This window comes from Sphaeramia orbicularis, chromosome 15 (genome assembly GCF_902148855.1).
Source record: "Sphaeramia orbicularis chromosome 15, fSphaOr1.1, whole genome shotgun sequence".
NCBI lineage: Eukaryota > Metazoa > Chordata > Actinopteri > Kurtiformes > Apogonidae > Sphaeramia > Sphaeramia orbicularis.
The window spans coordinates 32,627,921-32,749,816 of record NC_043971.1 but is presented as its reverse complement, the minus strand read 5'-3'; the positions used below and the strand labels follow the sequence as shown (position 1 = coordinate 32,749,816).

The window sequence follows — 121,896 nt, the reverse complement described above, 5'->3', positions numbered from 1 at the left end:
TTTAATCGAAAAAAAGGATCGCTTTAAGACAACCTATGTGATAACGCCATGAGCGAACTTGTTTGGTATGTGCTAATAAGACTTGTTTTTCTCCTTTTTTTTTTTTTTTTTTTGCCAATCAATCCATTAGGAAACAATGCAGGTGAGCATAATGAAAGTGTTGTCCCAATAAAGTGCATCGATGGACAGCTGGGCAGCGGCCGGCTGATTGACTTTGCCTTGACATCTGGGAGGCCCGCTGGCCCCTGGCACGCGTATAGGCTGATGTCGCCATTTACATGCAAATTTAAGGAGATCATGAGGGCCTCGCCCCGTAAATTCACACAAAAAAGAAGACGTCACCCTCAATACGGAGGAGGCTCGTCCCGTCGAGACGGGAGGTCTTCGAAGTCACCCTGTACATTTTTATTGAGAGCCACGCGTCCTGAGGAGTTTGGTTTTATATCAATGGTCAGGCCCGAATCTTTGGGGGTTCATTCATTGTGGCCAGTGAATAGAAGGATGAGATAACAGCCCCCCCAGTGTCATCAGCCGGTCATTTAAAGCAGCGTTCAGCATGGCTCAATATGTCCAGGCAAAATAGTTTGCACTTGTTCCACTGCTTGTCATCCATCACTTACCTCCAGCGTGTTGAGAAACAGCCTATTTTAAAGTGAGAAATAAGGAAAGAAAGACACTATCAGATCCTCTTAGTTCCACGCCTGTGCAAAGTTTTCATGCATGCAATCACTAAAACAAACGGGGATCAACATTTTCCTTTATTTTGATGCTAACATTTCACCTAATGATGGAGAGCGCATTTTCCACGGTGTAAGCCCACCACACAGATGATCCCACAGAATGAGCTGAGACGGATTCAGGCTCCGCGCCTCAGTGTGTGGAGCAGCTGACTCCCTCTCTCCACGTCCAGATGGCTCCTGCACACAGATTTGCATTCATTTTCCTCTAATATCTTCTGAAATAGCGGGGCAGCTGCATTTGTTGTCAAATACGGTTTAAAACTCCCTTTCAGGACAGCATCGTTACCTACGTGACGGGTGTGGAGATCCATTTTCCCTCTCCAGTCAACAGTATCAGATCTAAGAGGATTTGTCTCAAAGTCTCCTAATTTGATAATCAGATTTAAATCGCCTTGGTGCGTGTAATCAGGGGTTAAGTTCTAATAAGCGACTTGAAACGTGCAAAAAAAACCCACAGAGTTCTGTGCAAAAAAGATATTTGCAATCTCGGTAGAACAGACAAAACATTTACAAACGTGCGTCTCTGTTTGTTTCTTCTATGAATTAAGAAGAGAAAAATGAACAAAGAGGCACCCTTTCAGATTTTTTTTTCATTGATGTTTCTCTAAAAAATTAAACTTAACTTTTTTTTTTTTTTTTTTTTTTAATAATAAAAATATCTTTAAAAATCCACACCCTCATTTTGTGACTGGGCAATTTAGAAATAGATCGTGTAGAGGTGAAAGCAACAGCTTATAATTCACTTATCTTTGGCAGCAGCTATTAACCCTCAGCACCAGCTAGATAGATTGCTCAGGATATAGCACACATCTCTCTTCCTCGCACCCTCCCCTCTCTCCCTCCATCCTCTCCTCCTTTTCACCACTAATGAACCGAATTGCTTGCTTGCCCCTCTCGGACTCAATCGGACATGTAGTTGTACGTGTAGTTGGCTTTTTAAAAATGATTAAGATATTTCTGATTGTCTCAGATTTTGCAGGACGTGCATGAAATAAAGAAGACACAGCACCATGGTTTTCCTTTAAGTTGGTTTTAATGCCTTCAGACACTGTGGCTCTGATTTTTCAAGTGCTTAAAAGATCTGAGTTTATCCTCAGCGATGGAATTGAGTTACACTGACATTCATAGATGCTTATAAAATATGAGTGATGTTTAAATCCCCTACATATTTTGTGCTAACTACCATAAATAAACTAATAATAATAATCTGCTTTCCCAGTCACAACAAAACAAATGACAGATAATCAACTGTTGTTTTCCAATCAACTGCTAATGTAAATGAATAGATTTCTGATCATGTCTACATCTTTGAAATCTGCGTCGTATTAATTACGTTTTAATTAAAGAAAAATACCGCGCAGCTCAGTTTAAAATGCACAGTGTAATAAGACTGATGAAAAAAAAAAAAAACCTTGCAATTGTTGAAATATGATTTATGGACTGTATTCACAGAGCAACAGAGATGCTTCCGATACATTAGTGAATAAATTATCTGATCAAGTCAATTTATAGTAATAATAGTGAAATTAAATCGAATAAATATAAAAATTACTACAATTTATGAGCTCGTATAAAACGATAAATCACAACATTTGCATTCATTAGGCCATCTAAAAATCACGCTCTGAGAAATTCTGATTTTTAACTAATTATTAATATTATTATTATGTATTATTTTATTATTTTTTCCTGATTATGTGTGATGGTTACACCCCGTTGAATTTTCCATATCATTAAAAAAATCAAACTCACCACATATAGGGCCTAAGCAAGAGGAAAAGTGGAGCGAATGAGTGTTCTCAGGCTGCTGCACTATAGGGCTGTACCCGTACAGTGGAGCGCCACTGCCTGACAGGAACCGTCAGCGCTCCATATTTGGGCAAAACCACGCCCCTTCAGCGTCATATTCTGACAGCGCCTCTCCCGTGGGTTTAGAGTTTTGGCTCCCGGGAAAGATTTCAGTCCTCGGGGAAAGAGGGCTTAGTTTTGCATGTTCCCATCCATCCTGCACGACGCGAAAGGGCCCCTTATCCACCTCTCCTGTGTACTAGGAACACCTCCACTGGTGATCAGCCTTTGCCTGTGTTTGTCTTGTGGAGAAGCAGCAGCACCTTTTCAGGAGTGGGTTTTTTATTCAACAAGAAGTCCTGAAGGTTTTGGATGCGGTGCTTCAGGGATGTGGGCACTTTGAGAGCAGCATCACCCACAAACACAAACAACTGCCATCGATTTTTCTGTGAATAGCACAAAAAAAGAGAGAAAAAAAAGAAAAACAAAGAGGAACAATAGCAACACAAAAAAATCTTGTCTATTGAACAATTCACTTTTCCAGTCTGTGGATACCGCTCTAACTAAGTACAGCACTTTGAGAATTGTTCACATCGGACGGACTGAAGAGGGAGGCAAGACCTGTGGACCGGGTTTTCCCTCGCAAGTCTGAATCGGCTCTCGCTACTTATCCCGTGAAAAAAAAAAAAAAAAAAAAAAACAACAACCCTGAAGGATAACACGCTTGGACGTTTATTTCCTTAATTTCGCAGGAGGCTCTTTTTCACGCAAATTGTCCTAAATGTTTGGGATTCAGGAAACTATACCGCGGGGTGGGACGACGATGAAGGAGGAACCGCTGGGTGGACTGAACTCGGTCCGCTCCTGGATGCACACAGCTGGGGTGGTGGATGCAAACACAGCCGCCCAAAGGTACGCATGCCAAAAGCATCTGATTTTTCTCACGCATTCCCTCCTCATCATATCGACCCCTCAATCCCCTGAATACTCTGTATCAATTACGGTCTCCCAATAAATGCCCCCCCTTCGGCTTTCCCTTCTTTCATTACATCAGATTACCCATTATTGTGACAAATCAAGAAATCTCCCCCGTACTCCAGCGTGCTTCTGCATCTCCAATGTTTCCATCAGCTTCTCCATCATCTAGTATCCCCGGTGTCCGGTGCTTAACCGAGATGGTCTCTTGTTTTCTCCCCGCAGCGGTGTCGGCTTGGCACGGGCACATTATGAAAAGCAGCCCCCTTCCAACCTCAGAAAATCCAATTTTTTCCATTTCGTCCTGGCGCTGTATGACAGACAGGGTCAGCCCGTGGAGATCGAAAGGACAGCTTTTGTGGACTTTGTGGAGAAAGAAAAAGTAAGCGCTGTATTTTAGAATACATGCACCCCTATCAGCACATGTATCGAAATTATGTTCTTGAAATGGCAATGGGTTACTAAGGGGAAGTCACGTGTAATATTGATTAAAAAAAAAAAAAAAATTCAATTCGTTGATGACAGAGAGTCGTTTGTTAAAGCGTTTCTCTTTTGCACAGAAACTATGAATATAATTTTTTTTACCCCAACACGCACATATGTGTAAATGATAGACAGCTTTTTTTTTTTTTTTGTGGATGTTGTTTTTCATTTTTCATAAACTGTTGTCTCCTGCAGGAACCAACCAGTGAAAAAACTAACAATGGGATACATTACAAACTACAGTTATTGTACAGCAATGGTGAGTTAAACGGTCATTAATACTGTGCAAACACGTGGAAAATATTAAATAGTTTGGGTGCATACATGGAAAATGTAATAATAATTACAACAATATTAATAATAATAATAATAATAACAACAACAATAATAATATTAATAACAACAATACTACTACTAATAATAGAAGCTGTGTGATAATTAAAAAATATAGACTCATGGAAAAATTTAAATATTTCATAGCGTGTTATTAAACTTATTTTTGCTTTATTTTATTTAATTGCTGAATTTCTAATTGTTCACTTCTTCTTCTTCTTCTTCTTCTTCTTCTTCTTCTTCTTCTTCTTCTTCTTCTTCTTCCCAGGCGTCAGAACAGAACAGGATCTTTACATACGGTTAATCGATTCCATGACGAAGCAGGTAAGCTGTTGTTAACACTTGTATTTACGCACAGTCTATCCCTGTCCACATCCACGGTTCACTCGTGCAAAAAACCTTAACATGCCGTGCAAATTGTCACCCTTGAGATACACTACCTACAAAAAAAAAAAAAAAAAAAAAAAAAAAAAAAAAGGTTTGCAAAAACGTGCTTTCAAAAATGCACTTGTGCCACAAATAAAATCAAATTACCGCGATAACAAGGAAAGACAGTTTCCATTTTGACTGTTTACATTTGGTCATATCATATTGCAAAAGTCTAAAGTGAATTTCACTCTGACAGACTTGGGGGCTTCTTTGTAGGCTCAGTTTGTCCAACATTAAAATTTCAACAGTACGTCTGCTCCATATGATCTGATTTGACTTTCCTGCAAAAGAGTCAAAGGTGACGCTCTAAACTCATTTTAGAATTTGCATAAACTATTACATTTTTATATATAAATGTTAATATTTTTTTTTGCTTAGCTGAATTTCACTCATCTCTATCTGAAGAGAAACACACACACACACACACACACACACACACACACCTCTCTCACACACACATATACACACACATTTAGGTGACTTTTAACCCAGAGCCCAAAGCACACACACTGGTATTATTAAGGTCTTGCGCGCACTTTAAGTCAACGCACAGGTCAGAGAACTTAATTATAATTAGGGAAATAAAATCAGACATCATTACTGCACCTCTCCAGCTCTCGTTTTGCTATTAAAAGCAGGGTTAAGGTAGAGCATTGTGAATAGAGCCGTGAAACCTGGGCCACTGGTCACAGACAACATTCCTGTGCGAATGATCAGAGTCAATGACGCAGAACAAGCAATTTATGGATTTCTGTTTCTACAGCTGCAAATAGCGACATAAATCAGACCAATATAGATAATCGCCCACTTCCCAGAAAAAAAAAAAAAAGAAGAAGAAGGAGAAGAAGAAGGGAAAAAGACATCCATCAGGTCAAGTAGGACAGCTTTTAAAAGCGAGAGTGAGATGCGACCTGGTTCAGATATGTCACTTTCTCAAAGTCACACTTTGATATTGGCCTGAAGCGAGCCAGAAAAAAATACACTGCAATTTATGTATGGCAACAAAACACACACACACACACACATACACACATAGAAAAAAAAATATGTATAAAAACACTGTTAAATAATTCAATTTTGTGTTGTTGTCCTTAAACAGTATTTTGTCAATAATGTTGTCCCTCGGTTGTATTTACACTTGGTGCCGGTTCAGTACGAGGGAGTGAAGTGTCTATCCTTAGAAATGGAAGAAGGAGGGAGGGATCGAGGGAGGGAGAGAAGAGCGGCAGAACTGATAGCTCCACGCCATCTGTTTCAGCCAATGCTCAAAAATTACTCAACCGTACCGCCAGACACCGCTTTTTATCCACAGAAAGATCATTGTTAGCGGCTCAAAATAAACAACAGATTGCCCATTAACACTTTCCCCCAAATATCCCCAGATTATAAGCATATTGATGACACTTCTATTGGATCTCTCCTTATGAAAATCTCTCTCCCCCTCTTCTCCCTCTCCTTCTCTGAGCCACTGAATATTATCTAGATTAAAAAAAAATATAACTGAATTAATATTATTATAATTATCAGTCCTATTGTGTTTTATAATTATATATTTTTACCACCATTGCTTCTAAAATATTGTCATTTTTATTATTAATACTGATAATTCCTATTTTATTTTATTTTTTTAAATGCTACATTGTTTATTCATTTAGATTTTGTTTATTAATTATTGTAATTTACAACACTGGGGAATTGCTGTGATTATCTTAACCATAATTCGTACTTAGCCTTTGCACTCATGTAATTTATTTTCTTGTCCTAACACCATGTCTGTTCATACACTGATTTATTTCATCAAGTGCAAAAAAAAGTAGCAGATATGTTTTTGTAATTATTTGTGAATTTGTGTGTGTTTAAGTGATGAGTGTGTTTTCACTTTATTTCCATCTCATTTCCCTTCAAAGGCTATAGTTTATGAGGGCCAAGACAAAAATCCAGAAATGTGCAGAGTTCTTCTTACCCATGAAATTATGTGCAGGTAAGCATTATTTTTGCTTTGTCCATTTTGCAGATATAGGCAAAAAGTAATTCCCTCCCCTCAATAAGTTTTGACACTCATGATGTGATGCAGCAATTTAAGCTTGAGTTTCCTGTCCTGTGGTCCTTCAGCAAGCAGTGAAAAAGCTGCTGTCATTTCCAACTTTGATATCATATGATTCAACTTTGATGTGAATATGATGCTTGCGCTTTGAATATGACAGTGAAAATACACTGAGGTTGAGCTGAGTGTCTTTTTAGTGGAGGCAGTTTGGATGTTTAATAAACAGTCGAGTGAGACAAGTACATAAGGCGTTTTTAATCTTGATTTTTTTTTTTTTTTTTTGCATTCATTTTAAAATTTTGACAGTCTTATGGCATCATGTAAGCCTGCCAGAGACAATGTGTTTTCTGTTAAGTTATGTGTAGACGTCTCATGCTATGCATTAGTTTTTTTTTTTTTTTTCTTTTAACACAGAGTCAGTTCTCGGTTGATCCCACCTGTCAACAATGATCAGCGAGCCTTTTAGCGTCATTTAACCACATAAATCTCAACCTCTCATATTCCGCTGCTATTCAGCGGTGTCATTGATACTAAAAGGAAAAACGTCTTTTGTTGTTATTGTTGAGCTCAGCATGAGCTTTGTGAACATTGAATTCGGATACTGTCGGTTAACCTCTCCTTTGTTGCACCGGTGCATTGTTCAAGTTACTGGTTGAGAGCAAGTGCAGCATGAGAGCTGAGAATGATTTGTCTTTTTCCATGCATAAACTCATCACTCACGCTCAATTTATACATGCATCCATCACTTATTTGTGACACGTTGAATATGCTTGTGCTCTAGAGGTAATATTTTTATGTCAAGAGGAAGTGTGTTTTGCTGCAGAATAATGAACTGCTTTAAGTGCTACCTAATATACATAAGAAGATAAGCATAATAAGAACAAGTAAAAGCATAATAATCCTTTGATATCTTATCTTATTATATCCTATATATATATTTTTAGTCAGGTAATATACTACTCTTTGATTTTTTTCCCTTTGCTCTTTTTAAGCACCTTTGCTATATCTTTATTATTGCTGCTAGAAAGTATTGTAAATCACACATATTTAAATAATGTGTGCTTGACTGACAGTAGCTTTGCACAAAATCTTTGTTTTTCTTTCCGCACCATATGGCGTAAATCAGTCTTATTCACATATGTTTATATGTTTTCATTTCAAATGCAAGCTGGGATGATGTATTTGTTTATTTTTGCAGCTCTGATTCAAGTTCCAATCAAAGAATTGAAAGGCAGCTAGCTATAGGCTTAGGAAGGAGATGGTTGGAACATGTGGTGTAAGATAGATTAGTGCTTTTGAGGCCATAATTGATAAATGCCCCGCAGAAATATTGGTTGAGGGTGGCACCTTGCATCTCCCTCAGAAATAGCAGCTTGGCAATTAGAGGTAAACAAAAGCTGAAGCTGTGAAAAGTGACTCCCCTGCCTCCTGGCCCAATCCCCACTCCCCTCCCCTCCAACACTAAGCCAAACAACACAACATGTTGTTTTCACCATTTTTATCAGCCATCAGCATCAATGGAATGGATAGATTGAGTGAAGGAAATCTCAGGGCAATTTTTTTTCCCCGATATCAAAACCACTCCAAGGCACTTAATAAATGTATGTGGTTTGTCTGCATTATTTATTTATTTTATTTATTTAGCAAAGTAATGCCTTTACTGAAACACACTGTCTATTTTTCTAGCCGATGCTGTGACAAGAAAAGCTGTGGAAACAGGAATGAGACCCCATCAGACCCTGTGATCATTGACAGGTAGGTTCGCTCTGTGTGCAGCTTTTACTGTGTTTTGTGAACTGGGAATGAGTAAGTGAATGAGTGAGTGACGGAGTGACTAAATGGATGAGTGACTGAGTGGATGAGCAGACACACTGATGAGCTTGTGAACAAATGAGTTCCCTCCCAGCGTGCCAGACGGCCCAGTTGGGCTGACTTGCATCTTCCAGCCCACAGTGTGGGAACTGTGGGTGATTCTGTGTGAGTGGCTGAGGGGTGTCTTTCCCAGGTACTGGTGCACTGAGGGGCGGTCACCACCTGGATAGGGTTTGTTCAATCACAGGTGGTTCAATCACTAGAGGATCATGCTGGGAATACACCTAATTAGCTTAGGCAACTTCACATTTATTTGGCTGGCTTCCCCTCTTTGTTTACGGCAGTGATGCTTACACTGTCAATAGTTGTTTTTCATTGACTGTTTCCTTCTCTCAAGTTAGCTGTGAGCAAGATGCCATTAAAGTTTCGCTTTAGAAGGGATAAACATTTTATGTCTGCTGTTCTGCTGTGCACCTTCAGGGAACTTACATCTGCCGCAATTATATTACCTTCATCACTTTCTAAAGAGGCAGAATAAATAGTCCTTTTTTAGGTATTGTCATTTTTCTCAAAGTGCGAATTAAGTATCTTGTTGAACCTGACTATGTTTAGGCAGTTGGGTGAGCTTGTGTGTGAGGATGTGTGTGTCTGTGTGTGTGTGTGAGGAGGTGGCAAACATAAAGGTGAGGTAGGGGGTGCGTCGATCTCAATGTAACTCTCACCACGTAGTAGGGAGAGACAGCAATGCTAATGTTTGACTAGACGGAATCACTGTTTGCTTAGTGGAGAATGCCTGGTATCTGACAGAGGGGACAACTCTCTTATTAGTAATCAAATAGGGCTGAGCAGTTGTTGCTGCCACTCCACTCCAGCGGCTTCTCATGCATCAGGAAGTAGGAGCTGGCTGCCCTGGGAGCCTGGATGGATTACCAGAGCTACTGCTGTCTGAACTCAAACTCACACAGACACTCACGTAGACATACGCAGATTCACACACAAACACTCACGCCGTCAGACACCCACACACATGCAGATTCCCGTACGCATGCACGCTGCATTTACAGTGTTTAAACTCTTGCTCAGACTCTGGCTAAATGTTTATAGATATTTTTGACATCCACAGTGCGCCATATGCATCAAAAGTACTGCGTTTGTCAGAATGTTTGCTCTAAGTTGACTGCTTAATTTCTTAGTCAGGTGCATTTGTTAGCGAAGGGACATCGAGTGCAACATTAACATATAACTTGAGACATCTACTTTGCCTAATTTCCGCTGCTTTCATGTTTGCTTTGTGTCGCTCTGCTGCCTTTTACTGTTTAGAGTTTCGCACACCATTGTTCTTCAATCTGTGGGACAAAAACATGTAACATAAGTACAATAAGCAAAATGAATGCATGGTGAATTAAAGTCAAGAAGAGGGGTGGGAATAAAAGAACAGGGAAAAAAGAAGCGGATGGATATTGTAAGCTCAACTGGCTCAGGGAGGGCTCGGATTTTCATTGTGACGAGTCTGAATAGGAGTAGAGTATCCCTTTCCTTGCACAATGAGCGGCTCTGTTGAAACACAAAAGCATATGTTCCTCATTAGACCCTCCCATTGTCTCCATGTCGTAACTATGAGCCCGTCAGCTCACCCTAACAGACCCACACAGGTTCCCAGTGACTAAAGGAGGCTTGCAGAGTGGGGTGCTTGTGAAAGGTTGCAGGGTTTAGCAAAGAGTTACGGACATGACCAGAACACACTGTATGAAAGAATATTTACTGCAATTACTTGACTATTCCCTCTGTGCATATGGGTAAGCTTTTAGTTAAAGCTTCCATGTTTTACAGCCATTTCTGTTACATCTGTCATTTTCTCATGCACATCATTACAGGCACCTGTGCTGCGGTCGCTGCTGGCAGAAACTGATTATTTCCAATTGAGTAGAACATAGTTGAGTGACATAAACCTAGAGGAGAGGTTTGATTGTTGAATCAGGCATGTCTCATCTGTCTACAATTACAGTTTGAAAACCAGCTAGCACTGCCACATTTCTTAGAGAAACAGTAGCATGGCCGAACCTTAAGAAACAGATTTGGAGTGAATCATTGATGGCGTTCATTCGCTGTAACATTTTCCCAGATGGTAAGAGGGGAAAGCGCACACAGCTAGCTGGCATCTAGCAAGACATTAACTGGCGTTCCCATGGATCTGGCATATCCAACGGAGTTTGGGAAACTTATCATTCCAAATGTGTCCTATTTTCCTGCGGTCAAGCCAGACATCTGTTTACCCTATTTTCTCTCAGAGTTTTGATACAGATTTTCACTTAGATTTTTGAAGAGGAAGGATTCTCTTAAAAAAAAAAAAAAAAAAGTTGGTTAGATATAGGCCCAACAGCTGTCACAAAGTTTCAGCACCGCTTGCTCTTTAAATATTTCAACACTTACATTTGATGCCCTTGCATTATTCATACATATTTTTGGATGAAGAAAGGCCCTATTTTTGTTGCATTTGGTGAGGTTTTTTATGTGTTGTGACTCAGATTTCAATATCTTTTTGCTCTGTGAAAGAAAAGTCTGTTGTCTTTTTAATAGTGCGCTTGAAAAGTGGTTTTTCCCCTACTCGCTTCAAATCAGTAAATAAACATTTCAGAGGCAGTTGATGTTGTTATTAATTAATGTTATTATAAATACTGACTAAATGCAGCGGGATGTCTATGACCACACCACTTTGCAGTGCGCTATAATCATCTCTCCTCTATATAAATTCAGCACTGCTACAGATGTCACATTTATAAGTTAATGGTCCCTTAAAGTAAGTGGGGGTGTAGGTTTATTCAGTTGGTAATTTGAGTCTTTAGAATTATAGTGATGAGGTTCCCAATATCTGATTAGATGGATTTCCCATTTACAGTGTATGTAGTGTATAACCAAACATAACTCAATTTGCTATGACTCTCCTGGTCTGGTATCTGTCTTCACTCTCTTGCATATTGACTTTGTCTTCTCTTGTGTGAAAGATTAGATACATTGTTCGGGCTTACACATGGATTTTGTAATAAGACAGCGCATGTTGTTGAAAGAGGAGAGAAAATGACTCATTCTGTGTGTCAGGGTTCAGAGGTCACACTAGAGTGAGAAGCTGCAGCAATATATGCACAGAGACTCAGGAGGAAAAAAAAAGTGCACTATAAAGTGTGTATTCTACTCATATGAATTTTGAATTTAATGTGTGTTCATACAGTTTAACATCCCTTGTCAATTTATGCTGCCATTCAGAAACAGATTCTGGACCAGATCTAAACATGTCAACTCCATTTATTCCAGCGGCTACGGCACTCCCTTTCACTTCCTGTCACAAAGGTCAAAGAGCACTGACCTTTGGAGTGTAGCCCAGCCACTGAATAATTCATGACATTGACTTGTTTTTCCCCTTATTTTTCCCCTTGTCTCTTTTTTGGTCAGCACACATGGTTGTGCTGTGGGAGGCTTTTATTCATTTAGCTCATTTATAAAGGCCTCACCGCACCTGTTCGTGTGTTAATGCAATTAAATTTTGGCCTAATGTAAATTTTGCTTAGCTTTCCGTTATGTCCCTCATTAGTGAGCCTGTATTTTCTAAATGACTTTGCGTTATCGTTCATTTGTGGAACACCTACGAGGTCATTTCCCAGAGTGCACTTGACTTGTTGTCAAGTTGTTTACCAGAAACAAAAGACCACAGCTTTAGAACGTCTCACATGTGGTTCCCTCGGCCTTCTAAGAAACAAATCGGAAAATGTGTGTGCTCCCATCTGGTTTTTGCAAAACCGTGATTACCTCCAAAAGCTGAACAAATGCCAGTATTTATAAGGTCAGCCCTTTATGTGGAAATGTGATGTAAATGAGAATCAGCGAAAGGGGACATTAAACAAAATTAAATTCATTGTCTCCTTTAATGTCATTTACATTTTTGGCTAAGCCCTGGACTGTCAAAGAGGATTTCTAAAACCATTTTAATTGCACATCAGCAATGGAAAAGAGGGTGTGTTTTCACTGAGCCGCTGTCTTGATAACCTGCAAAGAGAAGTCTGCTTATGAAGTACCTAAATGACATGTTTTCACTGCATCTGTGAAGGAGCAATTAAGTTGGCACTCAGTAGGTAGTGTTAATCTAGCTTTTTGCACCCACCATCCATTATGAAAACATGATGCATTGGAGAGGTCACTGTTGTTTTGATTGAGAGCTGATTGCTGCGGGTGTTCTCTCTGAATTTTTTCTCTTTTTTTTTTTTACCTTGTACTGTTGAGCACTTGCTGAATGTGTTTTTTTTTAGGCTTAACAGCCACTCATTTAAAGCTGTCAACTCGTATCGGAAATGCTCTCTTTCTATAATTACACACATGCACAGGAGAAATACAAACACCTGCACGCACCTTTTATTCGAGGCTTTACAATGTGTCCATCTCAGCATTTTATTTATGACTGTGCTCGGTGTAATTCATATGACAGATGTGAGTTTTTTAAGCCCATTGAGAAATAGGAGAATTAACTGGCCACCCCTGTCTAAGTCGACGTGATGTTTGAGTGAAGCCTGTCTCCTTCCGAGCCAGAGTAGGAAGAGCAGGAAGTGTTGAGAGCGAAAGCTGTACTTGGCAGCTCTCCTTTGGCTTGCACTTGCCGAAAAATGAAACCCAGACGCTCTCTGCAACCCCAGAGCCAGAACCTCCTTCCCAGTGCTCCAACATCCAGGATTGGGTAATACTGTTCACTAAGCAAAACATTACCTCAAATTATTCTCGCCCTGTTTTCTATTCCCTCCTCCCTCATGTCGGTTTTATCGCAGTTTGTAAATGTCAAGACACGTACAAAGACGCACAGTATAAATGATATTTTCCAAATTATGCTCACATGTTTGGGTTCACATGAGTGGCGGCTGAACGTAACGTGGTGCCTGACGCTCCCGAGGGAGACCCACCTCACTAGGGTAGGATTCCCCAGTGGCATCAGCTAATGGCAAGACTTGACAACAGCAGAGAAGCCGGGGGTGTTGTGTTTTACTAGCGCTGAGCAGGGGTGATGACTTTAACATGTGTGCAGGGAAAGACGGAGATGTTTGTGTGGTGTGTGTGTGTGTGTGCGTGTGTGACTGTACATGCACACAGGCGTATGTATATGTGTATGTGTGTGTGCACTAGTGTGTGGGTTGTGCTAAAGAGAGAGGTGTGCAGTACGAAAGAGTGGCGCGGGCCAACAGAGCGACGGATTCGGCTCCAGCTTGACGGCAGTGAAAGACGAAACATGGTTCCACATGTGTTGAGAAAGAGCAGTCCATCTGTCCATGGAGACAACCCCTCCCCCCTTCACCACCCCCTTCTCTTTTCCTCTTTCCTTCTCTTCCTTTCCCTCTCTTGCACTCTCTCCCTCTACGCCCCCCCCCCCCCCCCCCCCCCCCCACACACACACACACACACACACACACACTCTTTACTCCCCTGGTTCACTGCTGACAGAAACAAGGCCAGAGCTGGGGTGATGGGATGAATGCTGGGCCAAGAGCAATACTGGCCCTTGTATACACACATACACACACACACAAACACACACACACATACTGAAGAGAAATAAGTAAAGGTTATCAAAGATTTTTTGGTGTATGTTTTTATGTCTTGCTAAAGTTTACTATCTTATGTTGCATTCACTGACTTACTTGAGCGCGACATTAATGTGATTTAAACTTGTCTGTGGAGCAATGGAAGTAATTTATTTTGATATTATGAAATAAAACAATCTATTAAGATTTATTCACTTTTCCCGTCACACTGCTGCAATAAGCCTGCGTAGTGAAAATCGTACATTATTGAAATTAAATCCGAACTAAATAAAACATGCCACTCTCTCTCAAATATTTACAACTCTCCTTTATAATTAAACTTTGTAGCTGTTTTGAAGATGTTGTTTGGTTGCTTAAAGCATTAATGACGCAAGAGCTTTGTCAAACAGCTCCTGATTCTGTGAATCACATTTAGGTCACTCAGACCGATGTTTTTTTAGCCATTTTTTCTTTTGAAAAAGGGTCTCCTTTCTTTCTCTTGGCATGTTCTCACTCCTATTCAATCCTTATTAGGTTTCCCCTAATTGTCAAACAAACTGTTGGGTCAACCTCAGTCGTATCTGGCCGTAAAACAGCACATTAGGCCCTGGTGAGGGATATATGTGGTATTTCATCGGAGACGGAGTAATGCTGGGGTTTTATGGTTAAGTACCAGTTCACGCCCACGCCATTTGTTTCACATTAGAGTGGAGGTTTTGTAAATCAGATCAATATGTTCGCTGAGATGTGATTCCTTGTCGGGATCTCCCGAGTCGTTCTTTCCTCAAGTATTTTTCTTAGGGGACTGGTTGTCGATGCACACTCTTCCACTCCCCCTCCCCTCCCCTCCCCTCCCCTCCTTTCCCCTTTCCTCCCATCCTTTCCTTTTTCCCTACCTCTGTCAGTCCCTCCCTACATCTCCACCTCAATCTATTTCCATTTTCTGAATGTAGCAATTTGTAGTGTGACACAGGCTAGATTAGGATGGGAAGCAGTCTGAAGATTTCATCGGACATGGTCCTGCTCCTGCTGGTGTGAGGTCACAGGACAAAGATGGGTGAATTCGGTGGATAGGGTCATCAGTTACCTCGGGGAAACGAGCTGGTCTGCTGGCTGCTCTGTTGGCCCCAGGGGTGCCTGGGATGTATCGGAGGAGAAGCCCCTGAGAAAGAGCCATGAACCAGTGTCATTTATTAAAAGTGACAAGTTATTTCTAACTATAGCTCTGTTTTTATTGTTTTACAATGCTGTCATTTGGAACAGTGCTTCTCTGTTCAGGAATCACAAACAAGTGATGAATGAACGAGGTGACCTGCTTTTTTAACATATACACATGCTCAGTGCACTTACACGACACGTGCGCGGTTAAATTATATTATGTATTTTGTTGTCGTGTTTAAATTAAACAAATGTGTGGGGTTTAATAAAGATCAGCCATATGATAAGTGTAATAAAAATATTTCACCATTCACTAGTTTTCTCCAGGACATTTGTTCAGTAAATTAATAACAGCTTACAGTATGAATCTCAAGCTGACCTCCGCATAATCAGTACCAGAAGTTCCACAGAACATGACCACACTGTGTATGTGTGCACAGAGAGCAGAGCTTCAGCGTCTATTTTTATGTTCGAGCAGCTTGGCTTCTTTTCGTTGTGGAGTTTCTTCATAAAATAACATACGATTCATGCTAATAATGGAATATTTATTCAGTGTTTGACCACTGCTCTTCATCCAGGGTCAGCGAGGTACTCTGCTCCCCCTCTTTTTTTACTGCCTGCCCCAACTGCGTTAATGATATATGACAGAAATTTCCTTGTGCTGGTTCAGTGGCAAGAAAGGTCCTGGCTAGTCTATATCAATCCATCTGACTTATGTTCCCATGTCTTGAATTACCGCTTGATGGAAACCTGCTGCGGGCTTCTCTTGCCAATTGAAATCAGATCTCCTCCACAGCCTGGTGTGATATTGATCCATATTCAACACCCAGGCTGCCGATCGATCAGTATTGATTTACAATAAAAAACACTCCTCTGCTTGTTCAGCACTGCAATCAATACTTTACAGCAAAAGGGGGGAAAAATTTAAAAAGAAGAAAAACAGGATTGTGCTTGTGACCAGCAGGAATTTATAAAAATGTGGGGAGACGCTTCATGTCATTAGGGGACTGTGAGTTTAAGTGACCAAACCTTGACCACGTCGGCACACGGCAGTAGCGCTGAACAATGATCCTCACCCGCCATGTAAGACAAACCAATAAAAATGGTTTAACAGGATGACACTTCTATAAGGACTCATTTATTGAAGGAGGTGTGTCTGTTTCTGAATTAGTGGCACATCTGCACTGCAATGGGGAGTGCTAAAACTGTCATATCAAATCTGTCTGAAAATTGAAACGGAATGCTAAAAGTAGAGGACCAAGTCTGAGCACTTCAGCTTGATTTTTTTTTTTTTTTTTTTTGCGTGTTAACATGATGACACGATTTCCTGTGGTTTTGATATTAATTTGTGTCTCCTTCTCTATCCTGCCTGCGCACACATGCAGAGCCTCGCCTTCCCACACGGTCATCATTAGGATACGAGTACAATACCGAACACACTGGAAAACACCAAGGAGACCCATTCAGCTCCAGTCCAGATCCACTTTTCTCCCTGTCACATCTTAGTCCTAATCTCTCGGACTTCCTCCTCTCTGCCAAATAACCGTTCCCATCCAGCAGGTCCCAGCATTGGCCTGGGCTGCCAACATCTGAAAGTTATTATCCCCAATCTCTGACATCCAGGAGTTTACAGTTATATAATGATGGGGAAAACCACATGTCCCCAGAGGCAGAGAACATTTTTGAGATGCCTCCCCATCTGTTTTGGGGGAGCTGCCCATTTTGGGCCAAACTCAGAATGGCAGGCAGGCAGATTTTTTGTAATCTTTTATTTTCTACCAGTGAAACAGGCCAGTCTGGGAGTCATTATATGGGGTGATAAAGCAAATCCAATTGGGTCAGGTTCCCCTCCACACAGTGCTGGTGGCACCAGCTCTCCCTGCCTCACTGCTCTTCCCTGACTGTGTAAGTGGTGGTTGTTTGTTTGTCCTAGAGAGGCTGGGCTGGGGGACTAATGCAAGCCCGGGGGCCAGCCAGGTCGGAGACGATGGTAAACCCGAGCTGCCTGGTGTAGCAGTGCTCCCTCGCTGCTGGCTCGGCCTTGTTTGGACTGCAGCTCCGGTTTGCTTTCTTAGAGGGAAGCTGAGCCTCAGTAATCATTGAGCCCTTCGCTCGGGTGGGGAGCACAGCCGAAACCAGAGGGAGTGATGACATAGGTCCGCAGAGGCCTGGCCCGGTCCACCCCTGCTGCTCTTAGCATATTTATTTTCTCTTCTCATTGTATGGTTTAAGTCACACCATATTATGTTCGGACCTTATGCATGTGCATAGGCAGATGTGATGAGGTGAATGGCGTAAAGCTGTAGGCTTTGTTTTTACTAATAACGCCGGGGATTAGTGACTTGCTGACCTCAGTGTAATCTTTATTAGTGTGTTAACCATATAGTCTAGTTATGAACCAGCTATATCGATGTGAGGAAGTGACAGACAGGGCATGGACTGCAGAACAGTGACACCAACCAAACTGCACACTGCTAAATTTCTGTCTTAAACATTCCACAAATTTTATCGTCTGTCTGTATGTGTGTTTCTGCTAAAGTGTTCCAAAATCTTTCAGATTTAGATAACATAAGACACCCATCTTACCCTCTGGGCACTCCTCAAAAATGTTTTATTCAACATCACTACCCTGTTCTGTTTTGTTACGTTATTGAAATGGGTTGTCGATTCGAATAGAGTCAACCTGGTGGGCCAATCTCATTGTAGCCAGTGGAGAGTGAAAGCCATCGCTGCAGCATAGGCTCACCAGAACACACACAGAGATTGGACAAGGGGGGCAGTGAGAGCGAGAGTGCCTTCTCCAGATGGAGATCCCAGATATGGGGGAAAATGTCCGGGCCATTTTCCAGGGTTTCCATAATGGGAATCTACCCCTTGCTTGCTTATTAAGTTGTGCACACAAGGAGGAATGAAGATAGAGATGGAGAGCAGAGGAGATAAGGGCAGGCGAGGCGAAAGAGGGACAACCTGCACGCCGTCACCTCTGTTGTAAGTGTCAAGCAGACCCTGTCGGAGAAATCACAGGTCATGTGGATAGATGATTGTCAAAGCACCACATTGATATAAGGGCTTTCTTTTTCCTTGCTTTGAGCTGTGGAGGCACATGATAAGATTTGTTTTTGTTTTCTGTTGGAGAGGGAGAAAGTATGACGTTCAGGTCAGGAAGGTCAGCTCTAGAGGTCACAGGGTTGCAGCCTTTTTGGTACCTCAGTAACCTCACATGGCTAAGCCATTTCTCAGGCTCCCAGAAATTATGGTGGGGTGTAGCGAGGAGGGGGCAGGTTTAAGGGGTGTGTAGGAGAGTGATCTATCAGCGGCAGCAGCAGACATGCAGACAGCATGGCAGCTACTGCAGCTAAACAGAGTGAGACAGATAGTCAGAAGTCTCTCATACGTAACACCAGGAGCTTTAAGACGACAGCACTGAGTGTTATGGATGCTTGACATTGACCTCTTATACAGAGATGGTATATTTATCAAGGTTGTAGGACAATAGTGTATTTGTTTGTAAATTATTTAGTTCACTGGGTGAGATGCTTACCCTACATAACACTTGCCACTTTCGTAAGATAAAAAACATCCATTTCTATTCTGCCTTTTTTGCTCCCTGTCAGCTGTTTTCCACAAGCTTTAGAATTTAGGTGATCATATTTTGAACACTGTCAGTTCTATCAAGTCACATCTACTCTAAAAAGAGAAGGAGAAAAAAAAGCTCTGAAGCTTACATTTTTCTCGAAGAGAAATATTTGTGTACAGATAGGCCTGTCATTTTGTGAAACAACATTCATGATTCTTTTATTGGTACTCAGCCATCACCCCCTCTCTTCCTCTGTGGAAAAAAGGGCTAGTCTACAAAGTGGCTTTTTGTCGTTTGAGAGAAGTAAACTTCATCAGGTCGACGGCGAGGTGTGCTTCACATGTCACTCAGTCGAGCTCCCTCCTAATGAAATGCTGCATACAGATTTCTGCCTGCGGGCTCAGGGGGATAAGACCGTGGTAACAGAATGAAACAAACCCCTTCCCATTCCCTTCACTCACACACAAACACACACACATTCAAAAACATACACACACAAACACACATTCATAGAGCTGTACACACACACTCTCTCTCTTGCTGGAGAGCATCCATGTGAGGAGATCCAAATCTGCAATTTATTCAAATATTGATATTTCTACTTGTCAGGAGAAAGGTGCCTTGAAATTTCCTCTGAGTACTCCTGTCAAAAAAATAGCAGGAAATATGTCAGATAATTCATAAATGGAGTTCAGCGCTGCAAAGTCAGTTGGGAACAGCAAAAAATATATATGCTTGTCAATGAAGAATAGGAGCAATATTATAGAGCCTGCTGCTCATTCTTCCATCATGTCAAGCAAACAGCCTTTGCAGACCCATAAGTGTATGTTTCACAGTCTGCGTGTGTATTTGTGTATATGCATGTATATTTGTAAATGTCTTCATGTATGTACATGTGTATGTATATTTATGCATGTGAATGTGTGTGTGTGTGCTTTGGCTATGTTGTGACTCCTACTTAGATGTGTTTGTTGTCTTTTTCCATCAAGACACCCCATTTCCCATCCTGAAGCAGCCAATGGGAATGTGTCGTGCTTTTTTTTTTTTTTTTTTTCTTGCAGAGGTCCGTAACCGGACGCTGGCCTCCATGTGGTTTGAATTAGGGCCCCAGAAACTGTGAAGGACGCCTCGAATGACGTGAGGCACTTGCAGACCAAATTCCATTCTGCTGAATGGTGGAGAAAAGAGCTCTCCGGAATCCTCCGAGATTTTTTGGCTTGGGCCCGTCAGCGATTAAAACAGGGCGGAAACCAATAACTCAATGAATCATGGGGCAGCGTCCCATGAAATCTCTCATTGCTCTGTCACACCCTCATGAAAACCCAAATCAACTCTAACTCTGCTGATTAGTCTGTTTTCCAAGCGGAGTAGAAAAATCGGACAAAAGTCGAGTTCTTTTCTCCCATTTGTTCAGTATAACTTTCAAACCTCCTGACCAAAAAAGACACTCTCTCTTCTCCCTGTTAGTTTGCTCCATTTTGACAAAGTGTAGGCTTCCTGATGATGCATCGCTTGACCATGTTGTGCCAAGGGAAGACAGAATGGGACTCCACATATCTCCTGCGGTCATGTGATGCCATAGTTCATAGCCATTGATGAGATGCAGTTTGGCACAGCTTGGGACCCATCTGGGAGATGCAGATACGCAGACAGGAGAAGTATTTTACAGCAATGCATCTGTGCGCTTGAAGAGCTATTTAGCATATGCTGCTATATGAGAGAATTTGCCTGGCTGTTGCCAGCTGCAGATTAGTCTTCATTTCTCAAAAAAATCTGACAGAACAGCTGATGCATTGTAGAAGAGCAGCATTGGCCAAAATATTGTTTTATGTTAATGAGGCATGTTTTTAGTATTTTTCTTAATAACCTCTGCAATAAGTTTAATTATTTTGCCAAGATAATCCAAGTTAAACAGACTGTATTGTTAATTTCTCTACCAACAATAACAATGTCATGCAGGGTAGTAATACTGCTGCCAGCGCTGCTCGGTTTGTTTCTGTTAGCTCTTGCAGAAGTCAAAGCCCATGCTGCTGCTCTAACTCAAGTGGCTGATATGTTAGGCCATCTAGGGCATGGCAGGCGGTTGACAGTCCATGCAGCCTGTCTACCCACAGGACATCTCCACATAGTGTGTCCACAGCGGGGCCAGTGCTGTCATCTGGGCCCACTATGGACCACTGCTCTGCTGACAGTGAGAGGGTAAACGTTTACCACCTCAATCCCCCATTAACTCGGTGAAGGCACTTCGATCCTCTGTGAAAATAATGATATTGATTGGAGCTTGGCTCTACAAACGAAACGGTTGCAACTAAAAGAGGGATGGGCCTTTGCATTAGAATATGGGATTTTCGAGGATAAAAGAGTGTTTGGATCTTGTTATATTTTTCCTCTCCTCCATCTCCCTCTAGCTTACCCCCACCTCCTTGTCTCCTCTCTTTCTGCATTTTTATGTGTGTGCATGTAGTGTGAGAGCCTGTGCGTCTCCTAAGATTACCCTCTGCTATCCCCACAATCAAACAACAAATGACAACATCATTGCTCAGGCCTTTCAAAATACGACACAAAAAAGTGTGTTGTAGCTGCATTAACTTGCAACAACCCCCTAATAGACCCTTGTGGGTTTTGTATCTCTCCCCTTTCTTTCCTCCTCTCTTCTCTGTGCTAGGCTGTCACATATCCACCCCCCTCACAGAGCGAGCCTCCGAGCCTCGGTGGAGATCAGGAGCTCCCTGTCGGAGGTGCTTTGTCACGTAGCCCAGGGAGCGTGGAACTCACCCAGAGCTGTTGAACAAACACAAGCGCAGGGGCTGTCAATAGCAGCTCCGCAAACTAATTGCCTGTCAAATGAACCACCCTCGTTAAGCTGCCCTCACACACACACACTCACACACACACACACACACACATACACACACACCCATGCACGTGCGCTGTGACATTCATACATACACACACACCCACACACATAGCCAATTTGATTCAAAGAGTAGTGATACCTTGTTAGAAGAAAAGACACACGAGTGGCACTTCTCTGTTTGCCTTCTTGTTTCTGCAATCGTTACTGGCGTGTGTAGTGCAGTCACCGTGAGATTGCCTTTTTGTTATTATTAAGGGGAACATAGCATTGTATAGTATAGCTGATGTAATCCAAACACATCCCACACACCCTTCAGTATATCAGCTGGCATGATATTTCAGTTTTTAAAACCACTCATTAGATGGTAGCAGAGCTCCATACGCCAAATGTTTTTGTTTTTGTGTTTGTTTTGCTTTTTTTCTGTAGTCATTAGGCGGTAGCAGTGGAGTGCCCAGCGCCTTGTCTGGGTGCCTGTAACAGTGCTGTCGGATTGACACAGCTGGGGAGAGCAGCTTGAGGCTGCACGCTCAGGAATACACAGGGGTGTTCAAAGCCCCTCTCTGAATCCTGATCAGAGCGCTGCCCCGGCCAACTGATGGCCTATTAAATATACATGCGCAGAGGTCAGAGCTGGAGGTCCCGGCTTCCTCCCAGCCATGTGCACTTAAGCGGAAGGGCTGGGCAACAATAAAACCTCCTCTCGCTCCAGCGAGCTCTCCCCTGACACCCTCACCTCCAGTGTGTACGTCAAGTACAGTGCTCACCTAGCGCTATATTACAACTGCCTTTGTGAAAAGGCCAAATGATGCATTTTTTACATGGTTATTATAAATTTATATTCAATAACACCAAGGACCACACTTGCGTCTGTCTGTCTCACATTTTTTTCCTATTGTCGCTGATAAATAGCCTTGCTCAAAACAAGCATACACAGAATTTAAAGAGTCCGAGGGGGTTGTCTTTGTAGTTTTCCAGAGATTGAGACAAGGAGTTAAAGGGAAGAGACCCATAATGGCTAGTCATGATTAACATATTCAGAGTGACACTCTCTCTGTGTTCGTTCGTTAAGCCCAGTCTGTCTGACTAATGAAGTGGAGCGGCAGTTTATCAATTAACCCAGCGCTGAGCCATTTGTGCTGGGAATAACGCTCTCACTGGGTGTCACGGTGATCCAGTTTGGTGCCCTTTCACCTCTACGAGTGTCCAACAAGGCAGGACTGTGTGACAATGACAGCAAGGTACACAAGTCCACAACTGGCAATCCACTAAACAGGATTTGTGCCTGCTGTTCGGCAGCAAAATGCAGAGAAAGGGGTGTGAATTGATTGGGTAATAGGATCATGAAAAAAGATCTCTACAAACTAACATTGGGGGTTTTCAGCATCCTCACACTTCGCATAGATCATAGCAAACAACTTAGTGCTGTCTCTATTAGAACAAGCCCTCCCCTGCCATTATCTTTCCCCCCACTGCTCCTTCCTCCATTTCACATTGTTTGTGTTCATTAAGACATGGGCGACCTGCCTTATCCACACATCAGACCTAGCTCTCAAGAGTAATTGCGATGGTCTCGCAGAGGATAATGTGGTTTAAACTCAGTATAGCCTGTCTATTAGGAGAGACATGATGGCAACCACAAATAATAAAGAACTATTTATTCCTCTCTCTGTGACGCTAACTAGGTAACATATCAAGCCAGCCCCGCTAAGGGTCTCTCTTACTGTCAGATATGGCACCCTTCATCCATTCCCAATGGCCCTTGCCTCAACATCTCTGCTCTTCATTTTCTACATGAGCTTGGTCATAAATGCACACACACCTCATATATATTTGATAGTTAATATTTACCCTCGCCAGGGAAGTGCACTTTACATGTGGTAACATACGATTACCTGCAATTCTTATAGCAAAGAAACAAAATCGATATGGATATATAATTCATGACAGAGGGGCTATCAGTTTTTATGGCTCTCTATCCAGGCTCATTAAAGTTTTATCGTAATTGACTGCAACCAAGAGTTTTTAAGGCATGTTTCTCCCTCACTTTCTACCTTTAATAATTAAGTAAAGTTTAATTGGTTGTATTTTGAAGGACCTAGTAGATGATACGAGTCTCTGAAATTCAGAACCATGAATTATGGAGTGATATGTTATGCATTAACCTGTCAGTTTGTTCATTTGTTAAGGCAGAAAAGTATGGTCCTACCCCCCCAAATCAGATACCGAAAATCGAATAACCGGCTGGGCCCTTCAAAAAATTCCTTTTTATGTCTTTCATCGCTGTGTTAATGTAGTGACATGACGCTGTCACTCAGAATGCTCCCATCAACCGGCAGCCCTGAATCGACTCCGCTGATTGGTGGTCAACTTGTTCTCTTGAAGGGAGATTGACAGACGGAAAATTGCACTCTCAGATTTCACCCTTCATTCGTTGCAGTTGTTCTTCCACTCGTCAACTCTTCGCCATGCCTGAGACAGACAGAGGCTTTATCCATTAGCTGTTGGCTTGGCGGGTGGGTGGGCAGATTGAGGCGGGATGGAGGAGGAGATGGGGGTAGGAAGACAATCCTACATTTGAGCACTCTGAGGGAAAATCAATCATGTCATCATAAGTGAGAAGTATGGATGAATTTCATCAGCTGGTTCCTGTCCTGTTCACACCGCTGGCTTTCTGACTGGCCTGTCCCTCTGATTGGCTTTCTCAATGACCCTTAAATCCGAAAAGGGAGAAGATTTTGAAAACACTTTAATAAGAGAAACTGGACAGTAGTTTCTGGGTTACAATTTCCCACTTCCCCTACAGCTACACTGTGGGAAACCTCAAGTGGTTTCTCTTGACAAAGTGGTAATAGATTTACCATATGATTTTGTGCCAGACCAGCATTAGGCTGTTTTGTAAGAAAATGTTTCTCAACTATTTTCCATCCGCAGCCGATATGATGAAGTGTTATAAAGGGCAGCAGCACAGTGCCACTGAAAATTTATTTTATAATTTTCCCCATCATCTCACAAGGTCACCGATGAGCACTAAAAGCATCATAGGTATAGGGTGTGAAGCAATCAAAAATGGATGAAAGTGAAGACATGGAAATCACAGATGAGAAATTGACAGCCGTTTACAGCCTTGTTGTTGATGTGAGTGACAGAGAGAGGGGGGAAGAAAGTGAGAGTGTGAGGGTGAGGGCGAGGAGAGAAAAAGGGAGAGTTAAAGTGGTGATAAATTTAATGGAAAAATCAAATACAAAACAAATTCATTCCTCTAAACTTGATGCTTGAGTCGTTCTTTTCTCAGCCTGTGCTAAGCCTTAGAATAAACTGTCACTCCTTATCGATCGCATCTGAATTGTTACCGAGATTTCTGAAAAGTAGTCTTGACACACACCCCGCGAATAGTAATCTTGGGAGATGAGAACATCCAGACTGAACAGCTAACACCCCTGACTTAAAATAAAAGAGGCTTTTCTTTGCTCCCTCTTTCAAATCCAAGCTAATACACTTTGGTGAATTACAAATTCAGTGATAAACATGTTGCTGTGAAACATGTGCCCTTGTTGGAATTTATTGTCTTTGCTGATAAGGTGGCAAATGTGACTGAAGGAGGCGGGGAGGCGGGGCACGTACTATTTTGTCATGGGGAATGTTTATAAACAGCAACTGAGCATGAAATGTTTGTACACAATTTGTTTGCCATTTGTGATGGAGATGACATGATCAAAAAATCAATTCACTTCACATTTGATTTCCAGCAAGCTGTTAAATGACTGCTGTCGACAGCAACCACTGAAATTCATGTATCATGGTATGGTTCATTATATTCCAATGGTGTATTAATTACGGCTATAGATAGAGAGCTCTGCTGTGAGCTGTAGCCTAGCTGCTGTGTGCCAGGGGGAGCTAGCCTGAGGAGGAAAGCTCTGCTTGTATCCACTCATCCCTCAGCTGACAGGCCTGCTCCAGGAGAAAAGGATTTCTCCGGATTGAGTGCCATTTTCTCTTCTTTAACAAGGAAATTAGTGTGTAAAGGAGATCTGTCAGGATAAAGTGCAGCTTGACTGCTGCCGCCCTCCCCTCCTCTCTGTCTTTCTTTCCCGCCCTTCTCTGCCTTCCCCATCCTGTAACTCGCTCTCCTCCTCTCTCATGCTTCCTCTCCCTCTATCTGCCTCTCCTTTCCTCTCTCTTTCTTTTCCTTCTCCCCCACTCAATGGCTCCCTCAGGGGATCATCCTTGAGCATTAGCAGAACACATCCAATGTCCCAGCTACATGATTTCATGATATGATTTGTACCGGGGATTTGCAATAATCCGCAAATAAAGTTGAAAGTGAATGACTCTCAATAAGAGACGCAGACAAGCAAAACCAAACCTTTTAAGATTTTCTTTATCTTTAATGGCATGAAAAATGAATTTGTTTTGCATTAGATCACAACAATTTTGCTATGGTCGGAGTATGTTGTTTTGTCTTTGGCTTTTATGATCATGATTAATTCCTGCACAGGAACCTCAGTGATATACATAATGCATCATTCGCTCATTTAAATGTTCAGTTCCTCTGCAGTTGCAGGGTGCTTGGTAGCTCATTACACATTACCCATGTGTGCCTGGGAGTTGGAGTGTGCCAGTGACTCACTTGTAGTCAAAGATTCAGTATCTGCTGCTTTAGCAGGTTGTCATGGATTGACAACGCGATTAAACTCAGGTGTCATCCCCTCCACTCCAGTTTCATTCACCTCATGTTAGTCCCTTTATTTTGCTTCAACATTAGTGAGAACTAACTTTCCACCTGGAGTAGATGGACAGGGATGAGTCCCACTGGCAAATTTTAATAAGTCTGCTTCAAAGGTGGAGGTGAGAAAAAAAAAATCAAAACATCCTGGGTTAATTTGAAATGTACTCTGCATCTGTGATGGGAAACAGCCTCACAGGTAAGTAAGGCAGACAATTAGGGAATATCCATAAGTGTAGGAGCTGCATACTAAAAAACGCAAATCACTATTTCCCCATCTGGCCCCCACTGTGCTGAGAACTGCAGCTGAGGTCCGATTTCACCCGTCAATCATGGCCGCCTCGCTGTGGGGTGTGTGTCCTGGTGAGAGAGCCTACCCCCAAGTCATTAGCACACACAGTCAAACTGTACTGAGAACTGCCCCGCTCCGCTCCGCTCTGCGCCACGGTTTAAATATCCCCAGCCTGTGACAGGATCAGTTTAGCGATCTGTAGGATTGATCTCCTCTTTAAAGTTTTGCCTGAGGCGACTCTAATTGGGAACGAGGCTGCCTCCCACTCCCCTCACTCCCTTAACTGTCAGTCTTGGCTTTGTTTACTGAGGACATGCCCAAACCTATTTACTCAATAATGAGGAGACGTGGTGGGGATGCTGCTGATCACATTGAGGCCCCCAGCGGGACTTCTGCATGCTGGGAAGGGCGGGAACATCATTTTAGACTTTTTGAGCTTGTGAAAGTTAGCCTATGCGGGCGCTGTAATGTAGAGTCGTGGATATTTTTCCTCCTTGTTTTCTCATATGGCTCTCATTTTTTGATTTACAGAGCACTTGTCTACCTCAGGGAATTTTGTTTCTCTGTCATAACATGCACTTAGCTAAAATAGAACAACATTCAAAGGACAAAGCACATGAATAGCACCGTTCCACACTTTGTAAAACGCTCTCCATGTGTTATGTCATTTAGCTAAATACAAGACAGAATTAAACCATACAAAAAGCCCACTCAGACCATGTGATGTAATGCCAGTGCCATGCTGTGGAGTGGACCATTCATGACTGGAGTGCTTTGGCCTATTGAGCCATTTCCTTGTCTCTTATAGTGAATTCCTCAGATTTTCACTCCCATTTAGGTTGTTTTCATTTGCACTGAATGACAAAGCCTTTGGTGTGGATGGCGAAGCTATAGAGTCCATTGATGCCCATTGGGATTATGAATGATGAAGTGGAGAAGCCTCCGCTATCAGAGGGACACAACACTGCTCTTAATAGAAAAGCATTTAGAAAGGCAGCAGGGAGGAGGTGTTGGTGCTGGGGGCTTTCTGACACTCGACTGATAAGAGGCAGCTCTTCAGAGGTGGTAGTGTGTACAATGAAACACGCTGATGGGGATACAATGACACACATGTTGCGTCTGACAGCCGGTGATTTAGACGTGCAGTAAAAAAAAAAAAAAAAAAAAAAAAAAAATCCTGGACCCCAAGAAGACGAGTCTCAGGATGTGATAGTCTCGATACAGATTTTTCTTCCTGCGAGGCTCTGTGTGCATGTTTCTACTTATTGGTTTGATTTGAGGGAAAATGCATTGTCATTACTCATATACGGCCTTGACAGATTGAAGACGGACAGAGAGAGGGGGAGAGACAAGTTAGTAGTGCTGTGGCACAGGAGTGAAAGAGAGATATGCAGAATGGGAGAGCTGTCAGTTTGAGGAATGAGCCTGATAAGAGGAAGGGACTCGGCAGATGGGCAGAAGAAACCGGCAGCACACTTCTCAATTAAACATGTAAATACCAAAAGCAGGCAGAGATGGAAATGAGAAAGTTAAGTAAACACAGCACCGTGCTGTGATTACAAGCTCACAACACCACCACCTTTGCCACTTTTTTTTTTAAACTTTCTGCAACCACAAGAAACTCTGTAATCCGGCTAAACTTCTGTTTTATAGTACTATATATTTCTTGTCGTCTTATTGTTTTTGTATTCTCCTCTCCTGTGGCTACACTGATTCATGCAGAGTCAGATTCTTTGGGAACTTGCAAGCCCACCAGGAAATCTTAATATGGATCTAATTGAGCTATTCATCCATTCACTTCATCCTTTGTTGCGATTTTTCTATTATAATATTTTTTCTAATAATTGTCCATCATTTTAACATACGTGGCCCCCCCAGTGCACCCTGCTGAGAACAACAGGGAGTATTTTAAATACTTCTGTAGACAGTGTCCCTGACATAAATAACAATGAGCTTGGCATAACCACAGTGCATTCTTAGGCAAGATTCACAGTTTGACATTCAGCCCAGATGCTATCGCAGAGTCTCAGTGTTTAAGACCGCAGAGAAGACAGACATCTGTCACTTGTTACCTTTGAAGTGAATAAGAGAGGGACGCAGAAAAACACAGTGGACAAAAGGCCATTCTGACCACAGACCCTCAGTGTTTACAAACGGAAAGAGAGAGTGACAGGAGAAACTCAAGATGAATGGATCACCGCTGTTGATCTCTCCTCCTCATTCCATGTGCTAAGTTATTCCGTGGCTGCTACCCCAGTGGGGGGTGTAGGGAAACAGGAAGTTGAGAGAGGCAGGCAGAGGCAGACAGAACGCCTCAAGGACTCTGGAGGAGCAGAGCACTGCAGCCTGCATGGGAAAAAACTCCCTAACAACTTACTGTACACTTCTCTAACCTGAGGTACCAAAGATTACAAATGTGAACATAATCCACATTTTAATGAGTAGATGATGCTATATTAAGGCAATATTTGCAATAGTGTTGATTTGTCTTGTTACAATAACAGCATGTATTGCATTAGCTCCTGACGTTAAGCACTTAACACAGTAGTGACATGAGTTGTAGATTAACAGCAAGAGTAAAGAAGTGTATTTTGATATAATTATTAGAACAATGGCTGCATTCATTTATCTTCTGTCATGTCTCCTCAGACCTGTTTCTATTTCAGGTTGCACGTCAAGTGAGAGCAGCTATATCTGGCTGGCAATTAAGCTGGTCCTGCCTCCCCTTGATGCTTGATTAGTCCGATTGATGGAGGAGGCCATATGTGGCGGTGTCAAAACTTGGCAGCCGGGCTCCATCCTCTCAAATGAGAGGCAGGCAATAAAGAGGCAGGCTGCCCAGAGTGGGTGCACGTATGTGAGGCCTGCAGCGCCATGATTCGGGCACCCCCCCTCCCCGATATGTAGCGTTTTCTCAGGAGGTTCTTCTGGGCACTGACCACTCCAGCCAAGTTCGCGTCAGGGCAGAGGTGGCCACCAGCTAGGGGGTGTCACTGTACCAAGGCCTCTGGGGCTTGAGCTCCAGGCAAAGCATTGGGGGGGGGGGGGGGTGCGGGGGCTGGAGTGTTAGATGGGGGTTGGGGAGGTTTAGAAGGCTGAAAGATATGGCCCCCTTCCCAATCTCGCTCGGAGACAACAAAAAGGGAATGCTTGAGAAGGGGAAGCAGCGGGAGGAGAGCACAAAGACAAAGGCGCGGGCAAGGTCAGTCTAGCTAATGGGCCTGAGCCGTAGGCTGCCTGGGGCTAGGCACACTTCTGTTCTCCCTCACACACTGGGCCTTCAAAGACCCTTCAGTCCACCCCTCTCCTCCTCTCCTCTCTTCCTCCATCTCTTCCACTCTTCTTTCACTCCTTTCCCCACTTCCATCGGTGACACTTCCTTCCTTCAAAAGGTTCAACACAGGTGTCTGTAAGAACACATTTTTCACCAAACACCTCTGAGTCCTCCGTTTTGTCATCCGTCGCATTCACAATCGAGATATTAATGAACCAGATTTCTCGAAACAACAATTATTCCAAACAGCATTTCCAAAAAAAAAAAAAATGTTTTTGCTTGCAATTATTATATACTAAGAGGATGCAGAATTCTTCAGGTCCGTCTGCTGTCACTAACCGTCATTAGGTCCAAGGTGCTGGAAGTGCTAAGAGGAACTGTTGGAAATGAGGAGGAGGTGGAGTGTTGTTGTCAGGTTGGCTGGCTGGCGTTGCTTGGCTCCACTCGAGGGCTCCTTTAATGTGCAGCGGAGTAGAATAAGTGAGTGGCTGTGGGCACCAGCTGAGCTCACTCTCGTCTTCGCCTGGTAGCTGAGGGGTGAGCCGCTGCCACCTGACACTGGGCACACGGCTCAGGGCTCCTCTTGGCAACGTGGCACAGCACACATGTCCCCTCATTTGGATGGAGATTCAGACACAACACACAAAAGCTTTACCCCCCGGTCCTCCTCCTGCCTTCCCTCCCTCCCTCACTCTCTCCCTCACTCACTCAGTCTCCCTTTCTGCCCCCCCCCCCCCCCCCTTTTTAGTTTTTGACGGCATCATAATAATCTGCGTATCTTCTTGATCATGCCCCATGTTTTTTTTTTTTTTTTTCCCTTTCTTCCTCATCTTCTCGGAGACGAGTTTGAAATTGCCTGCGTCAGGACTTTGCTAATTAAAGTCATACTTTCAAAAATGCCATAATAACTGTTAATTAGCTTGATGCTATTTTCAGCATAATTTGCTAATTAGTGGAAAACCTGTACAGCGTTTCTCTCTAATTACAGTATGGCTCCGCACGGCGCATCTGTGCCTTGACTCCAAATGATACCATTACAAAGTCCCGTATTACGCATTCTCTCAAAACAGTTAATTGCCTCCACAGATAGTGAGATACTTCAGTCAGCTGATTTTTATGGTAATAAATGGACAGGCACAGACACAAACCTCCCTGGTTCATGTTTATGAAATATGAAAAAGGAAAACAACCTCCTTATGAGATGCATGGAGTTAGTTTGGAATATAATCTGGTTGGTTCTGTGATGATTTTGTGTGCTCATGCGTTGAGTGGCTGAGACTTTTAATGAAGTTTGATTTATTCTATGGTATAACCTTTTGAACAAGTAAACCATTACATTCTAATTAAAGCCAAAAAAAAAAAAAAATGGAGACAGCAATACCATCATCCTTATACAAGCCAGAGACAGAGTCCAGATGGATTTTCCTTTCTCAGGTAGTTGGCATGTAAATACAAGTAGCAGCATAATGTGGCCGTGCCACAGCTTATTACTGAAAATGTAACTAGCTTGTCGCCCCGCCAGTTATTTTCATGTAGTGTAGCAAAGGGACAGAAATATGGACATGACCACAGGTTGACCCTTATACATGTGTATACTAGACACAAATTATGACTCATTAAGTGTGGTGAGGAGCATGATTGGCATGACCTCTGACCTCAGGACGTCAGCTGTGCCCATCCTCCGCTTTGCCCTGGTTTTGACAGCCACCAGTCTGACAGGGCTAGCATCGGCGCTGGCTAATTAATGCACCACTTCAGAGACCCTTTCATTTATGGCTTCTGAAAGGCATTATTAAATTAATTAAACCACCAAGAGTTAGTCATTATGAAATCAGGAGGTTTACATGGATGACAGCGTTTATGAATTAAACATCCCCAAAGTTCCTCGCAGGAGATACCCCGAGCTGCATGCGGGTACCTAGTGCGACAGATGTTTGGCCCCCCCTCCCCCCTTCCTCAAGCTAACCTGTATTGCAAGCGATTTAGGTCTCATTTGGGGGTTTGAAAACTGAAAGCAGGAGAGAAAGAGGTTCAGGATAGCTAATGAGCAGAGAAAGAGAGGGGAAAAGGAGGTCACTAGCTCTGTTCATCTGTAGACAGTACAGATGGTTCTGTTTCATACAATACAACAATGGCGTACATCAATTTGTTGATCGTTAATAGATAGCTACTCTCAGATGAATTGCAGGCTGAGATCAGTTGTCTGTGGGTTTTAGCAGAGAACTCTACATTTATAGCCTCAAAACATTTAGAAAAGCTGTGTGCTGTTTTTAACTCATCATGTGATGTGAAAACTACAAATGGTTCAAGAGATAAATCCCATAAACTTGGGCTTAGCTGGAGAGCATAGGGCAGAGATGAGTAGCTCACTCAGGAGCCTTGACGATAGACTCCTTTTCATCTGTGGACTGAGATTCACAGATTATCTCAAGAGGCTCTCTATCTCTGTCCTCGTCTCTATTTCTCTTTTTCTGTTTCTCCACCCTCCCTTTCTCGCCCCTCGATTCAGGAAGTTTGCCAGCTACTGTCTTTGTTTACAATGCCAAGGGAAAATGTCAGAGCCGTTGAGAAAAATATCCTTAGAATCTTTTTTTTCATCTTCTTAATCTAACAGTTTACTGAACTTGATAAGTGTCCTATCAACATGCTAATCAAATTACTTCGGAACCAAAATTGACAGTTTTCATTAATTATACAAGATTATTCTAATTGCAATTCAAATTTATTCATTCCGAACAGAAGGTATTCAGTAATATTTTACAAAATTTGCATATTAAATGGAGGGAGTTGTGCATTATGCATGGTAATGTATGCACAGTTTCTTATTTTTAACTTCACGGCCATATGTGGTGTCGTTGTAGGAGCAGGTGAAAAGTCTAAGTGTGTTTAATTTGCTTGACAAACATTCGGCTGGAGCTTGTCAAGGGGAGTATTGTGAATGCCAATCTTTATTCCCTCTTTATTGATTACCCCAAACTCTAAACATCTGGAGGTAAATGGCACTGAGAGAGATGAACTGAATCATGGGATTAGTACCTTCAATGACTGAATCACTATCAATTACTTCAATAGCATAATTCAAGTGTACTGCATAAAAGCTACAGTACCTTGGTTTCAGCCAGGATTAATATTGCAATTTAACGTAACAATGGAAGCATGGGAATGATATGGATGGCGTCCAACTTTTTCACATTGATGTCATAAACCTAATGCCGTTATCTAAATACAAATGTGTTTAATTCCTAATTTAGGCTTTGTTTGTAAAATGAAAAGGCTCAACGCATTAGGCACATGTTTTAAAAGGTAATGGATTCTGTGAGTAAAACAACCTTATTTATTCACAGCGACGCAAAACCCCCAATTTGCTCTTTGTTTTTATTTCCTAGAGCGGGCAGTGAAGTGCAAACAGCTTACTGGGAAGCTGTTTACTACTGTATATGACAAAGGGTGTGCGTGCATGCGTGTGCATGAACATATGTGTGTGTGTTTATGGGGAGGGGGGGGTGGTGGTTCTTGCAGCTCCACAGGCAAGGTCTTGTGTTGTAATGTAAGCGTAATAATTATCAAACAGCATCGGGGGCTCTGGGTATGGGCTTTAACCGGGGGAGAGCATGTTTGATATGTAGAATCAGCCCATAGTGCATCCATAGAGGGTGACTAAATCGCACGGTTCATGGATCACATTAGTATTGCTCTGCATCCACCCTCGCACTATAGGTGATTTCCATTTAGACACACATTTCCACATGAAGATAAATATGACTTGAATCGTAATTTCCCTGAAGTAAATATAATACAAATACAACATAATACAGTGTCAGGCCAGGCAGGCTAATAGATTACTAGCGTGTTTTCCATTTGTATGGTAAGTGGTGAACCTAGGTGGTGGTCTGGCGAGTAACAAATTGAATGTTTAATCCATCTCAGTGCAGATTGAGGGTATCAGAAAGATCGGTAGTCATATGAGTTCTCCTGTGACTGCTAGTATGTTAGATATTTTACTCTTTAGGGGTTTGAGGAATGTTGTTGGATTAACAGGAGGTGCAAAGTGGTAGATAAATGCAATTTCTTATCTCTTTTGAAGTCTGTTATTTCTCAAATAACTGTTTGACATGCAGTACTTCCATCATTCAGTGGAGTAATGCTGGATTACAGTTATACTAGGAGAACCACATCTGATTTAGTTATTCATACAATAGATTTTACCACTTCAGATATCGTATATTAAATTTAATTTTCTACCACCATATTAAATAATTAACACCGCTCTCCTGCCACTTACATATGCGTGACTTATTACACTCACTACATGCTGTTTTCTCTCTCTTTTAGAGGCTTCTTCTCTATATATGTTACCACACATTCTCTGAGTACATATTTAATTCTTTAATAAATGTTTGATTTGGCATTTTGGAGAAGCAAGATTAGCGTCAACTGCAAAGCATCTCATATAAAGTGTGACAAATTGATATTTTTATATAGCTTAATCTGTTTACTATGATGTTTATGCGTGGAATTATTACAAACTAATTAAAGAAATCACTTTGATATAATTAGTCAGATTTCAGGAAGCTCATTAGTAGTAATTTGCATGAAAAATAAGCCCTGTAGTGGTGCTTAGACCCAGCTATTCGATCTGTGTTTTATCTGGTTACACATCAACCCCCATTGTTTGTTGTTTGAGGCTGTCTGAAGTGGCCCACAATATTTTCAGTCATTGCCCTGAGAAGCAGTGGGGTGTCTTTCAACAAATTCCTCCCCTAAAGCAAGTCAACCTGTATGTGGAAGCAGACACACGCCTCTGTGTACATAAGGCAGGAGGAGTGAGCGGCAAAACACTGTCTATTTATCTGTCAGGTTCCTGACAAAGAACTGAGCTGACAAGTAAGGGTTTCCCTCAGCAGAGCAGGGGGGCTTTATTCACCGTACTTACATGCCCAGTCTATGCCCAGAGACTCATGTTATTTGCAAATCACACTCTTTGAAAACTCACAAACGGGGCGAGACATGCCACGCTATGGGTTTGTCAGCTGCCTTCACAACAGCTAGCTATATCGCTAACAGTGTGCGGTTCGGTAAGGAAGCAGCTTTCTCTTAGCATTTGCCTTGCTGTCACTTTTTCCAACACATGCGATCTGTGTCTTCATGCTTGGGGTCTCTTCTCCCTCAGAGGGTTGCCATCTTCCCTTTGGACTGACAAATAATACGCCCACACTCCTGCTGAAATAAAAAAAAGGGGGGAAAATATACTCCTGGAATTACATCATGTGCTGAAACAGTTCTACCAGAAATAAATGTACATACATTAACACAAAATTAGATAAAAGTAAAGTACATTTAGAATAATAAAAAAAGTCATTTTAAATTCAGTATGCTTTAGATTCACAGGATACACCTGTTTCAGGCAGAGGGAGTCAAAATACTGGTACAAAAACAGCTCCTGTTTATTCTCTATACCCTTTTCCCACCATGGACGAAATCCTTCCCTAAACATCCGGACAGAGAAGCACTTGTGTGGCGCTGATGTCACAGACCTACCTGGCCTCCCTCTCACAAAAGCTAAGGTATCATTAGCTAGACTCACACAATGGCCATTCAACCAAGCCACTGCGCTCCTCAGGAGTAGGGAACAATGTTATTTTTTGTCTCAGAATTATAAAGACAGAGTTTTGCAGGAAACCTGACAGACAAAACCCTTTAGAGGTAAATGCTCCAGGCGGCTTTTGGGTTTAATCTTTTCCCATTAGCATTTTGCCCCCCCCCTCCCACTCTTGCTCACACACAAAGACCATATTTACAGGGTCAAAAGTAAAGGCTGTGAGTCTCAAGAGACTGCTTTTTGTGTAGACCTCACTTTATACTGACAACACTTTTTGTGGTTATTTATTTTATTTTTTGCTAATGTACTTATAATAGGTCATGACGTATTTCTTAGGTATCATTATAATGGTTAGTATATTTTTTACTGCAGAATAATAGAATAAAATCTTAGAATAAAGCACACATTTTTTTTTTTACACCAAATACAGAGCAAAATGTCATGTGCAAACATAATAAAAATTATTAACCCATATTGCAGAGGTTTATATAATGTAATTGTAATATTGTCAACAATGCAACAACTATGCTCAGGGTTCATATGTGATACCTTTGTATGTGTGTGTGTGTGTTTGGGTGCATGTGTGCTTACGTGTGTGCATGTGCACACATTCACTTATGCGTGTGTGTGTGTGTGTGTGTGTGTGTGTGTGTGTGTAAGTGTAAGTGTGTATGTGTGTGTGACTCCATGTGTGTGATTCATTCCAGGGCAGTTTTAGTCCTTATAAAATATTCATTTTGGTTGTGCAGGGCCCTGTAATTGCCATCTCTCACCCTGAATTATTTATACCTCGCACAGACTGACAAAGCTTTGCCATACGGCCCCAGATGAATCAGAAAGCAGCCATCTCTGCTGCCAACAGCACTGGGCTTTCACACAAATATGGCAGCCACGTCTCTCTGCCTGGCCTCTCTTAATTTGACATTTTCTTTTTCCCCCCTGCCTTTGTCCTAGGTGCACAGAAAGGTTACCTGTTAGCTTTAAGTACCGACCCGCTCTCTGTCTTTCTGTCTCTATCCCCCCCTGCCTACATGACAGTCCACAGTAGGTGTTTTTTTTTTTTTTTTCCTCTGAGAAAGCGTTAATGTGGCGGCAATGTCAGAGTGGCTGCCTCATGTTTTATGATGACTGACCAGTCCTGACAGCCACTTTAGATGTATGTATTATACATTAGTAATAATATGATGTAGAAATACACTCACATACATTCGTGCATGCATGGACAGACAGTAAAACCACAGACCCCTGGATATGTAACACACATATATACACGTGCATGCAAATAAGCGTGCACTTTCCAGCTCGATCCAGCGTGCCTGTCGGTAAACGGTCAAAGCCCCCCTGCTGGCCTTCCCTGTACAGCTGCGTTCCTCTGTGTCTTGCCTGGGTCTGATCACTCCAAGGTGCCACAGGAGAGCACGGCGCTGTATGGCTCTCATTGTAAACCTGCTCTGGGGCCTTCCAGAACCCCACGTCCAACACCCTAAATACTACTATTCACCCTAGCCAGTTACTCCAACATATGCTTATCTTCCATCTCACTAGAGTAGGGAGGTGCTGACTGGTATTTCCTCAAGGCCCCGAGCTCAATGCTGACCAGTAATCAAAGCACCATATTTCTCCTCCTGCGCAAAAATAACCTGGAGATACCTCTGAGCCGTCCAGCTGGTGAGCAGAGTAAATATTCTGGAGGTCTGTATTGTTGATGTACGTGATTATTTTTGTAATGTCAGCAACCTCAGGACTGACATCGTTGAGACTGTCATAGTCATTATCGGTAATCATCATAAGGTTTTTATGGCACCAGTGATGATTCAATAATATTCATGATTTCCAGTTTGGATGTAAATGATGCCGGCTCTGTAGCGGCAACCCATGTTTGATTTGTTTTTACAACAGGGCCGCAGAAGACAAAACAATGCAGAATTATTTATGTTTTGTGTCTTATTATATTGTGTTCAAAGTCATCGTAGAGAAAAGCTGTATTCAGAGTAAAACAAAGAACAGCGTGCAACAGTACACAGCCTCAGCAGTATCTTGATGTGAGAGGATGGGAGAGGCAGAAGGAGAGAGAAAGAGGGAGAGAGAGGGAGAGCTTGGGGCTAAACATGCAGTATGTGGCGGGCTGGAGCTAAAAGCTGCATAAAGCACACAGCCCTAGTCCACTGTTAGCAAGTGATGGATAGTTAGCAGGAGCTCAGAGTCTTCGTCTAATCTGTTACAGTAAACCTGTGCCAAAGCCTGAAGGGAATCAGTGGGGGTTAGCTAGGAGTGGGTTTGACGTGAAACCATTTGTGAAGACGAGCGATTCTCTTAAGTAAGAAACTAACAGTGTCCGAGAAAGAGAGAGAGCGAGAACGAGAAAGGGAGTGAGCAAGACAGGAGGAGGTGAGGAGAATGAGTGAGAGTACGAGCGAGGAGTGAGAGAGGAGGAGAAGGAGGAAGAGATACCATAATGAGTCCTGTAGCCATGGAGTAAATGAAGAGGGATTGACAGAGTGAGGGATCCTCAAGTGAAATAATGTCAATGCCACTCTGCCCATTAGAGAGAAAGGGGGATGTGGAGGAGAGGGTAAAGAGGGATGAATGGAGGGGACACAACTACATCTTAGGGTGCAGAGGAAGCACATAAATTATTTCTGACACTGCTGCCATACACACACCACTAACAAAAATATGAAATATGAAGCAAACAAAATGAACTGACAATGGCATCGGAAAAAAACAACAAAATAAAAACAAAAAGAGGCCTTGGAAATACCCAATAAATTCTCCGAGACACATAGTTGGGATATTTGATGTTGAACAATAATAATCACAGTGACATCTGCCTTGCTGCTCTCGGAGGAGATGGGCAGAGCCTGTGTGTGGAAAGGGTTAATCTCCCAAACCCAATAAGGTTGGATAGTGAGGCACTTGTTCCCTGATAAAGAAGTGATAGGATCTGTGGGTCTGGTCCCTCGGCGCTTGTACAGGGGTAGAGCAAATATTGTTAATGTGCTGTGGTTTACTTCAGCTAAGGCGAGAAAAACAGCTCTGCTTGACGAGAGAAGACAGCAGCGAACCAGAATACGACAGAAATGGCCATGCAGCTTGGCTCAGCCTCCCAGGGACTTAACCGGCGTATATATCAAGCCCACTCAGTTGCATAAATAAGTGTTCGGGAAGATTAAGATCTATAAGTGTCTCTATTTCTCGTTTTACCTGCTCCGCCTTGTCACAACAGGGATCTGAATGCAGTTCAGTGGAGTGCCTAATAACTGGAGCAGTAGGTAGGGAAGGCAGGAGGCTTGACATTAAGACCCTGGCGTTTTGGAAATCCGATACGCTATTGACCCGTGTACTACTATCTCAGCGTAGAGATCTGGTGTCAGCATATTGTAGTCTGGTGTTAGGAGCCGTTTCTTACAGGGCTCCTGTAACAGGGGCCCATTGAGTCTGGGAGGCAGCTGGGGCCTGATGGGCTGGAGCTGGGCGGTGATCGATACTCACCGCCCTGCAACGGATGACCTCACTGTCATGGCTGCCGGCTGTGGACACTGCATGCTAGTCATTAGTGCCGGGGCACCAATCAGGAGCTTAGAGTTGTCAATACCTGACTCTTACGGATACTGTGGCCATCTGTCAGTGTATTGTATAACGGCCCCAAACAGAAACAGGGAGGCTCTTTTGTACAATAAGAACAAGGTGTACCATTGAAGTAAAAAAAAAAAATCTGTCAAGTGTGTAATTTAACTTTAGCTTTGATTTAACTTTAATTTATTTTACAAATCATTAAAATAAAACCAGAGGAAAGAAATTGACAGTGTGCCTAGCTTCCATTGACAGTGGAGCCTTCTTAATAATACAACATTATCCTTATTTGCCCTCTTCACTCAAATCAAAGAGATGGACATTTATGCATGACTGACATCAACCCGGCAATTAAGTTGGCCATTTAAATGAGAGAAGGCCTTCCTCACCTCGTCTGTTTGTTTTTTTCCCCGTCTCTCTTCTTTTTTCTCTCTCCTCTCCTGTTTGATGATGGGAGAGGGTGAGCTAGAATTAGGGCGATGGGTCTTCCTTTGAGTGTCAGCCTAAAATGATCAGAGTAAAGATAAGAGGGTCTAGCAGCCCTCAAATCAGTCAAAGTGCCAAAGTCGGCCTTTTTCTCCTCAATTACCGGGTCTGTGAAGCCAGAGAGTGGAAGGCGCAGAGCCTGCTGCATTACTAAAGAGACAATCTATTTCCCCTTTGACCAGAGGGAGAGAAATCATTATGGCATGATTAGTAGCTTCGGCAGTGGGCGAGCATGGAGGTACTACAGGAGAATCGTATTAATTGCCTTAGACCAAGGCATGAGCAGGATTGTTTTAACGTTGATTTGTGGACCTGTATGACTAGCTGTTGGAGATAAAAGCTGATGTCAGGTCTTAGTTATACTGGCAGACTTCAGGCTCGCAGACAGAGAGGGTTGATGTCAAAATGAGCTTCCATCGCAGCCCTGGAAGTCTTTCTCTATGCCTGTCGATGTCTTCCTCTTTGTCTTTCTTCACACTTCATAGTTTTCCTTTACGCCTCCCACCATCTCCCACTATCCCTCCCTCTATCCCCCACCCACCCACCCTTCGCTACTCAGATGGACTACACCCCACCCCTTCCCACACTCCCTTTCTCTCTCTCCTCCAACTGATAGCTGCCTTGGCCGATTATTTCATCCAGTGCGGTCCACTGAGAGCCTCCTCTCCCGGCTTTGGAAGAGCTTTAATTAGCCATGTTAATATCCCCTTCATTGGCCTTAATATCACTCAACACCTTCCTCCATCTCAGCGGCCACCAGGGTCCCCCTGTCCTGTCAGAACAGCTGATTATTGAGAAGGATAGCTTTAATCAAACCTAATTGCAGTTCATTCTTTCTCTCTATCCCCCTTTGCCCTCCATTGCCAACATCTAATGGCAGCGACGACTTGATATCCCATTAAAAAACAATTAAACAACCTCCTTTTGTCTCTGTGCGTGCCAAAACACCAGCACAAACTTCTGTAGATATTTAAGAAGTAAAAGAGAGAGAGAGGGGCCTTGTCTTAATTGCTCTCCTTTTCACCAAGGACCAATTTGCACCGTGCTCATGGAGAATCTTAACCAACTCAAATGTAATGGATGCTATAGCACTGCCACTGCTGCGGACTATGAAAATTAAGCTTATCTTTTTAGCAGAGAAATTGTGCTTAATTGCCTTCATAACAGTAAACATAAAGGAGCTCCTTTATGATAGCGTGGGCACTCAATTCCTTGTGTTTATTGTTTCTTAACTTTTGGTTTCACTGTGGTAGAAACAGTATGTAAAAGCGTCAAAGTATCCTAGAAAAGAGACAAGACTTACTCTGAAAGTAATGTGTTTCTTTTATGAAGTCGATGCATTGCCTGGGAAATATATTCTATCTCTTGCTCTGACATAAATTGTCTGCCAATGGGTGATGCATGCACACGCACGTGCATACATGCACACATACCCTTATGTATGTGTATTTGTGCACAAATAACCTCACAATTACACACACACACAGACACACTGGCCTTACCCAATCTGTATGAGAGGCGACAGACAAATAAAAGTCGTATTTCAGGTCTGCTTTCCGCAGATGTCTGCTGCTCTACATTATGACTCTTTGGGGAAATAAAAACAGGGTCAGGGAATTAGAGTACATAATGGTCATTTTGATGATCAGCCAACAGATGCAACCCGAAAACACAGTGAACACAATCAAGTGAAATGCACTAATGACAAGTCAGGTTTTTTTATGGCCTCACCACACACCGACAGGCAATCAGCATTCTGGCATGGGTTAAAACGTCTTTTATTGATGTCCAAGCCAAAGCTCCTTGGATGTGGAGTGAAAATATTTTCTCACCTCTCCTCTCCCTCCTGGGCCCTCAGCGAAGCACAAGGTATAGGAGTCTATCGAAGAACGCTTCTAAATGACCAGTGCATGTGTTAATGTGGCCAGGGTTAGAAGGGTCATTTCAGACTCTGATTTATGGCCTGGCCAGGATCCCACTGGGCGAACGAGAAGTCTTAAGTGTTGCAAAAGCGTCCTCACAGGCCACACAAGCCACTGTATTTAGCCCAATGAAATGGTCGTGCAATCTATGGTGCAATCTATGGTAATCCAATGAGCCGCTGTGATTCTGTGAGCCAAGTTAGTATTACAATGGAAACCACAGAGTTGCATATAGTAATGCTAGTGCAATGTGATGAAAAATAAATATTGCTGCATGATATTTATAATGAACAGGAGAAAGCAAAGGCACAATCAGTCATGATTCTGTGGGGAGAATTTGCAAAAACGACAAGTCAATTTCATTGTTTATTCTGTGCGGTTGTGTAAGATTTTGCACAATGGGCTATGTGGTAGACAATTTTTCTTATTGGCCTTGTTGTTAATCTTACTCTCTTTTTACTATTTTGTATCTGCTAGGCCACATCTGAAACACAGCTCTCAATTCAAGGCTTTATCAATAAACTCTGTGTGTGTCCCTCAAGGAAGCGGGGAAGAAATGCATCTTACAAACGAACCAAGCCCAGATCTCACTCAGACGTGACATTTGTTCAGAGACGATTAGCCAGGTTGTAATTTGTGGCATAATTGCCTCACCCACCCACAAGTGCATGGGTGTGTGTACGTGTTATATGTGTGTGGCATACGGCGGTCCCAGGAGTGTCCGCCTAATTGCCTGACAGGACTATAAGTTTTGTGGCGCGCTCTCACCTTGTTAGGTCCTTTATCCCTGATGCTCTTCAAACAAGACCTGGTCACAGGTGGGCCTCATTTGCCTCCCTATTGAACAGGAGAACTTTAATTGCACAGGGGGTGTCCTGGGATTAAAGAGGTGGGTGGAATATCAAGTGACTTCCTGTATGTTAGTGGCAGATGGGTGTTGGGAAAGACCCATGAACTCAGGTGAAGGGATGGAACGACAAAGAGACTGACGCTCTAGACTTTGAAGAAACAATAAACACAGCCGCTTGTTTCTGGGTGACTGGATGAACGGATGCAGGAGTGTATGAGAATGCTTACTGAAATGTGTTTTAAGATTTATTTGAACTTTGAACAAGGCAGACTTGATAGTTTTTTGGTTTTGTTTTGTGCTCTTTTGCAGATTCTTCCTAAAGTTCTTTCTCAAGTGTAATCAGAACTGTCTGAAGAATGCAGGGAATCCACGAGACATGCGCAGATTCCAGGTGAATGAAAAACTATTTCACACATATTTCCTGTATATTTTGGACTCTGTCTCTCACTGTCTGTCTCCTTTTGTCTCACACAGACACATCCAGGTGTATAAATGCACTATCACACAAAGTCATGTCAGCACACATTCACATATGAATATAATTCTATTATTGGCACAGAAGAAGGCGAAGACGAGTGAAAAGAGAGAGTGAGGGATTTTGTGTCCTACGTGCTATGGACAGAATATTTATTAGGGAATACCAGCTGACACAAATAAGGATATAGGATTTAAGAGTGCCATCAATTGTGTTCCTGACAGCTTTCTGAGCCTCAGCGCAGAGGGGAGGACGATCCAACCACATGTAACAACAGTGTTAACTCAGGATCTGTCTGGCAGCGGAAACGCATACCTTCTTGCACACTGTATGCACAAGCACGCAGACACACACACATATGGATGCAGACGCATACAGACTAGGAGCGCATATATTTGCTTTCTCTGTATGCCTCCCTTGCTCTTATCCACATATGCATACACTTAAACTGACACATATGCAGCTCTCCGTATAGCCAATGAAAACCATCTCACGCCATCTGAAAACCATCATTATTGCGGTCTGACAAAAAGCTGCGATTTACACTAAAAGGACATGACCGTTGAGCACTTTTACTGCTTCTTTAACCCTCTCGCTTCTAATGTGTCAAGTAGCTGAGCCTTGAAATTATTGACCCCCCCTGCTGAACCATTTATCAAACTGTCCATCCATCCTACTCAGACATTTTCGCCACAAGCTGCCCACTAGGTCAAGGTGAGGGGACGAGAGTTTAGTGTGATTTGTCCTATCTGGCTAACGACAAACTACAGGAGGCCGTCCGTCACTGCCAGGAGTGTTCTGTGATAGACACACAACCCAGCATCCTCCAGGAGGAAACTCAGACATGAAACAGACAAGACAGGGTGTCCCCTCCTGATGTCACCACCATCAGACCTCCCCTGCCTCCTCACATCTTCCCTCAGGGTGAATCTGGACTGATGCATGACAGCCACCAAGGGCTTTCACCTCTCACTCCTGTGCACCAAAAAGAATGCGAGAACTTGCAGACTCCTTTTTTGTGTGACTACAGTGCAACCATTAATCTAAAACACAGCATGATTCTTCATGTATTGTTAAGGTGGATTTTTGATGATGATCCCTCGACCTTAGTCCAACAGTTAGTATGCCATTTTTTCCTCAAATAGATTTCCCAGATGCTCCACCATAGGTGTTTCTCTGGCCAAAGTTGTGTATTCTGCATGCCTTCCACTCCACTTATTACCCCCAAAAACCAGCTGGAGGCCAGAGAGGGCCCAATCCATCATCCTCAGCTTGGCCCAGCTCTGAACCTACTCACAAGAATGGAGCTCTTTCACTTCCCCTTCTCTGCCGTCCTCCCCCTGTGCCCCCCCACCCTTCCCAAACTAACCAAAAAAAGCGCCCCCCTAAATTCCACTGCTACACTGAGGTCACTTACCGGCGAAGCAAACCTGAGAGGGGCTCTCTGTTTCCGGCTCAGAAACACTTTGGCCATTCACATGCGGCTCACTGTTTGGAGATGTGGTGGCCAAAAAACAACAACAAAAATAAGCATTATGAAATATGGAGTGTGGCTTGGAATCCGATCCTAGTAAAATGTTTGTTGAGTGATGGGATGGAGTACGGTTCAGTTGCTAATGACTCCAGTAATATTTTAAAAGGGAGGCCTTCCCTCCTCAAATAGATGGACAAGCTGATCAATAATTCTGAGCTTCGGTTATGATGACAGTTGGTAGAGTGAGTAAACGGAAATGGTATTTTAGTGATTGAAAAGTCAATTAGCCATACACAAATGCAAGACACTAAAAAGCAAAAACAAAATGGCTGAGAAGCAGGGTAACTGTAATGCGATAAGTCCAAAGAGAACAAAATAGAAATCAATAGCACATATGTACCTGGATATAGCAGAATTTCTTGTCTCCCTTTTTCCCCGCTGTGCTCCTTGAGTTGAATTTTACTGAACAAGTGTTTTATTTTAAATTTTCAGAGTGCTAAATAATATACTCCACATTCATTCCTCCTGCAGGTTGTTGTATCGACGACCGTCAATGTGGACGGCCATGTCTTGGCTGTCTCTGACAACATGTTCGTACACAACAATTCCAAGCATGGGCGAAGGGCTCGCAGACTCGACCCTTCAGAAGGTACGCCTCCTTATCTGGAGAATGGTAGGCACATTTTTACATCCTATAATTTGCTACGCTCTTTTTTTCATCTAGTTTCTTTCAGACACCTTTCCATTTTACAAATCACACACTTAGTCCTTTATAGTTCTTAGAATCTTTTGTTCCTCCATCACTTCCATTTTTACTTTTTAAGTTGCTTCTGCCTCCCTCATCCCTATTGTCAAATCTCAGCTGGAAATAGTGTGCATTACTCAGTGTATTTATCATTTTGATTTCACTACTGATTATAATCCTCAGCCTTATCCATAATTTAAAATGCTATACTATTTCCAGTTTTCTAACACTAAATGCACATGCATTTGTTCTAAAAGCCTATGTGAAACATGATCAAATTGCTTAAGAATTTGGCTGTGAGGTCAATTTCCTGTCATTGGGTTCTGCAGATTTAAGCTGTGAGAGAGCTGAAACAGGGGGAAGAAGGAGAAAGAGAGAAAGCAGGGGGAGGGACGGGTGTGTGTGTGTGTGTGTGTGTGTGTGTGTGTGTGTGTGTGTGTTGAGTAGGTGGGGGGGCGGTCTATGAGAAAAACAGAACTTACTGTTTTTCTTCCAACTGATTCCATATGATAGACTGATTGCCTGCTCAGCCAAAAAAGAGAGAGAAGAAGGACCACCAAACCATGGGAAATACAAAAAGTAAAATGCACTAAACATAACCTTATGACCCTCGTGGCCTCCACTCACAGATGGGAGCACAGACAGCTGAAAGATTGTGAGAAAAAAAAAAAAAAAGACAACTGACTTGTTCCAATTGTGTAAATTGCTTATGTTCAGATTTCAAGAGCCAATTATGGCTGGGCAAACAGTTTATATACACCACTGACTAAAACAACCTACTCTACACATTAATGGGCATTAATGGTTCTATCACCAAAAGCAAATGTAATGTTTAATACAACAACATCTAATAAAAAAAGGACTAGACAATTAATATATCTCAGTGCACTCCAGTCCTAGTGGGGGAAAAAGCTAATCTATTTGTTTTTGTCTTTATTAATGACTCCTCTACTGGAGAACAAAATCAAATAATTAAAGTCCTGCCCGGAGCACCAAAGTCATTATGTTCGCTGACGTTCTGTTTGTGTGTTTCACGTTTATGACACGATAGGTGTGGATCGCCTAGCAACCAGTTTCTTAATGAGGAGAGCAATTAAAGAGGTTGAGCCCTCGCCTCCATGTTCCCCCGCTCCCATGGGACTGCCTGTGTTCTGTGTGTACGTGTGTGTCTATGTGTGTGTGTGTGTGTGTGGTTGCGTTCTTTACAGGTTACACCAACCCATCCTTTTTTTCCTCTCTTCACCACACTCTTCAAAGCACCAGAGTGATGCCCCGTAAAGCAAGAAAAGAAGCTATTGTCAACCGCCCAGTTGAACATGTCTTTTGTCTAATAACTTAAATACACCTTCCCTTTGCTCAGCCACTTGTGCTCTTACAAGTTGAGGCTCAGCACCATAACAAACTAATTTAACATGCATCAACAGCGATTGCTTGCTTTGTTTGAGTCACCTTTAACAAACAGAGATGTGACACAAGAGAAAAGGATAGTCGGTCGTAAAATGTAATTCCATCCATGTCTCCCATAGTGCCCTGACAACTAGCAGGCAGGCAGACAGCATGCTTTAAATTAGCAACACATTCTTACTCAGGAGTTCACTGGGCGAGAAGCCTCAGATATGTGGCTAAAACTGAGCTGCATCCTTCCTCTGAGCTTGCACTACACTTCCACTGGCTGCCTCCTATTGATCAAGAGGTGCTGCCCCCTATTGGCACACATATGGGATAGCCCTTGGATGACAGACTGAATCTCACCATGTGACATTTTTGTTCACTTGTGTGTACTGTCACACAACAAGCATATTATGCATTCAGACACGAATGTGCTTTGTGGCTGCCTGTCACTCAAACATGTATAGATTCAGGCTCAAAGGTGCATAAACACGCTCACAAATAGTCTAGTCTTTCACACAGCATCACCCCCCACACATACAGACACACACAAACACCACATGCAGACTTTCTCTCTCACACACTTGCACGCACACACACGTTCCTCAGCTCAGTTCCACCATTATAGAGCCCCAGACAATATAGGAGACTCAGCATAGAGCCTGCAGCGCCTGCCTCATTTGCATGCCAAGTGGCTGTAATGCTGTTAGGGTTTATGCAATAAAGACAAGTGAATCCAGACTGCTGGGCCTAAGAGGAAGAAAGAGGGAGAGAGAAAAGAAGAGGGGAAAAGGAGAGGAGGAAAGGAGAAAGAGAGGGTGAGAGAGAGAGAGAGAGAAAGAAAGAGAGGAAAAGAGAGAGAGAGTCAAAGGGAACAGATGGCCCAGGGAGAGGTAAAAGGTATAATCCCATCAGCTGCACTATCAACCGACCATCTGGACATCCCACAGCACAATTACAACACATTTCAGCAGGCAGAACAAAGGACGGCTTCGCGGGGCCACATCAGACCTGTTTGAGTGTCACAATAGTAGAGCTGGGAGCTCCTCTGCTCAGATCTTGGATCAGTTTTGACGTCCTCTACAGCCAACCCTAACTAGAGAGGAATAGATTAGGACAGATCACAGATCGGCTGTCTGGGGTCATTTCACAGCATAGTGGATTAAAAAAAATAGAAGGGGACAAAAAAGATAGATTAACATCTTCATGTAACCAGTGTCAGGATGGAAACAATTTACGCTGCGATACATGAAGTCAGATCAGACAACTTAACGCGATAAAAAAGAAGAGAAGAAACTCAAAGTTTGCAGTGACTTGGTGATCAGCACTCAGGCTCTTTGCATCCTCATCCGTCCACTCCTTGTGATGCCTATCATCTGCTGAGGGGGCATTGTGCGTGTCTGTCATCAGATCGCCTGCGCTGACTGTGTAATCCACTTCGCCACGGTCCCCATTCAGCACATGCTCCCCTCTCTGTCTGTGCATTGAGACATATGCAAATTTTTAGGCAGAAGGGTGGACGGCTTAGGGCCTCAGTCGCTGCCTCTCCATGGGTCCTTCTGTGTGTGGGAGGAGGCACTGGGATTTCCGTGGTGGTGTGTCTGTGTGTTTGTGAGTGTGTGTGTTCACGTTAGTTTGTATGCCTGTCGTAGGTTCAGGCTGCAGCTGCCCCCCAACAGTCACCGTCACCATCAGGCCCTCTTCTTGCCTCCTCCTCCTTCCTGCCCCCCCCCTCCTCCTCTCATCCCCAAAGTCAATTTGTTTACAGTAATTTTGAAGGGTGAATTATTTGCTGTAATCGTCCGCACTGATGAAGGTCAGGCCCTTAGAGGGGGCCCAGCATGCCCATAGAGGGTTGGTCCTCTTTCAGACGCTCCGCTTCGCAATTAAGGAAAGCAAATGTCACTCCTCCAGGCCTCACAAATGAAAATCTGTACGAGGTGATTAGCATGAAGTCAACAGCGCCTGTTAAAGTCAGATTCCCTGTAGTACCAATGTGTGTGTGTTCACTTTATGGGCAGGGAGAGAGAGCAAACATGACCTGAACAGACCCAACAGCAAGGCAAACAAAGGGAGATGTCTTGTCTGAGGTGATCCATACAACAATGGCCGACTGTGATTTACTTACTGGATGAAAAGGATAATAGAGGTTTAGAACTGAGCCTTAAAAAAAGAACTTGCAGAAATAGTTGCTCACATTTTCAGAAGTACAAAAAACATGCACAATTCATAGTGTATTAAAAGATATTGATGGAAATAGATTAAATTTGATATTGCTATTTTATGGTGAGCTGTCATGCTATTTCTGTTGTAAACACGGTGTTGTGCTGAACACCATATTAAGGTAATGCATCAAATGACAGTGAATGTGAGGCACCAGATCACTCAAATTAGATTATAATAACAACCCAGACTGTTGATGAATGGCAGAGCTAGGTAGCAGAAGTCATGGCAGATGAAAAGCATTGTAATAAACAATATGAAATGGATTGAATCGATCACAAAAAGAAAGAAAAAAAAACTCTATCTGAATAATTCATGAGTGCATTTCACGTTATGAAACCTGAAACTACACTCGGTGTACTTGCACTGTACTGTATATGCAGAACAAAGGTAATGAAATAACATGAACCAGCAAAGCTTTAGCTTGTCATTTCCACTTTAACAGCCTATATTCTTGACTCATTTAAGATGTGTTCAACTTTGAAATTTTACTGTACATGCGGCTGCATGCTTAATCAATTCTGATAGCTACATTTGCCCTGACACATAATTTGCTCCATCAAATCATTTTCCTTGTGAGCCCAGCGTTTAGCCTTTGTGAAGTGGACCATTTGAAGGGTCTGCTTAACTACACCACTCCAGCGCGCTGATAAATGATTTTGATTCTCATGCCTTAAAGGACAAATCCATCATTTTTTTTCTGGGGGCAATTTCCATGATATGTCTTTGTGAGAGAGACACTGAGGGCTTACACATGGAGGTGATGCCGTAATATATCTGTGTGGAAACAGACATGGGCCCGACTGTTGAAACCTAGGTGCTGAATTTGCTCTTCTCTTTTGTGTTGGATAAGCAGCCACCCCGTGCATCAAGGCTATCAGCCCCAGCGAGGGATGGACCACTGGAGGAGCCACTGTCATTATAATAGGGGACAACTTCTTTGACGGCCTACAAGTCGTGTTTGGCACCATGCTCGTATGGAGCGAGGTACGATGTGTGATTTCTCCCTAGATTCTAAAATCCAGTCAAAGCATTTTTATATCTAGATCATTCATCTAGATATCAAACACTGGTGGAAAATAATACATGTAGCGATTACATTACAAATGTTTTGGCTTGTTTTTAGGAAAAGGCTAATTATTTCATTTGTTTTTCTGTCAAATCCAGCTGATAACTCCCCACGCCATCCGCGTCCAGACTCCACCTCGACACATCCCCGGTGTTGTGGAAGTCACGCTGTCCTACAAGTCCAAGCAGTTCTGCAAAGGTGCCCCTGGGAGATTTGTCTATACTGGTGAGTCAAAACCTCTCTTCCTCTCCCTGTTTCTTTTCCACAGGCTGTGGGCTTCTTCTGCAAACCCCTCCTTCCTTCTTCCCCTCTGTCTAGATGGAGCTTTCAGCCCTGATTCCAAGCACTAATAATGAACTAACCAGGGCCGTGCTTGCCGAATGTTAAATGTGTGAGATCTGCACTGCTAGCGTGAAGGTGTTCTGTGGAGTAGCTCCTACAAGTGCAATTCAATCCCCCTCTGACCTGCCATCATACAAGGTCGCTGCCAAGCTCTGTTAAACTCAAGCTGTCAGGATAACTCATTCTGCCAATTCTCTTTATCTACCCTGTTGTGAGACAGATAACACTTTCTGCTAATTTTCAGATTTTGTACGATGTATGTAGACGTGGTTTCTTTTATATGAATCAGATTAGAAAAGGTGAACGAACAAGTGCATAATTCCCATGTATTGTCGAGCATTTAGTGTGAAGCGGTAGATGTGGATGTGAAAAAAGGGTGTCTGTGTCACACCGTAAGTAAGGGATCTGATTATCTTGGCTAACAGAAGGAAGTGGTGGTCTTATCTGTCATCATTGGTGAGGAGACAGAGGTTGTGGGGGTCACAGCCTGTCTGACCTGGAAGCCTCTGTCTGTTCTAACTCTGATGGGCAGAATGAAACAGGGGTGCGTCAAAGCACTCTCACTTCCCCCAGCACCCCCAGGCATCCAACTCAGCCCTGGCCTTGAGCGCAGCAGAATTGCAAAGTGGGGGCTCGACCCACCCCCCCTCTCCGCTCCAAAACCCCTAACCAGACCCCTCCATCCTGGGGCAGCTGTTTCTCATCAAGTCCCCCCCCTCCCCTCCTTCTTTAGCTCCCCAAACCTTCACCACCACCACAACTACCACCCCCAGCCATCCGTCCCCTTCTCCTCCAACCGTGCAGTCTGGCCCAGCTCTCCTGCATTTAACCTCCCTAGCAGGAGCGGAGCAGAGGCCAACAAGGCACTGGGATAATGAAACAGGAGTGGTGGTGTGGCTGCGTAAGTGTATGTGTGTCTGTTTGTGTGAGAGTGCGAGAGAAAAAGTGTGCATGTGCCTGTGTGTGTATACATGTGTTAGTGCGCAGCCCTGAGAAGGTGTATAAGTTAAGACATTAATGGCTTCTATAGCACCCTGGTGAAAGTGCCAGGTCCCTTAAGAACAGACCCCATTAGTCACAGAGGCTAAGCGGATTGGGATGATTACCATCAGGTTTTACTGGGGAAACGTGTCCCCTTCTCTCTATCTTTGTTGATTCTCCCCCCACCCCCCATTCTTCCTCTCTGTCTTCCCTGGGTTCCTACTCACTTCCAGTTAGTATAAAGATACAATTACCCCTGGAGGCAATGGTGGTACAATTGATTAGTGCGGTGAATTAAAAGAGAAAGTCACCAATAGACAGGTCCAGCTCCTCTGCACTGCTATTCCCTGTGTAGCTCACCCTGATTGTATGAAGGTTGATGCTTGAGAGAATGAAACTGTTAAAGAGAGCAGTATGCATAACGGTAGAATTAGGTATCACTGTTTCCATATGTACAGTAATTGCTACATGAAAGGATGTTAGCTGCCTTGCTCAGGCATTAAAATGCAAAGCGACTGGATCATGTATTTAAGAGCGAACAGCTCATTTCAAACCATAGCTTTCCTTTCTGTGTTACGGCACTTGAACAAATGGAACTGCACGAGCAGATAGATTTGAAATGACCTGGAGTTACAATAGCAAATTACTTGGGCTGAAAAGGGCATGTAGTGACACAGTGCTATATAAAGGATTCAATGTCCCAGTGTCATATTTGAGAGCAACATGTGCATATCAAAGGTCTAGTTATCAAAGCATATGCTTCAAGCGTGACTTGAGAGCTCAGCTTGAGAGGAGAGCCTTTTTAGACTTTTTTTTCATGTTGACTCTTCTTGCACCACCAACCTAATTGTGGAGATTTAACTCGCTCAATTTAAGAAATTATCACAAATTACTGTGAGTCAACATAGAGGAGACTACAGTCAGTTCGAACAGCGAAGGGACACGTCCTCACTCGGGTTAGTACTCTGGAACGGCTCCAAGACTCACAAGCCATTCTCAAAGAGAGAGCACCCTGTAATATATGTCAAATAATCCTGTTGGCATTGACTATTGAATGTTTAAAACACTAATGAGACAAACAGACATACTGTATAAAACTTTAGTACGTTGCGGTTTACTGACTGCTTCGAGGAGCTTATATCTGTGCTTTAATTGGCACATTTTTAAAGGAATGACATGTTGGCTATTTTAGCTATTTTACAGTCTATACCTTTTACCTTTCTAACAAAGTGTTGTCCCCTGGAGCTTGCTTGCTTGTCCTCTGTCTAATCCATGTATTGGTTATCCATTGGTCAGGACAGGACTGGTAGAACCAACTGTCAGCAAGGTTGTAGAAAATCAAAAGGAGAAAGTCCTAGCTGCACCTGAGTCAATACTTTATTATACTTTACACTTTATTAAGCTTTGAAAGGAGTATATTCTTTGGAACAAAAAGCCTCAATTTTCAGCCTCATTTGCGGCATTGTAACCTTTTTATTGCATCGCTGGAATACTGTGTGAAAGAGTAAATCATAAATAAAAACTTTGACCAAACTATTTATTCAATTTGAGTTCCTAATTGCATCAGAGCTTTTGGTTTTCTATCTTTGCCAAGTTTCCACAAGAGCGCCCCTCCAGGGGCAACGATGCAGGCCCTTGGTAATATGGTACTGCTAGCAGTCCTAACACACTCAGCCACTATTTATCCTAATCAGTGACATCCATATAACCAGGATTGCTTAAAATGAACCCCTTCCGCGCCCCAGAAAACGCACATTTACCGGGACCCCATTTGTCATGGGTAAATTGAGGGTCAGTAAACTTCGCCTGTATCCTCCAGTGGGGATCCAGGACATGCATCATAACGTTAGGAGAGAATGATTGGCGAAGGCGAGCTGTCACACATTTGTCAGGGGGAAGGGAACATTATTTGCTAATTTCCCAAGCTGGGCACTGACAGGGTGCTTCGTCTTCAGACCTTTGGTGACCAGCATGGCTTCCCAGCTATTAGTACAAGTCAAGTGTTTTTTCTTTTTTCTTTTTTCCCCCTCACTGTAAAGCAGCAGTAATAAGAGCCATTCGTTCGACCCCACAAGATCGAGGCATACTGGGTGAAGGATTTTGGATGAAGCAGGTGCCCCATACAGTGAGCTGCTCTTGCCAGGCTTTAGTTGAGGCCAGACAGCCTTGAGGGCTGATGGATCACAAACTTTCCTTGTCAAGGTGACGCTATCGACTCCACTGCACCAAAATCTGACAAAATGGGTATGAAGCAGTCATTCATCAACATAAGGACAAAGGGGTCATGTGTGTTTCACTCAATACCGGTGGAGATCAAGAAATGTCAGCCCGGTAAGGGATGGAAAAGGAAGATGTTGATAGTGCACGAGTAAGGTATCTCTTAATTTAAGTCTAGGTATCGCCTTATAAATGCAAAAATAAATAAATAATATACATTTTTGTGTGCTATTCATATGTGGAATCTCATACAAACTTTAACATAAATTCCTTAATGTTCAGCTTTGAAAACCTAAATGAAACACACTTCCTGTCATTCTTAGAAACAGGAAAAAATGTCATGTAGTTTTTCCTCCTCTCCCCAAAATTAAGTAAACAAACACAGACGTCTTTATCGTCACAGATCAGATAGGGTCTTGTGCTGTGAATCAGGCCTATCCTTACGTCTCCTCTCCACCCAGCCGTCAAGAAACACTTTGAAGTCCTAGACTCAGAAGCTGATCAGATGGAGAGCTTCCTTTTCATTTCCTGTCCTGCAGGGTTGGGTTTGGTACACCAGTAGTTGCTGGTCAGTGATGGGGTGTGGCCTAAAGCAAAGATATGCTATAATCAAAGGCATTCATGGTGGTATGTAAACAGATCAGCTTTGGCAGACATGCAAACACACCAAATACTGCTATATATGGTCCAAAGCCACATTGTTTATTTAATCCTTTACACGCAGGATTCCATAACAGTTTTTATTTAATTAGCAGAGCTTTTTTTTTTATTCCCTGTGCAATATGAACTGCTGTGTATATGAGTAAGGATAAAATAGGCATTTATAAATGTCATCCTCACAGTCAAGTGGGTTGTAACCAGTTGGCACAACAGTTTTAGCATGTGTCAAAGCATGTTATCCACAAGCCATATCCCCATACCTGCCTGTCTCATTACAACTCTGGTATTTAGCACTAGCTCCACAGGAGTGGAGCAGACACTCGTTGCCAAGTTAGATGGGCTTGGTTTGAAGGCCTTGTGAGCCTGTGTGGAGCGCGACAAGGTTCCACGGAGGAAGGTCCTTGTGTCCAATTAGAGGGCTGATGTGACACGTGCTCGAACTCCCCCACTGTCAGGCAGCTTGTCAGGTAGGCTTTGAGAAGCACACTGTGGCATTATTCCACAGCGTGTTATCAGCAAGTGACCTGTGAAATCCAGCTCCAGGAAATTGATTGAAATAAGTACTTGCAGTTGAGCATGTATTTTCCCCATTACATCTCTGTGTGAAATGTATTGTGGGTATCCTTCAGGAGAAAAATGAAAGTATGGGTGTGTGTTTTTTTCCCCGGTAAGGATGGAATTCATTGATTTAATTTTAATTGGACCCACTTTTTGTCCTGCAGTATTGTTAGAGGTCTGTTTTGTAATGGATTGTCCTTACTAAGTCACAGCATCAGTCCTCTGCCACGGCAAAGATAGACAGAGGAGCCAGGGAGAGGGGGGGTCTTGATAGACGAGGAGCTCTCCCCTCCTCCTCCTCCTCCTCCTCCTCCTCCTCCTCCTTCTCTCCACCTCCTCTTCTTGCCCCATTTTCACTATGATCCACACCCGACGGGCTTTAAAAGAACTCCACCCCCACCCCCCTCCTCCACTGCCGCATTTTGATTGAAATTCATCGGCAAGTTTATTGAGAAATGAATGAGGGAGGCAGCACGGTATTGACTTTGAGAGGAAAACACAACTCATCTTGAATGAGGGGGAAAACGCGGCCGTAATTTAGCCGTCATCGATCTGTGCCCCGTCCATGTATTGATCTTCATTTTACAATATTAATTTGCGCTTGCAATCAGCTGTGAAGGGAACCCATTTGATTTCTGTTGGCCGGTAATGTGTGAAAGTTCGCTGACGTCCTTAGAGAAGTGGCACACATACTTTAGATGTCATCTGATTGAACAGGTGTCTTTGGCCCTTTCTAATAATACAGCCGATATGAAGGGAGTCTGAAATTATGGATGTGCAATCTGTAACAGTGCTCCCTTTTAACCGTGTTAATTACATTTTATCTGTTGCAGGAGCAATATCTGCTGGAGACTGTAACTGTCTAGGTTTTTTTTCATCTGTATTGGCTCAAAGTTCATGAAATTTCAATGAACATTGATCTGTCTCCATTGATTTATCTTAACTGCAGATCTTTGAAATTTTAATTTCCTGTTCATCTTGAGACTGCTGGAGATGGAATCACTCAGTGATAACTGGCTGCAGTGGATGGAGATGATATGGTCAGTGTTAAAACAGATGAGGTTTGCTTTGCGTGGGTTTGCTGTGAAAATTCCGATTTGGCTTGGTTTGGTTTTTTTAAGATGGTCTGTTCATCTGCATGCTTGTTTTCTATTCTCTCAACACTGGAACATATTTGTTCTGTGGAGCAGCAGCATGACTTCCGAATATCTTACCCTTTGTGTATATTCCATTAAAACTTCTTACAGTTACACTAAGATGATATTCACTCTGTCTGTGTCTCCGGTAAACTTCGGCACATCAGCGAGATGAGGTCATTATGTGTGGTGATGCTGTTCTCTACTGCATCTATCTAACAGAGTGCAGGTGCCTAGAAGGCTTCAGTTAGACTGTTTGACAAGTCACAAATGCAATAACACTTGAATGAACTTCTGCCTGTGCTGTTTATCTGTCTCCCCCTTTCCAACTCCCACTCCACCTCTAATTTGTGTTAAGGGGAAAGAAAAATATAACTGCTCAATGGTGTAGGAGGAGTGGAGATAAGCTCGAAGCAGTTAAGTATAATTAGCGAAAGTAATAGCTGGCAAATGGCAACAAGGCTAGGTTTTTATCTCCTGGAAAGATAGAGTTATCGTAATAAGCTGTAATGGCTGGCAGGAATGCTAGTACTCTGTGCAAGCTTCCATTCAGGCTCATAGACTTAACAAGGAACAATTTCCCTTAAATTTACTGCTTTGCTCAAACATTTCCCTATGTTTATACCCCGATACTGTAAGTCAATACATGTGTTCAATCCACTTCCATATAGACTGAGGGCACATAGTGGTGTATTGCCATGTAAGCACTTCTAGCTGCCAACGTCGGCCATGTTACACTGTTCCTGTAGAGCGGTTACTCATGTCCTATTTCTAGAGAACATGGAGAAGGAGCAGCAGACCACACTTAGATGCCATGTACACACCATCCACTCTACATTTTAAGTGAAGTGGCTAGACTGAGGCGGCTAAAGGAGCTCTCAGAGAAAACGTGTTAGTGACATAAAAGGACAAGCAGATTAAGGCGTCAGATCAAAATAAGAAGTGTACATTCCGGGCAGAGGAATTCTACTGAAGCCGTGCCATACGTGCACAAGCGCATGCGTGATATTCAAAAAATGGGAAACAATATGGTCACAGCTGTGCGCCCAATTCGAGCCATGCATTCCATTTCTCCATATTCTGAAACATGATCATACACACTCCAGAGTGAGAAAAATGACTAATATTCATAAGATAAACTTCCACAAAGATGGAGCCCGTTATTTCACAGCAGGTCACTTTCTCAGTCACGAAGTCCGTTGTCATGTTCATTTTACTTCACTTTTATTACTATTTTTTTTTTTTTTTTTACCTTTACGCTATCATCTGTTTGTTAAATTACAATCATGTAAAAAATGATGCCATGGAAACAAATCAATCTATGTATATTATACACAAGCAGAGGAAGAGATATAAGTGATATAATTGAACAAACCATGCAACCTGTCAAAAGCTAAACAGAAGATGAGAGAAAATGAAAATTCTATTAGTCCATAATGTTCACTCCCTCCCTCCTTCCCTCCTGCCACCCCCTCCCCTCCATGTGCTCTTCATCTCCCCTGCAAAGTATTCAAATGCAAGCCCTGCCTTATCCCCGTGTCTCTTTTTCTCTAATTATCCATGAGGTCAGTAAGCAAAATGGGGAAGAAGCCAGGAGATCAATACAAATTATCCCTGAGCAAACCAGTGCTGACAGTTTGAATTGCAGCATATGTTTACCCAAAATCAGGCAATTTATCTTAATATCAGGCGAGTAATGCAGCAGGGGTGAGAGGTCACACAATCTCTCCACCTCATAATTACCCGCCTCTAAAACAGGAAAGTGGTATTGATTGGCCGCGGGCCGGGAAGCGGGCGTGACTGGAACGTGCCAGTGACCCCCCACCCCCCACCCACCCTAGTCTCCCCCTGCCCCCATATAGCCAGCCCCTTTTATACACCCCCCCCCCCTCCCCAAACACACACACACACACACACACACAAACATCCCCCCCCACCCACCCACCCACCTTCTTGTTCCCTCCTCCTCCTCCTCCTCCTCCTCCTCCTAGCTAGACTCCCCACCCAGTGCAGGATTTATGGGATGTGTGTGGAGGGTTTCATGTTTCCTTGCAGCGACTGAGACCCTTACAGGAAGGGTAGGGGGGGGGACACATGCTCCTTCCACACCCTAGACACCCCCTCCTCCCCTTTCACCATATTGTGCTGGAAGGATGAGGAGGGCCAAACTAATTTTGGCATCCATGGAGTCATGCAAGGGCATCACAGGGCTAGATTTGTCCGTTGTATCTTTAGAAGCGAGTGAAGTTTAGGACAGAGTGTGAAGTTGGAACGGACTGATGTTTTTTGGGAGGTGGGCCATGGGGGGGCTGTCAATGTGTGTGGTATATGAAAAAGTAGGAAGAGTCCTCTCAATGTCTCTTGTACCAGCAGAGCAGATGAAAGGAAATCTTTGAAATCAAATGTGTGAAGCAGTGAATTCTCACATAGCACATTTATAGTCCTGAATGAATATAAGTGCTCAGTATATATCATCAACAGCTCTTACAGGATTATTGACATTGTCTGTGTCTGTCTGCACCAGTGTACATGCTATGACTACAAAACTGTCAACTCATCAACTGACAGCACCGTTTAGCACTAATGCAAGTCTCCATCAGCTGTCAAAAGCATTTGCATGAAATCAATAGCAGATGGCGGTCTGTGTCACCAATTTCATTACGCCGGGGTTGTTACAAAGATCATCTCCATGATAGATGAGATGGCGACATGTCGACATGTGGAAATCATGCCTGGTGCTTGGAATGCAACTGCTGAAGCTTGAGCCGTACTTAAAAGTTAGATTTAGACAGATCGCGGGCCAAGTCTAAACAGCAGATTTGTTTTATGCTCATCACATTTCATTGCAATATGTAAGATCTAATTGAATTAAAAAGTACAATTTAGTTTGAAAAGCTCTTGCTGCATTCAAGTGCACAACTTATCCTACCCTCCAAATCAAATTCGTCTTAACTCTTGGGTCTACATTTACAGTAGGGCATCATTATCATTGGAAAGGCACATCAAACAGAACACCTCTCCCAACCTAGGTCTCGTCCTGTACTGTACGTCTCTCCGGCTGTGTTCCCAGCATGCCTGGCGGGTTGTGTAGGCCCCAGCTGAGGCAGAGGACAGGAGAGCGTGATGTATCACCCTGAGAGAGCCCACTGACAGCCTCTGATGATGGATGGCCTGATTATGGAGTGCTTTTTACACATACACAATTTACATCACACTGAGCAGAGGGGTCTGGCAGGGCTGCTGTGCACATACACTCACTCAGGCGGGCACGTGCACACTCACACTCACACACACACACACACATAGACACATACAAATGCATGCTGGTGTGCGTGCTCTTGTACACATGTACAGGACTGCCACAGTGCATAGATAAGAAAGGGGGTGGAAATAACAAAAGAAAGGGGCAAATTCCTCGCTACAGCCTTGTCATGTACGATCAATACAGCAGATCAATCCTTTATTAAGGAGAAGATGGCGTTCCCCCACATTCCGAAGCGGACCTTTTGTCGTTTCTGGATGCATGATGACATGTCAAATCAGATTTCCAGCAGTGTATGTTGTCATGGCGTGGGGTTTATTCAGGTGTGCCTTGCCAATAGGGCTGATATCACTGTATATGCAACCTAGATCCTTGCTATCGATTAGCACCCTGTATTGTCCATGCTTGAACACATAATTGCTCCATTTTGTCACGGTCGAGATGGCAATTACTGTATTCAGGTTTTTGCAGAAGTAGTGCATGGTGTGTATGCGTGTAAGAACATGAGCACTGTATCCGTCAATGGGTACAGTGTGTATGTGTGTGTATGTGTGTGTGTGTGTGAGCATGCTTGCATGAGTATTTAGATTAGGGGGAACAAAAGAAAAAGTGAGAAACATAAATGTTCGTTTTTCTGCCGTGACTCCTTGACTTGTGCATCAGTGGCCCTGCCTGCGTGTATGTGTGTGTGTGTGTGTGTGAGGGGGTGTTCGCTTGCTTTCACATTCTCTGGTGTTCAGCAGGTTCAGCGAGCTGTGCGGTGTTAATGCTGAAATTACATGCTGAGTAATGAGTGATGGGCCAAATTACAGGCTGAACAATGAATAGAGGCAGGCAGCTCTTATTAGTCTCCATAGAAAGCCATTGATTTATGAAGCGCCTTGCTCGGCGGAGTTACTCTCCTGAAAATGATATCTACATTGAGAAGTGATGTTCTCTATTAAGTCGTTCCTTTCCCCTTTACACCGCTCTCCTCTTTTCCTCCCTCCCGTTCGCCTCTGCCCTCCCTCCCTCGCCTGTCCTGCCTATGAGTCTACACATGATTGTTTAGAATCAGGCGGAGCTGTAAGGAAGCCTTCAATTACCCATTAGGACTGTCAGACATAAAACGCCTTGCTCTCACCAAAGTCTGGGTTATGATTCATTTACTTTGTGCCTCTGATTCATCGCCCAATATGCCTCATGCCCCAGATTACTATTTGAGGGGTGGGAGAGATTAATAGCTCCATGGGATCTGCCGCCGTATTTCACCGACCCAGTGTTGCAGTACAGTTGGTGCAGAAGGGTGAAATGACAGCAACTTACAGTAGATCAATGTGTGGACAGCCTTTCACAGATTATTAAAGCTCTGTTAGATTAAAAGACCCCTGCTATGTAGTTTGATGTAGTCAATATTCTCAAGCAGATAAAAAAAAAAAGGGGGAAGGTACCTGTGAAGGATTCTCAGACTGATGTAGGTCATCATGGCTGTTAATGGAATAACACTTGGTGACACAAGTGTCAGAGGAACTTGTGTCATTTTCCATCACTTGCCCCTGGAGTGGCTGATGTTTCATAAAACACTGTCTTACCCCTGAGGTTTTCTTGAAATTAGGCATTCTGAAATGACTTTTGTACTGTAAACAGATTTCTCAATTAGTTTCTTCCCGTTTTGACAAAATTAGCACTGAAATGTTTCTAATTTGTTTCAGCCCTCAATGAGCCTACCATCGACTATGGTTTCCAGAGACTGCAGAAGGTCATCCCAAGACACCCCGGCGATCCTGAGAGGTTACCAAAGGTCAGTATGGCATCTCTGCTGCATAGTACAGCACATAAGACAGAGCTGTCTGGGTTATAATGCTTTAATACTCTGAGTGTGACAAATAAACAAAACAGCATTACTATCAGCGCAGAGGACTGTGACCCCCAAACCGTAACAGCTTTGCTTCACATATGTGGCTTCCCTACTAACCAGTGTGGTAATGGTATTGGTTTTGTGTGGGGAGAGAGGCGTAAACTCTCTGTGTGGTAAAATAGCTCAATCAGGCGTTTTCCTCTCCAGTAGTCTGTGGAGATGGTAATCTGGTCAGAAACGACGCCTGCACCCTCATTACCCCACTCATGTTTTCCTTTCATTTTCTGCAGCTCGATTTGGTTTAATCTTTTGTTTACAGAACCCTGTGCCGTAAACCCCCTAGTCTTACTGCAGCTAATAGACAAAGACTGCATGTTATTATGCTCTGGCTTTCTTATTGTTTTCTTTTGAACCTGGGTGAAGGAGTTGAAAGCCACATCAGTTTTAGACACACCGATGTGGCACATAAATAGGCTGCCAAGTTGATAGACCTGAGCATGAAAACTAAGGTGCACAATTTTTTTTTGCTGCCCCCCCCCCCCCCGTAGAAGCTCTTTGATTTTTTTTTTTTACTCTTTTTATTCACTTTGATTCTTTTATCCTTTCCATTTCCTATTGATAAAAATCCATCCGTGTTTTCACTAATTGCCACCCTGCCGGTAACCATTTTGGTGACTGACGTTCCAGATGTGTCAGGTGTAATAATATGACTGATTAGTACGTTCAGAAGCCCTCGGCATGTAGTAAAGCGGTGGCCACCTCGGAGTTTTAATAATACTGTAAAACCTTTAAAGACCTTATCTATTAAATCCCAGCATGCAACACAGCAATATCATTAACGTCCAACGGACAATTTAATAAAGAACAGACTGTGTGGTAGCTATAGATGTTTGACCAAGGCAATGTGAAGAAATGGGACATCACAGCTACTCCCTGGTTCGGTATATGAAGTGTTTCAATTAGACCTGGTCCCTGTGGAGGCCGGAAACAACACCTAGACATGAAATGTTACTCTAATTTTAACTGTAAACGTAGACCAAAAGGTAAAGTACACTTACCTTTAATATCCACATGACTTTCTCTATCTCTGCAGGCGTCACTGGTCAATCTAGTGAAGCCATTTCAATTTTAAAAGTCACACTGTCTTTGCAAAATCCCATCTTTAGAAAAGAGAAAGAAGCAATGTTAAACACAGCTTTATTACAAAAAACCCTTACTTCTTTCCTTTAATACTAAGGCTGCAAGACAGATTTTGACACTGAACCCAAGATTAGTTTCCTGGGTGTGTGTATACTTAATATAGCACGGTCTCTCGGCCTTTGCATGAAACAATCACAGAGTGAGATGAAACCCTGCACTTCCAATAAACAACATAAATATTTGATTTGCTCTCTAATGGACCCAAATATGGGGTTCAGGGGGCATGTAAATGATCCCACCAAGTGATTCGTCATTGTTAAGCTTGCCATCTGAGGGTCAGCTCTCGGGGTCAAAAGCACATTCCCAATAAAACAGCCCGCGGCAGGCAAGGGCTGGCGTGTACATTTGGAATGAGAACAGAAACGGCATATAGAGAACAGCCATTACAGGGTGCAGGTGAGGTAGGGAGACTCTATAAAAAGAAGATAAAGCTGGAGGACGCGCAGTGTGCATTAGCAGAAAGGCAAATCGACACCAAGCCCACTCACCGCCTCTAGCCCCCCCCTCCCATGACTTCACCCTCCAGTTGATAATATTACTGCGCTATTGATTTCCACCAGCCTTCTCCCTGGGACCAGTAAGACACGTGGTAATTGTAAGGAGACAGAAAGCCAATATGGGAGTGCTCATGGATAGCAAGGGATGCACGCTAATATTGTTGCTACACAGAGAAAAAAAGGGGGAAGCTGCCTCTGATTGAAGTTTACCTCGTAATTCTAAGACAACATCGTAGATGACAGTCTGACCCTGTGGGAGGAGTGGAGATATAAAAATTCAATGCAAAGTCCAGGGTGAATATGAAAGTAATAAGTGTGAGCAGTCAAGTGATGAGAAAGGAGATTGGTTTGCGGGCATCGCGTTAAGTGAAGAGAGACTTTGGAATTCACCCTCCTTTTTAAGATCTTGTTATAAAACAATTTTCTATTCATAATATAAAAAAGACAATTTATAATACCATTTTGTGCCCTCTGGCAGTAATGGACAAATAGACTGGATATCACATTATATCACACTCAATTTCTCTCTTCTGTAACAAATTAGATTCATTATGAAATTAAAAGTGGAAACTCAATATTGTTTTATTATTAAGCTGATTGCTTTGGATTCTTTTCTTTCCTCCCAAAATGAGCATAAGCCCATTCTTTTCCAATTCTTTGTGTAATCCACAAGGAGAAAATATTACAAATGTGTTCATGTCAAGCAATTACCCATGTATTTAAATGAATCTCTCTTCCTGTGCTCTTTGAAGTACCTTCATCTAATGGCCCTATGCTTCTAAATGCATTCATTACCTCAGGCTAGAGCTAACAGAGTAATTGCCTTACAGTTTTATAATGGCATTAGCACTCCAAGCTACATAACCTGGGCCCTCTTTTATTAACTGTGATAATATAAATACAACATCCATGTTAATCTAGTGCTTGAAGAATCACATCTGAGCTGTTTTAGACCGTATCACCTTATTGTTAGATATTTATTTAGATCATTTGTTATGGGTGCCTCGCATTTTTCTCGGCAATAACCTAAAACAGCTTCTAAATCTTAGGTGATCTGTCATCTGAGCAGCCGCATTTAAACAGTCGTTTGAACACGGGACCTTTATGCAAAGCAAGGCAAACAATAGCAGAAATCTGTCACGCATTTGTCACAGAACAACAGAAATCATTTGAGGCCTTTAATTGTTTCAATTTAACATGGTGTGTTCTGATATGTCTCCATGACAAGAAAGCCAATTACACTTATGCTGGAGTAGTATTGAGATTTACATGGAAATGCCCTCAGAACACTATTCCGTGTTAATCGTATTCACAGCATGAGCTGATACGCATGAAAGCATCTCGTCAGAAGAAAACAAACTTCTTCCTTGATTGGGTGCAGCACTTCTCATCATCCGCGGATATGACTAGGTTGCCACTTAAGCATAGCCTTGCGAGTCAGCTTGGTTAGTTAAGACACCACGCGGTAAACGACAGATTAAGGATGAGAGGCAATATCGTTTTCTCTCCTCCTTTTTCCAAGCTGTCCTTATGTCACTGCTGCAAAGTACCATATGGACAAGGAGGGAGAGGACGTTTTACAGAGAATGAAACATGGCTTGCGAACGCGACAGTCTTAATTGCTTTAATTGTTGTTTAAAATTGAGAGCCATGTAGGAGATCTTGAAATATGATAGAATAGATTATTGGTAATTATTAACTGCAGACAAAAAGAAAGAAAACCACTTTATCTCACTCAGCAAGAGAGAGAGAAATCTGTTCTGCCTGATGAGAACACATCAAGACAGCTGGTCCTCTCATTTAGTCTACCTGCCTCACGACAACCATAATTCTTTATTTGTATGCAAACTAGATGCATGCAACGTTGAGCATACACACCAATTTCAGAGGTAAATGCCCATTCTAAGAGCCACCCATCCGGTAACTTGGGGTGGATTAAGCGATATGTTTCTATAAGAGAGCATGGCATACGCTGGAAGTGGCTTCTACAGTGATTCATCTTGATAAATCAAGGACTGTGGTAGATATGCTCCTCAGGATGAAAGGGCCCATGCACACACTCCGTACACACTACATACGCTGTGCTTTGGAAATGCAGGCCAAGTCTTGGAGGCCGCTGTTTGAAGGCGCGAAGGCTGTGTTTACATTCATTTACGGCAGCTGCCGTCTTAATCCCACACTGCTATTGCCAAGTGATGGAACACTTCAGACAAATTACCGAGGCCCGCAAAAGAAAACACAGCGAATGTGGGAAGAAAACAAGCGCCATCTGAGATGTTTCTGGTGACAGATTTGCATTGCTTTTAACCAGGGTTCTAACAGCAGAGTCGACAAATCTCTGCTCTACAGCAGGTGACAACAAGCGAGCATTTTAAAAACACACGCAACAGCCATGTCTGCAACTTGCCTTTGTCAGATTAAATGCACTCTAAATGGAGGAGAGGGTTTTCATAGAGCATATTGCCTTCTGTATTATAGAAAACAAAGAGAGCAGTCTGGTTCCTTGAGAGGGATTTAATTGTAAGTGGTGAATTCAAAGAGCAGATAAAGACACACAAACGGGCCAAACCCCACCTAGCCGAAAGCCCGAAACAGAGTGGGGGAACAGGATTCAGGGCCAACTCATTTTCAGTGTTAAGAGCCAAAGCAACACAGCTAATCCGCATTGTCAAGCGGGGGCAAGCATGCAGACATGGATAAGACCACATCCTGAGCATCCGTGTCCCCAAGGCACAAGCACCCAGCTCTTACTGGATGGGAAGTCATTTGTGAAGTCCTTTGCAACAGCCAGTCAAAGAGGTTAATTGAAAAATTCCTTAATGTCATTACAACAGAACTAGATTAACCCAGAGCTAATTCACTTTATTGTTCTGAAGAGAGGGGACTCAGCGCTGAACTCTGGAGCAAACGTGAAGCCCAGAATCAGGGGTGAGGTGTTGTTTTTAAAGGACTATGCCAGTTTAATTAAGATAGGGAACATTATTCACTGCTCTGCACGGATGGAAGAAGCAAAGTAGTAGTGCTGTATAAATGCAGCACTTGTGCCTCTTAAATCAGGGTGGCTTTTATTTAGGCAATTGAGTATGTAAACATTATCAAAGCTCACCTCGAGCTGCTGTGTAATGTTGCTGGTGATAATGTTTGTTACTGTACAGTCCAGTGGGGTCTCAAAATAATCACTGTAGGCCGTAACATTCACTCGTCCTGTTTTTCCTCATCAGGAGGTGTTGCTGAAGAGGGCGGCTGATCTTGTGGAAGCCCTGTATGGAATGCCCCACAACAATCAGGTCTGTATCCACACAGCTGCTACCTCTGCTCCAATGCTAAATAAGAAACCATTGAAATTTTACTGATAGCATCACCAAAGGGTATTTTTGCCACTATATCTGGAAAGATGTAGGCTACATGCGGCGTGAGTTAACCATATAGCCATGAACCATGCATCAAAGTGAAGCACAGCTATAAAAACACCATAAATAACAAAACCTCTGTGTTTCTCTGCGCTTCTCAGGAGATCATTCTGAAGAGGGCAGCTGACATCGCCGAGGCCCTGTACAGCGTTCCTCGCAACCACAACCAGATCCCCTCTCTCGCTAACACAGCCTCCCACGGCATGATGGGAGTCAACTCCTTCAGCAGCCAGCTAGCAGTCAATGTGTCTGAGTCACAAGGGAATGACCAAGGTACGTATGTGATATAGGGGATGGCTCCATAACTCAGAAAGCAGGGTCCAGAGACCTGCAGGAGTCCTAGAGGGGATTCCAGGGGGGTTCCAGCAAAATGAAAAATAGTTAAATTTCACTCTTTTTTCAGTCATTACAGCAAAAAAATGGACAGGGACAACTTTTTTTGAACATAACCTCTCTTGCCCTATGGCCTCCTACAATACTGACAGTTAAAACTCCCAATTAAGTGCCAAACTCTTTTGGTAAATCCCCAGTGTGGGCTTGTTCACTTAAAATATTTGGAAATTGACTCCAGCTGAAAATTTCCATGATCACTCAGCTTAATCTGTGAACACTTCCCTGGTAAATACAGTACAGAAGGAAAGAAATGAATGAGTTTTCTTTTCCGTCTTCCGTGTTATTCAGTGGGCTACAGCCGGAACACCAGCAGCGTGTCCCCCCGGGGCTACATCTCCAGCAGCACCCCGCAGCAGTCGAGCTACAACACCGTCAGCAACAGCATGAATGGCTACGGCAATGCCGGTATGAACCTGGGAGTGCCAAGCTCCCCTGGGTTCCTCAACGGATCCTCTGCCAACTCCCCATATGGAAGTGAGTAGCTTGCCACTATTGCACGCTGTAGTAGCACTAAGCTGCTGCTGATTTAATTCCAGTTCCCACATTTGTTTTCACTTCTATGAATCACTCCTGACAGGGTTATAACGTTATTGATGACAATAATTGTTTAGGTTTAGTTTCGGGGAACACACGTGTAGCTCGGAATAGGAAAGAAAACATGGCTTTTTATGTATATTTCAACATATGCCACCTGTATTTGTTCAACCGGACAAGATGTTGATGGTAGGGGCCTGTAATGGCGTGTGAGTACTGATCATGTATCCCCCCTGGCAGTAATACTATCCCAGTCTTACCTTAACTGCCCTCTCCCTCTCGAGCACTACTCACAGCACGTTCTCACTCTCACCCTCCCTCCTTCCCTCTCCTTCCCTATCGTCTCTGCAGTTAAACAAAAGAGCGCCTTCGCCCCTGTGGTCCGACCCCAGGCCTCCCCACCCCCCTCCTGCACCAGCGCCAACGGCAACGGACTGCAAGGTGAGCCCCCCTCACCCCCTCATCCCTTCCCTACGGACTACTGGTCAGATACCGCTGCTCAGGCCTCTGTCCGGTTTGGTGAGGGATTAATCATTACCAATATATGCATTTTGACAGGCCAATTTACACCTTTTCACTTCACTTGCAGACACACAGCCACACAGATTTTACACAATTCAAGCATGTATTTACACACACCAGCAAATGTTGGGGTGCGCGACTCACATGCCATCACACGTCTGTGCAATCATACCTCCTTGTTGCCCTTTTATACAAACGATCCCCTCTGATGTCGCAGGAAAAGACCTTCCCAGAATTGTTTTAGTAATTATGTTTATTAGGTTTTGTGCATGTGTCATGACCAACATGATTGCTTTGAAAACAAGCTTAGCCGTAGTGTGTGCCCCAAGATTAATAACATTGGGCTTAATGAAGTGGGAAATTAAAGTTCATCTTGCTACACGTTCATACTTATTAATACATGTTGTGCAGAAATTAATGAGCAATGCCTTGCCATCATCTGCGCTGGCAAACTTAAAAGCATTTCAACCATGACTCTACAAATATACTCAGAGCAATATAATAATATATCATCCCAGCACTTCACTAGTTGCCTAATTGTTAAAACGTGTGAAAATACTGAATATATAAACTCTCAGGGTGAGGTACAGTTGCTAATGATATCCTAAGCAGATGGTCTTGGTAAAATAACGGAAGCTACCTTTGATCTCGCCTAATCTCTCTTGGATAATGACGCAGAAGCACGACTCAGGGAATGTGGAAATGTAGCACTAATGCGCTCTATAGTGATTTGGACTTGAGGATAAAGCGATGAGGAGAGTAAAAAAGGAGGAATCTGAGGGGAGTCTGAGGAGTGTCTAGTACTGTAGCATTGTGGCATTGTGGGAAGTGACCGTGTTGTTGCTCTGCCGTCACCACGGCCGCGTCTCCTGGGAGTCTGGGCCACTGTTTGCCATTACCCCAACGCCAGGAGAAATATCACACATAGCAAGACTGGCGTGCTGAGGGCTGAAATGTCAGAGCAGGAGGGAGGTTTTCAAACTCTCCCCGTTAGGAGGGACGTAGAGCAGCAGCAGGCTGGCGGACACGGCAAACACTCACAGGCACATACGCAAACAGGCACATGAAGGCTTGCATTCACGCACTTGTGCATTGTCAGATGGCAGGAGTCACACATGCACTCACACACACACACATACACCACACACACACACACACATACACACACGTTAGCACATACATGCATGCACTAGCACTGAATGACATCATTTCAGTAATATTTAATAAAATATCCATACTTGTTTTTAACCTTTTGGACTAATCTCAGTATTTTCTTTGTCTCTTTTATTTTCAGCCATGTCTGGCCTGGTTGTCCCTCCAATGTAAATGCACTTTCGTCATCTCAAGCACCAGTCTACACACTACCACTTCACAGGACACCCCCTCAGCACACAGCAAAATGCTGGTGTAATGTATAGTCAACTGCTTGTTCTGTTTTTAAAGATGAAGAAAAAAAGAAAAGAAAGAAAATGATTTTCTTTTTCTTTTAAATGACTTTTGAAACCTGCAGAAAAAAGGATTTCATTAAGGAACAATATTTTTTTCCTGTGGGATTTTTTTTTTTAGTTTGTTTTATTTCCCCCTCCCCCCCCATTTGACCACCCTTGAAGAGGACACGGGATGATGAAGGGTTTATTTTGTATACCTGTCGGATTGTGCTTTGGCCTTGGATATGTCCAATCAACCACACATTCAATACTGGAAGGGACTCTGTGGACTCACCATCTGGTTGTAAAGTAAAAACACTGATGTACAGTACATTTGCCAATGAACTTGTTTGCCTCAGAAATTGCTTTTCTGTTTCAACTCTCTTTTAATAGATTCACAACAGTTGTGTGTCTTTATAATGTGACTTTTTTGTATTTTTATGTGTGAGAAAAATACACAGGGGCCAATACAGTTTGAATTTCAACTGGAAAATATATGAGATATATAATGTAGAAAATTGAGCTTAAAGTACAACAAATACAAGTTAATGGGGTGGGGCTGGGTGGGTAAGGTTGTATCATGTTTCATTCCTGCATTTTAACTTAAATTTTGTAATTTATTGTAGCTAGAAATCATCTTCAAAAGTAAAAAAAAAATCCTCTTTGATTCAACAAGCACACTGACGTGTACAAAACACTGCTCTGTTGATGAATATGATGTACTTCCATGTCTAGAGCTTCCTTTTAAGCAAGTGTGTTTTGCCATGTTTTTCAACCTTTTTGCTAGCACTGTATATTAATGCATTCCTAGGCTACTGTGAAGTCTGTTTCTTGTTGATGAGGAGCAGTCTCCCCGTTCTAGCTCCAATTCCCTTATGTGTTTTATATGTGGTTAAAAATTGTAGACTATTGTGATATTGCCAAACTTGTGCTAAATATTTATACATCTGTCTTTTTCATGTTCTTTTAGATCAACAAAAAACATTTAAAAAACAAAATTAAAATCCATTGAGAATGTAGAAGTATAGTAGTTCATTGTCATTTTTCTGTTCAAATACACACTTGCGCTCACTGAGGGAAATTTTGTAACATATCAACTATAAATAATGTATTTATCTCTGAAATTTTGTATATTGCTTTTCATTATGTATGTATTAATCGTCATGCCCTTAATATAGTGATGCAGCACAGATAATTCAGCCAAGAACTGTTGCCTTCATTTGTTTTCTTTTTGTATTTGATGAAATGCAATGTGCATATTCATGTGTATCCTCAAATTTGTGTTACTCCGTCAAGACTCTCTGTCCATTTTTTAAAGGGGAAGTCAAACTTCATTGTTTATTTTTATATTGATTTTAAATTATCTATACAGACCATTTTGGAGAAAACTTTGTTGGTTGTATTGTCAAATAAATTGTTTGTGACCCATATGATAGTTGTTAAGATCCAATAGAGACTAATGTGCATGAGGGACAACCTTGGAGAAAAAAAAACACTCCATTTGTGGTTGTATTTTTTTCTGTTTTGTAGAATGTATAGAAGTCATTTTTACTCACCACTTATGACTCTGCCACATAGCTTACATGTGTTTACAGGGAAGAAAATTTAAAATGTCAACATTTGGAATGGAAACAGAAATGAATAAGTGATGTTTTATTAAAATTTTCAGTAAAAACACAATAGTTCCTCAACTGTGGACTTCTTCAGTTTTAGGTACAGTTTGGCTGGCAGACAAACAAACAATCAGGATTAAAAAAAAAAGAGAGAGAGAGACAGAGACAGTAGAAACTTCTGAGGACAAACCTGTGATTTGTCTGTAAGTTAAAGTGTTTAGACTTTGCCATAAAATAACTGTTTGAAACCTGTGGAAAAGTGTAACACCATGAAAACTGCTCTTACTCATATTCTTTCAACAAAGCACTCTGACATTGTGACATATTCCTACTGGTCGTTGTATCAGCATATCCTGCATCTGTGGTGCTTCAAAGGTTCATTGTAGTCATTCATAAACAGTGCAAGCTTTTTATTCAAAGCACCCCAAATGGGGCTCATTCAAATCCCTCATTTCATTGCATTAAGCCACCTAGTTAATAAAGAATCAATACATTGAAAGAGCAAGGTTATCCTTTGTCTATAAGGGCCGGTATCGTTTTGAACCTCTTATAGTTTGAGAGCTGAAAGAGGGGCCACTATGAAATCTATACTCATCAAGTGGGTCACACAGAAGGATAGAAGTGTTTGAGGGAAGAATAGTGGTTCTCCTTAAAAACAACTGGACATCTTATCTGGTTTCCTGAGTGGTCGTGGCGAGCAGGTCACAAAATGTCAATTTCTCATCAAGGCAACATTGTCCATGGCCACCTCTCCCTTTAATGCACAATTAAACCACGGCAACCTGACTGGCAATCAGCATATCACAGCTTATTATGTCAAACGGCATGCATGGATCTCACAGCAGAGAAGATAGTCCAGGAGCTGCTGATAGCGCAAAGGACAGATACACTCAAAGAGCGATTTCATTTTCAGCCGCGATCGCCTTGTGCTTCAAATCATTCCCTCGATAATCCAAAGTGTCTGATAACAATAGCCACACATCTGCTTACTGACATTGCATTATCTGTTTCAGATACACATACACAGGTTTGGATCTATCGCCTTGCTTACTGTCGTCTCTATTATTCAATGGCAAAATCTTTTAAGCAGCATCCGCATGCGAGCAACTATTTGTTTAGTTAAGATTTAACTGTTCTGCAAAAGAAATGTAAGAAACTGTGCAGAAAATAACAGGGGAAAAAAATCCAGCAGATAGAAGTGCAATCATAAAATGACAAATATGCTCAGTTGTTGCCAGTTCTGAAAACTCCACAGCCTGGCAGACGGGCTGGAGGTGCCGTATATTGTCTCAGCAGGTTTCCTGTACCCAACGACCAGCCACTAGCTCTGCCACACCACTCAATCATCATGAGAGCCTCTTTATTGGAGAACTCTAATGGCCACCCTCCACCATGATCTTAATGTGTGCATTAAATATTTATAAATCCTGGGTCAATAATGCCCCATAACCAGAGCCTGACAGACCCCCACCATACCATGTGGCTGCCTCCCCTCTCAAACACAGGCAAAGGTCAAGGGGTCGTACAATCAAAAGAGAGCGAGGCTCACCGCATCCATATGTTGCCACTCTTATCAAGACTTTCCTCAGTACTGGTTATCTGTCAAAGGAAAGAAATATTGAAAGCAATATCGATCTTAACTAGCCTTGTGTTGCCGAGGGCCACGCTTCAAACATCTGCTTGTGCATTGTTATATTTCAAAAAAAAAAAAGAAAAAAAAAAATCTCCTCTCAATAATATAAGCCTGAGCAGTAATATTGAACATCTCTGTCTGATGCATGCTGCCTGAGCGTGACTAATAACCGCCTTAATAACAGGCATCACCGGAGATTTTTCTTAAGTTGATAATAAATGTTTCTTCATTAGTGCTTCGTTAATTGTACAACGCGGCATCTGCATGGGTGAGACCGTGGCCTTACGTGACCATATCCAGGCTGCGCTCCTGTGCTGTTCAGGTGAAAGATTGTGCTCCGGTGATAGCACACACAAAAGAGCTGCTGGACAATGAGCCAGTCAATGGAGAGCTCCAGTTGAAAGAGCCACAATGGCCGTGCATGCTGGGAATTGGGCTGGATGATATAAAGGAATGAAACCTTCATTGAGGCCATGGAGGACAAGCATTCAGAAAAGAGGTTTTGTTTGGTCTTTATCAATCTGCCGTTTCCCATGAGAAAAAACAATTCAAACTGACCTTAAAAAGAGAATATTACCTTACGCATCCACTCCCTATGTAACTCTTATTGAGGGGCTTATACGTTCACTTTTAACGGATGTAATATTACCTTTGTGTCAATATGTGGACAATGTCACGACAAGACAGCACATAAAACTAAAAGCTGGACAACAGTTTATCTTCGCCACTCCGTGGGCACTGCTGAGAAGTACTTTTTAAGGATTTTCTTCTCGACAGAAAGGATTTGTGTAACAGCTGAGTGATGTGTTTTGTACAGGAAGAAGCGTCTGCAACTCCCGTGAAGTTGGAAGTTTATACATGAGTACTGTGACTGTGGCTTATAAAAACTGCACAAGTCGAGCACATCATAACTTTGAGATGACAATGAATTTAAATAGGAAGTCTGACCTTTTTTGAACAATTCCACATTTGAATCAAGACAGGGAATCTGACCCTTTTTTTTAAAAAACAGTCCCACATTAGCACAGTCTCCTGTCTGTGAATCGGTACATCAGATAAGACACAGCTCCCCTGCTACTGTACACTGGGAGTCAGCTTTGCAAGGAAAACTCTAGATCCTTGCAAAGATTTCCACTTCACTCACTGCAGTCAAGAGGATGAGCAAAGTATCCCAGTGCTTCAAAATCCATTAAACTTGTATTTGGGTGTCATTTGATACTTCATCAATGTTTCAGTGCATTTCAAACCCACAAATGCAGGATTTACCCCTGGTAGAAATACAGTATTCACCATATTTTCCTTCTATGAACTTCACTTAGTCCAAAAAATTACACTGTAGAGAAGTGCCTGGTCAGGGAGTGTTAGGCTGCAGTGATAAAATAATATCACTTGAAGTGTATTTTCTGCCACGGTCTCCACCACATAGAGCTCCTTTCATAGTACCCCTCTGTAGTGCTTTGTCCAGTAGTTCTGGATATGATATCATCTATTAATAATGTATTGGCAATGGATTACATAAAAAGGGAGCAGAAATAACATCCAATATTCATGCCCCCTGAGCTTGACTGTGTCCAATCCGTTTGGCCCATAAAACCTTAGCCCCATTTCCATATCCGCTGTGGGTCACGACAGGTCTGCCGCACAAAGGCTCACAGAGCAGCTCAACTCAGGAAAAGGGCAGTAAAAATCGGGTGGATTTCTGAACCCTTATGAAAAAGCCCCCGTTGGAAAAAAAAGTGAAAAAGCCCTTTTCCGATTTCAGCGCCTGTGAAAAACCTGGTACTGTATTTCCCTCTTTAATTGTGCCACTTGAGAAATTGACGTGTCTCTGAAACATGGCATGAATCTCACAGTTATTGCAGTCCCCTTGGCAGGGAATGTTGATACAACATCTGCATGCTATAGAAAGTAATGGAAGTAGCAGAGGTGGCAGCTGCAACTCTACAGGAAGTGTGCCATTTTCAGGCAGCGCTGCTGTGAGAACCACTAACTGCCAGCCTGGTCTTGCAGGCAGCTCTGATTGCCAGGACACTATGACAAACACGCAGGGGCTGGGAGTGTTGCATCCTGGGGGATGACAGCTTCTGTTTGATTGTCAATAAGGCTCATTAGCAGAAAAAATGGAGAATGCGAAAAGAGATTAAATGGCTTGAGACAGGGTCCCCCTCATGTTTCATTACAGAGGATTTATCAGAGCCTTTATTTCATCAGTTTCACAAAGAAAATAAATTCACCTATTGTCCTATGCAAAAAAGTAAAGGCTGTAGATAAAATGTATATTTAGAAAAATCTATACATTATATCACACTAAGAGCAGTCTCATCAAAACACGATAAAAAAAAAATACCAATCAGGCTCCTTCAGCATCATTCACACCTTACGTAAACCTCTTTCCTGCTCAGAGCGACTCTCATCTTAGGAACAGTGGCGGATGTTTCCCTCCATCTTAGGGAGGAACGGCCAACAAAGCAGCGTGTAAGGGCCTTTCCCTGAAGAGTCCTTGTCACGCCGCGCCAAACCTCTGTGATTATCGTTGTTTTTGCAGAGAGTGTCCATGCCTGCCAATACCGCTGTTCCATAAATGAATTTGGCCCCTCGTCAACGAATTACCTAACACGCAGAACTGTGTATGTGTCACATCCAATTCCAACTCACCGGCTTTGGTGGTGTGTGTCAGCTGGAGGACTTAATCATCAATCGTCAATCATAATAAGCAAAGCACATTGATAGGGCTTTTTTTTCCTCCTGCATAGTTAAATAAAGTGTAAAGGGAGAAGTTAAGACTGACCTTGTTAAATTGGGACCACAATTTATATTCCTAATTTAGTGTACGGATTAATTAATCTTGGCAAGTGTGTGTATCAGTTTCTGTGTGGCAGAGCTTTGGAGCTATATACACTTGATCAAATCACTGCCCGCGTTCATAAGAATCTCTGGAATGATATCTGTCCGTCCAATCTTTATCCATCATGATGGTTTTTGCTCAGAAAGGCTTTGCATGTTTTTAGATGCACACTTTTAATTAAAGCTTAATTGGACAATTTATAGAGAGGATTTTTTCTAACATTAGCTGCTAATCAATAACTCCATCTACCATCATACAAAATTAATCACTGCGACCTGTTATCAGTGCAATCTTACACACATACACACACGCGCGCGCACACACATATAACATACTAACTGGCAAAGCATGCATTTTGCAAAAGGCTGAGGAATCTGGCTCATATTTTCCCTCTCCCTGATCCAATCCACTCCTCTCCCCCGTCATATAGATCGGAGTCTGCAGGGGCCAGAGGCGCTGACAGAGCCCAGATGCTCCCAGTCTGTCTGGGGGACTGGGGAGACTGGTGCCATGGGGTCCTGGAGCCTCTGAAGTGCCGCCCCCTCCGTCAACATGACCAAGGCTAGACCTGCACTTTCTCCAGGCTGAGACACTCTCCTTACCACACTGACAACCGGGCTGCATAGTCACAGATTGATACATGCAGGGATACACACTCGCAGGCACCCGCTCTCACGTAATGTATGGCCGTTCATCAGCCGTTCCTAATTAGAGACCGCCAGAACAACACTTGAGTTCATAAGGTTACAATGACACACTGATACAAGGTTACTGACACACATACTCACACAATAACGCACAGGCGCACACACTGATACCTCACAGGGCTTCTTTTACTTTTCTCATTTAATCCTGCTCCTCCTCATCATCACAGCCCTAAAGTTGCTCATGCGGAGGGGGGTCTTTTTGTTCTAAAGAAACACAAAAAAGGCACCATGTGAATCCTCCATCCTCCTGCTCTCTCCCTCAAAACACAAAGATCATTATAAGAGCATCAAAGTATGGCATGTTTGAAATGATATTCCTCTTTGTAGTTGTGGCGTGGCATGGAGTGTGTTGGTATTAGATGCTACTGTGGCAGCTGTCGTGGCTGGCTGCGTGGTGCCTCGGTGTCAGGGCCTCCGAGGCCAGGCTGTCCCGGCAGACAGACAGAGGAGGAGGAAACCTGATAGTGCAGCCAAGCCCCAGCCTAATGTCTGTCTATCTCACTATCTATCCCTGTGTCTGACTGACTGTTGGACACTGCCTATCTGCATGGCGGATACTCCTCTCGCTTCTCAGCAGTGGTGCACCACTTGGAGCTGAGTTAATATGCTCCAAAAAGTTTTACTCGGTTTTTTTTAGCGTACAAACTTTGGAAAAATAAAAGCAGCTATTTGTGATGTAGCAGCAGGATTAACTTCACCGGAGTCGCAACTGAGCTTATGCCTTCTACCAAGGGGTGCGGGATGTCATAACATTAGAATTATGAGGCGACATGTATGAAGAGTAAGAGATGGAAGCACAGAGTGTTTGTATTTGATGTGGGGGCAGAAAATTGTTCTATAATGAGGAGGGGTGCCAGGATATGAGATGGGAAGTGGGGAGTTGGAGACAGGATATAAGTTATGAGACGGAAACTAATGTTAGGAAATGCAGTGGTTGTTGTTGTTGTGGCTGTATAAGCTAAAATGTATCTTACTACTATCAGCCATGATTAATACAGCCTGGCCAGGTCAAAACCCCGCACTAACAGTGCGGATGCCACCAACCATATCCTCGCCTTTTCTGGGGCTCAAATGAGTGTGTGTCGTATGTGAAAGTGTGTGTGTGTGAGGGGGTTAATAAATGTTGAATCAAACGCCGCACGAGACACTCACACTCCTTAAGGGTTGCCCATTAGCGGTGTGTGGGTGCATGGGGAGTTTATCAGTGTCTGGGTGATTTATGAAGTCAGACTCAATATCATCCACTTCACCCACACACATATGGACATACACATGTGCACACACGAACACGCATGGCCACATGCTCACACTCATGCACGCGCATGCACATGTAAAGTCTCTCTCAAAGAAATGGAGGCAGATATTAGGCCAAAATTAAAGGTTTCACTGAGATTAACAGTGCGGATGATGATATCGGCTCAGCTTCTTATAATCTAATTCTTCTTTTTTTTTATCTCTTAAGCAGCATGATATGGAAGTAGTACACATGCTGAATATACAACCACAATATATTAAAGATGTAATAATAATGCCGCTACCACTTCTGTGATAAATGTTAATATAGCACAGAAATAAAAAATAAGAAGGTGTGAATTATTTTAAAGAGATTCCTTGGGTACCTCAGCAATTACGTGGCCAATTACTGGCAGTGTGTCTGAAGCTTTGAAGCTGGACTTGTTTTTCAACATCAACGGCAGAGCTCTACAGACATCAGTATCTCTGGCTGCTAAATTCATAGCATTCCATAGAATTTACTTAGCCACAAGCAAAAAAGGAGGGTGCTTACAGTGCACTTCAGAGTGTGCCTGGCTTAAATGGGACCCCTTGTGGCTGTGTCACAGCTCCCTTCGTTAGGGGGCTGACTGTAGCCTGTAGTCACCACAGGCATCATTAGCCCTCTGTGAAACCACAGACTGAGTCTCATTCTTCATCTGCCTGTCTGCTGCCTCAACATCTACGCTGCGATGGTGCTCCAATGGCAGAGTAAGTGAGTCCTGCAGCCCGGCAAGACAGCCACACACTGATCGGATAAGAAATTCAAAAATGCAGCAAAGTTCAAATGTATTCAGTGAGTGGGCCACTTGAATTGGCTCTGTAAAGGTTAGAGCCGAGGTTATTTTTGGTGGGTGGATTATTAGGCTACCTGCGCTGTACAGAGGAGGAATAACTATGGGCAAGTAAGGGTCACTGTGAAATGGCATTAAACACTGAGCAGAATAGAGAATTAAATTTATAGAAAGAAAAAAAAAAACCTAAACAGTCAATATTAAACTGTCCATAAAATTTTGCATATAACAGTCCAGGACATATTAAATCAAGACACGTATTTTTCTAAACACACTGCACCACATCTACCCTCTTTTAATGGTCTTTTTAAGCAAAAATAATTCACCCCAAAGGGATTAAATGGTGCTGCACTGAAAATAAAATAACATATAAACATTTAAGTTACAGATTAAATGTGCAGGAAGAATTCAAGGCTGAAATGTTGATTCCTGTTTCCCGTTCTGTACTGCCCTCTAATGGAAAACACCACTCAGAAATAAAAGAGGGAGCTCTGAGATACAGTGATGGAGTGGAGAGAGTGAAGACATACAGCATAATTAACTGTGAGACTGAATCTGAACTGAGACAACACTATATGAAGGCTATTTTAAAATTAAATACAATTGCAATGATTAAACAGGAAGATTTGACACATGAAATGTATTTATTTAAACATGTCTAATACAACAAAAGTACAGTATATAATGTATAAGGTACATCCACTCAAGGTGGATTGTAAGGCAAGAGCAAACAATGAGATCTAAATGAAGACAAAACAAATGCTTCACTACAAAGCTTTGTAGCAGTAAAATTCAGAGCCTTTATCACTGGATGTTGAACAAAGCATTCACTTGGCAGGAAATTAAAAAACCAACGAGAGGTACAAAGACTAATTCTGCTTAGGAAAAAAAACAACAACAACAACAATGCAAGAGACATATTTTTAAGGGAATAATAATTCTTTAGAAAAACCATTCCAGCACTATCTGGCAAACGCAGCGGAGACCCACGGGAGCATATGTTTGTAATTCCTACTGTTCTCTGTTTAAGTTATTTTTGTACATTCTAATTCTGCAACAACTCTGTATCGCATTAACTATGCAGCATCTCTATTCTTAGATTTTAAAAAAAGTGTATAAACTGAATATTTACAAGTAGCTCCAGTTGTTCCACTGTGTGTGCCAAGCACACTAAACTTTATGGCCCTGTTTTGTGTTTTAAAAAATCCTGGCCTTGTCTTGTGTGTGTGTATGTGTGTGTGTGTGTGTGTGTGTGTGTGTACTGAATGAAGGACAGTTGGGCTCTGTCATGCTTTAGCCTTCCCCTCGCTGCCTCTCATGGGTGAGCAGCCATTGTTTGAGGTGGTCGCCCTTGCCGCTCATGTACGGCCCACTCTGTCCACTGCTAGAAATGACTCTGTGGCAGGGGATGAGGAGAGGAACCTGGCACAAAGACACAGAAAATGAACAATGAGGATGTAAACCTGCAACTTTTGCACATATTACGCAAGAACATTTTGACACATATGCTCTTTGAAATGATTGTTCTGTAGTTTCTTCAAATGAAAAATATTTATTTGTGAATGAAAAAAAAAAAGCTTTTCAGAGGTTTTTTTTTACTAAATCCACAAATCCAGATCAGAGCTTTAAAAATTAAATGTCTTCCTTATTTTCAGGTTGACTTTTATTGTTACAGTTCCAACACAGTCTCAGGTCTCGATACTGGATATATATTATGTATGAAAGGTTTTCTGATTTACCACATAAATGGTTGACTTAAAAGTAACCAGTGTGCAGAAAATATGAATCTGCACTTTTTTTTCTCGTTTTATATTCATGCACTGCGTGAAAACAAAGTGTCACACCAAAAGTGTCTGGTTTGATCCTGCACAAATCCACATTCATGGTGATAGCTCAGTCTTTGGGTATAAATGTTTTTTACTCTTTAATAGTGTAAAGCAAAGAAGCAATCAAAAATTAATGGGCAAAAACACCAGCAGGATGAATATTCAATCGAGAGGGTGTCAACATTAAGATCTGATAACCCTGTGATCATTAAAAAGAGGAAGTCGGTGGAGCGTTTACTCTTGTTGCAGACGACTGCCAGGGGGGTCCCGAGTTCTTTGTAAACTAAATGGCTGGAGAAAGATTAAACAAGCAAGCCTAAAACACTTCGATCATTGTGAATACAGAACGAGAAGAGTGGCAATGGTGAGAGTGAACCTCAGCAATTATTTCTTTTAAAATACTGTTAAAGGTGCAATCGTTTTATTCGCGATATAAAACGGAAAAACATTACATCTACTGCCGTATTGTAAATGTAGTTTTCCTGATTTGATGTCTGCACCTTCTGCCTTTTACAAAGAAAAAAGAAGTTGAACATGCAGTGCGTTTCAGTTCAAATCCATCATTAAACCCACTCCCATATCAACAGCAATAAAACTTTCCGAGCCCCAGATTAACCTTGCAGACAGAGAAATACTGCTCCAGTATTCGGATCAATACTGTTCCCCGGGTTTGGAGGGAGAGCAGGGTACCCTCAAGGCCTTCGGATCTGCCTCTTCACTTGGGGGGAAAAGAGCACTACACCAGGCTTATCAATACTCAAATCCTGGTGAAGAAGAAGTGCCACAGAGAGGCGAGGATCGATTGAGCACACTGAGCTTTTCACAGCTGAAGCCCAAGTGGAGCAGCACTACTGACAAGTAATTGACACTGACAATCTGACTCTGGATCTGTATCAGGAGCTGAGGGCTCAGGCTCCCAGCCTCCCTGACGAAAGGAAAAAATGTCTGTAAAACATGAGACTGAGAAGTATTATACAGAGATCCAGAAGCAATGCCATTGGCTAATGTATGGCTAATATATACATAAAGAGAAACTAGTGATTGGCATTAAAAATACACATATAACCTATTAGGGTGTATTTGCATTCATTCTGTGTTGGGACTGTATTTATTTGAACATAAAATTTATTTCTTTTCATAGGTAAATCCTAACAACTGCCAGAGCAAAGATGCACGAGTCAGGAGAAGCTATTTCACTGCACATGTGAGGGAGAACATCTCACTGTCTGCATTTCTGTACAAGTACTGCACTCTTCCTCACAGAGCACACCGGTGGTGCCCACAGCACTACATGGGCAGAGCTAAACGGGCTTTGATCAAAGGGTTTGATCAAAAGAAGACACACCACTTGCCCTCTAGCCCTCCATTTTGTACACAGTGGATTCATGGGCAAAATGATGCAGGCCAGGTTTCCTACAAGAATCGGAGATTTACTGCTAACATCTACAGTAAAGACTCAGAGAACAAGAACAAAAGGTGTGGGCTCAAAATCGTGCTGTAGGTAGACTTACACCTCTTAGCTGTTTTGTTTCGCCATCGCATATTTTCAAACACACCTACACTTAAGATTACAAGTCCTGCATCATTTACAGGTTTGTCATTTTTATTGTATTTTTTTAGACGCAGATAAATCACACTGTTACTTAATACGGATGAGTCAATTTAAGGGCAAGAAATGGGCTGTAAATGATGTTGACATTAAAATAATTATCTGATCATGTGCTGTATGTTTAAACACACCTTCAGAGCAGACAGAATATTATTTGAGGTCATTATTAGCAATTTACATATTTATTCACTCAGGCCTTCTTTCACACATTGGATTTTTAAGAATATTTCTTTGCTTTCACATCAAACTACAAGATTAAATTTATATAAATTATCATTTACACAAAGAAACAAAAAAATAACATAATGGATGTGTAAATGTTTCATATAAACAGCACATATTATATTACATTTTTATTTTTTCTCAGTAGGTAAATAACATATGAACTGAACTCTATAATCATAAGTTTCTCACTAAACACTAAAAAAAAAAAGTATTATTGTCCCTATCTGACAAAGTAAAGTAAGCAAGAGAGATACCTGTCAATCAATGTCAGCCACACTCACCGGGTTCCTCCTCATGGCCCCTCCCACTGCTCGCACCGCTCTGGGGTTTCCCGCCATCTCAGCGAGGCGTTTGTACGAGACCGTCTCACCAAACTTCACGTCCCTCAGAAGTATGTGCAACACGCGGCTGGTGAACGCGTCTACGCCAAGAAGCAGAGGACACGGGGAGAGAGAGCAAAAACAAGAAGAGAGAGCTCTTTATTTAATCAATCAAACTCAGACAGCTGACTGAGAGGCCGATGACAACAAGACTCGCCGTTTAGTGCAACACGGACTGCGCTGGCTTTGAAATAAACTAGTTTTTTTGTTGGGCCCAAATCAAAAGTTTGAGACATCACAAAACATCAGCCCACTTACATAATAAATACAGAAATAAAGACTTTTTTTCCATGCTCTGCTGCAACTGACATTCACCTTTTCAAATAAGAGGAACGTGAACCCTCTTTTTTTCTCTACAAGACTCATTAAACAACTAAATACATAGATGTCCCTCAATTTGACCTTAGCAATAGTATTAACATGGTATAGTAGCTGATGTGGGAAAATAATTTCTATAGCAGAAAAATCTAGGTTATGCTTTGAAAGGTCACAGCTAAAATTAAAAAAGTTCGCTCCTTCATTTAAAAGGATTAAGAGAGGCCAAAAAGACTGCAAATCTGCTCCAGATTTTTAATAATAATAATTTGAATGTTGCACACCATTTGTGGCAGTGGGATGACTTTGAGGTTAATCAGACCAATTTGTCCTTTTAATTGCTTTCTATTCAGAGTAGATTCATTATATCATCTTCACTTAAATGGCAGAATTCTTCAAATCATCCGCAGCTTAACCGACCACATTAACGGCTTTGATTTCATTAGCACTTTAGCAGTAGCATTATCTTTTTTTTTTTTTTTTTTTCTGGATTACCAGGCAGTGACTGAGAGGCATGTTTGTATAGCTCTGATCGCAAAGACAAAGAAGAGAATCTGGAGCATTTTGAAACCTGAAGACAATGATGCCGTGCACTTGTGTAGCAAGCGAACACTTTTTGAACAGAGAACAAGATGGGAAACAATAGTCTCGTTATCAAGAGGGGGCGAAAGTCTGCTAGTATATACATATACTCAGTCATGAAAATTCAATTAGTGATCTCCCATTCTCTCTCATTTATATGGTCTAAGAGAGCACATGACAAGTGATCTATGTGAAATCCCTCTAAATTGGCATTGTGTGAAAACATGTCACACCCCTGTCTCTCTTCTACAGAGTGAACATTCTTTGCTCCCCAGGCTCCCTTGCTACCTTATAGTCACTCTCCGCTACACAAAGCCACGCGAACAAGGCAATTTGCCTAAACTGGGGGGAATAAGTGTAAAACCTAAAGGGGATAGATTTGATTGATGCGCACCCATGTGAGTTCTTTGTCTTGAACAAGGCCCGTAGGTACTGTTTAATAATTTTTCAGGTAATAATCACGCTGTCAACGAGATGACGGGCTCTTACGCAGACAGACTTAATGTTATGAGGAGATAAGATACACCCCTGAAATTTCTTTTATGCATTATTCTCCCTCATAATGCTCGGATTTGGCCACATGATGTGCGCGGTACATACTGATATCGCTTTGTCACTGGTGGGTAGAGAACAACTTGCCCAGACTATGGGTATGACAAATCCCTGTTGATGCAAACGTTATTGACAAACAAACCAAAGTCAGTGTCAAGCCAGCACAGCATTTTAACAGACCGAGCAACAAGCAACACAGTTGTTTACACCTTTTACAAATCCGGAGCAGCTGTTTCTCCTGGAAGGTTTCACATCTTCGCTGGTTCTGGACGAAAACAAGTGTCTGCGTTTTTGTTTTTTTTTTTTCATCTGCACGAACAGAGGTTAAAGAACTTTGCCCTCATCAGTGTTAGTGACAGAGACTTCATGCGGGTCACTCGAGGTGACCAGCAATGATTTGGAGCGCAGTCCCCTAGCCCCATACTTCATAAAGAGCCTAATACGCTGTGTCTGGGGTCAGGACCCTCTTTAGATCGGGGTTCAGTCATGTCAATTGTTTAAATAAAAGTTGAGAGGAACCACTTACATGTTTACAGACATCCCATAATTATGTCACAGATCATTACCTACCATGAAGCCAGGTGATAGGGCCACTGCAGAGGCAGAAACAGCTTGACCCAGACCGAAATCGAATGGATCTAGTGATTGTAATGATATTGACATATATGATTGATTGCCTCATAATTTTGTATGTGAGAGCAATTTGAAAACAGAAAAAAAAGGGAAAACAATAAATTGAATTTTATCAGCCTTGCTAATGAAAGCCATAGATTTGGAGAGATGACTTCCAGCTGACAGTCACCTTATACATGGTTGTGAGAATAAAAAGACAATAGTGGAAATTCAACTACCTCATTATCCTTTGTGTCTAATGGGAGGGAAGACTTTGACTCCCAGTCAAAGTGTCTCTTGAGTCTTGAGGGATCCATACTTTTGAAGGCTGACGGGGTGCTGATGATTCTCTGATTATTCGATATTCTGAAAACGTTCATTTCCCTAATTCCTCTCCACATCACAGGGGCGAGTCCTGGTGAGTGTCTCATCTCGCCCTGCGCTGTGCACAGGGGGAGGTTCAGGCTCCTGCAGGAACACAGTCATTTGGGCTTTGAAGAGCGCCCTTCCCCCCTTTGCCTGGCCCCCTCCCTGCACATTCCCCGTGCCGCTTACCGAGACTAAGATCCTCTCGTCTGTTACATATGGATGTATAATTAATGAGATAAGAATATGCATCGTTTTAAGAACCCACGATGGTGTCTGTGTTTTTCTGAGGAGGCGAATGTGGGTGCACGCGCACACACACACACACAAACACAAGCCTTCTGAGCGCCACACGAGCATGTACTCACCATTCGTCTACCTCTGACGACCAAATTTGCGTGTGATGTTTCGCGTGACAATCAGTCAGGCACTATAGAAAACTGCACCTCGCACGTCTTTTCATGTCACCTCTGTTGCTCGGCTATATCATGACAGCTAATATGAAAAGTGGCTTGTTTTGTCAGAAATGTGTAAATAAACATGGCAACACTTCAAGTGAAGGTCACAACTCAATATTACATGACAAGTGCTGCGAGAGCGCTGCCGCATTCAGGTTCTCCCACAAGATAACTGAGCAAACAAAAGTTGGTTGTCACAGATTGTAATGACCTGATTAAACTTGTATTTTGTTCCCAGGCAGACGTTGGCTGCATGACTAGATGGAGTAGGAATTTGTACAGCAGGAAGGCAAAATATAATCCTTAATATTTGTGAATCAACAGGAAAAAAAAAAAAAAACTCTTATTTTCCTCCCTCAAAAGACAAATACTCCTGATGCACACATTTAACATTTTTATACTGGCATGGCCTATGGTTTTGACTACTGAGAGCAATCCAACCCTAAACCCTGTATTTACTGAGCCCCAAAACAACAGGCGAGGGAGAGAGGTGGAACGCAGCACAATCACCTATTCAGATCAGGTACTAATGAAGAATTCCATCTATCCTGAAATTTAATTAAAACCCCAAAGACTTCAGATGAGATGCGATTTGAAAGAGCCTGGGGCTGGTACACAAGCACTTGGTGGCGAAGGGAATCACACTGAAAGTTGATATCGTAATTGGTCCTGATGTATTTCTGCATTGCCTTTGCGGGAGCGTGGGACTCATAGCTGTATACAGGGTCTCGATGGAGTACCTGCTCATTGAAAATGCCATCACTCAAGCACTGCAGATCTGCATGAAATTAGAGAGCAACTAAGGCCTGATTGCAGAGGAAGAGAGGCACAATTGTTAAATGCATACATTAGAGTTATTTTTTTCCTGTGTAGGTGTGCTTATGCCTCTAAATGAGCACTTCTGAAAGTATTTAAGTTAAAATGCAACAAGCATCTCAGTGTGACAAAGAAATAGCCTGTAATTGTTTCAAAAAACGGCATCAGCGAGATAAGTTTATGATTTCAAGAGTGAGTTGTCAGGCTGCGGCATTGTTTGTTTTCCTCGAAACAAAAACACTAGGGACAATTAATTCCACTCTTTTTTTTCGATCTTTTTTTTTTTTTTCTTCAGCGCCCTCAATCATTCACTGTTGAGTCCCAACTATCAGTTGACAGGACACTAATTATCCATTTTTGGGGTGCTTTCTTTTTACTCGCCCTAGGTGACTGGTCAAGGCAACAATAAGCTCATTCAAACTTTACCACCATTCACATGTTCTCATTAAAAAAAAAAAAAGCTTCCTGTCTCAAAATGTCAAGAGTGGAATTCGATCAGTTTCAAAGAATGTGCCAAGAATCATGGAAAAGCTTGCCAAGACTAACACGCGTGGTAAGAGCTGCCACAGATTACTGAACCAAGTTACAGCTCTGTGTTCTGTTCTCTCTCTTTCACTCACCCACTCACTCACTTTCCCCCACTCTCACTCTGCCGCCCTTGCTCTCTCTCTCCCTCTCTCTCTCAGCCATAAAATACTTCATTATAACACAGTGAGCCAGTGAGTGTAAGTGATGTAACTGACAATTAAGAGTGAAAGCCTGATCCCAGTCATGGCTCTGCAAATATTTATCCATGACAGACCTCCTTGCAGGGCGGGGTGGTGAAAGGCAGGGAGCGGGAGACTCCCAGTGGTCTGCGGCTCACTGAAGTACGCCTGGAGCCATTCAACGCAGCGCTGCAACTCGGGGCTCGTTTCTGCCGGGCTATCGTTGACCACACAGCTCAGGGGGGCCTTGCTGCTCCTGTGAGGGATATAAGGCAGGATGGGGAGGTGAGGTGGGGATCAGAGGAGCAATCATAATACAGAATTCTTGGTTGAGCAGTGCTAAAATATGTCACTAGAGTGTAATAACATGCCACGGGTGACACCGATGCAAGATGACATAATTTGCAGAAAGAAAGTTGTTAATCAAGACGTGTTTAAAATACAAAGCTATACATTTTTGGTGTCGCCCGCGTCACTTGGCTTTAAGAAATATCGTTGCACTGAAAGACGGAAAGAAGCTCAAGAAAATATAAAGACAGTAATCCCAGCAATTTTTTTTTACAGTAGATATATATTTATATAAAGTGCAGCATGATGAAGTATGAAAGAAAACATTGTTAGGTCATGAGGAAAAGTGTTAACAGTTTATTTCAAACAACCTTAAGAAAGCAGAACCAGTTTCTGAAAAAAAAAAAAAAAAAAAAAAAAAAAGAGTTTCCAAAAGTCTCGCAGCTGTTATACAGAAAAAGTTAAGAGCGCTGCGTTAACAACAGTCTCATCTCTGCTTGGGTCTAGTTTATAGTTCATGACAAGAATAAATGGATTTTTTGGCCAGAGCGGTGCTGGCCAGCAAAGTACTGCACTTGGACGTGCATCTTAGCATGAGTAGATGCTTGGAGGAATTTGCCGATGGTTGAGTTGGCATCACTTAACAGCTGAATTTCTCTCCGCTGCTGACCACCCCCCAGGTCAATGCAAGCAGACTGACCCATATTTGACACTTAAAGACCCTACTGGGAAGGTCCTCTCTTAGCATGTGCATTACTGCAAAGTGGACCTCAAGCTGTGTTGTGGATCTAAAGCAGGCCGCCAATTCCATTAACTGGTGTACAGGACTTATAAATAAATAATATCACCATTTAAGTGCCCCTTCTTCAAAATTGGCTTATCCTGTATGGTATTAATAATAGACATTTACTTTGTTAAACACACAGACCGTCTCTCTCCTCCCCGCCGTAACAACATGGCCCTAAAGTGTTTTTACACTTCTGCAGGTCACAGTTTGAGCAACGTTTTATATTGGACATGTGAAGCTGAGGTTTACTGGAGTGTTATGACTGAGCAGGTCAGTTTTCAGGGAAACCACTCTGCCTGCTAGTTTGTGGCTGTGTGATGAAAATCTCCTGGGTGCCGTTTAACAGTGGGTGTAAATACAGTAAAAGGTGTAAATACTCTCATTTCCAAATAAACCACACCAGCAGTTTATAGTTGAGTGGTGAAAACTCGGAAGCCCACTGGCGGGTCCTGTGCTGAGACCCGCTCAAACAATGGCCATGGCTCATGGCAATCTCTGTCGGCATGGGTGAGTGCCCAGCCAGCCCCTACTTGTCATTGTCTCTCCTTTCTATCCCTCCCCTCCCTCCCTCCCCCCTGTTCTCCCTCCTCATTTCCCCCTCTCTATTTCTCTATCCTCCCACTCCAGCTCTTTTGGCTCGCTACCACCTACACCCCGACACACACCCACCCCCATCCCCCCACCTCTCTTTCTCTCAGTAAGAATCTTCAGGCCACTGTTCCCTCTCTACACTCCCCCATCCCCTCCACCCTCAATACGCCTCCTCCCACCAACCTCCCCTACCCCTCTGCACCCCCCCTTTCTCTCTGAGAGGATGTTCCAGCCGCTGCACACTGACAGCTCGGGGATATTGTGTGTGGAAATGTTCCTGTTGGACCCGCAGGCCCTTACAATCTACCGGACAAAGGCTAGAGCACCTTTGCTTAAGGCTTGGCACCTTTGACCTCCAGCTCACACTTCAGACTTGTCACCGTGGCTAATTTTCTTCTCCCCTCAGTCCTCTGCTATGGATGCGCCTGCTTTAAAGGTGTTTTGAGTGATACAACACTGACAGTAGTAAAAGTTAATGCAATGCAGTACATGTTATGGCTGGTAAACAACACCAAAATAAATAAATAAAAACGGAACAACATCAGTCGAACTGAAGTCTGTCACCTCTAGGTGCAATGGGGGATTGTTTTTAAAGAGCATGTGGGCAGTGGAGATGTAGCTCCTGTGCTGGCAACATTTCCAGTCGCTTCAGTGAATCACAATCAAACAGCATCATATGATCTTTATAGAGCCCATGCTGGCACATAAGAAAGTGTGCCCTTGAAAATTAGAGATTACAGATGTGTAATAAATGTCGGCCTAATTACAAAGAGCGTCTCAGAGGAGAAGCAATCTTTATATTGTCTTAAGGTAACGGTTCATCCCATATAAACCAACAATTCTAATTAGTTTTAATTATAAAATATTAGTTCAATAAAAGACATATAAGAGTCATAAAGTTGGAAGATTTTACACTTGGATAAAGAAATTATATATATATTTTTTGACTGGTTAGAATAATGATATTTCCTACAATGTCCTACAGGCATTTAGTGTTTCATCACAGTTAAGGAAATAAGAAACTAATTCCAAACTAGCCAGGATTTGCTGCACTAAAAAGAATATTTCCCTAGATAGAAGATTGTGATTTGAGAAAATTTCTAATATTGTGCTCCTGTCACAATCAATTTCCAATTACCATAAATCATCGCTGTGTAAAGTGGGAGTCATTTGGAGTTCTACCTATTTTGTAACTCTAATATAAGGAATGAATTGAGCATTTATATAATGTTGGAGGTTATTTCATTCATCTTAGAAGAAACAATCAAAGGAGACAAAAGAGGAAAACACTGACATTAATTTTATCTCTTTTTTTTGTTGGCATATTCTCTATGTCTAGTCTTCAGTTACACTTTTTCTATTAACTGTGCGCGGAGGAATGAAACAGGTTAACCACAAGATCTAATTGAAAGGAATCTGGCGAAGGGTGTAATGGTATATTGCACAAAGAGGGGAAAAACTCAGAACTCATGCCTCCATCCTGTGAAGCGTGATGGCCCTCATCCTGACTCGATCGGCTGTCACTTTTGACACAGCCTGCCAGAGTTCTCCTTCACCGATCATGGGTAACATGGCGGGTCAGAGGATGAAATAGAAAAGGCCAAGAGCAGTCCAATATTTTCCTCAGCCTTATAGCTGCAGATACTTAACTCAGAGACGTCAAAGACTCAAGAGAGCATGAAAAAAGCCTAAAATGACTGTCTAAAAAGGGAAAAAAATACAGCATGTCTCTATGAATGTCAAGATCCTGATGGTCTCTGAGCCAAAGGCTGTGATACAATTGTAAGCCACTTGCTCAATACGGCTCGTTCAACCATTTGAAGATCATTCAGATGCCTATCTAGCTACTGCAGCACTAAAGTCGAGAGCTTTTAGAGTGGTAAGCTGTAAGAAATGCCTCCTATTCTGTTCTGTGGCGCACATTCTCTACTCTCTGCTATTTCAAAATAAAAACAACTGGGCCGGATAAACTGCTCTCTAGATATCCAACAACTCTTATTAGCAAATGTCCACCGAAGAGGCCGCAACACTCAATCCAATACATAAAGGTGGTGGTAAAATACTGCAGAGTAGGCAACAAAGCACACAACAATTAGGTCTTCTCCCAACTGGCTAGCCACAGGAGTCAGTGAAGGCATGTATTACCAGAGCCTTAACTCTTACTCCATTATGTAGTGTATCCACACCTCGACGCAGCAATGTTTATCTACAACAGACTACTGAGCAGTTTCAAATAGCGTTTTTAGCCTCTATTCTCAAGTGCCACAGTAAGAGATTCCAATTACCCGAATGGTAAGGAGCCAGTGAGGGAGGCATAAAGTACATTAGGGAGCCCCTGTAACTGCAGGGACCTTTTAGAGCCTCAACTGAAGAGGGCCAAGAGACTGGGGGGACACTGACCCTGCATGGATAGCCTCTGTCAAAATTTGACCACGTCAAGCACAAAGGCATTATGGGAATCCAGTGTCACCAAGTCCTAATTACTGTCTGTGTTCAGAGCAAATTACTGCCTTGTTCCTCTGATTAGCGAGGAGGCTAATCTTCACCTGTGTACGCCAGCACTGCTGAGGGCCCTTGAGTGTTAGCGCTTCGTCTTCTGTAATTTATTTTTAAATCAGTGCCCGCTCCCAGGAGTTTTGAGTGTTTTGTTGTGAACCGCTTACCATGATCCCCACCACCGCCCCCTCACCCCTAAATCCTTGACTAAATCCTTGTTTGGTGCCGCAGGAAGATAAGCAAGAACAACACTTGGGCATAATTGACTCGTACTCCTCTCCAAGATGTCAGAGCAGAATCATCTCTCTGCATATTGCCTTAGTATGTCACACACTGTACACTTCTGCATGTTGCAGATATAGAATCCAATCAAGTTCTAAAACAAACTCGCGCAATCCTCGTACCGGAAAAACTTCTAGTCCGACAGCAGAGAGAGAGAGGGAAAAAAAACAAAAGTGCAGGAGCTGCTTTTAGCTGCATCTCTACGGTGAACAGGATCTCCCTCTCGGCTCCCGTCCTCACTCTGGAGGATCTGTTTTAAAAACCACAACATTTGCAAATTTTTTATCTGAGTGAATGTCAGAGTCTCGTCTGTGTGAGGCGGTTTACAGGTAGTGTGTTACACAGGTGTTGGTTTACACAGGAAATGGCACATGCAGCCTGATTGGGACAGTCCCGGGAGACGGAGGCATAAACATAGAGCACAGATGGGTCCAAGGGCCAGTGGGAGCAGCACCTTAATGAATACGCAGCTGAGTACTACACTTCACAACATGCAAAACAATATTCTAAGGACGCAGTAAAAAATAGAACAAAAATCATCTGAATATCATTACACTATGAATAATTCATGCCATTTCTAAAGGGAGTACGTCAAAAAGTCTCCTCTTGCTTTATTGATGATTTCATTCAATATGTCAGCATATCACTGTTTGCATGACAAAGCATTTTAAAAACAAATGTAAGCATTTTATTTTCAAAACAATGAGCTAATTAGATTAAGAGTAGGTCTTTAAATATGATGAATGAAGAGAGAAGGAAAAGAAATAGACAGTGTAGCAGAGAGAAATAATTGTGAGAGGGAAAAAAAAAAAGTTGTTTCCCGGTGTGTGAGCATATCATGTAAACAGGCCCTGAACAGGAAACACATTTACCATACTGCTATTCAGTGTGAACCAGGACATTGATTCACAACACTACATGAGTGTGAGAAAAACGATAAATGCATCACCTCAGATATTTCACACTAGCGTTGGTAGTGTGTAAAAGCTGTTGTGACAGCTTGGGTATTAGGGCAAGATAGATGGAAAATGTCTGGCTGCTTATGAATGCCAATGTGACGGAGGTGACGGGTTTGACACAAAAACACTCCACCTCAGAACAATTAGGCTGTTCTCAGGCCCCATCCAGTGTTGTCAGTGATAATGGAAAGCTGTGAGGATAACTGGTGATAAATAGACTTTAACACCCTCCTCCTTAAGAGCAATGCAGTCCTGCAGTCCTCTCATATGCTTAACTAATCATGACCATGGCCGGCAAATTCATACAAAAGACTAATTACTGTTGTACTTCACTTCAGTCTCAAAGGCCTCTTATATAAGGACTTGGGGGTTCTCTTGCCTCTTTTCTCCTCTTGATGGGTATTTTTTTTACAAGTAGGCCTCTTCCTAGACAAAAGCGTTTAAAAATTGGTGATTGCTTTCATCCGCTTTAATTACATTCAGAAATGGCATTTCTGCCACATAATACACCCCTATTGTTTCAGAATTATCTGGCTTGGGGAGTAAAATCTACAATATTTGACGATGCTCCCGAGCTAAATCGCCTCTTGAAATTGAAATATGCTGCCGAAATACAAAATAAAAAGCCAGCCTTTGCTGCTGATATACTGGAAGCTCCTTGGCTTTCTGCAGAATGCTATTATTATGCATATCCAGGTAGAAAGTTAATTAACCCAAAGCTTAAGCTAATTATGGTAGCAGAATGCTATCAACCAAACGCTTTCAGTCAGACAGCTGTCCAGAATTTCATTTGCTAATCATTTGTCTTTTGCCGGAGCATATGGTACATTTCCCCGCTATCACAGCAACAACAAACAGATGAAAATCATTAACTAAAAACAATGTGCAATGTGAAAAATCAGACACAGATTTATAAGGCTTTGTGTCAGAGAAAAAAGGCGGATTTATGGCCTGGGAAATATGATGATAATTTTTGGTTTTAGTCACTTAGGATTTTAGGCAGATCACGTGATTCAAGTGTGCTGGGAATTCAGATGCACAAATATATTGTTTATATCTAAATGCAAATGAGACAGAATGTTTATTGTTTATCCGTGTAAAATTAATTACAATTTTCTATAGGAGCATATGCAAAGAGGTTGTTCTTAACAATTTTAGCTCCTAGCATATTTTGTGCCTGTTTTTCCTTTTTTTTTTTTTTTTTTAACACAATATTTTTATGTTGTTAAAACTAGAAATCCCACAGCACTGCATTAAATCAATTATTTTCTGAGAAATGCTTCATGCATTATTTTTTTCTTTTCATAAAAAACATATCATAGTGGCTGTTAAAGGGTGATTGATATCAGCATTGCCTTGCGACATTATCAGGCAATAAAGGCTACTCAGGTTCTAATGCAACATGTCATACACAGGCTCCTGTAGTACATTTCTATTGAGGACCTCACAAGCTAAATTGCTTTTTTCCTGCTCCCCCACATCTCAGGCAGCTTGACAGACAAATTGATCAAAGCATTGTAAAATAATATGCTCACAAAATGTCTCGGGGCAGGAGTCCAGCCCTTTTTTCATTTTTCACCCTAATAAAAAAGTGCTCTATGATTTCCTCTGTATTATGTGTCTGTGCTCTGTGTGAAAGAGGCAAGAAGCATCATATTTCAGATAATAGTAATCTCCTGTAAACAAAATGCGTATCATTTTTCTGTGAACGCTGTGGCCATGCTAAAACTAAAGGGAGAAAGCTGGTTAACAGGGAGGCTGGTGCGTAAGGCCCCAACAGGGGTTGTTGAGATGTAATGAATTTGTTCATCTGATGGTGCCTTCAGGGCTGTCGTTAGACTGGCAGAGGAGGTTGATTTCAGGAAATGTTCCTAAGATCAGTTAGGAAGCAAAAGGGGCTTGAGACGTTTCTATTAGAAAGAGCTGACGGTCATGGTGTATAAGCAATACTTCAAGGGCGTTTATGTAGCTATAATGGCATTTATCAATAGCTATCTATCAATGCCATGAATGTTTTTGCTGCTGCTCCGGCTGTTCAACACCAACCAATAGTGAATTCTGAGAGAAAACACAGAGGGCAAATACAGTCATGTAAGCCTTCAAAGCTTCGACTCGCTCACAAATATTCTTCCGCAGGTCTCTCTTCATGCTCTGCATAGATGTTATCTATTTCCTTTATCCAAAATATGCACTTAGAGATCATTTATCACACTGACTTCCTAAGCCTGTACCACACCAGATCCAAAGCTGGAAAGAGCCTTGTTTAGTATGTCATAAATAAATCAATGGAAATGGCTGATCTGAACTATTACTGCTACAGGCAGGCTTTTGTGAGATCTACATGTAAAGCCGGTTGCAAAGATAAGCCTATATTTTGTCACTTTATCTCGCCTCCCTTAATGCCTGTTTACATTGCGTTACTACATATATCTGCGCAGGCTCTAGTTTCCCTGTCCTGTGACAATAACACGGCATTCAACTGGTTGTGATAAAATCTAAACATTCTGTCTAATGATTTCTTGCTCACACCTTAGAGAACATACAGACAGCGATGTGATCGAAGCTTCACTTATGACCGACATAGCAAATGATATTAAACTGAGAAATGATCTACTGATGCGAATCATTAAATTCATTTGCATATTCTTACTGAACCTGAACACACAAATTAAACCCTGTTCACAAGAAGATGGAGAAAGGTGCTTGTGCATGGTTACAGGACATCTTCCATAATCAAAATTCCATATTATTAATTTTCTCCCTTCAACTCATTAACAACAAGTGGAATGTTTTTACTGCTTGATGAATTTTAGGAAATAGCCGACAGTCGAGAAGGAAACACGTGTTGAGGTATAATATACAAGGTCATTAATGGGTTTCCATAAATTAGAATTTGAACATACATTTTCAAAAGGATAACTTCCTATCCGGGTGCATTTGGAAATGGTTTAATTTCCCAAACCATTCAAGTTTATCAAATGTGAATCTGTGATACATGGATTTTTAATTTCAATCTAATCAAAACTAATCTGAGATGTAGGATGTGGACCTGTAAAAATAAGGAATAAATACTTATTAATGCCGAGTTTAATCAGTTTCAATCGCTTCAGTAAGACTGTCAACATTCTGACAATTTTGAGGGATGAGAGGGGCATGAAATGCAATCACATATTACATTTCTGAGTGTTGGCTGTGACACTCACAACTACTGCATACAACTTGGAGGAAACATAAATAAACAGGAGGGAGTGGTCCATGCTCCCCATGGCCTTTGCTGACCCTACAGACATCAACTCTAATCAACTCCCCTGTGGATAATAAACAAGTTATTTTTCTGAAATTTCAAATATACTGCAGGAAGAATCACAACCACATGCCATCAGAAATCTAATTTCAAGCCCAACTGTATTCTAGTGCCCCTCATATTTCTAGTGCCTGCTCATATTTGCCCAACTTTCTCCAGGATATTTCTTGTGGGATCTACAAAAATGCCCTGCTTCCAATGAGGAATGGTGGCACTCCATCACAGGAGTGGATTCTGTCTGCCTGTAAATTTCACACCTTTGTTTATCACGTCACCAGCCCGGCTGTTGTACAGTACCTTTCAGCAGGTGCGACATCCATTAGGATCTGGATGGTGTGCACACCATTCTCACATCCACTGACTTGGATCTTCCCCAGGGGGCTCAGCAATGAGATGGTCTTCTGAGTGCACTGGTTCTCCCTCTGCTTCTTCATCTCACTGCCCTGCTAAGGAAGCACAAATTACACCGCCTTCATTGACATATTCATGTGGTAACTTTCAGAATTTCCCACACACATTTGCATTGAATGATCTATTGAAAACCTAGCGGGCCACCAACGAATGATGACTTACATATTTGAACACCTAGCCTCCAAACAATGTCATGATGTGACTTGATCCCTACATTACTATCCAATATTTCTTTTGTGCATGGAAAAGAATACGCCTATCTAACCAATAAATCGCCCATTTTTTCCCCTCTTTCTGTTCTATATATCACATAAATGAGAAAAACAATGCAGTCTGTTCCCTTGTCTGGTGGGGGATTCCCAAGATAGCTCGACATTATTTTCAATCCGTCATTTTTGGTTGATGGCCGGGATGTTTTTCTAGCATTAAATTTGTTCCTTAGGGTGCAACTCCGATGGGATTCTGGTTTCCAGCCCTTAACAACAGCAAAAACGTGCAGCTTTTCTGACGACTGAGATGGATACTGGCAATAACCAGACAGCAGTTCCTTTTTTATTTTTACTTTGAGGGAAGGAGAGATGATTGACTATGTTATATGTGAGTTTTTGAGAGATGGGGGTTATAATAAATAAAGGTCACATTGATTGTAAGAGTTTCAACCAAGGAACCTTTTCTTCCTGGAACCTTGATCACAAGAAAAAAAAAAAAAAAAAAAAAAAAGGTTAAACGGTACAAATACAATACCTCTTCTTCCACTTTCTAATAGCAATAAGTTGCACCTTCTTCTATGATGTAATTTATACAGATGTTTTGATTTTAATGATTTAATATTAATTGTGAAAATTAACTTCGGCAAACAAAATAATGTAAACTTACAATTACATGTTTTGGTAATTAAGAAATTACTTAAAATTCCCAAACTCAATTCACAATAATAATAATAATAATAATAATAATAATAATAATAATAATAATAATAACAATAACACTAAATATAAAAAATATGATTTTGATCTTTTAAGTAATCTATTTTCTAGATTAAACAACTACTCTTAACATCTCAAAATGAAAAGATTTACTGGTTTTCTTAATTTTTTTATGCAGTAAACTAAATATCTGTATATTTTGGACTGTTATACAAAATATACGCTTAAGGAAATTATACGTCACATTTTCTTCAGTATTCTCTGAAATTTTATAAATAAGCAGATGAATTAAAACAAAAAAACAAAAAGAATAGTTTTGCAGCCCTAGATTTTCAAATGCATAATATAGCCTAGTTTTAATTTTAGATTGCATACTGTATGAGATGCATAAAGGGGGGGGGGGGGGGGGGGGGTAAGACAGAAAAAAGAGGGGGAAAAAACAAAGGTTATGTGTTAAAAGTAGTCATGCATTTACAGTATTTCACTTCCTTCCTTCACACACCACCACCACATCTGTCATGGTATGCGATCACAAATGCGTCTGCTTCAACTTTCTTGTTTCTACTTTTGCAGCTCTCACTGTATTCATCGGGGGTTTGCCTGAACTGACAATAAAAGCGAGAAATTTCTGAGCCAAACAATGGTACAGACTAGTGCACTTTGGATAAGCGCTGAACACACTGCCTGCCATTTAGCAAGCTGGTAATAGACCTACAAATAGAATAAAGGACTTTGGCAGTAATGGCTTTGGTTAATAGTCTACACTGATTAAAAATAATGCTATCATGTTTGCTTTCTGCTGCACACTCCCTTTTCAGTGGCTGCTCCTGAAGACTTGCGCTTGAATGTTTGGATGTTTACCCAGCTCTTCACGGTGAGAGACAACAAACAACAACCAGCTTGTGTTGTTAAAAGTCATTGGCATCATCCTCACCCTCGTCAATCATCGGACTTATTTCTCATTAGACCGGTTACTGGTCAAACCTACGAGATTAATGGAGTAGAAAGAGTGACGCACAGGTGTGTGAAAAAGCAACATGTGTCTTTGTGCTAACGTTAATTATGCTAATTCAGCCGCGTTTTGGGTGAAAAGCAGACAAACCGATACCGAAATGGAGACGAAAGCTACCGTAGTTCTTGGGTTCTTTTATAATTAAACACATTTCCTCATTGTACGGATTTCCACAGTCTAAAGGCCTACACGGACACAGCTTGTTTTCCGACAACAGTACACATGGTCATATTCACGCAGGCACCTCTCAGTCGCCAAACGCTATGTTATACGGAAGCTTCCGCATAGGGAGATTAACCAAGGCTTTACAAAACGACTTATAACACTACAAAGAAAGCCTTTAGCTTACAGTGAGGCTTAAAGCATTCGAGTGATGCCCTCGTCTTTTCCTTCTGCAAAACAAATGATAGAAAACTTCTTCCTGTTTCTCCACAGACAGCATGGCCAAAGTGACCAATCAAAAGCGGTAAAAGTCCGATCTCACTCTCTAATTGGTCGAGATCAAGTCTTCGCTCCTCCCCCGTCAGGGACAGACACAGATGGCTTGTCTAATAGGTCTCAAGTTGGGATTTGGGGTCCTTGAGGGGGTCCCCAGTACACCGAACACTAGTAATAGTACTGATTTAGATATTTGAGTTGCTTGATATTTCCACAGAATGAAAAATATGATAATACGTATTTTGAGCATTAAATTCAAACACAGTTATTTTCCACTTATAGGACAGACATTTATCTAATTCTCTATCTCCAGTGACAGCTCCTTAGTTATGTCTTTAGGGTCCTAAGCTTAATGTTTGTGGGGAAAAAACACCTATGTGAGTCTAACAACCAATAACATCATATGCATTACCATCAAATAAACTCAGCATGTTATTTTGAACAGCTTTATTAGTGTTTTATGCAGTTTAAAGTAGAGGGAGAGTTGCTTATGTTGCCTGGAGCTGTATTAGGTTTAGCTGCAGTGTATATTTCAGTCATTATGACCAAGTGTGTGGCATCAATCATGTATTGTTTAAAAGTGCCTGTTGTCCTCTGCAGCTTTATTTTTATTTCTGTGCAGCCTTCAGCTCTCTGCATGCCTCCGTTTGGAATGTGTAGGCCGGCGTGGGCCTGTGGCCCACACCCCATCTCAGCGGTGAGGGTGGGAGCGGGGGAGAAAACGCCACCCCTGCAGAGACCATTTTGAAATCTGTGAGGATTTCCGTGCCATCTGGACCCGCTGCCAGTCTGCCCCAGATAGTAAGGGTTGGCAACGGTACCCGACGGTGCAATATGGCTCTCTCTTTAATGAACTACTAACTGTCCCCCGTTTTAATTGATGTGACATTTGAGCCATTTATCTCTGACATTTCAATGAAGGATGATTCCTCAGCCTTGCCATTTACTTTTTGTGCTATTTTCTAAGAGTCATTTGCATTTTTCTGCTCTAAACCTGCTTTTTGTCTCTCATTAGCTAATTAGAGAGCAACATGCACAATTAATAAAAATGAACATAACCTAGTTTGATATAGGCTTGATGAGGCATAATCAGAAAATCAGTGTTTTCTTAATATTCATCAAAAATGATGGGAAGGGCTACCTGTGGTAAAAGGTGACTTCGATAAAGCCTTGTAACCTTTACCCACATACCAACATGTAGCCTACAGTGTGGGACAACTTATGTTCGCAGCATGGGGAGAATCAAGCTCAATTAATCAGCATATGATTGCAGTAAGCAGCCCCCTCTGCTGGATCTTCTGAGCCATACTGTTTGAAATTATTTTTAATGCTGCATTTCCAGTAGCCAGACAATTATCCTATGTAGCAGTACAGTGTGAATGTTTTTGTTTGCCTTATTACAGTTTGCAAAAAGGTGCCTCAGATGTAAATTTGTAAACATATCTAAACTTTTATTTTTTAATGTTATGATATATTTTTTTTATCCATTGTAGGATTTTATTACCAGTGGCAGTTTAAAGCTGCTTTGCACATTTTACACTGTCTTTGTGATGTTATTTATAATTGTTGAAATAAGGATAAATATTCTTATTAAAAAACAGGATATAGTTTTGCCATGATGTGTTGAAATAAACAGCCCACAGTGTGTGTGAGTGACACAACAACCTAAAGGTTCCACACTTAATTGTTTTCCATAATGACACATATTTTCAATCTTTTTAAGATATCCTTTCAAAACAGGGCTGCACTGATGACGACTGTTCCTTTGATTGTGAGCGGCATCATTGCCAAGGTGTGGTGCCCTGTCTGTGTTGGCAGCCGGGCTGATATCTTTTGTTTGAGACTCAAAGAGCTCCTTTTCCTGTTCAGTTTCCCTCACTATTTTTGTTTGTGTGAGGTGTTGATAGACTTATATGTTGCACCGCTTCCTTTTAGTGTACAGCACCAGATGTTTGTGAGAATAACAACCCTAACCTTTTTGTCATAATGACAAAAATTGTTTATTAGCAGTTTTGTCCATCCGGTAATGTATGATTGTCATAGCTCAGTCATATACTGCCTGTCTGTGTCTTGTTCTCTTTTCCTGGGTTCTAAGTCTTTCTCTCATGTTGGCGTGGGAGGAGTTGAAGTCATTTATGATATCAGATATTCTCTAGGAGAGCAGGAAAGTCCTGACAGACTGAACAACCACCATCGTCTCACACAGTGGTGTGTGTGAGTGTGCATTTTAATCAGGAGAAATGGCTCTGTGGGCCTCACATTGCACATCGAGGAGGTCTGGGTGTTCTCAACGTGTATACCAAGTGTACAGTAGATATTATGTCTGTTCCTCTAAATCATACTATGAAGCAGGCATGAAAAAAACAACCTGTTATTTTGTTCTTTTTACTTTGACACTTTGTTATTCCACTCCTCTCAAAAGAATTAGCCTGATCATCGTATAAGCAAAACCCCAACCACAAAGACGTGACAAAATTTCTCTGTACTCTCAAGTGTCTACTTATTAAGTGTGCCTGTGTGCCTCTGTCCCTCCATCTCTGATATGATGTGGCTTCTCTATTTTACTGTTGACATGGTGCTATGAATGTCTGAGCACTTTGCAAATGAAGAGGCTTGAACTCCTGACAGGCAGTGTCGCCGGCACCATGACACACTGGCCCGCACATGCTGTGCGGCATAATGATGACATTAGGATCCAGTGATAATATCAGGACGCACTTCAGATAAATGACTGATAAACCAGGGGTTGTGCCTCTCATATTACACGCTTGACAGAGCAGCTAATCAGTGTCCAAGTGACTGCTATTACATAAATCATGAGCTCGACTTTGATGCATATTCCATCGGTGTTCCCTATTCATCACGTCATCTGGGGGAGACTCTCTGGATGACTGGCTGCCGGGCCAACACACATTTTAAGAGCACATTATGTTTTCATTAGAATTTGATATGATCCATTCCAGTGTTGATTTGATTTTACGTGCTCGGGTCATTTGATATGAAACTACCAAGGAGAGGGAGTGTATTGTTACATTGTGTAAGCTGTTTGCCGTGTGATTTCCCTCTCACTGGCCACATTTACAGTAAAGCTGATTGTTGCTATTAGAAAAAAAAATTATATTTTTTATCACAATGTTTTTATAATATTTGGATTTTATTATAATCATAATTTTACTATATATTTTTGTATATATCTAACCTCATGTAATTGCATTCTGCCTATTTCCTTGGTGAATTTAAAGAACTGACACTAAATACAGATGAATGCCAAAAGTAGGTGACTTGTGCATCCTTGTTTTATTTTTGTAATAAAATCAAACACATTCAGGGATGAAGTTGGATAGAACATGTGGGGTGTTGAAGTGAGTCACCATGTATGTTTTATTCTCCGGTATTGGGGTCAGAGGATGTGAAGGTGGGGGTGTTAATTTAATCCCCATTCTTACCCAGAGCATGGCCACACTCTCTAAGGAGCTTTATCTCTGACAACTGTGTCAAATTAGAGAGACCACGAGCCCCTCATAAAGAATATGTCTGTCAGACTACATTGTTCCTGGCCTCTGAAATATACGGCCGAGAGAGACAAAATAGAAGATAACACCGTAGTCCCACAGTTGGACTTGAACATGATGAAATAATTTTCAAGCCATGTGATCCTGTCAGTGAGACAAACCGCTAATAAAACTGACGTTCACGTATTATTCTGTACCTTTTGTGCTTTCTATTCATAGCTTTCAATACATATTCCTGTATTCGTGCAGCCAGCCTATTATACCACTCCTAATATTTGTAATGTATAATTATTTCCAGCAGAATATCCCAATAAAATGCTTGAGCAGAATTATTTAGATAACTTTAATGGCCATTAATTCATTGTAATTCAGTCAGGCTGTGTATAATTGATGGGAGTGTAACATTCTATTAGGCATGGTACATAACTCCAGGTCAGTCCAGTCTGATAAGTGCCCATCATTTATCTCCCCGGTATCATCGCCGTCCCACAGTCAAACATGTAAAACAACTCTTAATGTTCTCCCTAGTCCCCTATGGGTGTTTCGCCCTGTTATCATCATTGCTTCTATTCTTAGGGGACTTCCTCTGGAGACAACATTTTCATAGACCTTTGACCTAAACCATATTTTCCATTTGAATGCTCTGACTTGTGAATATTTACAAGCATGTTTAATGTATAATAGATCTCATCTGTGAGTATCAGGGGCCATTTTCTGCTCAGTCAGGCTCTGGTGTTGGCCTTGGCCTCTTGCTTGAGGTAATATTGACCCCTCTTAAAAACAAAATGACCTGTACCTCATTTAGGCCAAGTAGTATGCATACGTATTGTACAAGTCCTAAGGGCATACATGTTTATAACAAGGAAAGCTGCAGTCTCGAATGTAAACATCTTAGCACTGTAATATTATTGTATCAGTAAAGTCCCAGAAGGTAGTAGATTTAATAATGTGGGTGGATTATATAAGAGAGAGAAATAAAGCAGTAATTTGAAATTGTTTGGGGACTTTTGTGTCAATGGTTATGGAGGCTAAGGGACAATTCATTCCCTCAGGCCACTGTTAAAAGGCAATGACTTTTCTTGTACATGCACAGCATTTTGGAATCTACATGCATTACTAGCACCGAAAGGCTTTTATCATGTGATTAGTGATACATAATACATTTGATTCTATTATCATGTGAGAAGAAAAAAAAATGAATGAAGGTGGTGAAAGGAAGAGCACATTGATGATGAATAACTTCTCAGTGCAGTGCTTGAATATACATTTAATAGTGAAACACAGCTCGGTTTGCTTCTCGGGGTGCTTACACAACCACAGGGTTTTTAATCTCTTTCTTGCCGATGAAAGTCCCAGTAATTGCTATATTTCCCTTTTTGTTTCAAGGACCTTTGATGATCCCTTGGCTTGCATCAGAGGGCAAAGTCATTAGTGGAGAAATGAGCTCAAGTGAGGAGAAAGAGATTGCGGGGCTCCCAGCATGATTGGAAACTTTGCCTCACATTGCATCCTAATTTGAATTCAATTTTCAATGTATATGTGATAGATAAGGACAATTAGAAAACATAAAAACAGAATTTAGTTTATTTCTCTGTTTGCTTTTAAATGACAAATATCCTAATAACTATAATTGCTTAAAAATACAATATATCTATATGCATTTACAACAGTAAAATTAAAAGTACATGTACTCATTTAAAATAAATACAGTTGCTGCGGTGCACTCCAAATACACAGAAGTTACATTTCACACTAGTTACACTGGCAATATGTTCTATGTTATAAAGCTGCAATCATCATCAAGTTGTTCGGGGAGTGAGTGTGGGGGGGGGCAGGGACATGTGAAATATGAAATCCTGTCAATCAAACTGTGGTTTACAACACTCTGTTGCGGTTGGGTGACAGTGGTTCTTTCATGTAAATCACAGACATTAGAAATAAAAGACAGGCCTGTTGACTTGTTTCATGCTGGGAATCGGTGGCCCAGCATGTGTTGCTCTGTCTGTGCTTCACTCTCCTGTGGAACTGCTGTCCCATGGGTCCTAGCACTGCTCCCTGGGGTGCACTGCATATAATTACCCACAATCCACCCTGAAACAGCTCTCATTTACAGTAATCAACAGTCTGCACTTCAAAGGATTCATGTGGCATCAGACACCAAGAGCCAGCGTGTGTTATTACAAATTATTATTATTGCCTCTCAGTTACCTATATATACTGAGGCTGATGACTGTGTTAACTAAGGAGACCATGCAAATCCTTCATGTGCTTTCATTTTTTTTTTTTTTTTGGTCAATTAAGGCCTGATGAGGGCAAAGATGATATACTTTATGCAGCTAACAACTTCAAAAGCATCCTTGGTTCAATATAAGGTCTGAACAACAGCAGCAAATGCATCAGACGTCTGATATTATACAGGAGGGTGTTTGAGGAAACAGGGGGTAGGCTTCATCAAGGGTCTAAATTTACATGACTAACAAATTCAGAATGCAAGGAAGAAATGCAAGATCATTTGATCATTTGGCAGACATGATGGTGGTCTGTGTGATAATGGTCATTATCATAAACCGGAGCCATCATTAGGCTTGATTTCAGATAATGGTCAGTGTGGAAACCATTTTATACAAAGAAAAGCCTTTCCCCATTAAAGACATATTAAGTGAATTAACTCACATCATGAGTAGGGAAACACTGTGTGGTTTTGCCTGGAACATAATGTGCTTATAATGTGAAGTGATTTCTCCTGACTGCAGACAAGACCGCCAGTTTACATTTATAACAATTGGCCTTCACCCAGTGCTTTAGCCCTTCACCACAAACAATTTCCTATTATGTTTATATAGAAATTTATATATATAATTGAAATATAAAAGTGTAACTTTGAGAAACAAAATTATTAGATTTTTAAAATAAACTGAAAGTTTTATGAAACATACATTAATGCACTTTTATTCATGTGAATTTTATATCTCATATAAATTGTAAATAATGTGGAAAAAATACATGCCACTGAGGTAATATTATACAGCTTAAATTATAAATGTATAATAATTAATTGAAAAACATAATGTGTATTAATATGCAATATTTATAATATGTACTGCCATAGAATTTTTGGTTATATGCAAATACACTATACATACCTGAGTAATTCTGAAATTCAACAATTTCTTTCCCATTTACCTCTTGGCAAAATAGCTGCTGTGCTTCCAGAGAGACCACCTTCAGACATGACATCCTCCGCTCTCTAGTGAGAAGAGCAGCGTCCTCCACAGAAGCTGCCTCTGACCCTCTGGCACTGCTGGGCCTCATCATTGCCGGTCCATTAGGGATGCTGGAGCAGGTCTCCAAACAGGCACGGCTGCACCACATTACTCCTACCCCTCACTGCTGGCAGGTCCCCTAGTGGCCAGGTCATGTCATGGCATGGGTGCCCTGTGAGTGAGCTTGTACCAGGTCTGCCCTTGACATGCCCCCCCACTACTCCTCCTCCTCCTTCTCCTCCTCGGCGAAGGGAGAGCAGACCGTCCGGATGGGGCACTGGGGGTGCCAGCTGGTGCCAGCTGCGAGGGGAGATATCCAAGGTGGCGGACACCTGTCCCTAACTCGCACCCCCAGCTCCCACAATGCATCTGGTGCGGCCCCGCAGACCATCGTGGGGAAATGAGGCGCTAACCTTGAGGAGAAATGCTCCCAGCGTCGCATTAAGAGAGGCCCTAATTGCTGAGTGCTAGCACTGCCAAATGACATTAGGAAGTGCTGTCGTTTACTTTAACATAATGGCTCAGCGTGTTTTTTTGGCTAAACTTCCTTTGCTTCTCTGAGGTGTTTCACCACAGTGACCATTTTGGCCCTGTCATGACCAATCAGTGGAGGACTTGAAGATGATAGCGATTCTTGAGGACGATAATTCTAAAGACATTTGAGAGTTGGGGATTCATATGTAAAATTAAGCACTATGGTGGGAAAAACACTGCAGAGGGCCACAACACTACTCTATAGTACGAACTCAGTATACCATGTAAATGGTTGCCATTTGTGAAATAGCAAGTGCATTAACTGTACGAGCCAAGTGAGTGATTGTATTATTTATTCCTTTTCTTATCAGACCACGCGCTTGTATGCCTTTGTCGTTTCAAAGAAATACTAACGCAGTCCACTCAGTGTGATTAAATTAAACAAGCATGCTCATTACATTATGCATACTGTAATAAGAATAGCCCTGACCGGTCTGTAGCAGTATAGCAGGCTCCGCCGAGAATGATCACATGTTTCATTGCTGTACTAGATTTTGGGGCACCCATTAGCAGAACAAAAATCACCTTTGATTTAATGAAAGGTCCTCATTTGCTTACCGGCTCCCCTCACTTACGGGCACATGGTTAAATTAAGCCCACACCACCACCCTACCCCCCATCTCTGCCTGTATTCGAAGGAGACACCGTCCCCTCTCCTGCAGTATAATGCTGTGATGATTCTATGATCTGGTGTTTCAAGTCTGCGGGAGTGTCAGAAATCCACTGCAAGGTGCTTCTAATTGCAGATACACCTCAGCACTTGAAAGTAATGAATGTGAGCATGGTGAAACCTCCAAGGATCAAACGCTAGTAATACATCATCAGTTCTGAAAAGGGTAATTCGTTTCCCTTCGCCAAGCAAAATATTAGAAGTTCAGATAGGGGTTTTTATTATTAATTTATTCTTCCCCCAATACATGATTTTGTAATTGAAGTGCTATGAATAAAGTAACCCATATATCTTAGCGAGCCACTATGCATCCGTTGACTAGACGTGGGATTTGAGTGTGTAAATATTGTCTGTAGCGAGTCGCAACAAGGATGATTCTTCCTCAAACACACTTTGGTGATATGTTTGATTGGATTTTGAGCCATGTATTTCCCAAGACCATAACAAATCATACTTTATTGTGTCTCATCTTAGATCTATAGTGATACTTGCTACGGCTTAACTCAGTGATTTTGTTTGAAGTTTTGCTCGGATAAAAGCTCACACTGTTTTTTTTTCTTTTATAATTGTTAAAGTCTTAATTTGAACAGACCATTTTTCAGCCCCAAAAGGTATTAGTAGGATTTCCAGTTTGTATATTCCCCAGTAATGTGCATGTATACAATCTAAATGTTATTTCTAAACCTTGCTTCACCTGATCCCTCTGAAGAGTATCACCTCCGAGCTCCATGAGGTAATCATGCCACAGGGACTCAGTCAAAACAAATCCGGCAGTTCACTAGAAGACGGCCTCTTACTGCTGGTTGACCCTTGCAGCCACCAAGCTGTTGACCCCAGGAACACAGGGGTAAGAAGTTCAAAGCCCAGCTGTCCGTGCGTGATCTCTTCGTCTAGGCCGCGGTCGTGCGCCACGGGGCCACTTCCCCTGCTGCCTGAAACTGGTCTTCACTCAAACAAAAATCAGGATATGCTATGCTCCTTCAATGGTGCTCTAAACTGCAGAAACTCAGTTGAGCGCAAAGTGTTTGTGTGTTAGCGGGATGTAATTTACGGCCTCATGTTGAATGTGGGCTACCAACCTTGTGCAGGGACTAGTGTTACGGCTGCTCATGGCATCTGCTCAGATGGCCACTGAGGAACGAGCATAACAATGTGCCATTCACGGGCCAGATGATGTCCAACTGCGAAGAAGAGTTTGGACAGGAAGGGTAAGAGAAGGGCAAAAGAGACAGGAGAGGTTGATGGACTTTACAAGAAAACTAAAAAAAATACAGACTAAAGTCACAAAAAAGACACCGGGTTTAACTTTGTTACTCTATTTCAATGCCTTACTTATCACATACTTACTGTCAGTAGATTTATCACAGAATCAATTCATTCTTATTCCAATTGAGAGAAAAATCAGCGTCGTGCTCTGCACTTAAAGCCAGGTCTCGGGGACTTGTCATCTGCGGTGTACAGTTAGGAGGTGGCTAACCCCTAGGGGAGGAGAGAAAGTGCTGGGGGGTCTGAGGTGTAAAAACCCAGGAATTTCTGGAGCTGATAAATGAGGCTCTTCCTAACTGCATATGGTATGTGTTTTAAACTGACTCCCCCTCGGCCCTCCTCGTAGCCAGCCATCCTTCATGAAGAGTTCAGGGGCCCTCTGCTGTACATAGGGGCCCTGTTTTGTTGCCAAGACAGGCCCCCTGCATAGGCTGCATATGGGACTATATGACGTCTAGGTTGGCCGGCTTTCATGGATTGTTATGGTGGTGTTATGAAGGCATCACGTTGGGTCATTGTTAATTTACACTGACTTTATAAGCTATTAGTTCCACAAAGAAAATGGTTTGTCACTCAGGATATACACCTGCTACCTGAGAATAACAGAAGTAAAATTACATTAAGTCTAAAGGGAAAACAGTCAAAAGGCATGGAATTAAATGACATCTGTCTGACGGCTTCTTAATGTGATCTTGCAGTACGGAAATGAAAAAAGCTTTCAAACATATGCCCTTAGATCTGCTTAAATTGAGTGAGATATCAGTATGTGTAACCAATAACACAAAGGGCAAATATAGTGCAGTGTCTGAACCACACTATGAAACATCAACAGCAACACTCGTAAATTTTAACTAGTGACAATAGCGTGACCTTTTTGGTGCAATGAGCACTTAGTATTGGTCATTTCTGCACGTTATAGCCGACTATTGGCCACGGTGGTTGCTCACCGTCCTGTTCAGTCTTTTAACCAGCCAGCCGGACACATATGCCCCCCGGTTATTCCACCGGACCTTTACCTCCTCTCTTATAATAGCACCCCACTCTCACTCTTTCCAATGTATTCTACTCATTGTTTACTGTACATGCGGGTCCAGAGTAATAATAAATAAGGAGCGTGTGTGCCGTGCCAACATGATTGATTACGACAGGGAGGCAAGGTCAGGATGGAGGAACAGGCTAGGGCTGTCCGACTCATTGAGTTAACACTGTATCCGTATTGTATGAATGTCACCAGCGATCCTGTGATTTATTACTACAGCCACTGCTCAATTCTCCTTTTCTACCTCCCCCCTTCTTTTGGTACCTGACCGAGATACAGGATATGAACAGAACTGTAGACAAAATTCAGTATGTCAGTGTGCAGGTTACATATGTATTGGAATATTTTAGTTTTGATCATTTTAATTTTGTCAGTTTGATCATTTAAATATTTTATTTAAATTGAAAAAACACGTATGAATAATTAATCAGCAACAGAAACATTGGGTCCCACTTTGTTTTTATTATGTGAATTTACATTTCTAAACAAAAGACATCTTGAGTCACATTTTAATAAAAACAGCTCTTTAAAAAACTTGAAAAATAACTATTAAAAGAAAATATAGTCTGACCCATACACACATCCATAGCACACCTGCACACTGTGGCTGCAGAAAATAAACACAACAAAAAAAATCTGAAAGGAACGGAATTGTTTATTTGCTTGAATAACACACCAAAAAAAGTCATTGTCACTTTCAACAATATATACTGAACTACTCTTTCTTTTCAGAGGATCTAACCTTTCGTCTTGGACTGAATACACAATGCCCCTCTGGACCTCTGGACTGCTCACTCTTTAGTGCATGTCAAGAAGACACCAGTCTGGACTATTTCCTCTGGGAGGTGGGTAAGCAAGCGCCACGCTCTGTCAGTTAGCGTAAAATGTTTCAGACTGAAGATGGATGGAGACGACGTGTCACTATGGCTCAACCGGGCTTTCACTGCTGCCATGGCCATGTCCTGGTCACATCAACCCAAGCGACCGAATCGCTAGGACCTGTCCTTCCTTTTGAGTTAGCATATACACTACATGACAGAGCTTGTGGCCTTCACTCACTCAGGGCAGGGCAGTATATTTCCATTTTTTTTATTCTGATTCACACATTTTCATTGTTTTGTCTTGAAAACACATACTGCGCAGGTCAACCAAAAGTTATTTAAATTGTAAAAATCGACTTGACAGAGGCGTCAGTGAAATATTCAACTCACAGAACACTGTAATTAAAACAAACCAACAGAACTAGAAGTGCTTGAAGGGCCTGATGAGACAGGACCTCGACATGGAAAGTCTTGGAGTGCTGACCTTTAAGTTTGACCTCCCCCAATATGTTTCCACAGGCAATTCCATAACTCTCAAGCCAACATTTAAATGCTTCCTGTTTGACAGGAAGTTCCACATCACTCTGTGGGACCAGGGGTAGTGTTCAACTGTGCGAAACGGCAGCATGCAGAACCTAGAGTTAATTTATATCATGTCTCATCACCTTTTTGTGGAAGACTGCACTCACACATGTACACAATCAGGCAGAGACAAACATTCGAGTGTGGGGCTCTTTGGTCATGCATGCTTGTGTGGAAATGTGTACACACTCTCTCTGGACTGGTAATGTACCCCCCATTTGAGTTAGAGGAACAGTATGTAGTGGCCGTACACACTCGCTGAAGTAAAAGTCTCTGTATGACAAGATATTTTTCTCACACTTTTACTCTCTCTCTCCTTCCATCTCTCTCTTTCTGTGGGTGTCTCTTACTCACTCACTCACTATTTCACAGTGTTGTTATTGGAATGTGTGTGTGTGCTGGTGCGGACTGTGAAACTGATGAATGACCAGCCATGGCAGATTCATAGTCCGGATCCTGGTGCAGCTGGAGAGGAAACTAATGGCAAGCTGGGACTATAGAGGTCTCAGAGCTAATACCTGTCTCTTCCATCAGGAGACCTGGGGGCATTTTTTTACACCCAGCCAAATAAGAGCCACCCCCCACCACCACCAGCACTCCTACTTTTAACACCTTCCAACTCCTCGCCGCACCCCCCCTATACGTAAACCTCAACGCTCATGCACATGCATACACATACATGCAGGCTGCACGCATGCACGCACACATGAGCAGTCAACCTCACAACCATGAAGCCACACACAGATGGACACACACCCCTGCCGAGCCCCCAAACTGTCCAAACTGTGGGGTGCTAGGGGATGACTTTAATAGTGAATGGGTGGCCTTACAGGTACTGGGCATCAGCTGTCTGAGAGTAAATGTGCGGCAAAAAGACAAGGATGGGCACTTTACTGGACATTGGCTTTTGTTCCCTGCTGATCAGCCACACTATGAAATGCTGCGCTTCCTTTGTACAGGCAGGTTGGTCGTGTAGCCTTAAGTTGTACCGGCGGAAATGTTGCAGTTGCACCCATTTCCCTAGAAACTGGGTTTAATATTGAACCCCTGTTCCGATACATATATTAATGTTTGCAGTCATACGCCTCCCAATGTTATCCTCATTAGTGTTCTATACTACGCTCATCCTGAGAGCAGGCTGTGAAATAGAATCAGAGCGCTAGTGGAAGTCATTAGTCAGTTTTGAGTGTGCATATGTTCAATTGACCTGCAGTATGTAAATTCCTGCAATGCTGGCCTTGCATATGGGCCGAGTGCCTCACTGGAGGCCCGTCCAGCATGGTGCCCTCATTACAGAGCGGCTTTCCAGAGTCTTCTCTGTTAATTAGAGAGCCTTTGTCTGTCACGTGACTCCTCTGGTCTGACACTCTGAGGTCACAGAAAGGACTTATGGATCTTCCTCCTGCAATGTCCGTTTGTCTATCTGTCTCCTCGCGCCGCTCTCTGGGTCTCTTCACTTTCACATTTTTCATTTTTGGTGTGTATGTTGGACAGTTCTTCGATTTAACACTGAAGTCATCCATCAACTTTCATGGTCAAAGGCATAAAAATAATTCAACAACTTTCCAAAGTCAATGTTTTGGTTAATTAAGTCTGTATTTCTTTAATCTAATGTGAAAAAGAGCCAGGGCAGCCTTGTTTTTTATTATGTTCCTATCTTTGAAAATGTCAAGAATTATTCTCTTCCTACCTTTTACCTGCTTGTCAGACTTGCGAGGCACTCACTGAAATTATCTCCAGGGCGACAACAAAGCACTGTCAAGATACCCAGCATCCTGCGGCTTAATTGTTATTAATTTACTGCAATTAAAATGTGTCTCTCTGTCTGTTTTTTTTCATGCCTTGACAAGCATGGATATTGTTTACACGCAAAGAGAAACTGTTGAAGAACATTTCCAAGCAATGTCACTGTCTATGCATAGCTCTAAGCAATTCCGGCACACATCGCGATAAAGCCCATATTTGAATAGGAGCGGATATCAAACACATTCATTAGGTTACATGCTTCACTTGATTAATTATATCTGAAGAAAATTGCGGGCACTTCGGATCTTAGTCTGGTAGTATCGCCATGTGCCACGGATCCCTAATTTCCAAAAGAAAAGGGAGGGGGGCTGAAGGGGATTTTTTTTTCTCCCAGTCTATCCCGGACAGCCTGCCTCTCTCCCAAAGGAAATGAACGTATTCAAATGTATCTCCATCAATGAGCACAGTAATTATGAATTCAGCACTAATTAGTAGATACACTACTTTCCTTGCATATTTGATTTCCACTGTGAGATGTTAATAAGGGAAGTGCCCATTTTTGTCCTATCTCATAAAAATTCCAGAGTGTTGGAGAGGGGGGGAGGGAGGGGGCGGTGGTGATGGTGGTGGAGGGAAAAGGGAGGGGGGGGGGTTAAGGGAGGAGGGGGCGTGATGGGGGGAGGTGGAGCGGGGGGGCAGATGGCAAGAGGGAAACAGGGGATGTATTAAGTATGCATGGAAGTCGAAAAAAATAAGTTTACAGATAATTGGCGTGGTTACTGAGGGGCTAAAACAACACTGCTTACCTTAGTTAACATTCTGCTGGCTAAACATGCCTTTTAAAAGACATACATGCATTGTATTACTCCTCTCGTTTACTAGACAAATAAAGGCTTTCCACCAGGAAAAAAAAGCACCCCAAATACAATAATAACGTGTTGAATTACTAATGTCACACCCTTTTCAGGGAGTACACATTAGCATATGAATAATAGACAACCCCTGTTTTTTTTTTTTTTTCCAAATTTTATATCTTTGTTCAAATGTCATGAAAAAGTAAAACCCGAAACTGTTTTGCTCTCTCACAACGCCAAGGGGTAATTACAATATTTTCCCTGTGAGAGAGAAATAAGAGAAACCCTCCCCTTCTTTGATAATGTTGCTGAAACATATTTACAGTGCACCACTGCTTGTGATTTATTAATATTAGAAGACAGCTTTTGTTGCAATGTTTTCATAGCCAGTGATTAGCACAGCCGGCTACACTGAATAAATTCATAAGTGGATTAAATTATCAAAGTGGAATAAATCTAATAATATAAATGTTCATTGGAAGTGAAGGACTTCATATTTACAGCGCTGTCAGATTAAAGAGCAGATGGTCACCCTTATGCCAATGTTACTGTGTGAATGCTCATGTCAGAGGCCATACCTTTACCAATAACATGAACATATTTCTGGACAACACACAATTGCATTGGATACAGTGGATTTATCTAATTAATCCAATCATCTCTTTTGAATGGGGATTTCTGTGCCCATTGGTTTCCTCCTTTTTGACTGAGATTGGCGTCTTTGTGCCAGGCTGCCAGGCTGCCAGCCTAAGAGGCTGGTCCCCTTCTCAAGGAGACTGTTATGACCATGTGGTGTTCGTGCCAACCTCTGGCTGTGGCGGAGAGATAGGGAGCATACAGAAAAAAAAAAAAACAAAAAAAAAAACACACACACACATACACACACACACACACACATACATACACAAAAGGATACACATAGTGGCAGAATTAACACACACATAACCATACAAAAATACATACATACACCCACAAATACACTTGTAATATTGATGTATACACACACATATATGCTTTTTCAGGAGTGTTCTGTCTCTCTCTCTGACTTTCTCTCTCTCACACACACACACGGACTCATGGGCAAACAGGGCTCCCACTACAATCTACTTAATCTGTGATCAGATAAACTACAATAAAGGCAAGGCTGGCAATAGAGGGCATTGGCTATTATGAAAGATCTGTATGTCCCTCAACCAACAACACACACACTGATACACACTGATACACACACACACACTGATACACACACTGATACACACACACTGATACACACATTCACACAGTAACAAACATGAGGACAGCCATACAAACACACACGTACACACAAAGGCGGCCCCCTCACACTCTTATTTGACTTTGTGTGTGCTTCGCTGGGTTTATTATGACAGGCTGAGCGGCGGGGAGGGAATTAAACTGTTAAGCAGACATCAGAGGCAGTCTAATGTTTAATGCAGGAGCCGGGGCATGTGCTGACTGATAATGAATACAAACAGGCCAACGTCTTATTTGTTGTGCTTTTCATTGGGAACGACTGGGGTGCTTGACATCCACAGCTAATGTACTGTACGGGGCTATTGTTCTAACCCCCCTCTCATCCTTCCTCCATATCTCTCTCTGTCTCTCTCTCTTTTTTCATTTCACTTGTCTTCTTTTATTGTGCTGATTCTTCAAAGCTGTGCTGTCACCGCCATCAGACAACAAGCCCGTCTTGGGCTCAATGTGTCAGGATAATGTTGTAATTCTCGTGGAATCACAATCTCCATCATGATAATGTGTTGATGGGATGTGGTAATAGTTGTTAAAAGGTCACCCAGTGAGCTGTAATTGGCTCTTTCATACTTCACTACGTTTACTACGACAGAAGGCATGACCTCGCTGGCAGAGACGGTAAATATGCCATCTTGAGAGTGTAATTATACAAGCCAAGCCTTCTTGGATCTCTTTCTCGCGCCTCTTTTGCCCTCTCTTGCCACTCGTTTCCTTACAGTCTCACTTTAGATGTCCAATTGTACTGTAAGTTGGCATGATAAATGGAGCAGAGCTGCAGTACAATACTGTATGTATGCCATGATTGGCAACTGTACAGTATTGTTAGGAATGAGCCATTGTAAAATGAAAATCTAATTTAAAGAGACATCCATTTTAGAAAATGTTCAATTTAATCATTTCCTCCCTTTAAGTCTTTGTCCACATGATACAAACAAAACAAAGGATTTAATTGACGCTACAAATGAAGTCCTCATAACTGTCTCCATAAATGAACAAAAATATAAATATATACTTAGCATGTACAAACACTTTAATCACATTAGAACTGTATTGTGACAGCCCAGGGAATAAATAATAAATAACAATCCTACATATTTATTTTTCAAAGACAGCAGCTTCAGCTCTGTTCTTAATTAGTTCAAACACACAATTAAGTGGAAAATGTGATTTATGTTTTTTGGGCATTAGGTGTTAAGTTGAATCAATATAGTAATTAATACAATGATACAAAGAGAGACTATACATAATGGGCATAATTGCACAAATCAAACAGAGACAAAAAAAACCCCCCAAAACATGTGCATAGATACTGTTAATGTTGCAGGTATTGTACCTGAATGCTGAAGCTGTTTTAAGCATCGTTTAGTCCTCTAAGTTCGGTTACATGCTCTTAATTAGTAGCATATATTGAATTACTTTCAAATCTTTTTAAAATAGGATTTTATTTATTGGATTTAACCTAAATTCTGTTCATATTAAATGTTCACTCTTTTTCTTAAAATTCGAAGCCAGCTGAAGGGTGAGCTGTGTTTTGTAGTTAATGAAAAAGTCTCTCAATACCTTTTAAAAATTACTGTCGTTTAGTACCAGTGCTGCATTTATCTGAGGTGTTGTAATGGAAATAAATGCTAGATCTGATTTTATGATGAAACATTTCTTTGTGGATCATTAGTTAATACTTTAGTGAAGTGTTTCTATATTTAAATTATGAATAGACTGTGATCAACACAGTTATGGGCCATCACTTTCTTTAATATATATACACTTCTTAGAATCAGTAACTGCATTTGTTTAGATGTATGTTTTAGTTTTTAGACAGTTTTCACATTTAAATTTTATATATCTCTTATTTAACCAGGTTAATTGTTTTGAAAGATTGATGTTTTGTTTTTTTTGACTTTAACCTTTATTTTGCTTTTTTTTTTTCTTTTTAAAATGTACAATATAATGAAGGCCTTTTTTCCTTTTACTTTCTTCTACGAGTTTGCTAAATGATTTTTTTTTCTTCTTTTTTTGGTTAAATTAATGCAGCAAAATGTGTAATGTGTCAGGCAGATGATTTTGCAGATGTTGGAGAGGTTGTTATAAATTTAGTAATTCATATATTAAAGTACATGTAGTGCATATCATAGTGGATACAGATCCATAGCACCTCCCTGTGGTGCTGACCACCTTATTGTGTGTCGTGTGAAATGGAATATCTTATCTCTCCATATCTCTTCTACTTATATTCACTTTTATCTACCTACTGAGAATTTTCTTTCCATTTTAAGAATGCTCTGTTTAAATTACTGCATCATAAAACATTAAAAAAGACGGCTTCTTTCAGAAAACTTATCATCCACTGTGACAATATGCTTCATTCAGTTTAGACAGCTATTGAAAACTGCTGCCATCTATGTAACATTGTTATGGTAACTGCTTGAGTGAAGTCACCAAATCTTATTGTAAAATCTCCTACAATATCATAATAACACTTGGAAGCGGGGGCAGCAGAGTTTGACAATAATATATCTGTGGAAATCTTTCCCCCTCTTGCAGATCCTCAGTGAGAGGCACATCAGAGGAGACATTTGCGCTTTATGAAGTGCATTCATTTGGCCATTTGCCATGTTTCCTCACCAGAGGACTGCTATGATGAATGAGAGAAGAGAAGAAGCAGATTTTCTCTCCCACCTCTCGGCTCTCCCCTGTGATTACTAATACAGAGCCCTGCAACCTCCCACACTATATGAAAACTGTAGGCTTGCTCTCATATCCCGGGTAATCCTCAATTTCCCAGAATCATTAAACTGAGACTAGCATCTCTGATGGCTAGAGATACTTGACATATTATGATTATTATCATATGAATACCTTGTTGTTACCTAGGAAGTGGAGAGGTTGGCCTAAAATCGATGTGGAAGACTGGCATAATAGCCTTTCTAGGTTGTTGCATTTGAGAATAAAAGCCTCTTTTTATATGTATAAGATAAATCACCAGGAATTCAGTCCTGTGCTATAGCTGTGATGGACAAAACAAAATGAAAAACCAGTAAGAATATGATACAACAACTTGGTAATAATGTGGGGAGAGAAAACTTCAGGGGCAAAGTTTTAACATTACAGCATTTCATTTTTACTGTTGTTTAATGTGCCAAATGTCACAGTTTGTTTCACAGGCTCGACCACATAGTCATTGGGAATGTGAGCCCCTGCCTTTGACCGTAACTGTCTGGAGGTGGATACTCCCAAACCAGCTAAACCACCACGGGGCTGTGGTATGGAGACACTAAAACTTTCAAATGCATCATTTACTGTACATATAAACTCGCATTTCTGATTATAAATGCTACCCTTAGGTGAAAGGGATGAAATTTATAAAGTCGAATTGCTGAATCCAGAGAATTAAATTCGGCAGCTACTGTGTTGGGGGGGATACACCGCTGTGGAGGGCGGACCAGGAAAATTTATGTGGGAGAAAAATGTATGTTCAGCGGATCGTCTCCAAACCAAACATATTATCTTTTGGTATGCCCTCCTCTTCATAGCCTCAATCAGTTGTTCACAGTGTATAATTCGCTGACATGTTCACCATGCAGAGACTAGGAGAGCATGTTCTCTCTACCTCTAAGGGGAAGGATACAGAGCTGATAGTGTAGCTAACCTGGCACCTCTTCAAAGATTCAACACAGTTTACTCATGGAAGAAGGCTTTTTTTTTCTAAGGTAACAAAAATGTTAGAAACAAAACTATTGTGTTTTGAGCTTCACTTCACATCCAGTTTATTCCACAATGTACAGTTTTACTCTAAAGAGCTTTAAGGCACAGTCCTCTGCAAGTTTGTGCCAAAACATGTCCGAGAGCATTTAAAAAAACTGGAAGTAAGCATGAAAAACACTGCTGCCCCTGAGGGTTAGATTAGCAGATCTCTGCAGTGTCTTCTGCATGAGTCCGAGTGACAATTTTGGAGGATGGGTCAGATGAAAGACAACAGAAGGAAAGCAGGATCAAAAGCCACATGCTTTCCTGTATCCTTGCTTGTTCTAAGGGGCATACATAGTGCATTGGATTCATATCAAGGTCTTTGTACAGGGAGAGTTGGCCAACATGCAGTGGCCTTATTATTCTTTACTTCAATAACAAACCCACGTCTTCCCCTCTTGCCATCAAAGGGCCTTCTCTCCAGAAGTGAAAATACACATCATATATGAGTCATTCATCTTCCTTGAAATTTAAATAACTCCTTTGAACACAGTCTTTGGTAAGTTGTGGCCAAATATGTAATTCTACATGCACTGCGATGTATAACATAGACAATTTGGTGGCTGCAAGACTCACAGTCATTGTGAACACAGTGTAAGAAATGTGGCTTACTTTTCTCAAACTGTGAAACTACACCACATAACTTTTCATACCTTTCAATCGACTCCCATTCGCAACCCAGTAACGACATTCACTCCCTCGCCCTGAGTGACAATAACTAAGTTGTCCACATCCATTCCATGCAGTTATCCACCCGTAGCCCATAAAACAGAAATAACGTGGAGGTTTACTCACAGTGAGGGGTTACTCTCAGACCGGACCTGGGCAGCCATTTGAAGTGACAGGGCCGCCCATCATGCGCCTCTAACGGGGTCAGGGGGCCTTATGGGGACTTGATCCAGAGCGAGGCCAAGGGGACCGGGCCTTTAGAGAGGATGGATGGAGCTCCAGGAAGAAGGAAGGACGGGCTGATTACATCATTTTTCAGACCCACCAAAAGGCCCTGTAAGGACCTTTGGGCAGCTGGATTGACAGTCGGCCTCTCTGCTAATACATTTTGGAGTGATTTGTCAAAATGAAGAAATTGTTCTCGCTGACCTATCTCGCTCAGCAGTGAGTGACTCAGTTGGTGAGACTTGACGAGACGAGCAACATATTACCCATGCTTACAGTGGCTCATGCTGAATATATGAGAGTCAGAGTCATAACAAAGCATTCATCAACATGAAAAACTCCAACTTACTTTTTAAAAATATCTTTTAAGTCTGAAGAAATGACATTAGGGGAAACGTGTCACGAACAGAATTAATCACCTCCTCAGTCAGTGTTGTACTGTAGGTGGCGTTTGCTTCTGTTTGGAGGGAAATGTTTTGTTTTTGTGCATTTCCTGAATATCTACAAATATTCCCTGAAGGCATGCTGCAGTGCGATGTTGCGCCACCTGTTTTCAAGGCGCAGTCGTTCCCTCGGGCCCCTCAACAAATCATCTTCCTTGTTTCTCCTGCGGGGAAAGAGACACCGTCACTCCTGGGTTTTGGGTGTCATATCATGCTGAAAGATGCTAGAACAAATTCGACATTTCCGTCTGTCCCAACAGGTAAAGTGAGAATCAAAAAAAGTGAAATTATATAGAGATGGTTGGAAATTCTTAGCGGGAGTTCTCCTTTTAGAAATCCATCAGGCTAATTCTGCTTCTTTGAAAATTTATGTTTAGAATTCCTAGGGATTGAAAATATATTTTTCATGCTTTCCCTTTTTTCTTTAATGCTTAAAATGACACCGCCACCTTCAGCTTGGTCCTTTATCGTCGCCGTGTAGACATAATGACTAACCTGGATTCATACTACTGTTTTCAATCACCATCTCCCTCCAAGGTTATTGGCCAAAATCCAAAGGTTGTTCTGCGATTCCACTTTATCAGAGGCCGAAGCACAGCAGCATGAGGAGTTAATAATAATTTGGTCTGTGTTTTACAGCTGTTACACAATGGACACTGTGTAAACCTCTTACGACGCCGGGGCCTTGGAGCTTCCCGTTTTAGAACCAGATCTGTCTCTGTAAGACACTCTGTGACAGACAAATACCAGAAAGATATTAGAGCAAAGAAAAGGACAAGACACTGTAATTGGTGGTAATCTATAATGCAAACAGTATGTTACACTGTTCTTTTAGTACTGTGTTACAGAAGCAGCGACTGTGAAGAACTGTTCCCTTAATAGCACTAGTGTGAAACTTTCTATAGATTTTCATTACAGACTCCTCGTGTTGTGTGGTGTGAGAAAGCAGGGCTAGGATGGCAGCAAGTAGGTGCTGCCGCGCTGAACATCTGCTTTCTCCATTACGTTGAGCGAAAGAGCATATTAAAGGCTACAGGTAAAAGCTGATGCACAGCTCCTGAGTAAAGTCGGTGTTGTTGTAAGCTAGCTAATTCAATATAGATTAAACCGACATTATCATAACAAGCTTCATCCGAGCAGTAAACATAGTTAAAAATTGAAATTCTGAAGTTTTGTGCATTTTTCTGCAGAAAATGAAAGGAGTTTACTTATTTACTGTATGACTCAGAACACTCCTAATGATGAAACTGACATCTGTCAACAATGCCCTTTTTTGAGGAATAATGAATATATTTACAATGTAATTCAGAGCTCCGGTTGCCTCTAGACAGTTGAGCTTCCCCTTCATGCACCTCTGTATTTTATTCAAAGCAGAACCTCACCAAAGGAAAATCTTCTATTATACAGCCTAACACTGCAGCCTGAGGAGAAACACTGGGTAAAACAGTGACTTAATATTTCATATTGGTTAGATTATTCATCCACACAAAGACATTTCCTTTTTTTTCTTCCCTCACATTGCAACGTCCTCATTAAAAATGGGACACTGCACATTGAAACTTTTTAAAAATTCAAATATTTTCTTTCAATCTTTAAAGAGCTTATATCTAATGAACTAAGATTTAATTTGGCATGGCTTAACATCCATTTGCACTGTTCATAATTAGGAATGCAGACCTCGGTATTAAAATGAAGGGGCAAAGCCCTCAGTAAGTTCCCAAGTGAAACAAGAATTGGTTCCACTTTAAGTATTAATTGATTGGCTTTGCAGTATCCCTTACAGGAGAAGAGTACACACACACACACACACACACACACACACACACACACACACACACACACACACACACACACACACACACACACACACCCCTACACACCCCTACACACACACACACATCCACTCCACCCACCAACACACACACAATTTACAGAGCACTCATTTCTCATCAATCTGGTGCTGCTTCATTTGCCTGTCTCTCAGTCCCCCAGAGAGGGACAACCTATCTGCTAGCAGAGCTTAGCATTTGATCATGAGTGTCAATATCAAACTGCAAAGCAGGATTAAACACTGCTGTCGTCAATAGGCGTAATGGTTTTACATGTGTTAAGGTTAACTCAGCCATTTAATGTGCATAGTACCTTAGAGATAATCACTCAAAAAGGACTTAAAAATGTCACACAAACCTCAACAGACCTGGGCTTCTGCAATGATCACACACTATACTCAGAGGGTCTTGTTGCATTTTCTTCTTTTCTAAGATTTGACAGCTTATGACTATGGAGTAGACCATGTCTACTGTATAAAACTAGTCTGTAAGGTATTTGATTCAAATTTCTTGCAAAGACTTTTTTTTTTCCTTCTGTGATGTATGATCAGACTGTCTACACTGTCACCAGAGATGCTATTATTGATCACAGGCTGACCTAATATAAATTCTGTTAACTGTTTATTAAGGAAGGGCTTTAGTTCTGCACAAAGAGTATTCATTGTTGATCAATTTATTACACTGTAGACCATATTTCTGATGACTTATGAGCATAAAATAATTTCTGTTCTCACTGTTGCTCTTAACTGTTCAAAATTTAATAAATGTCAGCCTTTACATTTCTGAATCTTTGTATCTGTTGTGCATGTATCTGCCCGTGTGTGTGAGTGTGTGTGTGTGTTCATTGTATTTGTGTGCATGCACATGTGGAGCTGTGTGCAGGAGTCTCTTGTATTTATTTTCACACAAACACACACAAAAATAACACTCTTTCACTGTAAACCTCTGCCGGTACAAGTGACAGCTAAAAATCCCCCACAATGCTGTGAATTAGGAGCCGGTCTATTAGACACATGATCACATGATGTGGGATTAGTGGACTGGAGTCTTCAAAGCTGCTATTACAACTCCTGAGATGTGATACAGGCTCCCCCACTGCTCTCTGCAGGGGCGTGTGGCTCTTCCTCAGAGAATTACCTGACACCGTCGTGTCTGCGCTCTGGGAGACAAGTGCTGTGGCTCGGAGTGGAACAGCCAACATCAGTCGGAAATGCTCCCTCCATGCTGCGCTGAGCCAACAAACCCTGCATTTAATCCCATGTGTGAGCTGCCATCATGGCTACATGAGTTGACATCAGAGAAAAGGAGTTAAGGTGCTAAGGCTGGAATGATGTGTGATAAAGTGGATTACAGATGGGGAAATGTCATCAAGAAGGAATTGTTAGTCAGACTCAAAATGATAATAATAGTGGCTGGGTAATCACTGTGGTATGACCTTAAGATATCGTCAGATTGCTCGAATTGGGTGGAGATATTTTATAGTGCATTTTGTAAAAAATTTAAATGTTAAAAAAAAAAAAAATCTGTGTAATCACGGCAAAATTTGATCAAGCAATTTAATGTGTTGCAGAATTCAACTTTTCAAGACTTAATGCATCGGGGTTAAGAAGTGGGGAAATCATATGCAGGGGAGGGATTTTATTGCCGCACCGCATGCACGGATTTTTATCTTGAACAAGTTTATAGGATTGTTATGGCTGTGTACAGTATATCATAACAAAGAACAAAAAGGACAAAATAAAAGTGAAAAAAACATAATTTGCCGAAGAAAAAAAAAAAGTGGTTGCATTCTGAACTTCAAGT

At 41.9% G+C, this 121,896-nt stretch overlaps 2 protein-coding genes across 13 annotated transcripts; one reads left to right on the top strand and one right to left on the bottom strand.

Annotated features, from left to right (window-relative positions):
- Positions 1 to 2,714: 2,714 nt before the first annotated feature.
- LOC115433786 (transcription factor COE3) lies at positions 2,715 to 70,501 on the top strand. 9 transcript variants are annotated; one of them, XM_030155291.1, is made up of 16 exons: positions 2,715 to 3,440; positions 3,729 to 3,885; positions 4,182 to 4,245; positions 4,588 to 4,643; positions 6,656 to 6,729; positions 8,479 to 8,547; positions 42,780 to 42,861; positions 44,951 to 45,092; positions 49,633 to 49,763; positions 49,944 to 50,070; positions 60,693 to 60,781; positions 65,757 to 65,822; positions 66,047 to 66,218; positions 66,627 to 66,812; positions 67,224 to 67,313; positions 68,689 to 70,501. In XM_030155291.1, the coding sequence occupies exons 1-16, from the start codon at positions 3,310 to 3,312 to the stop codon at positions 68,718 to 68,720; spliced, it is 1,668 nt and encodes a 555-aa protein (XP_030011151.1). In that variant the 5' UTR covers positions 2,715 to 3,309; the 3' UTR covers positions 68,721 to 70,501. The 9 variants fall into 9 exon arrangements, with proteins under 9 accessions (XP_030011151.1, XP_030011149.1, XP_030011145.1 ...); XM_030155289.1 differs by having other exon boundaries at positions 3,310 to 3,440; positions 44,951 to 45,068; XM_030155285.1 differs by having other exon boundaries at positions 3,310 to 3,440; positions 44,951 to 45,068; positions 67,224 to 67,391.
- Positions 70,502 to 78,308: 7,807 nt separating this feature from the next.
- Positions 78,309 to 97,623, bottom strand: LOC115433695 (methylated-DNA--protein-cysteine methyltransferase). 4 transcript variants are annotated; one of them, XM_030155149.1, is made up of 5 exons: positions 97,539 to 97,623; positions 95,138 to 95,286; positions 86,229 to 86,389; positions 81,627 to 81,766; positions 78,309 to 79,107 (listed from the first exon to the last, which is right to left on the bottom strand). In XM_030155149.1, the coding sequence occupies exons 2-5, from the start codon at positions 95,272 to 95,274 to the stop codon at positions 78,979 to 78,981; spliced, it is 567 nt and encodes a 188-aa protein (XP_030011009.1). In that variant the 5' UTR covers positions 95,275 to 95,286; positions 97,539 to 97,623; the 3' UTR covers positions 78,309 to 78,978. The 4 variants fall into 4 exon arrangements, with proteins under 4 accessions (XP_030011009.1, XP_030011010.1, XP_030011011.1 ...); XM_030155150.1 differs by having other exon boundaries at positions 95,138 to 95,283; positions 97,539 to 97,614; XM_030155151.1 differs by lacking the exon at positions 97,539 to 97,623 and adding an exon at positions 97,434 to 97,517.
- Positions 97,624 to 121,896: the final 24,273 nt, after the last annotated feature.

Excerpts from the sequence above, each read along its gene's own strand:
- LOC115433786 (XM_030155282.1), top strand. The coding sequence starts at position 3,310 with ATGTTTGGGATTCAGGAAACTATACCGCGGGGTGGGACGACGATGAAG. Across the intron at positions 8,548-42,779 it reads GACCCTGTGATCATTGACAG|ATTCTTCCTAAAGTTCTTTC; the intron begins GTAGGTTCGCTC and ends GCTCTTTTGCAG. Across the intron at positions 67,392-68,688 it reads TCAGGCCTCTGTCCGGTTTG|CCATGTCTGGCCTGGTTGTC; the intron begins GTGAGGGATTAA and ends TTTTATTTTCAG.
- LOC115433695 (XM_030155149.1), bottom strand. The coding sequence starts at position 95,274 with ATGAAGAAGCAGAGGGAGAACCAGTGCACTCAGAAGACCATCTCATTG. Across the intron at positions 86,390-95,137 it reads GATGTCGCACCTGCTGAAAG|GAGCAGCAAGGCCCCCCTGA; the intron begins GTACTGTACAAC and ends TATCCCTCACAG. Across the intron at positions 81,767-86,228 it reads CCACCCCGCCCTGCAAGGAG|ACGCGTTCACCAGCCGCGTG; the intron begins GTCTGTCATGGA and ends TTCTTGGCGTAG.